Here is a 113,523-nt window from a genome sequence, read left to right on the forward strand (position 1 = left end):
TATATCTCAGGTATAAAAAATGTATTGCCATGGCAAATATTTATTAAAAATGTAATACTATAGCACTGGCAAATGTAGCATACAACTATGAGAGAGAACTATTTGAGGCTATTTATTTTCAGCTGCAGGTGAGAAAGGTTTCTTTATTTAAAGTCATATAAAAAATAAAAAAGATCTACAGGGTAAAGAACCACTTTGACATTGTCTGTCTGGTTTAAAATGTTTTTATGAATATTTTTCATATAGCAGCTGTGGCCTAATGGTCAGAAAGATATTGGAAAAATCTGATACTGCGATATTTTATTTTCCTCCGATAGTTGATAGTTAACAAGATAGTTAAATAGTACTATTTGACGGTTTTCTGAGGAGTCTACAGAAATTGAGTAATCGCAAGGGGAAAAAAATTCTTACTTTGCTTTGTCTCATTTCTATAACAAATATCTAAAAGATTTCTTAGATCATGTAAAAATATTGTTTGTTTTAAAATTTAGATAAAATAAGGCAAAATAATTTTTTCCCATAAAATAAGCTAATTATCTGCATTTTCTGGGGTAAGTAAAATAATTAAACTTTTATCAGATATGTGCACTAGAAACAAAAACAAAAATTCGAAGTAAGTTTTACGTTTTTTTATTTTTTTTTTATAAATTGTATACATTCCATTTAAATACAATTCTGTAGCTGCTGGTCAACTATAATCTAGACTTAAAATTGCATATCTATATGATGTGACTATTGTGGATATGCACACTGCGATATCGTTGCTAAAACGATATATTGTGCAGCCTTACATCAAACACATCAATCATAAAAACTAGCAGTTCATTCCACTGTGGCGACACCTGATAAAGAAGGGAATAACCTGAAGGAAAGTGGTTTAATCAATATAACTTAGTTTCTATGGAATAAGTAAATATTTAAAGTGCTTAAGGGTAATAAGTGATACGTTTGCTAAAATACAATATAGAAAATATTAAAACAGCACATTTTTGCCAGAAACATTATCATCGTCATCACTTTGAAGTTAATGAGAGATTGGAGACAGTTAACAAAAACAGCATGCATTATTTGATTACAAGGATCTCAGTAAATAGAAGTATACTTAAGAATTCACATTTTAAACTTCTTATAAGAATCCATCTGTTTGTTTGTTTTTTGGTGTTGTGTGGTAAACCAAGCAGTTTACCATGGGACAGAATTAAATTTGCATGATCTATCATATTTATTATACACCTACTGCCACAGTACACACGACATACATCCAATGCAAGAAGTCAGGATGATGCATATTCCCTCTGAAAGAGTATTAATAAGGGTGCAAGTAGGCTTGACCCCAGAGTCCACTCATATGGTCCGTAGCTGCAGCTGTATGAAGTGGTAAGCGGAGGGACAGCTCCTGCCAGCCTGATAACATGAGGGTGTCGGGCAGGGTGAGCGGGGCGAAGGGCTCAAGGGCTCCAGCAGGCCAGCAGCCTGGTGGATAGCACTAGCCCGGGGAAACAGGGTGGCACGGCCGAGGTGGCGTCCGGTGGGAGATGACAGGAGCGGACAGGATGTCACCACGCTCCTCCTCAGTCTGGCAGCTCGCCGCGCTCAGACACAATGTGAAGAGACAAGCCAGAGATGTTCTCTTTTTCTAAATGTCACATGAACTCTCGCAAACACATCGAATAGAGAAAATCATGAATTCTGAGTCCTCATGTCACATTTTATGAGTTCACGCATTCACAAGTGCTTCTGTTTTCAGCGTTTTGTGGCCTGTCATCTTGTTTTTTTTTTCTTCCATGTCTAGGCTATAGTCTCTACAGGTGGAATCTTGCCCACAAGCAGTTTTCAAGGTTTCCTCCACAGTGGGATTGGATGATAGCTTAAACTGTTGTAAAACTGAGGGTTCAGATGAGATAAAGGTGAGGTTGAACTAAGCTAAGTGGACAAGTAGGTCTTGAGCATCATTGCAGAATCCAAGATAACAGAAAAATGTAAAAGCTCTATTCTGTCACTGAAAATAAAGTCTACTTTTTTATCTCAAAATTCTGACTTATTTCTGCCAGTTCTTAGTTGTTGCAGAACTGAAAAATTTAGTTTTCACAATTTTCGAGTTTATATCTCAAACTTGAGAATTCTAGGCTGATATGCGGCAATTAAGTTTATATCTTACAATTTGAATCTTTTGATTCCTAGTTTGTGCCTCGTAATTCACAGTTTATATCTAACAATTCTGAATTGTCTCTTACAATTCCCAGTTTGTCTTGCAATTCCTATTTTTTTTCTCTCTCAATTCATTATCAATTTTCAGTTTATATCTCGCAACTGTTTACACTGTATCTATTTTTTTTCCTCAAAATTTGCCCTTTGTTTACAGTGGGAAGAAAAGTATTTAACATGTCATGTTTTTTTCAAGGAAAAATATTCTAAAGAAGCTGTTGGCATAGAATTGAAACAGATTTTGGTAAAAAAAAAAATACAAACATAAAAACATGTTAACGTACTGAACTACTGAAACGTATTTAAAACTTTAAATAAAAGGCTTTTTTGGTGATGGTAGCTTATAGACACCTCTCATATGGAAAATGAATTTACATGAATGTGTGAGTTTTTTTTTTCAGACTTCAGCAGTGCAAACATTTTGATGGTTCTGTTGATCTCGTCTATCAAATCTGATCTTTATTATGTACTTTCTATTAAAGTCAAGTCAGGTGATTGGTTGGGCCATTCTACAGCTTAATTTTCTTTCTCTGAGAGCATTTAAGAGTTTTCTTGGCTGTGTTTTGCATCTTTGTCATGCTGAAGAGTCCACCTTGGTTTCATCTTCATCATCCTGCTAATGTAGATGTTGGACTGAAGCAGCTGATATTAATTTACAATAAGGCATGGCATAGTGTTGCTGAAGAAATACTCAGAGATTTCAGCTGCTGTCTGGGCTTTCACTGCCTTTCTACACCTCCCTTTCTTCAGGTGTTCAATAATTTTTCTGGTGTCATTTCATTTTTTAATCATAACTTAATTTGTAAACTAATTAATAGTGGGTTTTTTGCATATATGAATTTATTTGGTTGTTACCAACATCTGGTGAAAATCCTAAAGTCAACAGCACCTTTAGAAATATGTTTTCAGAGAAAATAGTGAGGTGTTGAATATTTATTTCCCTCACTGTATGTATAACATAAATGCAAATCAGTCTTGCAATTTGGGCTTCTGAAGGGAAAAAATACAACAAAAAAAAGACATTTTTCCTCTGAAACAAAATTCCATAAAAATCACAATAAAGTTAGAAAAATCATAGCCTGATGTTCATTGGGAATATGCATTAGGCTTGAAACTAAAGCTGTGCTCGCGCCGCCCGGCTGCTAACATGACAATGTCTGCAGGTTTATACGCTCTCATAAAGCATGTGAAATTTTCTCAGGATCCCTAAGGCTTTCCCTGCCAGTGGCATGAGGTTACACATTTTAATGGAAATGTTTTCCTTGGGTACCACTCTATCCTCATTTCTATTGCAAAGAAATTTGTCTTTGCATCCCAGCGCGTATAAAGTAGTCAATCACTGAGGTAAGGAATGATTAATTTATGGCTCCTTCCTGCCTGCCTTATATAGCTTCCAGGGGAGCTATATGAGAGTTTCTGGCAGGACGTACCACTGACCTGGATCTGTTACCTGCTAAAAGTGCTCAACAGGTCTATGGAAAAAACTGTAATATAAACTGATTTAATATATTGCACTATATCACATAAATATGAACTATTTATTTAACTTTTAATTTTATTATTATTATTATAAGTATTATGATTTTTTTTGTGAATCATATTTAAAAAGCAAACAAATCTTGGATACATCTGGTATGTATACTGCATATTAAATGTTACTATTGCAAAGTGTCAACCTTTAAAAAATGTAATGACAAAATTCAGAAAAGTAATGAATTACAGTACCATTATAGTCAAAAATGTTTCCTGTTACTTTTTCTCCTGCTGGGTGATTCCTCACTCTCCTTATCCCTTAAACTAAAACAGATTCTGTCAATTGTTCTGACTGCTGCGGGGAAAAAACAATCCTGAAATTATGTATGGATCCATACTCCTGTTTCTTGGAAACTCTACCTACTGGATTTGTTTTTCGTTTGGAATATACCACAGTTAAAATAAATGGCTCCAGTAAGAAAACTGTACAATTCTGGTGAAATATAAGAGAGAGATTGTATCAGATACAGTATGTTTCATTACTGATTTTATACCTGTCATTGCAGTATTACCGTTTTTATTACATTTTACTTTTGTGTTGGGTGGATCTCAAACTTTGTTGTATATAGTTCAAAATCTAAAATGATCAATAAAAAAATGTTTTAATTGCTCTCAAATTTGACATTCAACTTTCAATCTTAGCCATTCAAAAAGAACTCAACAGTATCAAAAGAATGTCATGACAATACTGTCTCACCTCACAGTTTTTGATCTTTGTATCTTGATCAATAAAAGAGTACAATGCCATAATTTTAATACAAATGTACTTGTGTTTGTTTGTATATCTGCTCTAACATAAAAAAAAGTTTACAATAGTCTAAAATGAAAGACAATCAACTTGTATAATAGTTTGTTCACCCGATCAACATATCCTAAAGTCCTTCCTTTCATAATAATATACTTAATAAAAAAAAAACACAAATCATTTAGATCCTCTACTATTAATTAATGTATATCCACCACTACCTGTATTCAGCATATAATAAAGCCTCAGATCAGCAGTTTGAAACAGAATCATATTTCTGGGTTTGTGTATGATAGCCTGTGATATGAGATTCCGGGGGTATTTGTGGGTAAGTGCGTGACGCCTTTCTTTTTAGAGACTGCAGTTTGAGTGACAGTGCAAAGGACTGTTCATTAAACCATTGTGATCATTGTGCTTGCTACAACTCCCAGCGCTTCATCTTTACCTGGAGCCTTCAAGGACACAGCAGTGACACAGACGCTCCAACTACAAGTTACATGGCTTTAGGCCAGATATCTGCTGTGTTCTGTTTCTGTTTGTGTAGATTCAATTTGACGTCTCACTCCATTTTTCACGCATTTTCTGTCTCGCTCTCTCGCTGCTCTTTGCACTCTGCCATATTTTAAAGTTTCCACTTGTCAAAAAGTAGCCACAGAAAGAGTTCTTTCTTCCTTTGATGCCTTTTAACGGCGAAACTTTTACTTGTATTGTTTATATATGAAGACTGCTCTGTGCTTCTTGATAGAATACGATAGACCATTGTTTTTAATTATGAAAATATTATTTATTTGTGTGCGTGTGTTTGTGTGTGTGTGCTTGCTTACAGTAATTATTTGAATTTACTTATTTGAATTTATTTGTTGAATGGGATAGCCCCTTGAGATGAACCATCTAATTTTCGAGGGGGTCCCAAATATAAAAGATATATTAAAATAAGGCTTGTCACTTCTGGTCAGAATAACAACACACGTGAAAATGAGTGACGTATAGCAGTGAGTATATTGTAAATATAAAGGGATGTAAGGATATCACCAGAGTGGCCTTTTGGTTTCTTTTCTTGTGCATCCCACCCACTAGCACCCCATCTGAATGATTTTTAGCATAGCAGGTAATATAGTTATTCAACTTCACAATTTGTAATATTGCAATATGTATTGGAATAATGATGTTTAGTTCCTTTACTTGAAAGTTTAGATTTGATTATCATAATGTTTTGTTTACAGAATTTAAGGTTTACTGTATCATTATTATTCACACCTTACAAATGTTCATCTACCTTAAAGTTTGCTTTGATTGTTCAGTATTTATGCTTTACCGTTGCACACACTTTGTAACATTTTATTTACCAAGTTTAAGGGTATCTTTAACACTTATGTTTAAGTTATTGTAAAGAGAGCAGATATCTTGTTTTTTAATTATTTTAGTTTTTGACTATTAAAACTATTTGTCTTAGCAATGTTGGTAAATTAAAATAAAGTGTTTAAAAAATCCTAATATTCCTAAATGTTTTGTTATTATATTTAAAAATTGAATAAAAAAAATTATTATTATAAAATATTTCATAATTATTGGTATCGAATTATATGAAAAATGATATTGTGATCTTTTTTTTGCAATACCGCCCAGCCCTATATTAAAATATTATTATTTGTATAAACATTTGAGAACTATTCTTCCTAATTTCATATGACGAGAACTTCTGCACTCAACAATTTATTAAAAGAACAGGGGAAAAGACGTTTTAGCCAATGTTCCTGTTTCTCCTGAAATTTGGCAACAGCAAACAACTATACAGCATTTGGAAGAGCGCAGTGATTTACATTTAACTCCAAACTTCCAATGTAAAAAAATAGGTAAAAATATATCAAATTAAAGGATTTTTTTAATATGACAATTTTTCGAAATAACAAATGTTTTCATTTGCTCCAAACGATCAGATATAATGTATATTAATGTATATATGAATGTATATTCTAGTTACTTCCTCACTTTCCTTCAGCTTACTCCCTTCTTTTAACATTTTGGTCATTTTATGTAAAGAAAATCCTCAAATTTAGAAAAAATGTCATCACTAGCTCTGAGAATCAACATCCAACTTCATACATTATAATAAATCATAAATCCAGAGAAACTGACATTTATCAAGTGGTCTCTTCATTCTTCATTGAATGTAAACAATTCACTAATAATACTAAACAATACATTCTATAGCAAACTATAATTATATTTAAAAAAACAAATTTATTGTTGCAAATTTTTACTTTACGCATACGCAATTGTGTAAATGATAATTTGCATAAATAAAAAATAGCTGGAATTAAATTTCTTTCAAGGTTTTTCCCCCTTACTCTTCAACAACAGTCCAAACTGAAACAGGCTCTATACTCCACACAAGGGCGGCTGAAAGTCAGCGAGAGTGCGCTGGAGTCGGGTGTCACATGAAGTCTACATTGTGGCAGCTACGTGCAGCGGCCTGTGGCTCTGGCTGGAAGAACAGGCAAAAATAGATTGAACATGCCGGTGCTGCGCTCGTTCCATTGCTGTGTTTGTTACTTTTTTCCTGCAGTGTTCGACTGAGCTGGGACAAAAGGAGACGCAGACTACAAAAAGGTGCGATTTTGACAGATGAATCGGGCTGGCCAAAAGGGAGCCCAAACGAGAGACTAAATCAGGACAGAGGGAAATGCAGAAGAGGGTGTTTTCGCCTCTCTTCATACCTGAACTCATCAGGGAGTCTATGTGTGCGATTATAGGAGGATCATTTTTATGGTTGCCATCAGGGGTGCCTTTTGAAATAAACTTATGCCCTTCAAGACTTCACTACTTTAATAATACAATTATAGCACAGCATAACTGTATTGTCTGGAATAATAATGGCATAAATTTGTTTAATGAATAAATGTCAAGTTCTACATTAATATTTTAAAGAGAATTTCATCAAAGCTGCACTAAATGCATTATGCAGTTATATATCAAAACGACTAATTTCATCAAGTCAAAAAATTATTTTACTAATAAAATAACTTATATTAATATTTATTATTCATTTTTATATTAAAAACGTGCTAGCTATAGATTTTCTTTTTTAGATTTTTTTTTTAAGGTTTTACCTTAAGCTTTTCATAGAGTGATAGTCATAATCTAAATATAGTTTTCATTTACAATAACAAAACCTAAAATTTGCCATTGATAACTTACTTTTCCTGCCATTAGTCAAGCACTCAAGCTCAGACACTGTCTGTTTGTTTGTTTTTCTCCTCATTCCACTACCAGTTATTTGTCAATTGGTGATTTCTTCAACAAAGATCCAATCATCTGAATCAGTCAATCCCATAATTTGCTGTCTAAAAAACAAATGCCATAAATTCATTAGTGAATTGGTCCAATGAATTTGGGAACCAGTTAAACAGATTTATAAAATTTATTAGTTTGCGATGTCATTTTGGGAAAATCATGGCAACATGAAGATACAATACACTGCTGCCATTGAAAATTACTATTCTGTAAATGTCATAACAAGGGCTGACAACTATGACCTTATGACTTGTTTTTCCATAAATGTTTAAATTAATATAAAATGTATCAATAAATGTATTTCTAACAAACTATCAAACTGCAAAAGTACCAAGTTTTCTAAAACAATTAGTCATAGCACCTTTTGACTGCTCAAGCAAGAGCTAAAGAGAGTTCAAATCATGTCCTAATTACTGCCCAGCTATAGAAAGTAGAGCGCTCTGATTTGAATTTGCCCTGTTTCTGAAATAGCTCCCTAGGTCCAATTCAACATTTCACCAGAACTGATGTACTGTTTGCAATATTTAAGGCCCAGGTCATGTAAGGCGGAGTTGGAGAGTAAAATGAAAAGTTAGGAAAAAAAGTGGAACACACAAAAGCAACTACATATACAAAAAATGTATATTAATATTATTATTAGAGACGTTCTGATACATCAGTGAAGATCGTTATCAGCCGATAATCACATTTGGCTGATCTCATGAATCAATCACAAGTGTTTGTGTTAGTTGGAGATGAGCAAAATATTTGAATGACCTTGCATGTATTAAGGCTTTTTTAAATATAAGAACTTAATAAATTTCTGTTTCTCTGACAATATTGTTGACTAAAATCTGGCTGGAAAATAACAAATGAAACATGAAAATATATTTTTTTTCATGAAGAGTTAATATTAAAATGTAACATAATGTACTTATTGCAGTAAACAGTAGTTTATTGGTCTGTTTCCTTTTAGTAAGGCAAGGCAAGGCAAGGCAAGTTTATTTATATAGCACATTTCATACACAGTGGCAATTCAAAGTGCTTTACATAAACAGGAATAAAAAAGACAAGTTTAGGAACATAAAATGCAGACAATAAAAATTAATAAAAACAGATAAAAATGAGTTAAAATAGGTTATAAAAGAATGAAAAAGAAAACGAAAAACATGATAGTGCAATCTGTCGGACGCAGCACAGTGCTCATTCAGTAAAGGCACAGCTAAACAGATGTGTTTTCAGTCTTGATTTGAATGTGCCTAATGTTGGAGCACATCTGATCATTTCTGGAAGCTGATTCCAGCAGTGAGGGGCATAGTGGCTGAAGGCAGATTCACCCTGCTTTGACTGAACTCTTGGAACTTCTAGTTTATATGATCCTAAAGATCTGAGTGATCTGTTAGGTTTGTATTCAGTCAGCATATCTGTAATGTATTGAGGTCCTAGGCCATTTAGTGATTTATAGACCATTAATAATACTTTAAAATCTATTCTGAATGTAACTGGCAGCCAGTGTAAAGACCTGAGGACAGGTGTGATGTGCTCTGATTTCCTGCTTCTGGTCAGAATCCTGGCTGCAGCGTTCTGGATGAGCTGCAACTGTCTGACTGTCTTTTTAGGAAGACCAGTGAGGAGTCCATTACAGTAATCCACCCTGCTGCTGATAAAAGCATGAACAAGTTTCTCTAAGTCTTCACTAGAAACAAAGCATCTGATTCTTGCAATATTTTTGAGATGATAGTATGCTGATTTACTGACTGCTTTGACATGACTGTTGAAACTCAGATCTGACTCCAGAGTCACACCAAGATTCTTGACCTTATTTTTTGTCGTTTGACCTTTAGAGCCAAGGTACACATTCACCTTGAGAACCTCATCTCTGTTCCCAAACGCAATGACTTCAGTTTTCTCTTTGTTTAACTGAAGAAAATTTTGGCACATCCAATTTTTAATTTCATCAATACATTGGCAGAGGGTGTCAATGGGGCTGTAGTCATTAGGCAGTAAGGCTAGGTAGATCTGAGTGTCATCAGCATAGCTGTGGTAGGAGATTTGATTCTTTCTCATTATTTGGCTTAGAGGGAGCATGTAAAGGTTGAACAGGAGAGGTGCCAGAATCGAGCCTTGTGGGACTCCACATGTCATGGGTGTCCACCTCGACCTATGATCACCTATACTGACATGGTAACCTCTACCTTCAAGGTAAGATCTGAACCATTTGAGGACTGTCCCAGACAGCCCAACCCAGTTTTCCAGCCTATCCAGAAGTATGCTGTGATCGACAGTGTCAAATGCAGCACTGAGATCGAGCAATACCAACACTGTTATTTTACCTGAATCTGTGTTTAGACGTATATCATTGATTATCTTTATAAGAGCGCTCTCTGTACTGTGATGTGCTCTGAAACCAGATTGAAAATTGTCTAAACACCCCCTGAAGTTTAAGAACTTGTTAACCTGGTTAAAAACAACTTTTTCAATGATTTTGCCAATGAAAGGGAGATTTGAGATTGGCCTGTAATTGCTCAATAGGGTGTTATCCAGGTTGCTCTTCTTCAAGAGGGGTTTAACAACTGCAGTTTTAAGTGAGTTTGGAAAAATCCCTGAGAGAAGTGAAGCATTTACCACTTTTAGGAGATCCATTTCTAAACAGGTAAACACCGTTTTGAAGAATGATGTGGGGAGCGTGTCAAGACTGCAGGTTGATGTTTTCATAACTTGCACAATCTCTTCTAAGATTTTACCGTCAATTGCCATGAAATCAGACATAATGTCTGACTTCTCAAGTTGTGGTTGAGATTGTTTGATATCGACACAACTTGGCTGATTGGATGAGCTGATTGCCTTTCTGATATTATTGATTTTATCAGTAAAGAAATGAGCAAATTCATTACATTTGCTTACAGAGAGTAGCTCACTGGGAATCCGACTGGGGGGGTTTGTGAGCCTCTCTACTGTTGCAAAGAGTGTGCGAGCATTATTTACATTGTTGTTTATAAGGTTTGAAAAGAAAGTCTGTCTAGCAGTTTTTAGTTCCACATTAAAAGCCTGAAGACTGTCTTTATAGATATTATAATGGACTACTAGTTTCGTCTTTCTCCACATACGCTCAGCTTTCCTGCATTGTCTTTTCTTCATTTGGACTGCTCTTGAGTTTCTCCAAGGGACTCTGTCTTTGCCAGTTCTCTTCCTAACTTTAACAGGAGCGATATCATTTATTACATTTTCAATTTTAGAATTAAACAAATCAAGGAGAGAATCAACAGAGTCTGCAGATATACTTGGTGCCAGCGATATGGCCTTCATAAACTGCTCACTAGTGTTCTCATTTATGCATCTCTTTCTGACAGAGACAGATCTGTCTTTAATAGCTGGAGTGATCAATATATCAAAGAAAATACAGAAATGATCAGATAGTGCCACATCCTTAACAACAGTCGATGAAATGTGTAAACCCTTAGTTATAAGTAGATCAAGAGTGTGTCCACGATTGTGTGTGGGTCCTTGAACATGCTGAGTCAGATCAAAAGTGTTAAAAACAGTCATCAGTTCTTTTACAGCATTGATTTCTGGATTATCAATGTGAATATTAAAATCCCCAGCATTACTAAAATAATCATATTCAGATGTTACTATTGATAACAGCTCTGTAAAATCATCAATAAAAGCTGGAGAATATTTTGGAGGTCTGTAGATAATGATCAGTAAGATGCGTGGAGCACCTTTTAGTGCTATACTCAGATATTCAAAGGACAAATAGTCACCAAATGACACTTGTTTACACTCATACACATCTTTAAACAGGGCAGCGATGCCTCCACCTCTCCTATTAACTCTGCAAACACTCAAAAAGTCAAAGTTTAAAGGAGCTGCTTCATTCAGAACTGCTGCGCTACAGCTGTCATCTAGCCAAGTTTCATTTAAAAGCATAAAATCAAGGCAATTTGTGTTGACAAAATCATTGACTAAAAGTGACTTATTATTGAGTGATCTGACGTTTAGAAGTGCTAACTTAACAGTTTTAGTCGTTTTCACTACAGAAGTCTCAGATATACATTTAATAGACACCAGATTTGAATGATTTGCTATACGGTCTGAAAGAGTCTTTGGTTTTCTGTCACGTAATAAGACACATATCTGCGTAGAGAAAGCTACAGACACACTGGGTTCCTGCTTGTTCTGTAAACATCTGATAAAGACACTGTTATCTAAGCAGGCCCCCGAGACACATCAATGGCAGTTTTTAAGTTCACCAGCTAAAGATGAGGTGTTTTTTGGGACCTGGCGCTGTCGCAAAGACCTGAGGCCTTTCCTAGGTGTAGGGCGAGGTGGGCTTAGAGATGGGCGTGTGGCTTGCTGACTTTTGGTTGCTAACTGGGGGCTAGCAGCAATGGAGTGTGAGAGTTTAGTTCCAGCACACACCAGTTCCTCCATCTTTTTTGAAAAATCCAAGAGAGGCGAGCAAGATGACAATGAGAACGTGTCCGGTGACAGAGGCTGTGGGTCTGGGGTTTCTGGCTGCTGAGATATGTTTACCTGGCTGTTTTCCTGGGGATTATCAATGAGTGCTGAGACTTGATGCTGTTCTGATGCATTACAGTCTGCGTGTGTTGAGCTCAGTGTGCAGGGCGCAGATGGCAGTTTGTCCGTTATCGGCGGTTGTTGTGGCTGCGTGGTGTTATCACTGTCCTTGTAGGATGCGTCAGCCACAAGTCCACTCAGGAGCTGATTTGAAGTCCTGTGGTCATCCGGACATTTGCTAGGTGTGTGTGTGTCATTCAGTTCAGTGGCATACACAGCTGATGGATGATGGAGGGAGAAGAGGATGTTGTCTTTCAGCACTTTTGCACCAAGCTTGTTTGGATGAAGGCCGTCTGATGTAAACAGCTGTCTTTGGTTCCAGAAGAGATTGAAGTTGTCGATGAAATTCAGTCTTTTCATGTTACATGTTTTCTGCAGCCATGCATTTAGACCAAGGAGCCTTGAAAACATATTTGTCCCTCTTGCAGGGAGTGGTCCACTGATGAACGGCTGAATTTTCAATCTTTCAACTGTTTCCAAAAGCTCACAGAAATCTCTCTTGAGCAGTTCTGACTGCTCCTTCCGAATATCATTCTTCCCCACATGGATGATAATCCGTTTTGCAGTCTCATGTTTCCTTAATATGTTCTCAAGTTCTTTATTTATATCAGAAACTGTAGCATGAGGAAAGCAGTATGTCATGGTATCTCTGCTCCTAAAATTTTTGATTATTGAGTCTCCAATAATCAATGTTCTTATCTCTGTTGTGATCGGAGCAGAATGCCGCTGTCTAGTCGGCCTTGAGCCTCTGTTCAGAGCAAAGTTAATTGCTGAGTCATGCGATCTCTGTCTAACTGCATTTGGGGATTCTTCACCCATATTACTCAAAACTTCATATCTGTTCTGAAGCTGTATTTGAGTCCGAGCTGTATTTGAGGTAGAGAACGCTAATGCAGCAGCGTATGACCTTCGTGATCTGACCTCACGAGTACCCTTTGGTCTCGCACCTTGTTTATCCCATAGTTCACGCTGATTTTCAACAGTTTCAATCTGTTTTTCTGTTCTCAAAACAGTAGCTGGAGTAGATTTGTAGGGCTTACCGGCTGAATGCTGTGAGGCTCCACGATGAACCGGTCCTGTGTAATTCGGCAGTTCTGGTTGGATCGCAAGTAACTTTGTTTCAAGAACTGCAATCTTTTGTAAAAGTTTGTGGCAGTTGGTGCAGCAGTGAGATTCCAAATCAATATGATCCAGAGCCATTTTCACAGCCGTGTTTTCCCGTCTCAGGAATGAAAGCAGCTGGTAGCGGGAGGATTGTTTAGACGATAATTCCTCTAAATAAAAGTAAAGTTGTACTCTAGAAAGTTTGTAGATTCGATGTTGATCTTCAAGCTGTTTCGTTTGAGCACTGTGCTGATAGGCTCAAGTTAAAATTAGATTATAAAATAAAAAAGCAGGAGTGCAAGGAGCGGAGCAGTAGGCAAAGACGTCCGAACAGTAGCAAAGCAGGAAGAGCAAGCTTGGATTTATGGATTTATAGGTGTGCATTTTAACTTCCTTCATCAAATATGAGCTCTAAATTTTTTCTTTATTAAGACATGTTGAATTCTTCTGCCATCATTTGCAATGTTTCCAAATTACATTGTGATTTTTTTTTACCACTTATTATATTTCTTTTTTTTTATATCTATTTTCTGTAATGCAGCTTCTGACCATGACATGTCCACATCTAAACAGCCACAAGAGACATACTTAAAGGATTAAATGCAGCATCCTTAATTTGTTGTCTTAGGTAAGGAGAGATCTCTACTTAAGTATCACACATGGAGGGAAAATATGCTTTGTGCATTATAGAGCTTGTAGCATCAGAATCGGTTCTCGTAGTCAGTATTGGCCGATCACCATGACAAGGAATCGGTACTCTTTATCAGCTGCAAAAATCCTGATCAAAGCATCCCTAATTATTTTTATTAATTATTATTATTATAATGGGCTAGGTAATTTTATACAAATTGTTAAAGAGTATTTCATTTTTTATTTACCTTCATCCATTTGCCTAATTGCTTCACGGATCATCTGCTATGTTTTAATTGTGTAATGGGAAAACCTCCACAATGTAATATTAAAGACATTTCTGTGATTGAACAATATCTTTTCAGCTGTTTGCAATAAATAAAGCAACAGGAAAATTAACCTCAAGCCTGGCTGGTTTTCAAAACATGGGGGATCTGTACTTGGACTTTTTTATTAGTAGCAGCAGAAATAAAAATGACATTATTCTGTGAATGACTTTTTCAAATCCTCAACTTTATAAAGATGTTGGTCCATTAAACTACTGCAATTAAGTTGCTCAAAACTCCCCCCACATGCCATTAACTGCAATATCTAATTAAAACTAAAAAAGGGAGTCGTCTTTGATTGATAGGATCTCTTTTCACTAGTTTGCATTTTAATGTTCATTAATAAACTTTTATTGTTTGGCTAATTATAATACCCCCCTTAGATAATGACTTTTTGCCTTTTGTTGTAAAGTGCACTCAGCTACATATGGAGAGGCTGAAGATGATGATGCTTTATTTTCCATTCAAAATATTCAAAATAAACAGTTGTTTAGGGCTTCATAGTGGTTTCATTTGCATGAGAAGCCAGAGCTTTCCTTTGAAACTGATATAAATCCAATTTCAATTTTTAGTGGGCTTTCTTCAGTGTATTATTTTTTCTGATGCTTGATTCAGCCCAAAGAACAAAGAGAGCTATTCAAAGCCTGTATTAACTCAGTCAATGACTATAAACATTTATCAGTAAGAGTAAATTGTACAGATTAGGACTAAATGGTCTCTGAACAAACACGAGTCATTGTTGGGCATTTACAAAAAAAGTGTGAAAAACTGTCTTATTTGTATTATAAATGATTCAAATGAAATATCCACCTAATTCACACTCCGCGTTAATTTGTTTTACAATCTAATATGAACAAATTGTATATAAAATTTGTCCAAACTATCTCCATTTAAACTTTCTTTACAAATGACGCTCTGTGAAAATGTCATTGTTAAAACTAGTTCTAACACAATAAACACATTCATTACAGACACATTACAAAGCTCCCATTACCTGTACATACAATACAGCTACCTGTCCAAAAGTTTGAGGTCAGTGAGATTTTTAAATGTTTTAATATAAGCTTATCCTGCGAACCAATGCTGCATTTATTTGATCAAAAATACAGTATAAATTGTAAAATGTTGTTGCACTAATATGACCCATTCAAAAGTAGTTTATCATTTAATTCAATAATTTATTCCATTGCTTTTAAAGATGAATTTTCAGCTTCATTACTCCAGGCTTCAGTCACATGATCTTTCACAAATCACTCTAATATTAATTATTATTGTTATTATTAGTATTATTGTTATTAATGGTAATAGTAATAAAAGCAATAATAATAATAATAATAATAATAATAAAAAACATGAAAAAAAAAAGATCCCAAACTTTTGTCTGGCTTTCTGCCTTGAACAAGAAAAAAAAAAACTCACAGCTCAATAACTGAGAACTAAACAAAATATTGTAATTTACTAGATGGAAAAATTTAAAGGTTTATGAATATCTGAAAGAGTGAGATTCATGTTGCATAATGTTGTATACACTGTAAAAAATTGCTGTTAAAATGATCCGATTTTACAGCAAAATAAAGTTTTTTTTCTTTTAAACAGAAATAGTTAAAACAGTGCATTCTGGGTAATATTTTGTTTTCGAGAAAATGACCAACAGTAGAAAACTGTCGACATTTGAAGTCGAGTTGTGTTTGAAATCCCACTTTACGCCCTTGTTCACTATTATGTACACTAGTTCACTAATATAGTTCACTAGAGTTTGAGTGGGCAAAATTCTGTAGTATGGCGCTGCAAAAAGAGGCGGGATTAAACAAGATAACTAGACATTTAAAAAGCGAGCGGTTGGTCCATATTTTGAATTTCTGTCCAGAGAGGTCATGTTTTAATTCTCAATTGGTCTCACTCAGTCAAGTGATGTGATTTCGTCAGTTACAGCCTTAAAAATCAACTCAATTTTTAAAACCACCTTCAGTCTCAGCAGAGGATCTTTAAACAACTCCACAAACAGCATCAGCTGATTCACTTATTACTGACCGATATTGAGAATTAACAGAGTATGTGAGTGTGTGTGTGTGTCACCGTTATGGTCTCTTCACCGTTGAGTTCATAAGTTTAGTTTTTCCAGCTGCTGTAACACAGAGTTTATAAAACTTTTTTGTTATAGCAAACAATCAAAGTTTAACAAATAAACTCAACAAAATAAACTGTTATTCTGCATGTTTCTTCATTTATAGACAGTTGCTGTTTAGTTGCCGATGCAATAAGCAATTAGAAATTTTTTAATTACCTAAAATAGTTATCATTATAAATATGCTTATAAGCATATACTGTATAGCACATCATAAATTCATACTGCAGTTGGCCAATTTGAGACAGTCGGTTTCAATGAACAAAATTCACTTGAGAGTTCACTTGAGTAGTGTTAATGTAGTTTGTGTTTTTTTATAGCAACATACAGTAAAACACTGTAAAATAAACACTGCAGAATTTAACAGTAACTTGCTGGCAACTGTGCTGCCAGTTACTTGCTGTTTTTAACACGACCATTTTTAACAGCAGCTTATCAACAAAGTGGAAAACCATTACACCTACACCTTAATAGAGATAAGTAATAAGTGCAATTTTTATGAACAATATAAGATATGTGTTCTCTCTCTTGAATCTACTCAAACAGTGTCAGCTCACGTATGAGTTTGCAAACACGATAATGCAACAAAACCCTCACACTTCAGACTTGAACATGCTCAGGACAGTTTGCAGAGAAAAATTCTCCAAAATTCCACAATTGTGTTGGTGTTTGAATTAGCGCTGCACGATATTGGAAAAGTTTTGCGATATTTTGTATTTCTAATATATACTGTATATTATAATGAATGCAATTTCACCAGATAAACAGCTTTAGATAGAATTCTTCATTTTAGATTGATTGGGGTGATGTTTTTGGAGTCTCGAATAATATAGAACAAACAAATTACAAGTATGGATAAATACAATAAAGCAAAAATAAAAGTGATGATAGTTTTCTGGAGAGTCAAACAGTATTCAGGTTACAGATATTGAATAATCTACACCGCATAGTCATTACTGTATATAAAGTAATCTTTATTAAAGTTACAAACATTAGAATTATTACAAACATTTTTAAATTGTGGCCGAATGTTTTAAAATGTTCACACAGTCACAGGCCTTTAAGGGATAGTTGACCCAAAAATGAGAAGTACTCATTATTTAGTGACCCTTCACTTGTTTTAAAGTTTATGAGTTTATAAAATATCTTCTTCTTTTTGTTCAACATAAAAAAAACCTCATAAATGTTTAAAACAAGTGAAAATTTAAATTAAAATAGTCAGTACATTTTTGGGTTTAAAAATGCATGAAATGTATATACTTTTACTCAATTATGACTAAACTCTGCACTGAGTATAATCAATTATATAATCAACTATGATACCAACATTGTATATCCTGGGATGTGACTATTGCAGATGCACACATTGTGATATCAATGCTGAAACATAAATTGTGCAGCCCTAGTTTGAATCAAGACTGTGATCTTTTAAGAAATGATCATGCAGCTTTTTCACCTAGGATATTATTTATGCATATGGTTCCAATTAGGGTTAAAGTCTTAAAGGTAAAATCTTGGTGAATAATGATTTACTGATGAAAATGTTTACAATCAGTTAAATTGTATGCATTCACACACTGTCAAGGTTTTAAAAACTCAAGCCTATTGACCTTATTCTAAAATGCGGAAGTGCGCCTGTTTTCACGATTGTCTTAGAACTTCTGATTCAGTCGTCTATGAGAGAAATGACTAGGAATAATAAACGGCAGAAAACGGTCAAACTACTTGCTCTACAAATACATGTTTGCATGACTATACAGACCAAGTAGAATAATATAATAAGAAAATATCAAATTGCAACATCAAGCAGCATAACGAGAAGTTTTTAACGTCAAAAAAATGAATGGAAGTCAATGAGACCGGAAGTCTCAAGCCAAAAGGATTCAAATGGCAGAGCCCGCTCGTCAGCGGAGAATACGGTGAATAAAAAAAGCTTGCAAAATATTTCTCGTCTAGGATGGGTAGTGGCAAAGGCTAGGCAAGTATTAAACTCCTTACTTCATTTTCTAATATGAATGAAAGGTGGAGAAAACAAGAGAACAGAGGGCCCAGTGCAAGAGTAGATTGATCAGAGCTTGTAATGGGGCAGTGATAACCTTGTGTAATGATATGTTGCTGTGCTTGTGATTCCTGTGCTGGCCATGGTGGCCGTGCATGATGGATCACAACGGCAAGCTGATAGTGCCATTACTCACTGACACGCGCACCTGCCTGACACCCATCCCCTCTGGACACAGCAGCCCCCCAGAACCCGCTCCACCGAGACTCTCCACTGGAAATTCTGCAGTCCAGCAAATCCCACAAAGTTCCTCCCTGTGCCTCTTTTGTAGGACGTTTCCCTTTTTCACTCCCTCTACCTGACGCTTCCTCGAGTTATACTTGCTCTTTGTCTCTCTCTAGTGAGAGTTTGGGTATTTGACCTTTGGATTTTCAAAGTATATATTTATTGATTCATTTTCCTTCGGCTTAATCCCTTATTTGTCAGGGGTCGCCACAGCAGAATGAACCGCCAACTATTCCAGAATATGTTTTACGCTGCAAATGCCCTTCCAGCTGCAACCCAGAACTGGGAAACACCCCTACACATTTACATTCACACACACTCATACACTAGCGTCTATTTAGTTTATTCAATTCACTTATAGAGCATGTCTTTGGGCTGTAAGGAAAACCAGAGCACTCGGAGGAACCGGGAGAACATGCAAACTCGCGAATTAGCGACCTTCTTGCTGAGGTGACAGTGTTAACCACTGAGCCACGAAAAACGAAACATTAATGTGTTTATTTTACAGCCTGTATTACAATAAATAAATAAATAAATACATCACAAATATTTGATTTTTCAGTGACTTGATGATTAAGCACTTTGCTGTTGTGAATTACTTTACAGTTCAGTAAAACAAGTAGTGTTAGGTAAACGCTCCGATCTGAACCTTGTGTCTCCAGAGAATGTCACTACATCTTCTTGAATTCGCTGATTAAATTTCACCATCATCTTACAAACATGTATGTGCAAAACCGCAAAAAAGGTCATCACTAACTACCACTTTAACTCACACCCTGCTTTCAACAGATATTTCAGGCATATTGTCTTGCTTTGCAGTTGCTTGCGCAAAATTAAAAAATATCCTTTTAGGTTAATATTGCCATCATTTGTTGTTCAACATCACTCAAAAAACCCATTTGGTTTAGTATACTGATGCTAGACTTGCTAACATCAAAGCAATCACCAGTGAATCTCATCCACATGTTGTGGGAATGCCCTAAATTATTTGATTATTGGACTAAAAGACATAAAACTCTAAAAGATGCCTTTGGCATAGATCTGAATACAAATCTACTTCAGGGCATTTTTGGGTCGGCAGTAGATGCTAACCTTTCAGTAAGGGTTCAAAAGGTAGTAGCTGTTACTACTTTACTAGCAAGACGTCTCATCCTGTTAAAGTGAAAACACCAAAACACCTTTTACTGCATGGATGAAAGAAGTGTTTGCTTGCATTGAATTGAAAAAAAATTAGACTATCGCTTACTGGTTCTTTAAAGACCTTTGACAAGTTGTGGCGCCCCTTTTTAGATTACCTGCTGGCTGACTCTCTTGATTATTAAACTGAGCAATAATGTATGAATACATATTTATTATTCTTTTTTTTAAGTTATTTATCTTTACTATTATTATTATTTATTTATTTATTTTTTTTTTACTTAATTATGTTAATTTAGTTTTTTCAATGGGAAGTTAGAGGCTGTTGAGGAGTATTTATTTGAGGTAGTGTTAACAACAACATGGAAGGATAATTTTAAAATGAATGTTGTGATTTATATTCCATGTAAAAAACCTAATAAAAAATTAAAAGCTCATCAGCTAATTTAATAGCAGTATATGTGATGAGAAATATTATGTTGATGCTCAATATAATTTACATGTATTTATGAATTTTGTGATGCCTACATTGACATTAAAATTAAAATAATTAAAATAAATGTAATATTAAAATAAAAAAACTGTTTTCATTTACCTGGTGTCAGTAATGAATTAATAATTATTGACTCAAACATTAAGAAAATCAAACAAAAAAGCTATTTTATTATATAATAATTTTGTATAAGAACATGCTTAACATATTTTCACTTTTACATAAATTTTATACATTGAACAATGATCAATTACTGATTTTTATTTCTCTCATACATTGACTTTTTCACAAAGGTTATTTAAAACATAACACACACACACTAACAATATTTTACACAATCTTTGCACCAAAAAAAATCTATTTTTGGAAAATTAATCTGATGCAGACACCAACTGCTCTTTAACCCTCACCAATTAATAATTCCTCGATAATTAAAAATGCTCTCAAAGCTAAATGAGAAAAGTGTGATGCCCAGGTCTCTCTCCGTGGCCTGCAGTACAGAAGACCATCATAACAGAATCCCAGCGAGGGGCCTTTTACAGTCACAAAACGCAGCACACCAGAGCACCAGTGTCGGGCAAGCAAACGTGTCAACCCTCCTGATAACTGCACCCTACTAGCCACCCAAACCGCAGCGGCCTCTAGCCTATCAATCACGGTAGACCAGCACAGAGAGCCTGCCTCCCCTGCCACTGGATGATGGAGGACAGGGGAACTGAGCTCCATGCATATCAGCTGCTGCATTTTGTAGCCCTCCAGGAGAAGAGCAGGTGAAGGGCTGAGAGCAAGAGTGAGGGTGCGCATGAGAGTGATAAAACACTTGCCTCTGCTCCATCCTTCCATGCAGATGTTGCGTTAATTGTTTTGTTAGTCTGTTAATGCAATCACATCATACTTAAAATGATTTTGTATATTATATAGAAAATATTGTATTTAAAAATATTATATTTACAAGAAATTTTGAAATATTGCATGGCAAAGGGCTGAAGTCAGAGTCGCATTCATATATTAAGACAGCTGAGATCCTTTGGTGTGTGTCAGACACTGTAAAAGACCCTCCTGTATGATTCCGAGGTGTCTTCTGTGATCCTATATTTGAGCTGCTGGAAAAGGAGAAAACCCAATTAAATAAGCAGAAGGGCAGGTTCGATTGTGGGGGGGTGTACAACCCAACCCACCAGAATTTAGCAGAATTGTAATAGCATTAATACTGTAGATATGGACTAGTGTCTACTCGTTGTTTGAAACTAAGGTGTGCAGTATGAATGTAACTTTATTAATATTATTGTCTTCTTATATATGTAATTCATTTTATTTTATTTATCCTATTATATAGAGAGCTCTGCTGTGACATGAATTTACCTTTGGGATTAATAAAGTCTAAACAAACAAAGAAGTAATCTTAATAATATTAATCATCATAATTATTATTATTATAAACAGATGTATATTAGAATTTACCCTGTTTATTGCACACATATTTTTATGAACAAAGAAATTATGATCATACATTGGTACCATAATTTACAGTGTAACAATAGTACATTTGTATACTTTGTCACTATTCATCAAACCACTAGGTTTTACCCATTTTTTCAGCAAGAAGTATTTATTTCTTCAAAATATAATAACATTTAGTATGATAATTTTTTTCTTTAGTTTTAGATCTTAATAAGTACAGATCATAAGTGTATTGTGCTGATGCAGAATGACAATGGAACATTAAATACGTTTACATTTCATTCTCACAAAAGTTATTTCAAAAGATTAGACGTGCAGATGCTTTCTATTTATATTTTTACATGTGCAAATTTCATTTCATGCAGAAACCCGATTGTATGGGTCAAATAAATAAATTATATACTTCTATTGAGGAAAACAAGCTTGCGTGGTTAAATGAGGTTTAGCATAGATTTTATTAACCATTAATAAATTTACATTAAAAGGTAGTCAATTTAATTAAGACTAATTAATTGCTTTTTGTGTACTCTTTAATCAATTCCTTCATACTTAAAAGGAAACTGTAATCATAGCTGACAATTTAATTTAATACCCACATTCTCCACCAAAAGAGTTTCACTTAACAAGACGTCTCTTCTCCGATTCACAGCATTTATAAATGTCAAAATATTGTGCACATCCCTCTTGCTTTCTCTCTGGCAGTGTAAAGCTCGCAGCAAGCCAGACGAAAGGAGGATTACACTTTATTGAGGGAAAGCTGGGAAAATTACTCAGCGGAAAAGAAAACCGTTGGCATACCATCAAAATCTCATCCAGAAGAATTACCATATGACTCTTTACCACTGACTGCCAAGAGAGGGGAAAAAAAGGCTTGACTTGAAAACCGTAGGAGTGTTTTGCGAGTCTAAAGGAGCTCGCTACAACCGCGCAGCTACATCAAACACTTGAATAAGCATGCATTAGTATGCTTGTTTTAATCCTGGATGGCTCTGTGCTATATCCAGCACCCATTGTGAAAATGTCAAGTGGTGAAATTGAACCGGTTTGCAGATATCTGTGGCTGTCACAAATCTGTCTAAACAGGTTCGGACTGTTTAAAGAGATTCCAGTGAGAGCCGTTTACCATACTGCCTATTGACTGCTCAAATTACAACTGTCAGTTTAACTAAAATATTATTTGACTTCTTTTGATGACATTGAAAGTGTGCGCCAGCGTTGACGCTGGACTTAACATCAAAATAATATCTGTTTATGGCAGGACACGGCGCTAAGAGGAAAAGACAGTTTTCAAGGTACCTGAAAATGCAATTCTGGAAATGCACTTTGATGTGAGAGACTGTCAGCTTTCGCTAAACACGCATTTTATGCTTGCACAGTTTTGTTAGACTACCAGCTCCTGTAGTTTCAGGAGTGCTTTCTGTTTATGAGAAGTAAAACAGTTTTGAAACAGATGTCTGATGATTGGATTTGCTGCAGAAACTAGCGTATGACTGCAGAGTGATTCAGAAAGAGTGAATAGCATGACACAAATTGAAGTTTAGTGGCTAATTAGCTTTAAATGGGCCACTTAATTGGTCTCGAATGCAATGAGAAAAACATCCATATTTCACTTTGTCTTCATTAACGCACTGGAAAGTGCTCATTTGATTTATAATAATGAAGTTAAATAGCAGATATTTATTTCTTGGCCTAAACCATTTTACTGAATCATTTAACAAGATAAACTGAGGAAACAAACATGTAAATATTGGAATGAAATGTTGCCATGTTGAGCACACGGCTCGCTGATGAGACTCTACATTCTCATTAAGCTATTAAAATACTTAGAGAATGTGCAACTTATCAGTTGTCATATATCTGGAACTTGATGCAAGACTAAAAATGCAATTATATTCAGCCAGAAACACACAAAAAAAAAAAAAAAACGGTTATGATTCAGAGATCCAGGAATGCTGCATGCTCAAGGCGAAAGAGTTTGAGTCAGAGAACAGAATTGAGCTGTGGAAGGATCACAGAAGACGGCACCTGGGGGATTCTGGCCATATGTTTAAGCTTTGTCTTGTCCTACAAAGTTAGTGCGCCCTTCATCATGCTTCGTCAAAGAGGAGCTTGGCTGTGACATAGAGAATATGGGCTACCACAGTGAGAGGAGGTATCAGTAAGGTATCGCTCCTGGCTGCTTTTTAACAGGGCCAACCACTGCACTGATTATGGCATAATTACAGCAGTAAAGCCAGGAGATTATCCACCTGGTTATGGGCTCAAGTCTCTTCACTAATAGGGCAAATGAGCAGCTCCAGCTTGTAGGTTCGGGCCAGCCGAGCAGCCGATTAATGCAGTTTATTGGGATCTGTTAAAAGCATTAACTGAAGACAAGCACAGCAATTCGTCATGTTTAAAGGCAGGGAAATTAAATCATAGCAGAGGGAAATGAGCATAGATAAAGCAAAAATGCTCTTTTAGAGGTTACCTGTTTGCAAGCGGTGTACTTTTGCACACCACACCTCTCCCCTCCCCTCACCAGTCTCCTGGTGGACCACTTTCATTCTCCTTTAAGTGGGTAAATTGGAAATAATTGCCTCAACCGTAAACAGAATTTGATTAAAGGACAAAAGATACCTGTGAGAGCATATGAGAGGGAATTAAATTGGATTTGCGTAACTGCTAAGTGTGGCAGGAGCCGCAAACCCACTTTCTCATTTACCCTCACTGGCAGCTGCACTCAGCACTGCTGGATGCTGCACATATTCACATTCACGGGACAGTTTGAAACTATTTTCACTAACTTTACTTTGTTTTAATCGTTTCAAATAGTTTACAGCATTCACAATATTTCATGTAGACAATTTTGAGGGATGTAAACAAAAACCAACATATCCCAACGTATTTCCTGTTTTACATTTTTAATTTCTACAATTTCCAAAAATGCAAATATAGCCATACATTGATAAATGATGTTATGATAGCTGTTTTAACATTAAATTAGGATTTAATTGCCCTTTTGTTATAATTACGAAATAGTTTGATAACAAGCAGGAAATGTTCTTGGGCAAATGACATGACCACATTGAAATAGTCTATATCATTGTGTCAATTTACAATTTTTATATCTCTTTTAATATTAAAGCAAACCCATACTTTCACACACCTAAAGAGCAGACAAAATTTCAAGTTCATTGTCATTTACCACATGCCCCTGTCATTTAAATTATCCAAACACCAACAACAATTCTTCTTCAGTCAAGTGCCATTAGAACCTTGCTGAATTAGCAAAATATGCTAATGCAGGTAACTGGCAGCTAAAAACTGGAAATCCACAAAACTACAATGGAAACCATTTACAAGCTTTGCATTTACATAAACATGCAGCCTTGTCAAACAAACATGCTTCACTTGGAAATAACGCTTCAGTTTTCATGAGAAAACATTTTTCAACATAATAGTAAAATTCAAAAAGATTGCCCTGTCATAACTCGTATAACAGACATGCATTTCAAATGCATATAATCTTGCAAGTCAGCATTATTGCAACTTTGGCAACTTTGAAAAATAAAATTGGATCTCGCAGTCACACAAAAATAGTATTGTACGACTACTGTAGTCAATATAACAATGTTTTGAAAGTGTTTTGAATAGCAGAAGGACAAAACTAAGGCACATGCAGCGTATCTTTGTGGAAGCTTGCATATTTTCCACTTTAATTAATTTTCCAAGGACAAAAGACAGGAGTTTTGCTAGACTCCATAAATTATTACAAAAGACAAGAGCGTGTGACTCTCCATTTAAAGAACAGTTTCTGCTTTTTCTAAATTGTGTGGAGTTCTTTTGCAGATGTGCTTTGGAGGAAATGTACCATTTCATGGTAGGGGGGGCCATCTGCTGGACATATTAAACAACAGAGCTTTTGTACGCTTTTCATCTTTATCCAATATTTTATGTTTACTTCAATTGCAAGTTAACTGCATATTAAATGCCTACAAAACAAAAAGATTATATATAAATAAATGTGTAAAAACATACATACAAATATACACTGTCATTCAGTGGTTTAATGGCCACCTAGAAACGTATAGGTCTACGGTTATATCTATAAAGAAGATTCAAATTAACTGTATAGAAGCCTTTCAGCTTGAGTGTTTGAGCTAAAAATTGTGTATTAAATGAATGTGCGTTTCTTGCTTTTGTTTCTTTCCACCTACATTTGTGAACTAAAACAAAGAGCGGGTAACTTAGTGGAAAGTGATGAATAGGTTTGCTGGCGCCATCACTCGTACAATGAAGGTGCCAGGGCCGGGTGCAGAAATGTTCAAAGTCATTGTTCCCCTGGAGACGGGTCAGCGTATTGGTCAAAGCCTGATGCGACTGTACTGTGCTTTATCCTCATGTGCACCTAACCACCTCCACCCAGAGCCAAGCACTGAGGATTCTCACATTTATTTCCAGTAAAATCTCCCTCCCAACTGCAGAGTATGCACAAACATCTCCTTGATGTTTGCTATGCGTCCTCTGATGTTTACCTGCATAAATAATGTCTTTGGTGTGCCTTTGCAAAAGTGATCATGTGTGTAATGTTACTCGAAATGTATCAGTAGAGCGATGCCATATCTGGGCTTGACCTCATGCATTCTGTATGTTTAACTTGGTTTGTCATGTAAAAGTACTGGACTGGATAGAAGTTAACTTTTACGTATACAAATCTATTTTGATTTTAAGGATTTAAATTGATGAAGAGCACGCACCATGATGAACTGATGTGCTGTTTTTGACTCCTAATATGTACAGGCTGAATTAGACCATTGAATTTGAATAAGCGGTATTTGATCTGAGCATGCGATCTGATGTACTTGCTAATAATTTGAGATGATAACTGTGAAAATTGAGCAATTTTAGAAAATGTAAAACCATAAACAAGTGCAAATAGAAGATCAACATGTAATTGGACATGTTTTTTGTTAACGTTCATTTGATGTCAAATATACTTACACTGTAAGAAACTCTAGGTTTCACACAATCAATTTGCGATGGGACAACATGAGGTAATGAAGTTGTCTTAAAATTAAATTAATCCCAATTATGTATTAACTGGTAATATCGGCACAAAATATACAAACTTATCAGCCCCAGTATTTATCTATTTGTTTAATCATGAACATTTATGATTTGTTTGTGACAATTTATACTTATACATGCCATAAACAATAACCTTATATTATCTGAATAATTAAAATTTACTGTAAAACCTGCATAAAAATATGTAATATGACTTATTAGATTTTTACAATTTATTTATATTATAAATTTAAAGTGATGTGAGTGGTCTACTTATTGATAACATTTCTAAGTCCTTATACTAATCTTCACGTATTTTGTTTTACTTCAAAAGTTGAAATTGAGGAACAGAGAGCAAGGGTGTGCGCGCGCGCGTGTGCGAAACCGTCAAAGACACGCCAGGCGCCCTGAGATTCCCCACGCAAGGCACACCTTATTAAACACTGCCTGATAGGGTCAATAGCCCGCTCTCCCAACACCACCCTAGAACAATTTCAATTTTAATAGCTTTTACTATGTATTTCACAGGCAAGCCCCCATTGAAATAGAGCCATCAAAAAATCCCGCCGACAGATTCAAGCCCGGGAGCTTGGCGTAATTATCCCAGCGGACGCGCGCCTGTGTAAGGTAGTTCAACCTCGTTCATCATCTCCAGCAGGCCCCGGACTCTGCCTGCTAATTTCATCCCCAGGATTAGCTTTGCTCACTTGTCTATCTTGTTATATTTCTTGAGGGTGAAATATCGCCTTCCACTTTTAATAAGGCTGAGCGGGGCCACGCACCGTTGCCTGCGCGCGGCGTACGCGCGGAAAAAGGGGCAGAAGGGGAGCAAAACTTTGCCGCGCGCTCTTCTGGGGAGTGACCGGAGAGAAAGAGTGAAGGTGAAAGCGTATGCCTGTGATACCTGCAGGGCAATGCAAGCTGTTTGCTCTCTGAATAGAAAAGAAAAGAGGTGTGGAGGAGCTCTGGGCCGTGCGCGCTGATACACCTCCAGAGGATACTCGTGCGCGCCGAAATTAGCAGACACTCGCAAGGCGGAGAACGAGCATGACATCTTATTAAACTTGTGGATCAAATCCGCGTATCCTCAGATCATTTGCCATCCGTTTGTCACCTTCACCCTCCACCCCGCGCGCCCCGCACTTAATTACAATGTATTGTGTTTAAAAGGGCAATTAAAGCCATCACACCAATGGCGTGTTGGACTTTAATTACCCATTGACAATAAGGGTGAATGCTGCTGTGTACTTGTAATAGCTTATGCCTCATTTGTGCAGGGCACCAGTTTGCAAGTTTTCTAAAACAAAACTATAAACACATACAAATAACACTAACAAATAACACTTAACTTGCATTAAAAACTGTTCTTTTTGCACTATGTTGTTTTGCACTCCTTGCCCTGACCCCTTAAGAGTAATTGTAGTGTTTACAAGTTTTTATTTTTACTTATATTTTTACATATTATATTTGTAATTGTATTTATTGCAATTTCCTTTCTTTTTTGTATTAATATTATATGGTAGGCACCTAGGGTCTGAGAGTGACTCAGTTTTGATTATCCGTATGTCCTGTACCTGTGGTTGAATTGACAATAAAGCTGACTTTGTCTTTGATAATATAGTAATAATTTTATAATAAAATAATATATAAATAGTATACAATGGATACGGCACATTAAATCTGTTGTATTATTATTTATCTGCAGAGCAGTGGTTATAAAATAATACTTTTTCTATAATTTATAACAGGGTTCATGCACATTTTTACTACTAAAATTTCATGACTTTTCCATGATTTTTCCAAAACTTTCAATTAAATTTTTATGACCTAATGATTCATGCAATGTCTACATATGCATGGTAAAAATCAACAAATGTTAAAATTTATTAAAGCATATCGTAAAACAATCTATTTAGTTTCAATTTATATTTATTCATTCATTTATTCATTCATTTTCTTATCAGCTAAGCCTCTTTATCAATCCGGGGTAGACACAGCGGAATGAACCGCCAACTTATCAAGCATATGTTTTACGCAGCGGATGCCCTTCCAGCTGCAACCCATTACTGGGAATCATTCATGCACACTTATTCACACATACACTATGGCCAATTCACCTATAGCGCATGTCTTTGGACGGTGGGGGAAACCCACACAAAAACGGGGAGAACATGCAAACTCCACACAGAAATGCCAACTGACCCAGCTGAGGCTCGAACCAGCGACCATCTTGCTGTGAGGCGATTGTGCTACCCACTTCGCCACCGTGACACCAAATTTTTATTTATATCTTTAAAAAAGAAATACACCACACAAATAATGTGAGAGTATGTGATTGGGAAGGACAGAAAAAAGTACAGACAACTAACTAACTACAACTATAATTGTATCAGATATCTTTTTTAAATAACTTTTCCTAAACTTTTTGGGTTTTTCTGTTTTTTCAAAACTTTTCCAGGCCTGGAAAAAAATTCCATGACTGTATGAACCCTGTAATAAGTTTTAATTAGCAGGATGTTTTTATTCACTTAAAATATAACAAAATGTATAATGTGTTATCCAATTGCACCATTTATTAAGTACTGATCAGAATTGTTTTCTTTCATTTCTTTCATATTTAAATAAATATATCTGGTTTGCAGACTGACATTATTTCAGTAATTGGCATTTCATTTATATAAACGTCACTTTTAATCACCTTTGTTAATTATATTTGATGAGGACACCAAAATATACAATCCTAAAACAAAATAAAATAAACATAGTGGAACATAATGATATTACACCAACCCTAACATATTAAAGTTAAAATACTGGGCCCCTTGAAAGTTCACTGAGGCCCCCTAGTGGGTCTAGGTCTAATAGATAAGAATCTGCAATCTAGTGTTTTGCTTTGGGTCCTCTTATTATTCAATTTTGTTGTGGCATTGACCACTCATCACAATAAATTGTAAAAAGTTAACTTAGTTTAACCTTAAAAAAGTGGACCATGTTATCACAAATGTGCCTGACAGCCCAGGATTGAAAAAAGAAAGAAAAAAAAAACAGACCTAATTACATTCAGATCACAGTGACATGAAGTATTTCAAAACACTGCTAGCTATTATTCTGTTTCTACTCACCTTGAAATATTCAAGAGCTCACATATCACTCATTCATCGAGCAGAAAAATTGAAAAGAGACGGCAAAATATAATTAACCTTGTTACAGCCAGGTCAAGCAACCGATTGTTATTCGTTTCATATGACAGCGCTTTGAGGCAATATTTTCCCAGGGAGACTCATGGCATACGACATAAATTGAGATAAAAATGAAAACAAGAAACCTGAATTAATACTACTGTACTGTATCAAATAAAAAGCTTCTTGGCACCTGTGAGATACCCTTAAGCAGTTTAGAGGTAAATCGCTATTGAACCAGATCCTTTTAGCTACTGGAGCTTATTGCTTCAGACTTTCATCACAGAGGCCGGCTAACATTTGATACTTCATCATCTACCCGTGGCCTCACCGGAGCCACTGAGTCAACCTGACACACACACACACACACATATATATATACAGCGCTCAGCATATATAAGTACACCCCTCACAAATCTATCTTTTGAATTTATATTTTTAATAGAAAGCTATACAATAATATATTTTTGCATATACATTAGAAAAATTCTGTTGAAAAGTTTTTGTTTGTAATTTATTTTTGCAATATTTTGCTTGAATTTAATTGTATTGTCTTTGAAATTCTAAATATGTTTGGTAACTAAAATATTATTTTAATAAATATATCTGTTTAATAAATCTGTTTTTTTTAAATGCACCAAAATACATTGATCATATTCACTAAGAAATGGATACAAATATTCATTTTCAAAATGCGGTGTCCTCCATTATGCTGCATTATGCTGAGCACTGTATATATATATATATATATATATATATATATATATATATATATATATATATATATATATATATATGAATGAATAACTCATTAAGATACAGCCTTAACCAGCCATGGCAGTAGCAAAACAAATTGTAAATATGCACTTACTGAATTGCTTTAAAAATAAATAAGTTTCAAATGTGATGAAAATACATTGTTTAGAATCATAATGCACCCAATTTAGCCCATTTGTTGATTCCCTTTTGTAATGTCATTCATTTAAATTGATTACCATATTTGAAATAAATGAATGAGCAAGCTGAAATTAGACGGTGTTATTGAACTGTCTCTCTGATGGTCCAGACCTGATCTGGTCTAGGTTTTTCCTGCTTAATTAAGACTCAGCTGACACACTGTTCATTACTTTTGCAACCCTCTTGTGAGTGAATTGCCTCCTTCCATTAATATTTACAGCCTAATATCTGCAACCCCGAGAAGCCACAGCACTCAAATTATATGTCAGATAATTAAAAGAATAATTATGAATGGTCAGCAAGGTAAGAGCCATATTTCATCGATGATTGTGTATTTATTTTCCATTTTTCATGGCTTAAATGTATTTTGTATGCAAATAAGCACCGGACAGTTTTTAATTAACTGTGAGGGGCATTATGAGCAACTTGGTAATAAAATATGTTTACCATGCGTGTGCACAAAACAATAATTGTATACCATATTTAACAGCACTCTCCTAATTTAACTCACATTATTTAATATAATTATTCATCAATAATAATTACATGCCTTTTATGTTATTACATGCATATTTTGTTATGATGCTCTTGATGACACATCAGAGCAGGAATATGAGGTCATCATCATCATATATATTCTTATATTATACAAATGTAATCCATCCTACAGATGTATGAGCAAAAAGTCAGTACAACAGCTGACCCACCATTCCCCCCACTTGCACCCGGCATACTATACTATACAATGTGCCACACTTCACCTCTCACATAAAGATGGTCATTAACTGAATCCCATAATTTTCTTCCCTGCCTCCCACGAAAGGCCATTTGCAACTTCAGGTGTGGCGGGATAATGGAGGATGATATTTCTATCCAACAATGCCAGGGGCAGACTCTGATCATTTTCTCTTCTGAAGGTTAAACTTAGATAACCTGCCTTTGGCATTTAATCAGCTACTTGTTAAATACTCTTTTGGTAATAAAATAATTTAAAATTTTATTGCTTCTCAAATAAGGCTCTTTTTAAATGGATTTAATGACTTTGTTAAGGCTTTGCTGAACGCATCCCTAGTTAGGCTAGTGTGTAAAAGCCTAATGGTAATGATATGCTTTACAGCTTGCAAAATCGCAATGATATTCATTAAAATGACTTTGGTAATCACTGTGTGTAAATTAGAAATACCTGTCCTGTTGGCAGACATTTAAAGGGATAGTGCTCCACAGTACAGCATTCAGCACTATGGTTTCTGCAAAAAGAATAGATATAAATATATGTGAGATATATCAGTGCCTGCACTTTAATAGACAATCCACACATAATTTAGAGGTATCATTTATTAATATGTTTATAATGGCTAATAGCATTTATTCATTTTGGTTAATGTGAATGGAGGTGGCACTGTGGTTCAGTGGTTAGCACTGTCACCTCACAGCAAGTAGGTCACTGGTTTGAGTCCCGGCTGGGCCAGGGGGCATTTCAGTGTGAAGATTGCATGTTCTACATGTGTTTGCGTGGGTTTCCTCTGGGTGCTCTGGTTTTGCCAAGAGTAAAAAAAGACATGAATAAACAGAATATGTGAATTGGATAAACAAAATTGGCCGTAGTATTTGAGTTTGTGTGTGAATGCAAGAGTGTATGTGTTTTTCCTATTAATGAGTTGCTGCTGGAAGGGCATCCGCAGCAAAAAAACCTATATGCCAGCAACTAGTTCTTTGCAACACTCACATGGTCGCCCAGTGAAGTTAAGCAGGGCTGCGCCCACCCAGATGGGAGACCACATGGGAAAGCTAGGTTGCTGCCGAAAGTGGTTAGTGCTGCCAGCAGGGGGGCTCAATCTGTCTGTGTGGGTCCTAACGACCCAATATATTGATGGGGACTCTATACTGCTCAGGGAGCACCGTCTTTCAGATGAAACGTTAAACCGTGTTCCTGACTCTATGATCGTTACAAATCCCAGGACGTCCTTCAAAAACAATGTTTAACCCTGGCATCCTGGCCAAATTTGCCCACTGCCCTCTGCCCATCATGGCCTCCTAATCATCACTATGTCATAATTGGCTTTATGATGGTCTCCTATCAACCAATAAGCTGGTGTGCGGTCTGGCACAATATGGCTGCTTTCGCATCATCCAGGTGGATGCTACCCACTAGTACCACCCCCCCCCCCCCCCCCCCAAATGTGTAAAGAGCTTTGGAGGCAAGGAAAAAATATATGTATATGCTAGTAATTGGCAGTTCATTTCACCGTGACAACCCCAGATAGGTCAGGGACTTAGCTAAAGAATAGTGAGTGTGTTAATGTGAATTTTATACATACATTTTTTCTACATTTTAGTCATTTAGCAGACTTTTTTTTTTTTTCAAAGTGACTTACAATTGAGGAGGTATTCAGTAATTCAACAAGAGGCAATACACACATACAAATACAGGCAACTGCACTTTAACATTTCATGGTTTTGATGTATGTCTGATTATGTGCACTAAATCAGTAAAAGCTAAATAATTGTTATTCACTAGTTCACTCACTCACTGACATTCCTTAGGCTTATTTCCTACTTTATCAGAGGACACCAAAACAGAATGAACCGCCAATTAAACCATTAATTAAGTTTATAACACCTAATTCTTAAAAAAACCTGATAGTACAAATATATTGGTATGTGTAAAACTAATAGTAATTAATGCATTAGGTGAGTATTAGATGAACTAATAAAATGTACCAAATTATATCAATTAAATTAATAAAATTAATGAATGAATGAATTAAAATAAATTAATTTATTATTTATTCAATTATAATACTTAAATTATGAGACACATAAATGAGCAATATATATTGTTTCATGAATGTATATTATTAAATGCTTAAAACAAATGTCAAGAATTCTGATTATAGATGTATGTAATTTAATAGATTTTGTCATAACATATAAATTTTAATTTATATAAACTGAAATGTTAACATACTAACATCAATTGAATCATAGTATACATGGTAAAGTATACACATATTATGTCTATTCCAAAAAAAATATGTTTTACAACATTGATGACATTCTTGGTTAATTAGAGGCCACCAAATAAAACATACAAAACTATAAAAAAGAATAACCTTACAGCATTTCCTTATGAGGACCTGATGGTCTGTCCTTCAGAGTCCAGATATGGTCATGCTTCCTGTCCACTGACATCCATATAAATGGCCTTATTATCTCCCATTGCAGTGGAGAACCTGGTCTGGTCTAGTCCAATGAATCACCAGCAAGTTCTCCTTTTCTGGCCAGGCTCCAGCTCTTGTTTTCTCATTAGGTTCCGGTGCCTGTTAATGACAAAGTAACAATAACTCACATGGATTAAAAGCCCAAATCTGCAGTTGAGAGACAGCATGAGCAACTAATGAGGTGCATTTGGGTAAGTTGTTGACACTGTTTTTCACAGCAAAGGAGGGATATCTTTAATTTACTAAAGCTATGACAACAGCCGAAAGAGCAAAGTCAAGCAGATGAAGATGAATACACCGCTTGGGTCCCCAGGAACTTCTGCATTAGTGCATGACAACCTAAAATGCTCTTGTCACCAATGAGCGTCACATTCGCCTGTGGGCACTTAGTGGGGGAATAAGAAGCCGTCAGGATGACAGATTGCCAGAGACCGGGACTTGTTGGGGAAAAATGAGAAATGAACATTTGGTGGCGGCAGCACTGCACACGATGGGTGACAGTTATGTGATATGCTCATGTCAATTTAATAATTCTGTCACCGGACGAGAGGAAAAGAGAGAACGTATGAGAGAAGCCATTAACTTCATACATACTGGCCTGCATAGTGTGTGAATGGCTGTGTTAGATCAGGTCTTTGGAGATTTCAAAATAAAAAATAACATTGTTTTGGCTTAGGTTTGTGTGTCAGCCTTTAAAGAATGAACCACCATTCTGAGAATTTCCACAGGGATGTGACATGGCGGCTTCAATTTAATAGTCTCTACACCGGCCTCACAATATCTTCATTTAATTTTAATAAGCCACATCATTCTTAAATTTCTCAAAAAAAAAGTAAAAAGGAGACCAGAAAAATTAAAGGAACAAAAAAATTGTAGAAGAAAGTAAAAAGTGGGGAAAAAATAATGGGAAAGAATAAAAACAAGAAAAGTTGAGGAAAAGATTGACTCTAAACAATAATGAACAATGACAGGCCAGGAGCCAGCCTTGTGAAATGGGTGCTTCTTTTTTCTCAAAAAATGGACCTTTTTGCCTCATTTAGGCTACTATTTAATTTAAATACTGCATTTAGTTACATTTTAAGCACTTTCTTAGCTAAAATAGATTGTTGGATGATCAAAACAAACAAAAAAGTTTATTTAAAAATTCATGGATAACAACAATAGCCAAAATAGTATTTAAATGTATTTTAATATCGCGTTTGGTGCTTCATACCTTTTCATTGGTCATGTTTGTTTCAAGAATAAGGTCCAAGATTTAGAATAAAAGTTACTTGTAAAATATTTTCTCTATTTAAAAACAATACAGTAGCGAAAAATGACTTTGCTTATGTCAGATTTTATGCTTGCTTGCACAGCTGGATGTTGAACTCATGAAAAAAACTATGCATGCACTGGCCAAAACTGATTAGATGAAGTCACACTGAAGCAACAGCCAACAGAGGATTTCACTTGGTCTTTTTCGATGGGTTATTTTCACTATTTATGAGGGCATAGCAGTCAAAATAGGACAAATGAGCTTATGGGACAAATTCTGGACTTTTGTCAGTGAAAGGTGGGTCTTTCGTACCCCACTGTCTACGAGCCTGATTTATATGTATTTTTGTAATTCACGAAATAGCTTATAATATTTCTTATGATTTTTGTACAATATATGTTTAGGGAGATATTAAGACTTAAAAAGAAACAAAGAAAACCTCCAGAATAGCGAAAAAAACATTGCAAAAGAAAAAATTGTACTTTTAATGTCTTGACTTAAAAATTGCAGTTTCAAACTACCATTATTACCTTTCCACAATAAAAATGGTTTCTACAGCTTTGATCATGTCAAATTTAAAACTTTTTAAGACCTTTTAGAGACCATTATAAATAAAATTTCAGACTTACACAAGGCTAAACCCCAAGGATTTTTATAATGGCCAAATTAAAACATTAAAAAACATAAAAAAAACAAATGTTATCGTAAGGAAGATAATCAAGATATATCTGTAAATAGAGTTAGTAAATAAACTTTTTTTAAAACCTTTATTGAGATGGAATGTTTGGATAGGTGTCAGTGAATTTAAGACTTTTTAAGGCCTAAAATTATGTTTAGGACTTTTTAAGACCCCGCGGAAACCCTGCATAAAAGAAAAGCTTCAACCCGTTCTAACTCAGTTTGTCCAGCAGATGGACACAAAGAGCTGGCAGATAAACTCAGGTTTGTACTTCAGCCGAACTCAATGTATGATGCTCATTATAACACTAATTAAGTCACATCAATTTTCTGATAAATTACATAATCTATAATATATCTATCATAATCCTCATAAATTAATAAGACCCCACAATATAGGAAACGAAAAGAGAAAAATGTAGTTTGAAATAAAAAAAGACACAGAAAGCACAACACAACCAAAAACCGAGTGTATGATTGCTGCTAAATTAGCTTTTTGTTATGCCATAATTAATATAGGCTTGCTCACTAAAAATACCCTTCGTTTTACCATAGTCACCATACTCATGAAGCACATTTGAGTATGTTATACAGAAATTATTAAAACAACTTACCTGAAGTTTTAAACACCTGACTGTTTTCAACACTTATGTCCTAAATCCCGCTCAACAAGCGGTGACGTTGGGCGATACCATCTCCACAGGGACTTGAGGGAGAGAATGAAGGGTCGACACCATCACAGAGAGAGGAAGGGGTGACCAGATCGCAGTAAGAAATTATGGCATGCGGCCAGCGGCATTTTTACGGAGTCTGACCGCCAGTGACCAGCGGAGACGCGGCTCAATCGCGCATCTCGGAGATATGTACATGAACAGTGCGATCCTTGCCGAATTCCCTTGGAATATCTGAGTGATTTCACAATTAACTAACGGTGAGTTTGTTCTCGTCTTAAATGTGTTTATTGCATTGCCCGATTTATAATCAATGGATAGGGAAGATACATTTGCCATCCTTGGTACATCCGTTCTGAAACTACCGCTAAATACGCTATGATCGAGTAAAATTAAACAATGATTATAATAAGGAATATATGGAGAATATTATATTTAAAGACTAAAAAGACTTTTTTAATAAAAGTAATTTAGTATCATGTATGCTGTAGTCTAACTTTTAGTTACTAATGTAACTTTTTAATTGCAAATTCAGTAATCTCATTCATTCAAATTTTAGTGAAATGCAGAGAAACACGTTATCATCGCATCATTTTATCGTCTATAATGTAATTAAAAGGCATCATTAATGCTTCAGAGAATTAATGCAAATATTGTATCTGTTTTGAAGTTGGTTTTATTAAATGTTGCATGCTCACAGTGCTAACTCGTCGCACCGAATAATGCCTTGTAGAGTTTTACATCGATCAAAATGTGATTCAATTTATTGTTCATAGGAAACTTTGTGTTTACCCTGCTTACAATGTTATTGCAATGTTACTCTAACATATTGTCTAATACAAATGACAGTGGCAACTTGTTGCTGTTCATATCTTGTACAAGTAATATGCTCTCTTTTATTGCGAAAGAGTGTAAGCTTGTTTTAAAGTATCCTCTGATTTGTCGCATTTCCCACCATTTCCCACAACAGACAACACAAACACACAGTTTATCTCTTCTTTTCTCTCAAGGACAAACGTTATCTAACTGTTATTGCTTTTGCTTTGAGTTTTCCTAAAATCTTTGTTAGTTTAGCCATAAATTATCCAACCGGGGAAAAACTATGGTGCACTTTTTTTTTTACTAAAAAACACAGCATTTTACTTATACTAAATTCAAAACTAGGACTGCACATACTGGAAAAAATACACATTGCATATTATTTTTTATTCTGCGAAATGAATACAATATTACTAGATGAGTTGAATAAATGTTTGTAAAGAATCTATAATTTTAGGTTGATTGGTAAGATTATGTAGGGGAGTGCATAAAATATAACAAACAATCTACAAGCATAGATAAATTCAACAAAGGAAAATACGCTAATTAAATAAACAGCGTTTTACTGTTTTTCAAAGAGTCGAAATGTACTCAGGTATACAGTGATTGAATAATCAAATGAAAAATAATACTGCATATAATCTTTGTTTTATAAACAATTCCTTAAAATGAATCGTTATTTACTTTTCAAAGTTATAAAATGTACATTTTATTATGTCTGAATGCTTTTAAAACCCTCACACACTCACAGGCCTTAAAAAAAACACTTCCAAAATGATCAGTTATAATCCAGACTTGCTTATACTCGCAATGCGATTATTGTGAATGATCACATTGTGATATTGATGCTGAATCGAAATATTGTGCAGCCCTAATGCAAACATTTGAAAGCAAATCCACATAATACATACTACATTCACATACTGCAAACACTCCATGCTACAAGGACTCAATAATATAATAGTTACATCTATACACAGTTGAAGTCAGAATTATTAGCCCCCCTTAATTATTAGACCCCCTGTTTATTTTTCCCCAATGTCTGTTTAACAGAGAGAAGATTTTTTTCAACACATTTCTAAATATAATAGTTTTATTAACTCATATTTTCAAGACATTTCTATACAGCTTAAAGTGACATTTAAAGGCTTAACTATGTTAATTAAGTTAACTAGGCACTAGTAGGCAAGTTAGGGTAATTAGGCAAGTTATTGTATATGATGGATTGTTCTGTAGACTATCAAAACAAAATAAAGCTTAAAGGGGATAATAATTTTGACCTTAAAAATGGTGTTTAAAAGAATTACAAGCTGCTTTTATTCTAGTCGAAATAAAGCAAATAAGACTTTCTCCAGAAGAAAAAATATTATCAGACATACTGTGAAAATTTCCTTGCTCTGTTAAACATTATTTGGGAAATATATTCAAAAAAGAAAAGAAAAATTCAAAAGGGGGCTAATAGTTCTTACTTCAACTGTAACTGTTTACTTGTCCACTACAATTGATTTTGCACTACTGCTAACCCCAAAATTCTCTCTTCTGCACAATCTAATATTCAAACAATATATTTTGAACAATTTCATGTACAAATATATCTACTTTATTGTAGTTATGTACAGTTTTTTGTGCAGTCTCTGTTTAAGTTTGTGTAGTCAATTCTTTATGGTGATGATGATAGTATATTATAATCAGACATGGTTAACTTGTATAATCAATAGTTGTTTTTTCTTATACTGTATTGTTGTTGTATGTTTATGTTTAACTAGCATGTAGCACCGTGGTCCTGCAAGACACATTTCTTTCAGTTAAATGTCCACATATGTAGCATGACAACAAAGCTTGGTTTAACTTGACTTATAAGTAAATTTGCTTTAGTACAGGCTAGCTAGCTAAATTTCTGTTGGAAAATTGACTATTTTTTTTCGGGGTTGAGGGCTTAAGCAGTAAAAAAGAAATATGTCATTCGTCACTGCCTCATATGTGTCTAATCAATTTGACATTATGAATTTAAATGACCTTTTAATAATTATGCAAGAATTATGCATTCGGTCAAGCAGAAATAACTTTCTAAAGTAGACATGCTACATCATCTACACAAATGACAATTTATTTGAGTAGATGATTGAGTAGCATGTCTAAATTAGATTGCTTGTGTTTCTCTTTATTGAATGCACCATTTTTTTCAGATTGTCATTATTGCATTTGAAAGAAATGAAGGTTTCTTACGTTTGATTGGTGGACTGATTGAGCATTCAATCAATATCAATATATATAGTTGGGATTTCTTATGATTTTGTAGGGAAACATATCTCTTTTTAGGACAACCAGGCTGTACAAATCATACAAACGACATTTTTCTATTTAAAACAAATTAGCCATCTTTTCTCCAAGACATGCAATAACTGCCATGAGTATTGGAAAAGCCACTAATGAATCATCAATCCCTTCCTCTATCACAATACAAAAGGCCTTTCAGCCTGCAAAAGAGCAAACTGAAGTAGTAATTATAGAAATTGCCAATAGCCTCAGGTGTTGATCTCAACAAGGGGCATCTTGAAACTCAGGATTTACTACTTACTTCAGCTGTCAGAAGATGACAGAGATTTGTTATTAAGGCCACGTGTTATAGATATGTCAGTGGGTTTTAAAATGTGTTTTTCAATTTAATATTCAAGATAAACTTTGTGGTAGCTTGATAAAAATTTGAATTTTGTTGTTAAACTAAACGGCAACTTCTCACACCCCAAACATTCTTATCTAGTATCTTTTTATAACTGCTACACTAATCCCAATTCATGATGCAAAGCAAGAGCAAAATACCTTGTTTTACTCTTGCATTACTAAAATCTATTAGGAAAATTGTAAGGACACAACCTGCAAGTGAAGTCCTGTTCAAGTTTTCTGTCTGTCTGATAACAATTGCAGAGGTAGTCTAAATACATTTAACTGGGTTGCTTCCATAGTCTAGATTTTCATATGACCATATTCCAGTAGGCACATGACGTCAGATTGACGTTGTACCCCAACATGGTGGGACATTGCATTTTGATTGCTAATGAAAATCGGGTTGACGTCAGAACTCAACGTCAGACATTGCATTTCGGTTACTTTCCAATGCAACCTAAAAACAACTAAATATCAGCAACTAATGATGTGACAGCTTGACGTTGTGTGGATGTTACCAATATAACATCTATCAGAAGTTGGATTTTGGTTACCAGATCTGACGAAGAAATGTCAGGATTTGACGTCAATGTAACCTTGGTTTAAGATGTTGGCTCAATGTTGGATTTTGATCACTTTCCAACACACCTAAAATCAACCAAATATCAACATTATTTCACGTTGTTATTGGACGTCAAAATAACATTGATGCTGGTAACCTAAATCTAACCTAATATTAACGTCTTATGATGTTGTGTGTCTGCTGGGATGTGTCTATCCACAAAAGATCACCTGCTCTTTATTTGTATTCATTAATTTATTAATTTTATTTTTGGCTTAGTCCCTTTATTAAACCGGGGTCGCCACAGCAGAATGAACTGCCAACTTATCCAACACATGTTTAACGCAGTTGATGGCCTTCGGGCTGCAACCCATCTCTGGGAAACATCCATGCACACTCATTCACACTCATACACTAAAAATAATTTAGCTTACCAAATTTACCTTTACAGCATGTCTTTGTACTGTGGGGGAAACCGGAGCACCCGGAGGAAACCCACGTGAACATGGGGGGAAAATGCAAACTCTACACAGAAACGCCAACTGACCCAACCAAGGCTCGAACCAGCGACCTTCTTGCTATGACGCGACAGCACTACCTACTCCACCACTGTGTCACCGAGTTTCTTTTCTTTAGTTGTTATTTATTTTATAGAAGTGTTGTTAAAGCACGCTAGCAGGATAAAATTCAAGCTTTGCCATCGGAAAAGATTTGTCTGGTTTGAATAATTTAAACGTATGTTAAAAACACAATTTTCTCTTCCTAGTGCTGATTTTAACACAATCCCAAACTTCAAGTTTTGCAGCTATCAGGGCAAATATGTTAGCTGCTGCTCTCCATATATTCTCGCAATGATATGCAAGTATTACAAGTTCATTTAACAATAGATGGAGATGCGTTTTCCTCATCTACTTGTCATTTTATTGCCAAAGCACATCTTTATTACTGGCTGTAAACAGGGCCTTCCTGGATTTTTACACTATACGGCTGCAGCACTTAAGATTTTGGCGGGAACAGTTGGTGTTTTGGGCTGTGTGAGGAAACTGACAACATTCAGAGCCAGAAGGATATTTTTTTGAAGGACAGATGCCATTGGTAAATGTTTATGATAGCTTAATTAAGACCACTGTTTACAGACCCTGTGAATACTCAGTTCATCAATTTAAGATGATAGTGTATACCAACCAGACATCTTTGTTTTTATTTACAATTTTATGCTCTCTCTCTCTCTCTCTCTCTCTCTCTCTCTCTCTCTCTCTCTCTCTCTCTCTCTTGCCAAAAATAAGAACAAATTATTCTCGCAGTATGCAACACGTCTTAAGATTGGACAAAAAGACCTGTCTGAATGCAACTGGCCATCCTTGAAATGTGATCTCTCGAAGGGGTGCAGGGGTCAGAGGCTAAAGGTGATGAGAAGAATGGAGCGGTGCTATCTGACTGCCCTTCTCAGCCTCTTTGTGTCCATTGAGCCTCTGGCTGGACCATGCCTGAGCACATCAAAGCACTGCCCAAACATTGTTTGCCAGCCCTGACCTTTGGCCTGTTGCTATGCTGCGGGTTTCACGCAGAAGTGTGTGTGCGTGCTGGTAGAGACCGAGACGGTGGGCAGAGGCGAAGCAGAAACCTGCTGTGTCACCCACTCTCTGCTTAACAATTACATTCAATAAGTTTCCACTCTCTGTTTGGGGGCTCTTCTGCTGGTCGTCTGCTCAGTTTTATTGTATATGTGGAGCATGGAATGACCCCAGCCCCCACTTACACACACACACACACAAACACCCAAGGCTAAAAGTCTTAAAAGCCTTCCACCCCCTTCTTTCAGACTCTTTGGAGGAGAAAAATGTACTGAAAGTATCAGTTTTAACTATTCAGATAGAGATTTTAGACAGAGCATGGATGACTTGAATGGTAAACAGAAGTTTGTCTAACTGTAAGAGTTTTAAAACAACAGTGTATACCCTGTATATCATTTTATATATACCTTTGTGTATACAAGAGTAGTATACTCTTGTTTTCCATCATGATTTTCAGATGTTTTTTAGGATTATAGTCTTGATTTACGTATTCATGTTTCTGTAATAGTACACAACAACAGTTGAAGTTTATAATTCTTTGAAAAGTATGTGAAATGATAAAAAATTTAAATCATAAATCAAACCTGTATATTTGCTGCATTTACACTGCAAAAAATGCTTTTCTTACTTAGATTTTTGTCTTGTTTCTAGTCCAAATATCTAAAAATTCCTAAATCAAGAAGAGTTTTCTAGACAAGCAAAACATATTGTCTTGTTTTGAGAAATAATATGCCAATATTAAGTGAGTTTTTCCTTAAAACAAGCAAAATAATCTGCCAATGGGGTAAGCAAAATAATCTTACGTCAAAAGAAAAACAAGATTATTTTGCTTACCCCATTGGCAGATTATTTTGCTTGTTTTAAGGAAAAACTCACTTGGTATTGGCATATTATTTCTCAAAACAAGACAATATGTTTTGCTTGTTTAGAAAATGCTTCTTGATATAAGAAATTTTAGATATTTAGACTAGAAACAAGACAAAAAATCTATGCAAGAAAAGCATTTTTTGCAGTGTAAAAAATGTGGGTTCGGCAAAATTTTCTTTCCAAAATGATTAATAATGATAATATTGTGAAAAATATATCACATTGACATTTTAGTTTGTTTGTTTTAATTGTGAGTTTTGTGAGGGTAGGGCTGAATGTTCAGCAACCATTTATTCTTTAGTGTAACATTGTTTATATGCTTATTTTGATGTTGATTTACTTTGTTCCTTTTTAAAATTTATATTTTTTTAAGTATATGTTATATTTATATATGTATGTGTATGTGTGTGTGTGTGTGGATATAGGGCTGCACAAAATACTGTTTTAGCATCGATATTGCAATGCTGCAATAGTCAAATCGCAAAGGTATGCAATGTTGAGTGAATTATAGTTGATCAGGAGCTACATATTTGTATTTAATCACTGTATTTGTACTGAATTTATATGATTTATGCTAAACAAAATCTTACTTAGAATTTGTGTCTCGTTACTAGTTCAAATATCTACATTTCAAAACAAAAATATATATATATATTTCAATTACCCCACTGACAGATAATTTAGCTTGTTTTAAGAACAATCTCTTAATAGTGACTTATTTCTTCTGACGGCGAAAACTAAACAATATTTTTACTTGCTCTAAGATTTGTTTGATATTTGGACTGGAAACAAGACAAAACAAAGTAAGAAAAGCATTTCTTTTCTATTGTGGTTATTCAATTTGTGTACCTGCAAAGTGTTAGACTTGTGCATATACTGTTAGACCTAGAAAACTATCTTGTGAAATGATATTTATATCACAATATGTAATGCAGAAAAATAAAATGTCCCAATATCAGATTTTTCCAACATTGTGCAGTATAAACATTTTTGGTTTTCAATATGGTTTTACATTAGGTTAGGCCCTCTCTAGAAGGTCCTGACTTTTCCCGTCTGCTTATTTATTACAAATCCTGGGCCATTATCTGACAACATCCAGCTACAATCATCATTGTCAAATGATTGTCTTTTTGTTGTTGTTGGTGGTGGTGGTGGTGGTGTTGGTTTTGGGTCGGTGTGGGCCAGCTTTCAACATGAAATTGAGGAGACGATGTGTCTCAACTGTGGCATTTTCTAGCTAATTCTGCCTCATTTGAAGTGTAGCGTAAAGAGTGTCTGAAAGATCAGTAGACAGAGAAGGACAGGACTGTCTGTAAAGAGAGAAGGCCATAAACAGAGTCGCAATAGTCGGGTGATGTTGTCCCAGTGGGGGGGTCCGGGAAAGATGAAAGCTCTCGTCACCTCCCCGTTAGGAAGCTCAGTGCTGGAGGATGGGGCTGTTGAACATCCTTGCTGCTATCACGTCTTGCTCTTTTATCTCCTTTACTACCTGCAGACTCAAAGCCTGTCTGAGCATTTGCATTTGTTTTCTCCTCCTCTTCACAAAAAAAAAATACTAATATGTTTTGGGTTCATTTTGCCATTATCCTCTGATTTGCTCCAAAAAAAAAAAAAACGAGTTAAAGCAAATTGGTGTTTTGTCATGAGATCCCAAAGATTCTGGCCAGCAATATAATGGATTTCACTTTCTAGCTATAAAGGTTTTATTGGTGGTACTGGTTGATGTTTATATGACATGTTGCTGGTCTTCATTGTTTTAGGGTGTTAGTATGTTGTGAATTCCTAATGTGTGTTGGGGCAGAGAGAAGGAACATATGGCAGTGAGCATTTAAAGGAAAGGGGATTATGTCCAAGGGGCTTTTTTTCTGCCCCAGAGCTTTTTTCATTAGTTGTTTCATTCCCCTGCCATTCACACGGTTGGGCAAAAAGCACTCACTGCTATTTTGAACATTTAAAAAAAATAAACGAAAATATGCTTTTGGTACATGTAAAGAAAAAGCAAATGGAAAAGGAGTATATTTTTTTTCAATGTGAAAATGTACTCACCCTCATGTTGTTCCAAACCTGTAAAACTGTTTCCTTTTTGGAGCACAAAACAGATAGGGTGAAGAAGGGTTCTTCTTTTCCATGCTGATGCAGGTCTGTGAATCAGGTCTGAAGCTACAATATCAGAAAAGGAAAAAAAGAGCAATAAAAGTTGTCCATATGACATATCTTTTTGCATAGTTTACACCTCTGCTAGAAGTGATTCTACTTTTTAAGAAGAAAAAATAGGATTTCTTCATTCATTTAGTTCACACAATAATAAAACAAAACATATGTTATTACTCATTTGTGGGAATTAAGAAAGCTTGAACGGATATAGGTATATTTTACTTGGAATTGTTCATGTTTACAATGATTCTTCAAGGAAACCAAATACAATTAGGTAAAATGAACCTTTCTTGTGATCCCAGCATCCATTTTGATGTTTTCAGTTGGATTGACACTATTTTATTTTTTTTATTAAATTGTATGTTGTCCTGTATGATATATAATATTTTTTATAACAAAACTTACAAAAACAGAGTAAAAAATACTTGAAACTTGAAGAACTTCAAACTGAACATCTAACTATCGAATAAAAAACTCAACATTTCTTTTATTTAACTTAAGCAAATGTGAGTTACATGGGAGTGACTTTAAAAACTTCAGTCCTACAAATCAAAAGTGTAATTATCCTTTCTCCATTGTTATTAAGTTGTATCTTCTTCAACCCAATCACCAGTGGACAAGGGATGTAAATGGGATCTAAGCTTAGAAATAAATGAGATTTTAAGCTCCCAGAGGAAGTACTGACAACCTATTGACCCAACACATGATTGTTATAGGGCCTATAGTGTGAAAGCACATCAAAACAAGCAATAGACCATCTCAATGTGGTCATGAACATTTATTCATCAAATTGTGGCTCTTTTTGGATTCTCAAAAGTTGTAGAATTAAAACATGTAAAACAGGAAATACGTTGGGACTTGCCACCATTGTTTTTGTTTACATCCCTCAAATGGTCTATTCATTCATACTTTGCTACATGATTCAAAGGTTGAAATGGGATTGCAGTAATGCATTAGATCATGGAAAATCTCGGTGCACATGACTTTTAAAGTCTTACAATAGCATTGTATGATTAACCGGATGTGAGTGGTGTGACACAACAAAAGACAATAGAACCCATCATTATTAGTTATACTAGTAAACTGTATCTGTAATTGGTATTCTCCAGTCGGTATCTGGTGTACTTCAACCACTTTTTCTGCTTCCTATGTAAATGACAAATGGATTTGCAATGGTCACTTTGTCATGTCCACAGTATTCACTGTGATAATCCTCTGAGCTGTCAACCATTGTGACTAAATCAAGTCTATAGTTGAATGGTTTAAAATCAGGGTTATGTTTGGCAAAAGGTTGAGGGTGAAATTACTTAGTATTCAGGGTGGTCATGAAAATTTGCCATACTGAACAACAACAAAAAAAAGGTTCTTGGTTTGAAGGTTACATTTGCACTGCAATTTTGCCCACATAATCTTAACCAAAATTCCACTTAAGTGGACCTTCAGTTAATAATTGTCATCAGTTGTCTCTACATTTTGCTTTGGTTTAATATTGTTTTGCTATATCATAGGCTATAGATTAGTGAAATGGATAGATTAAGTCATTCACTGAACAGGTGAATAAAAATAATGATGTGTTTATGTTAAACAGAAGCTAGGGCATGTGGCAAGATTTTCCGAAACTCTCAGGCTGTTTTTCACAGAATGTTCTCATAAAAATATATATTATTCATCCTGTGAGCACAGTCTTTCCCAGTTTCTAGCTTTTTGTTTATTGTTGGAGGTAGGTCATTCTCCCTCTCTCTCTCAATCTCTCGTGCTCTCTCTCTCACACAGTCTGGGTCAGAACGCCCTGACATTGGTTCATGGTGACTTTATGAGGTTGCAAATTGGACACTCTACAAAAATCCACTATTTCTATTTCCTCTGAGGAAACTGGCTCTCCGCACACCCAGCTGTATATGCTTTGAGTTCAGTCTTGTTCTGTGATAATCATATTTACTGACCACAGAGAGAGGTTGATTGCCTGATGAGTCACTGACATTAAATCAGCTTATTCCAGCCAACATCAGGCTCCATAACCAGAGCTCTGTGTTTGTGTGCAGTCACAATCACATGTCCTCAAATGACCTCAGTGTTACAGCTGTTTGTTTTCTTACAGAGTTCTCAGATTAAACTATAGTTATTATAGCTATGGTGTGTTATTATAGGTGGGATGTTTACTGGGAAAACAGACATTGGCACAATAAATAATCGTGTTTGTCAAAATGGTATATATTAATTTAGGATTTTATGTGTTGGGTTTTTATACATTTAATTTTTAGATATATTTCTCTTTCAAAATTTATATTACTATGATAAAAATATTCTATAATGAATTTGAATTGAACACTAATTACAGAAAATGATACTGTACAGTGCAAAACATTCATTCATTTTCCTTTGGCTTGATCTCAGCATTTGTTTTACGCAGCGGATGCCCTTTCAGCCGCAACCCAGTCCTGGGAAACACCCATACACCCTTGTATTTACACACAATCATACAATACAGTCAATTACAAGAGTTCACACTTAGCTGATGATTGATTTTAAAGCTTGTTTGGCATGCTGACCCAGGAGAGAGCCCTGAGCTTATAAGATCCTCGAGCCCGGGGCTCCCTCCTGTTTGCAAGGCGAGAGAAGAGTTTGACCTATGGTAGATCTCGAAAACTCCCCTGCTGTAGTAGCTAATAATCAGATAGTGATTGCTCTTAAGATATAACTACACATTGGTTGCATGTCTATGGTGCCGATTTGTATTAGTCATTTAACGTAAGTTGCATGTTTTCGAACAGTGGGAGAAAACTGGGGAACCGGGGGGAACTGTGCACAGAAATGCCGGCTAGCTTGGTAAGGACTAGAACCAGTGACGTTCTTGCTGTGAGGCAACAGTGCTAGCTACTGGGCCACCGTGCCACCCTTTTAGGAAAGGAGGAGGAGTTGGAGGAAAGGATGGGGGATAGCTGTGATATGGAACTTAGGGTATTTATAGGGACTTAGGAATCGTCTGGTTGGTGAATCATGAATTGGATAATGCGGGACCAGCCGCAAGCAATCATAACCACGTGATCCTCTCGAAATTAGTTATAACTAAACTTCACTTAGTTTATTCAATTCACCTACAATGCATGTCTTTGGACTGTGTGGATAACCGGAGCACTCTGAGAAAACCCACACAAGCAGGGAGAACGTGCAAACTCCACACAGAAATGCCAACTGGCCCAGCCGGGACTCAAACTAGCAACCTTCTTGCTGTTGTCGACAGTGCTAACCACTGAGTCACCATGCCGCCTGCAAAAAATTAATGATTTGTTAGAAATTTTCAAGCCATTGCTGTTCAATTGAACACTTTTTCTGAAGTAGCCATATTATTTCTTTCTCTCCATTCTATTAAAGGTCATGGGGAATTCCTATACAGGACACCTTCAGAGTACTCGGTTTGAGGAAGTGTTGCACAACTCCATAGAGGCGTCGCTGCGCTCCAACACAGTGGTTCCCCGACCAGTGTTCTCTCAGCTGTACCTGGAGGCAGAGCAAAGACCTTATTCTCATGAGGGTGAGCTTTTACAGTCTTCCATGATAGTCTTCCACACTCTTTCAAACACATCTGTTCATTTGTTATAAGGATTTGAGTACTGATCTGACAATGGACCCTTTTCACATTTCCGAGTTTCCCATTAGCTGAAGTTGTCATAACAGGACAAAACTAGAGCTTAGTGAATTGGAGAGTACAACAAAAAAATTTTTACTATCCTTTTTGATGAAATAATAAACTAAAAACTCCATGATGGTGTTATAAATTTTTTGAGACTGCTAACGACAGCCATAAATACATATATATACAGTTGAAGTCAAAATTATTAGCCCCCTTTTGATTTTTTTTTCTTTTTTTCATATTTCCTAAATGATGTTTGACAGAGCAAGGAAATTTTCACAGTATGTCTGATAATATTTTTTCTTCTAGAAAAAGTCTTATTTGTTTTAAATCGGTTAGAATAAAAGCAGTTTTGAATTTTTTTAAAACTATTTTTGGGACAAAATTATTAGCCCCTTTAAGCTAATTTTTTTTCCCGATAGTCTACAGAACAAACCATCATTATAGAATAACTTGCCTAATATATATATATATATATATATATATATATATATATATATATATATATATATATATATATATATATATATATATATTATATACAATAATATATAATATATTATATATTATATATAAAGAAAATATAAATATCAAAACTTTCAAGGATTTAAGATGATGATGATGTCTTGTGAAAAGGGTCCATAAAGCATGGTGCGGAGAGAGAAGAGAAGGGAACTGGAATAAAACATGTATTTCTATATGTGCAATTGTGCATTATAAGACTTCTAGTGCCAACTTACTTATGTTCATTACTTTTTTATTTCCAACAGGTCGAGTAGATGAGGATGAAGATGAAGAGGAAGGCTCGGATTCAAACAGCCCTCCAATCCCATATCAGATGAAATCTCCACCAGAGGGTTCATGTACTACAGATGGTGAGAGGCTATATATCGCATGAGAAACATGACTATTTTAAGCCATAATTCATCACATCTTTAAAGCATTTATATATGATTGGGATTTATTAAATGTTCACACTCAATGATCTGGCCTACTTGATGCTTGAAAATAGTTTTGTCATCTCTCTGGAAATTTCACTATAGTTATAAGCTTTTCGGGCACTGCGTAATATCAATGCACCTTATTACACCAGAGTAAGAGTATAGTTCATAGCCAATTTGGCCTAGAAAAGAGGATATTTTCATTTTCCGTCGATCTTAGTGCTCAATGTAACTACAAAAGTGTCAAGCTTTAAATAGCTAAATGGTCTAATCCAATTCAATGATCTATGCTAAGCTAAGCTTAAAATGCACTAACCATACACAGAGATTGCCTGAATGGATTGCCAAAAACGGTTAAACTCAGCTGTTTAATTTTAGGGGGGTTATGAAATTAGACTAATTTCAAAAAAAGAGTAGAATGCTTGTTTCTGTGCCATTTGGGTATTTCATTATTTAAAGAGATGAAACAGGCACATTCTTCAGAGATATGTCACCAGCTGCATCTGATTCAGAAGTCATAGGCTTGTTAGCTTTTGTAGTTCTGCCAGACATTAGTTTTTGGCTAATCAATTTGGTTTTCAAATCCTTAATAATGTCCATGTATTTTTCACACCTTTTAGCCAAGGCTAATTGATCATCTGGTAATTTGTCTAGCTGTGATTAGAGATGTTCCATTTTTGTCTGTGACTTTTGTGCTTCACAATGTGCTGTGAGCAGTTGTTCGGTTTTATCCTTTAAATACCTTTTTAGGCTATTGTGTAGGCTAGAGGCATTCAGGATATTTACAGCCTCAATGATTTCTTTATGTTTACATTTCTTTTGTTTAATACTCACTGTTTACCACAATATGGAAATTTCCTCATTAGTAGCGTCCAGATTAAGAACGTTTCAAGTAAGTTTGTACTAGGTACTTTTTTTAGGACAGCAGTATCTCCAGCAGAAAAATACTTAAAGGTGCCATTTTAAATTGTAAAGAAATCAGTGTTTTCGAAACAAATGAAGACAGCAGAAGTCAATGATTCATTTGAATTACTTAGCCTGACATGTTTACTGTTTCATCTTTCAAAAAGTAAAATATATTGTTTACAAAGGGGGAAAAAGTTTTTTTTTATCCAAACATTTAAAAAGACTTATGTTTTAGAGCAATGAGCACAATACTGTGATATTGTGAAACTGTGATACTTTTATCCAAGGTTATCATACTATATTTTATCCAATCTTATACCAGCCCATCCCTAGTTTGTACAGTACAGGCTCAACATTTTCTGTCCACAATGTAAACAGCTCATGATCGTTATAAATATTTCACCCCATATTGGAGGACATTTACTTGAATTTCACAGTGAAATGATTACTACGATTATTCTGATACTTTTAATTCCTGTTTCCTACAGTCATGCAAATGGAGAGTTTTCCCACCATGCACTGAAGCAATGAAAAAAGACTTACCCACTTTTCAAAGTTCAGCTTTAATCCACTCAGAAGATTCTCATTCTGATGACCATCGTGTGTCCAAGAGAAAAATAATTGATTTCTAGGATAAGCAAAGTAGATGTTTAGTAGATGTTAAACTCACCAAAATATTATCACGTCAGGTTTACCAAACTGTAAAGCTTGAAGCTTACATTCCTTTAACAAAACATATGCAGATTAGTGTCTGATGATTTAACTTGAATATGAGTGTAGTGAATAGCTCACTTTTTGCTTTCTCCTCAAAAAAGGTTCATTTGCAAACATGCATGCAATGCACACACAATAAACACAAAAGTTGATCACGTTGCTGCATACAACATCATCAAATTAATTTAAAGAACATGGAATATATTCGCTCATCTTCAAATTCCCAGAGGTTCAGTGAAGTCTCAGGACAAGCAAAAGTTTTTGAAAGTGTAATGTAATTGATCATAAGTGTGGAGGTTAGGTTAATCGCTTATACAATTGGTGACCAGACTTTCATTTCAGGGTTCTGTCAGGCGGGTAAAGACCTTCGGCTGTCATCCATGGCCGCAGAGAGTTTGGAGGTTCCGCCTGGGTTTCTGCTCGTCGGAGCCAAATCTCCCAGCGTGCCTGATCACATTCTGGTGTGTGCGGTGGACTTGCGCTTTCTCCCCGATGAATGTGGACGTAATGCACTTTTAGGTAAGACACACTGAACCTGATGCACCAGAATCTGAATAACCTGCATTTAAAAAAAGAGGGTGCGAAAGAGAGTTAGATAATAGAAAAGCCCAGACTTATGTCAGGGTACCCCAACCTCATTCAACTACATTTTCAGTTGTCAAAAAGGCATCTTGAAAGTAGGGCTGTGCAATTATTCAAAGGTGATTTTTCATGTGCATTTTGTGAGTAAAGCCAATTCTAGTAAATCTCCAGCACGTGCTTTCAAGTCTAGTAGCATTTTATTACAGAGTCATAGTTCACTGACAAGCTTTTCAAAATCACCAAACCACATATAATACTTTTTTTTTACTCTGAACTCACTTTATTTCAGTCAAGGGTTTGAAATAAACCTTTCTATGGGATGATTTTGTAGTTGTTTGATTATTAGTCAAACTGAACCAATGAATGCAGTTAAATCTTCCTTTTATAATGGGGATTTTCTGGGTTTCTTCTTTGTGGGTGTTTGGACTTTCCACACGAGAGCACCATCCTGCCTAATTTGCAAGTATTTAATTTAATACATAGAATGATCGATAGATAAATAGGCATTTCATAGGCATTGCATTGCTAGACGGCTGCAAAACCAGCTGTTCTGGCATTGATGCTAGGTGGTTGATAGGGTGTTTTGGGGCATTGGTACACATTTGATAGGATGTTGCTATTGGTTTGCTAGAAACACGAGTTGGATGGTAGGTTGCTATTAATTAGAAAGACAGTCAGAATGAGGTACAAACAGACATACTGGTTGCTAAGTAGTCCATAGATCATCCGAGGTAATTTGGTAGGTGGCTGTTCTGAGTGGATGTTAGGGCACTGAAATACTTCAACCATAATCAAAGAACACAAAACAGCTTGCCCAAATGAACTCTATGGCTTTTGATCTGTGGCTATTACATGCAAAGTAAAGGTTTATGCTAAAGTGCTGAGACTCTGCCTTCATTCACTTGGAAATCTGCTCCAGGTCATATCCTGTTTTCATTTCCTCAAGGTCAATTTGTTTTAGTTTATTGTAGAAAGTAAAGAGTTATTCTAATTAAAAGCGACACTGACACAGTTTTTCATCTTTAATACCACTAAGCTGCTTGATTTAAAGAAATCTACCACATGAAGTGCTACTTATAAAATCTCTCAAATGTGATTTTCCTTGATTGGAGTGCAGAATTTCAATGCTCATGCAAATATCCAGTCATTTTATATTGTATATTTTTATATCATAAGGAAAGCCTACATATTATATAATATGAACATAGATTAATGTTTTTATTGTACAACGTTGGGGAGGGCAGAATGTAAAAATGCAAAACAAGTATATTTTGCAATCCAAAAAATAGTAAATAGATTCACTAAAATAAAGAATCATTACATATCAAGTCAAAAAAAGTCTTAAATGCCAACAAGAAAAAAATATGTATTACGAATAGATTTTAAAAAGATGATTTAGAAGCAGTTCTGATGTGCACTGGAAGACTAATCCACAAATTGGAACAACAGAGAATGCACAATCACCCCAATTTTTGACACAGGACCTGGGAACTTGTAATAAACCACAATCTGCAGATCTGAGCACTCCTGACTGAGTGTATGGTTGTAACAGATCAGATAGATATTGTGGTGCCAAATTATGAAGCGACTTATAAACAAACGGTAACACTTTCAAATTAAGTCTATATTTGATTGGGAACCAATGAAATGAGATCAAAAATAGACTCATATTTGTGCTTCCCACAAAGAACTCAAGCTGCAGTATTTTGCACCAACTGCCAAGTCCCGACAAGAAACACATGACTGAGAAGCCCCGATATACAATGAGTTGCAATAATCCAATCGAGATGTTACAAAAGCGTGCATAACCATTTCAAATTTCTTCCAAGAAAATAAATTGCTTCACCTTCACCAAAAGCCGTAATAAAAACTACTTGACAACAACTCTTATCTGCTTATTAAATATAGACAATACTGATTACCATACTGACACCATATCCCCCATCCCTAACAGATAGCCATACAGACAGATGAGTGGATAGATAGGAAGGCAGAAATATTATTAATAAATACACTGTAGTTACCATACAGCAACAGCCCCTGGCAACATATCAGCCAGAGAGACAGAGAGAGAGAGAAAATGGGAAAGCCCTAAGCAAAGAGACTGCTCCTGGGTCAGGGTACCCCAACCTTGTGGGACCACGTTTTCAATTGTCAGAGAGACATATTTAGATCTTTAATTTGGGTTTCTATTGCCTTCAGCTCAGCATCTGACGGTTTGTGACTATGGAAACTGGGTGCTCAGCTGGGTACCATCTACACTACGTCTCTATTTTAGATAACTTATGTTGGTCTTCAAGGAATGTAGACAGAATCTGTGCACTCAAAGACAGCAGATATTTACCAGATGTCTTGCCTGTTCTAGGTTTCTCAGGGAACTGCATGGGCTGTGGAGAGAAGGGCTTCCGCTACTTCACAGAGTTTGCCAACCACATCAACCTGAAGCTCAGCACACAGCCTAAGAAGCAGAAGCACTTAAAGTACCACCTGCTCCGAAATGCACAGGGCATTCTGGTCAAGGGACCACCAATCTGCTGGAAAGGAATAGGTAAAGCTGAGCGGAACATTCTACACTGATAATCGTCATGAATGGGCATCTTATTATAGCAGCGGGTAGCATCAGACACACATCTCTGGTGGATTATTGACAGCTAGAGACTAGGAGGAGGGTTAATTTGACCCTGTTCAGCATCCTGGGTCAGCCTGACCCATTCACAAGTGCTTCCCTTCTGAGACTGACAGTCCAGATGGCCGGCACACCTAGTTAAGCTCACTGCTGCCATGGTGACATGTCAACAGTGGACCAAACAGCTTTAGGAGTGTGTGCATATATTCAAAGAGTATTACATGCTTTACAAAAAAATAGGTCTTTAAAGGCCCTTTCACACCATTGTACGAGACTATTGTGGTGCAGTTTTAGGGTGCTTTCACACCTGTGAATTGATTCATTTGTTCCGAAACAGGGATTAAAGTTGTTACATTGTTGCTCTTTGTTCTTGGTGTGGTTCGCTTTCACATGGCAAAGTTTCTAAATGGAAAAAAATAGCTAAAACAAGTCATGTGTGAGCAAACTCTCCTCACATTGGTCAGAGTTTCACGGTTTATTTTGCATAGCTATGACATAGCTGTCATGCGTCCTTATTTAAGTTATGAAGATAAGCAATAAGACAATAAAAGCGATGTGAAGAACAGGGGGGTGACTTATGGGCGTAGGGGCGGGGTGTTTGTGTGTGTGTGTGTGTGTGTGGGGGGGGGGGGGGGGTTTATTCATGTAAAGGCTGATTTATACTTCTGCGTCAAACACCGGCGTATGCTACGGCGCTGACGCATAGCCCTTTGCCGTGGCCGTCGCCGTCACTGACGTGCACCTCTCAAAAAATGTAACTACACGTCGCAACAACGCGTAGCGCAAGTTCTGGGATTGGTCGGCTTGGTAGCGCTGACGAGTCGGGGCGGGACCGAGAGACGTGCGAATGGCGCGAGCCCGATGTAATGATTGTTTACAAGTGTGGAGTCCCATGAAGGAGCTCCGGATAGAAAGTTTTGTTTTGTGTTTACCTCATAGTTAAAGTTGCTGCACGTCCGCCGGTTTCTGCCTCAAAATGAGCGAGTTTGAGTCACTTGTCCAACCAGGAAGTGTTCAGGAAACGCAAAACAGAAACGAATAAACTCGACACAGAGGAACATTTACACCTCACTGCCAACTAGCGTTTCGGAAGTGTTAATGCAGACCAACAGAGACAGCGCGCAGAAGTATAAATGCACAGCCACGCGCGTTGCATGCGCCGTGGGTTACGCCGGTCACTTGACGCAGAAGTATAAACCAGGCTTTAGTCACACCGCGGTCTTCACATGGCTTTTTAGTTTATCGCACACTGGCAAACTGCATAAAAAATTAGCAAGACTTGTTAAAGGATTTTACAATGAGGTCTTCATTATCTTAATTAGGTACTAATTACTCTTGTTAGTAGTAACTTAAGATAAATAAATAAAATTAAGTACTCAATAAAAAGTCAATATAAAAAAGCCCATAACACAGCTATAAAAATGAAAACACAGACTCTAATATAGTCATAATTATATGCATTATATTCATATTAGAACACTACACCTTGCTTGAATAGGATTTGATTAATCATAATTAAAATGAACATTGACAGACTCATTTATAGTTATTGCTTTTGATGGGAATTCAGAAGGCCTTCTGAAGCAGTTGTTAATTTTCCTAATGCAAAGGCGAACGGTGGAAAGATCCTTACTAGCCACCAAATGTCAGACGAAAATGTCTTGCTATGCATTGTTTCACTGTTGCTTTTCCCTCGTTTTATGTACAGACAGCCGAATGAGAAATACAGTCAGTAATATAACTGCTGGACCAGAGGAGCAATCAGCACATGGACCCAATGACCTGCTCTCCAATTCAGGGCACATGCCTTTAAACACAATTAACCACACAGGTATAAAATAAATCAGGCTTGTGTACACAATATTTAAGCATCTGTTTTTCTTCAGAATGTATAACGACTGCATTGACTTCCAATAATCTCTTTTATCTTTAAGTTAATAGATTTTATGCTATCCCAATCACTCAGATCTGAACACCCAACACCACACATCTGACGGTTCCCCTCCCATTACTAATGGCAGTCATGTTCCAGCTCAACCTCTACCACAGCCTGGAATAGTTGCCACTGGCCCTGGAAGGCCCACAGTAATAGGTAATCCTGCCCTCCAGCACTCACTATTCACTCAGTGGTTTAACTTCAAGCTCAGATTTGAGAAAGGGAAACCTCAATTTTACAGAGGCGGTCCCTAAAACTAATCCCCCCTCTAGACTTCACACCTCCAGTGAAAGCGAGCCCCCCTTTGGAAAAGTCAAAATGCTTTAAAAAGAGGCAGCTGTATTGTCTTGCCTTTTCCTCCTCCTCTTTTGTAGTTGGTGTCTGTCATTATTCAGCATTTGGGGCTGTAAAAGATCCCTCTCTTTTCTTTCAACACTCTCTGCCTATCACCTCCATTAAGTGCCGCTGTAAAGTCTCTTCCCATCTCTCCCCGGCTCTCTGTCTGCATTGTAAAATGTGAGACTTCCTTCCTGATGCTTTGGTTTTCATTAGGATTCAACACATTTCCCCTTTTTCTTCGGCTTCACTTTGCATATAAAGGGACACATGCACTCGCTTTTACAGTCTGGTTAATGTGTAACATAATAATCACCTCCTGCTTTGAAAGTGAATTTGCATACATCGTTTTAGAGTGCCAAATAGAATATTAATACAAAAAGAAAATCGTCAAATTAAACTTTAACACAAGCTTATCAAAAATTGTATGATTTAGTAAAAAGAGATGCGAAATCTGTTATATATACAGTTCTCAGCAGTACACCCCTCAAAGATCTCTCTTTTAAATTCATATTTTCTACAGGATGCTTTATAATAATATATTTGTGTATATACTTTACATTAGTTAGTACCATAGTTAAAATAAAACTCAAGATCAGGGTAAAAGATTAGTACATCTAAATAGGAAAATATCAAAAAATATCAAATTTGATTGAGGTTTTTGAGGTTGAAGTAATTTTTTTGCAACTTGTTTGAATATATATGTATATGTTTCGATCTCTAAAGATTTTCATTGATTGTTATTGGCTATATTTACTGACAAATGGTAAACATTATTCATTTTCAAAAAGGGGTGTACTTATTTATGCTGAGCACTGTATTTATACGTGTATGTGTATGCACATGGATGGATGGAAAGACGGATGGATGGATGGAAAGACGGATGGATGGATGGATAAATGGATGGATGGATAAATGGATGGACGGATGAATGAATAAACGGATGAATGAATAAACGGACAGATGGACGGACGGACGGACGGACGGACAGACAGACAGACAGACAGACAGACAGACAGACAGACAGATAGATAGATAGATAGATAGATAGATAGATAGATAGATAGATAGATAGATAGATAGATAGATAGATAGATAGATAGATAGATAGATAGATAGATAGATAGATAGATAGATTGAAAAATGCATGGTTAAATGTGTACACAGAATGATGAATATATAAATTAATTCAGTCCCTTATTTATCAGGGGTCACCACAGTCGAATGAACCACTGAATATTTTTTATTGGATGGGTCGATAAATAATGAAAATATCATATTGACCAGTTGTGATGCTTTAAAAGGTTCCATGGCAAATTCTGGGCCCCCCAAGAAGAGACACAAGGGATGGTCTCCAGAATCGTCTGCTCCTACAGAAGTGACCCCCAGACCTGCTCCCAACAGCACAAGCAATGGCACTAAATCAGGTAGACACACTCAAATCTCTGTAGTGCCCTTATTTACCACTCAGACTGTGCAGTGAGTCAGTCTGTCCCTCTGAATAAGAGCACATATACAGGATTTAGGGACACTGGAGGCTTAGCCCAGAATGATGGGGGAGGTGGGGGATGGAAATTTTCCAAAGTGCTCAGTAAGAATATTAAAAGATCTGTGAACAGCACAATTTGGGTTTCATTCAGACAGTATTTCAGCCTCTAGATTTGTGATGTATTATTCACCCTTGAAGCAAAAATCTAAGCGATCAGGATTTGCATTCTTGTTGAAGCCCTATTTGATTTTGTAATGACATTAGATATTGTAATAAAAATAAATAATAGTTAGTGTAACTGGCCTTATGGTTAGGAGGTTGTTACAACTTAATTTGTTTCAACTCAAAAACCTCAGTAAACTACACCCTGTCTCTAAGTGCAAAAATGTGATGTGATCTGACTGCAGCACAGACTCTGCCAAATGGCCATTATAATTGTTATATATATTTGCTTTTCAGCAAGCCTGAACAGAGTGTTCTTCAAATGCTTTTCACAGGAGAGCACTGAGAGCAAGCATACAAAATAAGAAACAATATCAGAAAAAATATAATGGATTGGTAATTTGATAATTTCAGGTGGTACCAGAGACAGTGGTTTCCAACATTTTGTCTTTTAGGTCCACGACACACCAAGCTGACTTCAAAGAACTAGTGCTGATGAAAGTCTACCTTGTTGTCACCTCAATTAGTCTGTGTCGCAGTCATAAAAAGTCATATTGTCAACATTGCTAACTGTATATTGTTTTATTTATTTATTTATTTTGGAGTATGCTGCTGTATTTTGCACTGTTGTTGTATTTTGTCTGAAACCAGCATCTAGGCTTTCCACTCATCACCGTACACTTGCTGCTGATGATGTGACAATAAAAGTGATTTGATTTGATTTGAAGAGATGAACACAGCACATCCACTATTAAATAGCATTTTGCTGCACTTTATATAGGGAATAAACAGTCTATATCCGCAGGTATAAAAAAACTAAATTTGTAAAATAAGAAATTAAAATTGTGATTTCTTTCCTTTCTTTCATCACTTTTTTGGTGTTTTTCTTTTGCATTGACATGTTCACTAAACTTAAATCAGAGCAATCACTCACCTATTGAAACTGATTCAATCTAATGCCTTGGTGCACAGGACTTTCTACAAAACACTTTCCACATATTTTTCCTAAAAACTGTCCACTGACAGGCCAACAGTCTACTTGGTTTTCTCTTAAATCTTTTTTTTTTCAGTAATTTTTTTTGTCCTAATTCTCTTTGCATTCACTTTAATTGTTAAGACTGAACCTGTGATAACATTACATGTATAAAGGCTTTTATGACATAATATACTGTTGTGTGTATAGCTAAATGCACTCGTATGGTGGTGTATTGATGCAGATTTACATCATGTGCATTATCTGTGGATGTGTTTGTTCTCAGCTGACACTGGGGCATCTGGGTGTTTTTCTGTGGGGTCCTCTCCGCCCCTTGCTATGGGTGAGTCTGTCACAGTGCCTGATCACCTGCTTCAGACTTGTGGACTACGGCCGGTCATTTTTAAAGGTAAATTTTTAACATTATTTGATTTTTTGCATCCTATATTTGCCCATCAACCCAATAATTGTACATTATTGGACAAATGTTAAGCGTTACAGGTGAGTGGGCCTGACAAACCACCTGTAGAAAACACATTCTTTCATCTCTCTGACACTTTAACCGACCCTTGAACCAGTTTTGCACATTTGCACCAGATACTTTCTTACAATTACTCCATATCACAATTATGAAGTGTGCTTCACATAGGTGAGTGGGCTTGACAAACCACTTGTAGAAAAATTCTTCTCTCTATAAAAAAACACTCCCCCTTCTTACTCTGAGCACTAACAGTTCCTTTGTATAATTAGCACTTCTTGTGTGTATTGCCTCTTCTCGTTGAGGTTGCTTTGAACAAAAGTCAATGTAAATGTGTTTAACAACTTGTATATATAGAAATGCATATATACCCAAGCAACCTGGACACGTAGAGGGGAAAAAGTGGCTCTGTTATTGGGAGGTTGGTGGTTGTTTAGTCTACTGAGCGACATAAGCAGTATCCAATAGCAGTTCCCACGTCTTTATCGTGGGCCAGCTGTTCATTTCTGCTGTGTTTGTGTGTGCGTTTTTGTCTGTAGGGCACGGGACACTGCCTCATCTGTCTGGGAACCTTGAGGATGTGCTGGTGAGTGGCCTGCTTGAGAAATGCTATCGCAGTTCCCAGAACCTCCCACGTGTCTATGAGCAGTATGGCACCGCTCCTATCCAGCCCATCTCCACTGAGATGCTGATCCTGCTCACTGTCTACTATCTAGTGCAGCTTGGTGAGAACAACAGTATTCATGCAACTTGCACACAGTCTTTTTATGCTCAGCAGTAAATGTTTTGATACTGGAAATGCCAAGTATGACGAGTATCCATTGAAAAACATCAGCTGTATTTATATTAGTGTTCCTTACAGTCTTTACAGCTTTATCAGTCACAATAATTCAAATGAAAAACTGAATAAAATTAGGGCAACACGATGGCTCAGTAATTAGCACTGCCTCACAGCAAGAAGCTCACTGGTTCGAGTCCCAGCTGGGTCAGTTGGCTTTTCTGTGTGGAGTTTGCATGTTCTCCCCGTGTTTACATGGGATTCCTTTGGGTGCTCCTGTTTCCAAAGACATGTGGTACAGGTGAATTGAATAAATTAAATTGACCATAGTGAGTGTGTGTGAATGTGAGATGAGTGTATTTGGGTCTTTCCCAGTATTGAGTTGCAGCTGAAAGGGCATCCGCTGTGTGAAAGATATGCTAGATAATTTAGTGGTTCATTCCGCTGTGGCAACCCCTACTGAATAAAGGGACTAAGCTGAAGGAAAATTAATGAATAAATGCAATTAAATGACTAAAAAAAACCTGAGACAAAACTAAAAATATAAGCTAATTTAAAATATTAAGTAGTATATATTATAAATTATACTTAAATTAGAGTTTAAAAAACTAATTTACAGTTCTAATTGTTGGCTAAAACAATATTAACTTACTGTTATTAAAAAGAAATGTTAAGTAAGGCATAATGTACATGTAGCTAGTTATTCTGTGAGAATTAAGTCAGACAGGTTTATCAGCTTATCAGGTTTATACGATTGAAGAACTTTACACTGCTAACTAATACTAAAATGACACTGGATTACAACTAAATAAAAACTTAATCAAAATATGAATAAACAATGTCACTACAAATAGTCTTAAACACTGGTTTACAGTTAAACAAAAGCCCATTCAAAATATGAATACATAGTATATAAATACTTAAATCACTGCTCATGTTTTGAACAAAAGATCATTTGAAATATATAAATGCTGGTATTATAATAGCATATACATTCACCGGCCACTTTATTAGGTACACCTTACTAGTACCGGGTTGGACTCCTTTTTGCCTTCAGAATTGACTTATTCCTTCATGGTTCCAATCTTCAATTGTGCAGTTTTGGTGAGCCTGTGTGAATTATAGCCTCAGTTTCTTGTTCTTAGCTGACCAGAGTGGCACCTGGTTTGGTCTTCTGCTGCTGTAGCCCATCTGCCTCAAGATTGGGCATGTTGTGCATTTAGAGATGCTCTTCTGGATACTTCAGTTTTAACGAGTGGTTATTTGAGTTACTGTTGCCGCTCTCTGAATAATTTCTCTTTTTCGGACCATTCTCTGTAAACCATAGAGACTGTTGTGCATGAAAATCCTAGTAGATCAGCAGTTTATAAAATACTCAGATCAGCCCCACCAACAACCATGCCACGTTCAGTCACTTAAATCACCTTTCTTCCCCATTCTGATGCTCGGTTTGAACTGCAGCAGATCCTCTTGACTATGGCTGCGTCCGAAACCGCCTACTACTTAGTAGGTACTGCATTTGAATTTAAACATACTACTTGACCATTAAAAAAAGTATGTTCTATACAGTATGAATGTGAAAAGTATGAATGGAATTCGTACGTACTATATGCGCCATTTTAACAGTCACGGGACCTACCTGTGTAATTTGCGTTGCTTTACTCCCATTTATGAATTCACTCGTGGGGCATCATGGGATAGCGCAGCATGCATGGGATGTGCGTTCCAGAATCTCGCTGGAAGTAGTAAGTCATCCTGGTACTTCTCGCATACTGTTTTTCGAATTCTGTGAATTCGGACATACTACTCGGCTCACATACTGATTTTAGCATACTATATAGTATGGAAGTATGCGGTTTCACTGCCTAGTACTCAGTAGGTACTGCATTTGAAATTAAACATACTTCTCGGCCGTTAGAAAAGTACGTTCTATACAGTTTGAATTTGAAAAGTATGAATGGAATTCGGACGTACTACATCCGCCATTTTGTCTTGGTCACGTGACCTACCTGCGTCAGTTGCGTCGCATTATGGGATAGCGGCATTATGGGATAGCGCAGCGTGCATGGGATACGCACTTCAGAATCTCGCCGGAAGTAGTAAGTCATCCGGGTACTTCTCGCCTACTGATTTTCGAATTCTATGAATTCGGACATACTACTCGGCTCGCATACTGATTTTAGCATACTGTATAGTATGGAAGTATTCGGTTTCGGACGCAGCTTATGTCTACATGCCTTAAAGCATCGAGTTGCTGCCATGTGATTGGCTAGTTAGACATTTGCGTTAACGAGCAGTTAGACAGGTGTATCTAATAAAGTGGCCGGTGAGTGTAAATGATAACAACATAAAACATTTGAAAACTATGGCTTCATTCATATAATCAGTATAATAAAATAGGCATGATTATGTTCTTGATTTTGTGTTAAAAATGCTTGTTATCTATAAACATTTTTCAGTAAATTCAACATTTTAGACTTTTTAAAATTCTTAAGGGTTTCATCTTAGCACCCTTTTCATGTTAAAACATAATATTTTTAAAAAATCATACTTATTCATATGAATGAAAATTAACTCACTCACTTTCCTTTGCCTTACACCCCTCTTCATTAGTGAATTATCAGCATGCATTAGTATATTTATGTCACAACAGCACCTGACCAGGCTCCTGTGATGGAAGACTTGGAGCAGATCTTCATGCGCTCCTGGCGTGAGTCTCACCTTACAGAGATCCGGCAGTACCAGCAAACACATGCACAGTTTCCACCTCCTCTGCCCTGCCTCACGCAGCCCCTCACTCCCTCTCAGCTGCCCTGGCTCGCCAAACTGGCTACCAGCTCATGTGGAGAAGGAGTTCTGGTGCTGGACACTGCACTCTCTCTGGCAGAGGCGCTGGAGGACACCTTTCACAGGCTGGTGGAGGGAAGATTGAGCCACACCAACTATGTGGTGATCATCTGCATGAACAGGAACCAGGAAATAGAGTCATGTGTGGTGGTGACAGGTGAGTGGGTTACACATTTTCAAACAATCAGGGTTCCCACACTTTTCGTCAATACTTGAATTTCAAACATATGGATTCAAGGCCTGGAGTAGTTAAGAACAAACAAAGGTCTTTGAAAGTCCTTGAATTAAATTTTAAATTATATTTGTTTTAGTATTATTTCAACAATTGTTATGCAGCTCTTTACATTAAAATCTTGTATATGTACTATGACAAATAATGCACATTTTATAAATATTTTAGAAAACAGTTTTATATTTGTTGGCAGCTAGCACTCGGCAAATCTAACATAGTCCCCCATTGAAGCTAAATAAGGGATGCACCTGGTCAGGACCAGGTAGACCACAGAAGACCACATGGGAAAGCTAGGTTGCTGTCAGAAGCAGTGTGAGGGGGGGGGGGAGGGGGGGGGGGGGGGCTCAACCTGCGGTCTGCGTGGGTCCTAACGCCCCAGTATATTGATGGGGAAGCGATGTCCCGACTCTCTGTGGTCGTTAAAAATCCCAGGATCTCCTTTGAAAAAGAGTAGGGGTTTAAGCCCAGCATCCAGGCCAAATTTGCCCACTGGCCTCTGTCCATTATGGCCGCCTAACCATCCCCATATAATAATTGTCTTCATCACCCTGTTTCCTCTTCACCAATCAGCTGGTGTGTGGTCTGGTGCAATATAACTGCAGTCATCCAGGTGGATGCTGCACACTGGTGGTGGATAAGGAGATTCCCCCCAATAATGTATAAAGCACTTTGAGTGTCCAAAAAAGCACTATATAAATGCAAGGACTTGTTATCATTATTATTACTATACATTAATAGTATATTGCCCGAATAGTACCCGTTTTGAATTCAACAGCTTTTAATAAAGTTCTTTAAACATGACTATTTAAAACAGTCTAAACCTTTTGAAAATGACACATTCAAAACATCCTCACAGACATTTTTAATGTAAATAATAAGTGTAAGTGAAATGTTAAGTACAGTAAGGACTTTCATGGCACTACATATGCTGGGGGGGGTGAATTACAAAGATACTTGTACTGAAATTAATTCATTAATGCATTTTCTTTTCGGCTTAATTCCCTTATTAATCTGGGGTCGCCACAGCGGAATGAACCGCCAACTTATCCAGCACATGTTTCCAGCCGCAAACCATTTCTGGGAAAATATTGAAATTAATAGTGCTTCAAAAAGTTCTTAAAATTCCTTAAAAATTGTATATAAAAGAGTGGGAACTAAATTATAAAGGAATATATATTTTTAAATGTGTTTAGACATTTGGTGTTTAGACTTAGATTTTTTTGCATCTCTGTAAAGGAATTGAATTCAAATTTGATTATAATTTTATACACTATGTTTACATTTTCTCACAGGGAAGCACCAGACTCGTGCTCTAGCCGAGAGTCTTCTTTCTCCCAGTGATTGTTTGAGAGAGATTGTTCATGAACTGTCTTCTGGGATGGCAGCAGAGCTGGGGTCTTATTTCAGTTCTTTAGGTCCAGGTATGACCTCTGCTTCACTTTATGAATCTTCCTTCTGCTATTTTAGCAATGCAGTGTTTAAAAGCATGTTTATACCACTTTTCAGACGGAGATGTGGAAGCTTTGCTGGAGAAAGCCAGCCCTGAAAACACCTCACAGTATTCTGCCATAGAACCATCTGGAGACAGTCCTAAACCTAAGTGCACTGGTGAGACTAACAACGTGTCTGTTTAAAGGAACAGTTCACACAAAAATAAAACTGAATCATTATTATTTACCCACCCTCGAGTGGTTCCAAACCTTTGTAATTTTCTTTCTTCTGCTGAACCTAAAAAATATAGTTCCTATTATGGAAGTCAATAACTATTGACTTCCATAGAAGGAAAAAACAAACACTATGAAAGTCAAATGGATACAGGTTTCCAGATTTCTTCAGAATATCTTCTTTTTTGTTTAACTGAAAAAAGAAAGTCATACAGGTTTTGTTACAAGTGAAGAGTGAGTAAGTGATGACCAATATTTCAGTTTTGGGTGAACTGTCCCTTAGGTATTGAACTATGATGGTAATCTTGTGAATACCTACAGGAAATGTGTGTTGACCCTTCAGTGTTAACTGTTTTGACAGAATACTTTGTAGAGTGGCATGAGATTCGGCCCATTCAACTCGCCTTGGCACGGAAGCTGCTCTCACATGTTTGCGCCATCGCTGATTCCAGCACACAGAACCTGGACCTCGGTTCCTTTGACAAGGTGGACTTTTTAATCTGCGTTCCACCCTCAGAGGTCACCTTTCATCAAGTCGTCCTCCACCTGTGGAACTCAGGTAAACAACAGCTACTTATTACCCATAAGCCTCATTCACCCTTACTAAAAGAGAAGTATATTTCAACCTTAGTTTATCAAGTCAACTTTTTCTTGGATACTACATTTAGGAAGTAAACTAATATTGTTGTACTTTGGAAGGGTATTATTTATATACCTCTTGAAACTAAATTGAACCATCAGTACATGGCCATATATATATATATATATATATATATATATATATATATATATATATATATATATATATATATATATATATATATATACAGACTAAGTTCTGTGGGTTTTATTTCTCCATTGCTTACTCTCACCTTCTTCTGTTGTCTTTTTAGGAGTGTTTAGAGAGTTAGGACTCGACCAAGACTGCTTGTCTCTGAAGGAGGCTGAGCAGTATGTGGTACAGCTGAACCAGAGTGCAGTGGGAAAGATCAACAACCTCATTCAGAAGTCAAAGATGAACCCCTACACACTCTTTATACTGGTGCATGATCACGCACACTGGGATGTCAGCAGGTAATCTAACCTCTCATGCTTCTCCTTTAACCATAGACTCCAGTTTGCTTGGCTTTTGCTGGAACGGTCTCTTGCATATTCATTCTTCTGGCAGTGGGCAGTGCAGTGGAGGAGACTCTAGTGTAGGACTAGTGGACAGTCTGCTGAACTGCAGGCAGATTCGAGACGCTGCCAATATCCTGACGCTCCATGTGACTTCATTCCCCTTCACCCTGCAGACTCAGTACACCCGCATCAGCCCATACAACGAGATCCACTGGCCATCAGGATTCAATAATGTAAGCATATCATATAAATGTTAAAATCTCTCGTTGCAGTTGATTACAAACACATTTTTTTAGCGATTTTATTCATTGTTCATGTGTTTTTGCTCACCAAGGATGTAGATCTTTATCATGAGAAGACAAAGTACTTTGGTGTGTCCGAGTTGCTAGAAACGACCCGCTCTGGAAGTGGCCTTCCTCTGCTACGATATGACAGTTCCTTTGAGAGTATGGCTGCTGCTCTGGAGGAGAGGTGTGATTTCAGTATTAATGAAAATAAATGTTTATTTTGCGTTTATTAATTAATCTATAGTTAATATACTTCACATAAAAATGTTTTTAAGCATCAAAACCAAAACAATAAATCAGTAATATCCTGTTTATTTTTATCATTATTCACAGATTCACACCCAGTTAATGTAATCCAGTGCATCAATTGTTAAAATATCAAAATAACACAAATTTGTCAGGTATTTTAAAACAAGAGTCTTTTGATAACATAAAAAAGACATAAGTGTGAATATTTACATATATACAGTTGTCAGCATAATTGAGTACACCCCATTTTAAAAATGAATATTTTTATTAATTTCTTAGTGAATAAAGGCAATGTATTTAGGTGCACTTAAACAAAAAAAAATTATTAAATAGATATATTTATTAAACTAATATTATAGTCACCAAACATATTTAGAAACTGAAAGATAATGCAATTAAATTCAAGCAAACTATTGCAAAAAAAAAATATTTTTGGCTTCTCTTGATTTTTTTTTGTCCTCTTTTTTTAAATTTGTATTTAATATTTTTCTGTAATATATTCATTTGTGTACAAGTTTTTGGAACGTTATTGTTATATTGTTATATTATATTAAGTTATATTGTTAGACAAGCTCCAGATTTAGCTTTAATACTGACTTGTCTAGTGTATATGCACAAATATAATATTGTATAGCTTCCTATTAAAAATATGAATTTAAAAGATAGTTTTGTGAGGAGTGTACATATATATGCTGAGCACTGTATATATGTAATACTGAATGACGATGGAATGCTATTTCACCATTTTTTTGTAGTTTTTTTTTTATGAATAACATCTGAAACATGACATTTTTACTTATATAATATCTTTTATATGTGCATAAAACCATGTTTGTAAATATTATTTGATGTTGACACCAAACTGGAACAGCTGGTCTTATAAAGTTTGGGGTCAGTAAAATTTCCTTGTAAATTAAATAAATACTTTTAATCATCAAGGACCAATTACATATATATGTGGGGGACATATATATATATATATATATATATATATATATATATATATATATATATATATATATTAAGAGACTTATAAAACATATAACCAACCTCAAACCTTTTCCTCTCTTTTCATTGAATGCAATGTTTTACTAGCATGTATAAACTCCCACTTCTTTCCTTCAGGTTCCCAAAACTACACAGCGCTGTGATTCGCACTCATGTCCTAATCCAGCATTACTCTCTGGCCCTAATGGCAACAGCAGGCGGCCAGGCTTTACAGGCTCTGCAGAAGCACATCTCAGTGGAGACGCTGGAGATGGTGCAGTGTCTCCTCAACACCTCTCAGCACTGTCCTAGCCGTCATGGTCACATGCTGCTCCTGAGGATCCCGTCACCGGCTCTTGCTGCCTTAGCACATCAGCGCCTCTGCCATGTGCGCAACAGACTCGGCCTTCACAAGCAGTTTGAGGTCATACTGGGGGATCCATGCTCCAGTCTTACCGTAGGAAAACACTTCCTGGATCAACTGAGGGTAATAACTTTTCATTTGTTTGATGGATATTCTGCCTGGTCAATAAAATATAAACTTAATATGACCTTTAGTGCAGTGATTGTTATCTTTCGGGGTTATGTTAAAATAGAAAACATAATATTGAAAAAGACTTTTTCAATAAATAAAATTTATAAACAAATTTCCAGAGGATCATGTGCTTATGATTGATCACAGTTGGTCCCTCATCAGCTCATGATTGATTCACCAATCAGAGGATTCCTAACTCAATATAAACAACCAGAGTTTTCTTATCTCAGTATCTTCGTCTTGAAGAATCTCCCCCTACCCACCCCTACAGCCCAGTGATTAGCACTGTTGCCTCATAGCAAGAATGTCTTTGGTTAAAGTCCCTTCTAAACCAGTAGACATTTCTGTGCATTTACTTGTTTTCTCCATGCCTGCATGGGTTTTTCCAGGTCCTCCAGTTTCCTCCTAAAGTCCAAAAACACGCAACCCAAGCAAATTGAACACAACAAATTGATACCATAGCCAAGCTCTTAGCAAGTGTACATCTCTCCTTAGCCATCCTATACCTGTCATTAGCCAGAAATAATTTGGGGGAGTTCATTGAGATCTACATGAGCTCAAACTCCCTTCTCGCCCTGCAAACGGGAGGGAGCACAGGGCTCGAGGATCTTATAAGCTCAGGGCTATCTACTGGGACAGCATGCCAAACAAGCTTTATTATCAATCATCAGCTAAGTGTGAACTCTTGAAAATATTTAAAAACACTTCACACTTTACATCATTTACTGTACATATTGTTGTTCTTCTGGTGATGTGACTTGCTTTTCTTCTCATTTGCATCTCACTTCGGATTAAAAACATCTGCTATGTGAATACATTTTTAATTATTGGCAACAAATCTATTTAACCTAACTGAAGGCCCAGGAATACTTCAAACAAAATCAAAGAACAAACTGAAATGACGCCGCATTGAACATTAACCAACCGAAATTAGGCTTTTTATAGAGTTAATTTCGGCAGATCTAAACAACTCACCAAAGCAAACTTGTTGGAGAGTCGGTTTTAAACTGCCTGAAATGAACTAAAAGAACTTCATTGCGGTCACATTTCATTCGAAATGACATTATTTCAGTTTGTTAAATTTTGTCTGGAAACTGGAACTTGATTTCTTCTCCCACATCGTTTTTCATTCTATGAAGGTCAAAAAGGAAAATGACATCCAAAACAACACTAGCCACATAAATGCACTGGAGAGTCGAGTAGCAGAGCTGGTACAGATGTATCTACACCCGTATGATTGCTTGCCGAGAAACTTTGAAGACTCACAGGGCATCACACACTGGATAAAAAGCCTACTTTGTTTTTACTTCTTAAACAACTACAATAAATGCATTTCCAGGGTAATCCGGTTTCAATAGTGAAAGAAGGATTTATTGACCACCAACGGACCTGAACCCCACTGAACATCTGGAGATCTGGTGGCCCCAAATAAATGACCATTTCACTGATTTACAGTTGGGCTTAGGTCAATTGGTGATCAAATTATGTGAGAAAATTAAACCTTTATCCACAGCTTGAGCCAAAAAATTGTCCTCCTTCAGTTTGGTTATTAGAATTAAAAACACTGCATCATTGAATTTTAAAATTCATTTATTCAATGATTTTCTTTTCGACTTAGTGCCTATATTAAACTGGGGTTGCCACAGCGGAATGAACCGCTAACTTGTCCAGCATAGGTTTTACGCAGCAGCTGCCCTTTCAGCTGCAACACTACGGACAATTTAGCTTACCCAATTCATCTATACCACATATCTTTACACTGTGGGGGAAACCAGGGTGAAACAGTAAACCCACGCAAACACAGGGAGAACATGCAAACTCCACACAGAAACACCTACTGACCCAGCTGAGGCTTCTTGCTGTGAGGCGAACTTGCTACCCACTGCGCCACTGTTCACCCCAATGTTAAAATTGTAATTTCTAAATATATAATGTGCTAAAAACATTAAATATTTGATTGTTTAAATCTGAAATAGATACTTTCACCCTTAATTATTCTGTGTATTATTACTGATATCCATCATTAATGTGTGGATCCATTTGCTCTTAATGTGTCTCCAGGTATGGTTAAAGATCTTGGATCCAGACTGGGCTCCTCGCACGTATCTAGAGCTGGAGGCTTTACCTTGTATTCTCATCTTAACCGGCATGGATCCACAAGGAGAATCTTTACCTAGGTTAAACACTGATAGCAACTTGTTTATTTCTTACCGTATGGATTATTATAGAATGACATAAGTAAATGTTTAGACACCATTAGAGTTATGAAGCTGATAAATATCTACTTATTATTTGATTTAATTTAATAATTAAAAAACTGCTTTTGTTTCTGCAAAATGTTTAATTATTTACCTAGAACTGTTTACCCAGAAATAGGCCTTTTAAAGCTTGCTAATCTATTTTGTTTGTTTACTTAGAAAATGGTTGGTAAATCTGTACAGAGGTCAGCAAGACCTCAGCAAAATAATTACCTGAGGCAATTTAAGGTCTTTTAAAAAATTATTTTATGTTGTCACATTTGTTTAGTTTTCTTTCAAGTGGTGAGTGAGTTGTTTGTTTTTTAATGACAGATTGTATTATCACTTTAATCACAATACTACATTATATAATATTCTATATTGATCATGTGTTGAATTGTAAATGTCATGTTTTAAGCTATATACTGCTTTTATGAGATCATGAAGAGAAAAACATGCGAACAAGAATTGATTTGAAAGCACAAAGAGAGCTGTTTCATTCAGTGGTTATTAATCAAGTCTTGGAAATTCATTAGTAATTCATAGGAAATAGTACCTAAAATTATAACACAACAGCTTTATTTTCATGGTTTGTACTTGACGAGTTGCACACCACATCTTTAAAAACATGAATACTCTATTTTATATGAATGTACAATGCTAATCTTGTATTGTTGAATTTTGCCATATTTGATGATTGGAGAGATTGTTTTGGACTGTTTGTTTGGTGCCTTGTTGGCCTGTCACAATAATCAATTTATCGACTTATCGTGCAATACTTGGAGATGAGCTCAATATTTTTTTGCCATTGCAATATATATTTACAAATAAGGTTAAAGCTATTTTACAATGACATTTACATTCAACCTTACCAGTGTCAAAGTTTATAATTGGACAATTACCTAATAGAACGTAATTAGTATATAATGAGACATTTACCTTTTTACATCAGATTATAGAATTTAAATAACCTTAAGAATGTTAAGTATTTTAAAAGGTTTGGCTATTTGAATTATTATGCTTTTATATAATCATTATATAATCAGTGGCATAAACTGTTAAAATCACGATTAAAATCAACAATAATATGATAATAATTTCGCTTATCACATCATTTTCTGTGACAATATATCGCACAACAAAAGTTCCTTATCATGACAGGCCTTGCACCTTGACATGAACATATCTAATCCATACGTTTGGATTTTCATTCGATGTATGACCACATTTAGGCTTACCTCACACCCATGTTGTTCCTCTGTCCTCAGATCTCTGAAGTATTGTGACCTGCGTGTTATCAGCTGCTGGTCTCTGCAGCGCACCACCCTGGAGCAGGAGCTGGGACTGGCCGCCTACATACTCAAGTCAAAACAAGATGGCCAGCATGGGCCGAACGCACCCAGTGACCTCTCTGAGAGTGACCCTGAAAAACTCAGCAGCACTGACAACGAGGAGGAAGAGGTTGTGGTGGATGGTCAGTATTGCAAAGCTAGAATACATAAGCATAAATCATTTACTGTGAAATGCTTGGGAAAATATTACAGCATAGAGATCATTTTTACACTAAATTAAATAGACATTGTCATGGTCAAGGCACACCACCCCTGCCCTAAACTTTGAGGTAATTAAGGAGGAAGAATATCAAGATGTTAGTCAGCTCAACCTTATATCATCTTCAGTCTTCAGCACAGCTTTGGGGAGGAAGAGGATTGTTTCCCAAGAAAGAGGAAATGGAGACTATCCACCTCAAATGACTGCATGTGCACATGGGTAGAACAGTTTCTTCCTTTGGGGATATTTCTAATAAACAGAAACAATCACTCAATCAATCAAAATCTATATTGATTTAAAATGAAATGGTGACTTTTAACTGATTTTTTAATTATCTTTGTATCATTACAGTTAGAAATGCACTGGTCTACTGACAATAAATCAAGTACCCTTTTTTTCGTCCAGTCTTCATTCCAGACTTTTCCCAAATGTCTGTAAACATCAATCTGAAAGCATTGCAATCTGTAAACAGGATGTCAACAGAGGCCTAAAGGCTGAGCACAGTCACAACAGCAGGCAAACTACTATAAAGGGCAGAGCAGCACAATATTTACAAGCATTTCACTGAAATATAATACTGGAAAAAATCTCAGAATACTGAATCGAGGGAGGATTTATATGGAAAGGTTCTGATCATCTTCAGAAAGGTGTGATTGTATTTTATTTTTGTACAATGCATATTTAAAATCTCATTTAAAAATGCCAAGGTCCTTTGTGTAAAGTTATTTCACATGCTGGCAGTGAGTGGATTTGCATTTTCATTTCAATCATTTCACTGAAATTATTGTTTTTGTTTTGTGCAGGAAAGTTTTATGTAGCATCATTTGGAGTTTTAGAGGCAGGATTTTGAAATGATAGTTTCTAAGTTATATTTGAAACTTCCCATGCTACATGTACAATATGTAGCATCTTTCTTCAATTAAAATGCAGTGGTTGCCTTAATTTTAAATGGTTCAGTCTGTTAAAGAGCAAATAAATAAATCCAATTGTACATGTACTGATATTTTTATTCTTTCTTGTTTCTTGCTTACAAAAAACTAAAATAAATGATTTTTTTAAAAACTCTGCAAATGGAATCGGCCCCTTTTTGTTTTGTTTTAAAAAATATATAAATCAATAAATTAGAAATAAGTCATTGGAATCGTCCCATTTGTTTGCAAAAATATGGCAACCAACAATCAGACATAAAAAATATTGATGCATCACTAGTTTTAGTGTATGAATATAGAATTGTATGAATATAGAATAAGTGCACTCTCCATGGATATCCTTGCTTATTCATTGGCAAAAGTTGTCCTTTAGTTGTAACTTTGCCCTAAAAGGAAAATCCTGTCATCAATTACTCACCCTTCACTTGTTCATTTGTTCATTCTGTCTTCTGTTGAAAACAAAATAATTTTTTTCAATGCTGGGACCCATTGACCTCCATAGTATTTTTTTCTATTATGGAAGTCTGTTTGCCACCATCAGCATTCTTTAAAATATCTTCTTTTGTGTTCAACAGAAGAAAGAAACTTATAAAGGTTTATAAACACATGAGGGAAAGTAAATGTTGAAGTCGTTTAAATTTTCGGGTGAAACAACCCTTTAAAACTGTTAATGATTTTAGCATTTTTTTTGTTATTTAAAATAATATGTTATTGCTTTTGCCAATTTAACTCCATAAACACCTTGCAATGGCATGGAATGCATAACCTATGAATGAACTATCACTTCAAAGTGACAGTTTACCCAAAAGGGATAATTCTGTCATGATTATTCACTAACCCATGACTTGTTGCAAACCGGTTTGAGGTTTTTTTGTTTTATTGAACACAACAAAATATATTTAAAATAATTTTGAAGACTGATAACTACTGACTTGAACATCAGAAAAAAATACGATGGAAGTCAATAGTTACCGGTTTCCAACATTCTTCAATATATCCTTGTTTGTGTTGATCAGAACAAATACAAAACAAGTAGAGAGTAAATAAATGATAGAATTTTTTTCATTTTTGGTGCATCTTTAACAATAATAAAAGCATAGAAAAATATCAAGCAAAGTGGGCTTTGCTTTTTAGAAAGAAAACTGGTCAATTCAAAGGTTGCAGTATGTATTTTAAGAAATCATCTAAAACTGACCTTGCCTCTCTCTGGTGGTCTATAGTAAACAACGATCTTCCTAAGCTGGGTAACCAGGCCTCCCCAGCTGCCTCTCAGCGCCCACAGCCTGACTGTAATCCTCTGGATTCAGAAAAGCAGCCCAAGCAGAGGCGACAGTCCAAATCCACCTCGTCTGGCTCTTCGTCCACACGGGCCTCTCCTCTTCGGCAGAGCTGCTCCTGGGCACGTAATCTCAGCCGTCCGCCTGTGGTGCTGCTTCCTAAAACCGTCTACGACCTTATCACCACTGTGGATTCCAGTGGTCTGCCCAAGTCTACTTCTTTCCTCCCTCACCCTTCAGTGGAGTGGGTCAGCTCCTTTAGACCCCTGCTCAGCAAGATGATGACCTGCACTGAACAGTCACTGTACTATCGCCAATGGACGATCCCCAAACCCCATCACATGGACAGCACTAACCGAGCTGAAGGACGAACTGATAACTTCCACCCACGAAAGTTGTTGCTGAGTGGGCCCCCACAGGTAAATGAGGATCTAAAAGACTAAAAAATTATTGGCGGTGACTACGTTTGGATGATGGGTTACAATGGAATGTGTTGTGTGTACAGGTGGGGAAGACAGGGGCATATCTGCAGTTCCTGGGGATTCTGTCCCGCATGCTGATTAGGCTGATGGAGGTGGACATCTATGATGAAGAAGACATCAACTGCAGTAAGTATCGTGGTAGGAATCAAAGGGGTCATTGGACCACAAATGAAGACTTTTTTACCTCTTTTAAGTACATCATGGCCACATTGTATGAATTTATTGTCTTAATTTCATTATGATTAAAATGAGGGAGCTTTTTAGTACATAGATACCATTTAAGCTACTATAATGGAGAACAAATTAAGTCATGCAGATGAAACTTAGTATGTAGCCACAATATATATCAGGAATAGGGCAGCATCTGTCCTTGAGGGCCACTGTCCTATAGAGATTTCCTTAAACCCAAATGAAATACAACTGCCTTTAGCTATCTAGTGATCTTGAACACATTCTGTGCAGTCCGAATAGGATTTACCACCCTCCAAAGAGCAATTCAGAGTACTTTTCCAAACCAGAGTGCTCAGACTGGCCATTTTGAAGGACCCTTCGGAATGAAGCATTTTGTTGGGTATAACTGGTGGACATGTCAGGCCTCTATGATCCTTTTTGGAGGGAAGTTGTTTGGTGTTTCCATTTGGAAGGACTAATCTCTATTCCCTAATCCCGTCGAAGCTGTCAATCCAGAGGGTAGGGATCCCCCCGAAGGGACTAGGGCATGGGGATGAGTCATCAGGAATAGAATTCAGTAATTAATTACCATGTTTAGTTATATTTAGTAAAATTAACCCAATCAGTTAAGTTGGAGATAAACTGCGCAGGACAGTGGACCTCCAGAACCAAAGTTACACGTATCTGATATATATGTAAATACATTTTCACGCACTTATTCCCCCAACCACCCATATTCAAAAACATTTAGTGATCTAACTTAAAATTGGCAAAAACGATTTCCAACTTTACCAAAATAATTAAAAATCAACATTTAAAATCTATTGAATCGAAAATAAAAGGGATCATGAAACCTTTTGTTGTATTTCCCATGAGAAAGAATGGGAAAAAAGCATGCACATCAATCTAAGTGCCCAGCCATCTGTCTGATAAAGAGTCGGTGTACTTAAACCATCACACGGTTTGTGTAAGCCTTTTTAATGTAATAAATTTTACCTTTTTTTATTAGAATCATTTACAAATCTTAATCTGGTATTGCAAAATATATATATGTTTTTTTTTGTTTCAGTCCCTGTCAGATCATTCGCCCCATTCATATCATCACATCCTATACAGTATGTATCAGTGAAATGACTTGTATTTTTTCTTCTCCAGACTGTGAGACAGATTTGGTGCGATATCATCAACCTGTTGCATCATGCCCCAACACCGAAACTGTAAGAGGGATGCCTTTCGATTACACCATCCATGACCCTAAATACGAGGATATTAGCACTATATACTCACCAGACTTCACTCCGAATTCAGATGGTGAGACCATCAAGACAATCGTGCAGTAAATTTAAGTTGAATGTTATGGTATACATTTAAGTAGCTAAGTATTATTCAAATCATCTTTACCTCTTTAGATGGAAACTCCAGGCGGCAGGAAGATGTTTATTTACGCAGACGAACAACACGGATCAAACTTTCTAAATATGCAGCATACAACACATATCATCATTGTGAACAGTGTCACCAGTATATGGGTTTCAATCCACAGTATCAGGTGAGTCCTTTTATCTAACAGCTCTCTTCAGTACTTCATTCTGATTGGCCAAAGACAGTTTGATGGTAGATTATCATTTACTGTTTGGCTATAAACAGAAAAACCTTATTTTTATGCATATAATTTGTTCAGACTTCATTTTGGGGTGTTCATTTTCTGTTTGCAGCTGTACGAGTCCACCCTTCATGCCTTTACCTTCTCTCACCTTCTACTGGGAGAGGAAATCCAGCTCTACTTTATCATTCCCAAATCTAAAGAGCACCACTTCTCTTTCAGCCAATCAGGAGGCCAGTTAGAGAGCATGAGACTGCCACTTACTTCTGACTGGGTAATGACCAGCCTTGAACTAATAAAAACCAAATGTGTCGTGAGTGTATGATAAAAATGGCCTCAAAGAGCTTAGCTGACTAAGCTTGACTAGTCCCAGACATTTAGTGACTAAAATCTAATTTTAATGCTTGCAGAGTCCAGATGCTATCAAAAGTCCAATTTTCACACCTACAACTGGTCGGCACGAACACGGCCTGTTTAATCTTTATCATGCCATGGAAGGAGCCACCCATCTGCACATTCTAGTGATTAAAGAGTATGAGATGGCCGTATACAAGAAATACTGGCCCAACCATATAATGCTCGTCCTGCCCACTGTCTTCAATGGAGCAGGAATAGGTAACCATCAGTAGATTATACTGGTCATGCTGTTGTCATTGCGAGGTCTAATAAATTTGCCTTCTCTCCCACATTCTCAGGAGCAGCTCACTTTCTGATTAAAGAGCTCTCCTATCATAACCTGGAATTAGAGCGAAGTAGACGAGTAGAGCATGGCAATCGACCACAAGACGTCTGGCCCTTCATCATCCTCGCAGATGATTCCTGTGTCATGTGGAACAGTGTTGATGTTGATCCAAAAAGGTGCTAAATTTTGTGGTTTGTTATATATTATTATATATGTTTATTTCTAATAAATGTAACAAATGTTTTATCTTATTGTGTTATTAGAGAGAGAGAGAGAGAGAGATTTGACTTTTGTGTGTGTGTGTGTGTGTGTGTGTGTGTGTGTGTGCGTGTGTGTGCGTGTGTGTGTGTGTGTGTGTGTGTGTGTGTGTGTGTGTGTGTGTGTGTGTGTGTGTGTATAAATTGTAATATTATTTTATATATATAATTATTGTAAAAATTATTAGTTTTTATTTAAACCTTATTAGTTTTTTAAAGATTTATTTTTGGCCTTTATTAAGTTGATAGCACAGTATTTCAGACAGGAAGCAAAGTGGGAGAGAGAGAGAGGGGTGGGGATGGGAAATGTCCTTGAGCCAGGATTCGAACTCAGAGTGCCCTGAAGTGCTACTGCACCATATGTCAGCGCGCTAACCACTAGGCTGTTGCACTGACAATTAAACCTTGTTTGTGAACTACACTAGTGGTCTCAGCCGGTCAAAAAGGGATAACCGCCTGTAAAATACTCACTTTTTTTCTAGTACAATCAAATATGTTTTTCTTTAATAATATTTTTTCAGGGCGTCACTGTGGCGCAGTGGGTAGCACGATTGCCTCACAGCAAGAAGGTCACTAGTTTGAGCCTTGGCTGGGTCAGTTGCGTTTCTGTGTGGAGCATGTTCTCCCCATATTCGTATGGGTTTCCTCCGGGTGCTCAGGTTTCTCCCACATGTCCAAAGACATGTAGTATAAGTTAAATTGATAAGCTAAAATTGGCTGTAGTGTGCGAGTATGAATGAGTGTGTATGGATGTTTTCCAGGGTTGTGGCTGGAAGGGCATCCACAGTGTAAAACATGTGCTGAATAAGTTGGTGGTTCATTCCACTTTAGTCTATTTTACATTCTTGTTACTTTAGTGTGTCCCCATTGAGTTTTAAATGGTGGATTTGTATTTTTGCAGACATAATATTCTCTGAATGTTGATATTTTATTTATTATTTCCCATTCATGCCATATGGCAGTCATTTGACCGCTAAGACCACAACTGTTACTATTTTTTTTTTCTAGAACCACTTAGCAAGCTCGAATCATTGGAATGGGGACCATTCCAATGATTCTGTCATTTTTTTAATTCAAAAACCAGTATTTTTCGGTCTAAAATAACCAACCAGAAGGTTAAACTATTTGTATTAGCTAGAAATTTGTTTTTGTATATGGATAAAAGCGTCTGCTTATTGACTAAATGTAAATGTAATCTCTATTATTGTTATTATTATTATTATTATTATTATTATTATTAATGTGTAAAAAAGATTAAATAAACATTTTTTAAATTCCAGTTTTAAGATTACAGACCAGACTTTATCAAACTAAATATTGATCCATCCTTATCATTTATCCGTAATCCTGTGTCTGTATGTTTTCAGCGGCACCACCGAGACCGAAAGAAATGTGTCCTTGAAACAGGTTCTTCAGCACATGGAGTCTTCTCCAGATATCACTCAGTATGGTTTATGCGGCATGAGGAAGTGGTCCAGTCGTGGAGGAGTTGCTGGATGCCAAAAAGAGCCCTTCTCACGTGGACACCTCCACGACTTCCTCTTACTTAACGTGGACCTCACACAGAATGTACAGTACAACCAGAACCGGTTAGTCCTAAGAACTAATTTCATTAGTTAATCCAGCATTATTGTATAACTATTGACATGTTCCATTCAACTCTGTCTACAATAGTTTCACATGTGATGATGTGGACTTCAACCTGCGAGTACACAGTGCGGGACTCCTCATCTGCAGGTTCAACAACTTCAGTGTGATGAAGAAGCAGATTGCCATTGGTGGATATGGCACCTTCATCATCAAGACCAAGGTAAGTTCTAGCCAACATCCAAGTCCATTTTACTGTAGAGATCTATTTCGTATGATTTCATCCAATTAAATGATTTTTCTGAATCCTCCACAGATGACAGACGTCCCCACCACAATCCAGCCATCTCAATACATCTGTGCTCCAGACAGCAAGCATGTGTTTTTGGCCACACCAGCTCAACTACTGCTGGAGAAATACCTTCAGCACACCAGCCATCGCCTCTTCCCCCTTAGTGCCCAGAACTACAGCCACCCCATCCTCTCTGTGGACTGCTACTTAAACCTTGGACCAGAGGTACTTTACTATACTATTTAAAAAGAAAAACAATGTAGACCTGTGTGAAATAAAACTGAAATCACAATATGGCTTAGTATAATTAGCAAACATGAAATCCTGCACTGCCTGTTTAAGAGTGAAGCTTGGCAATGTGTTCTTTTAACCCTAGCAGCTCATGATTTAGCAATTTTAGCGCCTTGTTTTACAGTTAATAGTGCTCTACAACAAATCACTGCATTTGAGTGTGGGTTGCTTTTAATGTGTATTTTGGGAATGCAACACGCACCAAACATCTACCAAAATCAACTTCCAAAAAAAGCAAATACACTCACCGGCCACTTTATTAGGTACACCATACTAGTACTGGGTTGGACCCACTTTTGCCTTCAGAGCTGGCGTAATCCTACTTGGCATAGATTCAACAAGGTACTGAAAGTATTCCTCAGAGATTTTGGTCCATATTGACAAGATAGCATTATGCAGTTGCTGCAGATTTGTCAGCTGCACATCTATAATGCGAATCTCCTGTTCCACCTCTCTATTGGATTGAGATCTGGTGACTCTGGAGGCCATTTAAGTACAGTGAACTCATTGTCATGATCAAGAAACCAGCCTGAGATGATTTGTGCTTTATGACATGGTGTGTTATCCTGCTGGAAGCAGCCTTTAGAAGATAGGTACACCGTGGTCATTAAGGCATAGACAAGGTCAGCAACGATACTCCGTTATAAGGTACTCAAGGGGTCCTCTGGCATCAACAAGGCATTTGCGCCAACAGAACTGCCACTAACTGAATATCTTCTGTTTCTTAGACCATTCTCAAAGTGACTTAAATCATCTTTCTTCCCCATTCTGATGCTCTATTTGAACTGCAGCAGATCGTCTTGACCAGGTCTATATGCCTAAATGCATTGAGTTGCTGCCATGTGATTGGCTGATAAGAAATTTGTGTTACCAAGCAATTGTACCTAATAAAGTGGTTGGTGAGTGTATATAGAGGTGTTCACTGGATGGATGACAAATAAATAAAACAGTTTTTAAAATTATTGTAAATATAGAACAATGGGAGAGTTTGCAACATAACTATAAATTATTCAGCACTACAGTATCTTTTGAATCACTTTCAGGATTTAGTTTCCCGCTGATAGACAAAAAAACATGCAACCAACCAAAATGCTCCCTGCTTTAAAGAGTTGAAGCATTTAAAGCAGCAAATGATACAGAATAAAGCCATTATACAGCATGGAAAACAAGCACATCTGTTCGCTTATTATCACATGATTGTAAATAAATGTTTTGTGTGTTTGTGTGTGTGTGTGTGTGCGCGTGCGTGCGTGCCTGTTTCCAGGTGACAGTTTGCTTTGTCAGCTCCAGACCTCACTCCATCAACTTTAGCACTACCGGACTGCTCTTTAGTGGCCTTCTCTTATACTTCTGTGACTCCTTTGTGACTCCTGGATTCCTTAAAAAGTTCCAGTTCCTGAAAGGTAAAGACACAGGAGATAAACTAAAGCTCCGACTTTCTGCTTGCCTGTGTAACACTGTGATAAACACTGGAAAACCCTCTGTTTATTTGCTCTTTGCTACTGTAGGAGCGACTCTGTGTGTGATCTGTCCTAACCGGAGCTCACTGCGCCAGACTGTGGTGCGGCTGGAACTGGAGGACGAATGGCGGTTTCGTCTAAGCGATGAGTTTCAGACCGCAAATGCCAAAGAGGACCATCCTCTCTTTTTCCTCACAGGAAAACACATATGACCGTCAAAGCTCAAAGACTCCATCACTTTGGTCTTATCAAGTGTGCTGTCTGTATATAACATTATCTCTGTACATAATGCACAGGAAGTGCTGTAAATATTCTGCTTGCTTGGTGTTGTTTTTTTTAAGCTCATACAGGAAAACCTGCATATTAACACACTCAAAACAGGATTAACTCCAATTATTTTATTATTGTTTAAAATGTATTTATTTACTGTGTCCTTTCTATGTTTTTATCTTTCTATGTTTTATTGTTTGACGTTTTAATTGTTTTTCTGTCACAGTCGGATCTTTTAACGTCAGCTCGATGCAGCTATGAAGTGTTTAAAAACTGATTGAAGTATTTTGTAGAAAAGAGTATTTTTGTAGCAGTATTTGGCGTGTTCTGTGATGCGTGTGGAGAGCGTAATGTTATTAAAGTACTTATACATTTCAGATCTCTGCTTGTTATTGATTTTGTTTTGCTGTACCCCTCTATGAACACTAGAGGGCGAAATAATATCTATTTCTCTTTCTAACCCTCACACACTCACTGTTTTTGAGAGTTAATATATGATGCAAACTATAAAGGCCTAAAGATATTTCTTCCAAATAAATATTTTGTAATTTAGAAGGTTTTTTTTTCTGACAATAAATACAAAAAATGTGATAATGCACCCTCATTTTTTTGTGTGTACATGTTTTTGTGACATCTCAGTTCAAAAATCTGTATAACTACATGTGTATGACACATATTAAAAGAAGGTGGTGGATTATGAGGACATTGCTGATGTTCTCATTTCTCAAAGAGCTTATAAATTATACAGAATGACTTCAGAAAGTAAAACAGTTCCTGTAAGAGTTGAGTTTAGGGATAGGGTTGGGTGTAGGGCAATAGAAAATGCAGCTTGTACACTAAACTCACCGGCCACTTTATTAGGTACACCTTACTTGTACTAGGTACATTCTGAGTAGCATTAGTACTGCACATTTATGATGTGAATCTCCCATTCACCACATACCAAAGGTGCTCTACTGAGTTGGGATCTGGTGACTGTGGAGGCCATTTGAGTACAGTAAACTCTTTGTCATGTTCAAAAATATCCCCCCCACCATTACACCACCACCACCAGCCTGAACCATTTTGATCACGTCTACTTGCCTAAACACATTGAGTTGCTGCCATGTGATCAGAAAGGGGATTTAAAATTTGCATTATCGAGCAGTTGGACAGGTGTATCTAATAAAATGGCCGGTAAGCGTCTCCACAATTCTCAAAAACAAACCTGTGTGTGAGCACGTGTGAGCTTAAAAAATGTACTGATACAATTATTAACAGAATAAATGTTCCTTTTGACGTGAACATTTTGCATTATTTTACATTAATAATGCATTCAGGTTACTGTAACATATGCATTGTATATCATTCCAGTTTAAGAAACATTAAGAAGTGTTATAAACAAGACTTTCAATCTGTCATCTTTATAATGTTTCTAATTCTTTTTATATCAATAGATTTTTAAAACACCCCTATATACTTTACATTTTAAGTAAATAACAGCAGAAGACAAAAAACAGGTTTTCTTTCACACAGAACTGAAAATCCTGCCGTAATGTACGCTCCCTTCATTTATTCCAAACCTGTTTTTCTTTCAATCTTCTGTAAAGAAAATATTTTAAAGAAAGCTGGAAACCTGTAACCATCGACTTCCATAGTATTTGTTTTTCCTACTACGGAAATAAATGGTTACAGGTTTCAGCTTTTTTCTAAATATGGCATTTAGTGTTCAACAGAAGACAGAAACTTACAAAAGTTTGAAACCACATGTGCCTGAGTGAACTAGTACAATTTGATTTGGGGGTGAACTGTCCCTTTAAGAACAACTCCAACCCAGATAGCAGGCAGTAATCGGCCCGAGCTCGGCTGCCCTCCGGCGCCTCCGGCTCCGACTCGGCATCGGCGAGTGTTATCCGGGCCGAGTGCGGCCCGCAGCTCGCTCGCGCACATGCGGTTGTGATGCGGCTGTAAAGCACTGGCCCGATTCCGGTCAACCATATGGCAACCGATTAAGGCTGATGGCAACCGATTAAGTTCTTATTTTAACTAGTAATCTGTTAGCTCCACGTTTAATGATAATTTGAGAAAATATTCATGGTACGATAGCAAAAAAAAAAAAAAAAAAGAATATTTAGTGTGGATGGTCGCAATGTTTAGACGCAAACAAAACAATATTATTTATAAATAGATTATACATGTCATCTAGAGAAAAACTATGTAAAATTCGCTTAATTTTGAGATAGCACGCTCCTGTGCTGACTGTTTTTGTTTTAAAGCAGAAGTTGGTTTCATAAACACATGCGTGACTAAACTCATGATCCACACTCCAATCCAGACGGTGGCGGTAATGCTCCAAAAAGCTGTTTGTCAACCACCATGGCACGAAGATCACAAGAAGAAAAAGTTTGGTTTTTTTAAAGACTTCACGTGGATCCCGGTCAGAAAGGTAAGCTTTTTACTGCGTGTGTACTGTATAATTAGCGAATTTAGAGCTTAAAACATTTCCACGGTGTTTGGTTGTAACAGCGTTTAGTAATTTAAAACAGTTTGATACGAAATGTAACTTGCTTTAAGAAACACGACTGGAGCTAATGTATGCTAACGCTAACAGTTACAAACAGCCTGAAAGTTCATTTTCCTTTAACACAATGTTAGATTGTAACGTGTGTAGTAACTGAAAACTATTTTAATTATTTTAAAGAAACATGAAACGAATTTGTGTGTATGCTAACTTTGCGTTAAAGAAAGTTTCTGTAGACGAATCCATTAACTAACTTGGCAAAACGTGTTTTTTTCCTGATTTAACATTATAAAGTACCGTGGATGTTGAAAAAAATCATTGTACAGGCGTTTACTTATCCAACAGTATTAATTCTGTCATTGTGTAAATAAAAACTAATCGTTTTGGATTAATAAAATATTATTGTTTATCTTGTTTATGCAGTTAGTCACGAAAAGTGATCGAAACTCGACGATTTACTATTCTCTTTAAATTATCCAAGAGAAATATATTACTATGCACTTTAATTCATATGTGTTAGCCTATGTGAATCAATTATATCTTTTGTTCAAGCTGTAATGGTCAGTTAATGTAAAACTGAACGTCTTAAAGCAGATTTTGATGTTTTTTTTGTTTGTTTTTTATGTTATTGACAGTGATAAATTCTGATTTAAATGAATGGGTAACAATATTTGTTGGTTAAGTCTCATTGTTCTTGTTTAACAAAGGTTAGTGAGATCATTTTGCAGTACATCACGACCAAAGAAGTCAATGGCACACTCTTTTGAACGTGAATAGGCATGCTATAGTTGTGTGCTAAAAGTCCATTATAAGCTGTAAACTGCTGATACATTTTCAACATAGATTGAGCTTTTCAGACATTACATTACTAATTGCTTCACAAACAGCTGAAATGGTTTATTGTTATTGGCTGTCATCATCAAAATTTTTCACAATGGTAGGTTAATCTTCATGGGTACAGAATAATGCATGTGCTCGGCCATCTTACAAATCTATGTCTCAGATTCATAAGGCTGTCACTCTGCATGAATCTCCGAATAAATCTTGTGCAACCTTCTGTGTACTGATTATTTACACTATAGGTATTATATGCATTAATTAACTTTGATAGTATTTCAGGATTTGAACTTTTCTTTACTGGAGGTTAACAATGTGATGTTTTATTATAGATGCATATGAGGAAGCTCGACTAAAACATCCACATGCAACTGTGATTTCTGACTGGTAGACAGATGAGGACGATGATTGCCTGTCATACATCTCAAGACAGAACAGGTTTGTTTGCAATTATTTTAAACACATACTGTCAACATTGCCATTGATCTATTACAACCTGTGAGTTTTAACCTGGCACTATACTAAAGTGATGTTTTGTTTTGTACATGTATCTGATTAAGGGACAGTATAGACGCATCTATACCGTGATGAAGAAAAATTACTTGGAACAAAGAGGCTGGATAAAAGGCAGGTATGAAGATTTCAGAAATCAATGCAGCACCTCAAGTACCATCACCATCAATGACTATGGCAGAAATCTTAAGACCACCATGAAGATGCACAGATACTGTACATTCCAGTACACCAGGCGTGTCCAAACTACGGCCCGCGGGCCATCTGCAGCCCGCGAGGCTTTTTATAAATATCAATAGAATCTGGCCCGCTATACAAAAATGAACGTAATTCAATAAATAACCACCGGGTGTCGCTATTACATGCATTCAATTAAGCAGCAGTTCTTGTTATGATCTATCTATCTATCTATATCTATCTATCTGTCTATCTGTCTATCTGTCTGTCTGTCTGTCTGTCTGTCTGTCTGTCTACACACAGTTGAAGTCTGAATTATTAGCCCCTCATTGATGTATTTCTTCTTTTTTAAATATTTCCCAAATGATGTTGGAGAAAGACTTATGTTTTATTTCGGCTAGAATAAAAAGCGGTTTAAATTTTTTTATGAACCATTTTAAGGTCAAAATTATTAGCCCCTTAAGTCTTCAGAACAAACCATTGTTATAAAATAACTTGCCTAATTACCTTGACTAGTTAACTTGATTAACCTAGTTAAGCCTTTAAATGTCACTTTAAGCTGTATAGAAGTGTCTTAAAAATATCTAGTCAAATATTATTTACTGTCATCATGGCAAAGATAAAATAAATCAGTTATTAGAAATGAGTTACTAAAACTAATATGTTTAGAAATGTGTGGAAAAAAATGTTTAACTCTCCGTTAAACAGAAATTGGGGAAAAAATGTTTGGACACTCCTGCAGTACACCTATGAACATTTACAGTCTTTGTTCTAGTGCAGTTTGAGATAAAGACATAACTTATTGCATCTCGTGATGTCTTTGTAAGAATTGAAGACATCACTAAATTTGTTAAGGTTTAATGCAGCTAGAAAGTAAAGATCAACTAGAGAATATCAGCAGTGTCTAACCCACTGTTGTATTTACAGAAGTTGTATGAGAATAAGCTACAGGTTGATTTATACTAATCTGTTATTTTTCTTTTTTAGCACGACTGACTGAAGTTTTAAAATCATGCAACGTCATAAAGCAGCAGCTGGGCCTGATTCTCACAAAACCAAAACAGACGTGATGAAATTCCAGATGTAAACACATTTGACCTTCCTTTGGTCAATTTGATTTGGAAAAGCTTGAAAATCAACTAAAGGAGCAGCCTGAACAAATGAAGAAACTGGTAAGTTCAAGCTCTTGCTAATTTCAAAGTGTTTTAAGTTTATTTGTTTTTTTTTTTATTGTTTTTTTTGCTTCGTAGGTAGCCTACTTTTTTCCTAATTTTTTCTTTTTTTTTTACATTAGTACTTGTTCACTACTAATTATCTGTTTATCTTTTAATCACAGATGGAGTGAGGACAAATGTCCATACCACGCCACTGATAAAGTGGAAAAATGCATTACAAGGTAGCTACAACTTGCCCGTGACAGGGATGGAGGAAGAAAGAAGAGAAAGCTAATGTGTCAAATGTCTACATCACTATTTTGTTTTATTTTTTAAACAACATTTTAAGTGTATTAGGATGTTCCCTGATACTTGAACAATTTGTTTCTTTCATTTGCATTTATATATATATTTATATATTTATATATATATATATATATATATATATATATATATATATATATATATATATATGTATATGTATATATATGTATATGTATATATATGTATATGTATATATATGTATATGTATATGTATATATGTATATGTGTATATATATATATATATATATATATATGTATATATATATATGTATATGTATATGTATATATATATATATATATATATATATGTATATATATATATATATATGTATATGTATATATGTGTATATATATGTGTATATATATATATATATATATGTATATGTATATATATATATATATATATATATGTATATGTATATATATGTGTGTGTGTGTGTGTGTGTGTGTGTATATATGTATGGTATGTAGGTATGTATGTATGTGTGTGCGCCAAATTCTGAAGAAACATCTTGATACATTTTTAATAAACGTAATACAAATAAAATTATAAATATAAAATTGCACAAGACGTGTATATATATGAAATGTATAATCATCTCACTCATGTCTTGCTGTTTGTGCAATTGATTTTGTTCAAGTTTATTTAAAAATAAGTTTGACTTTATACTTCTGCAATTATTTATATATATATATATATATATATATATATATATATATATATATATATATATATATATTTGTTTGTTTATTATTATTTTAATGTTTTATTAAAAAATGTTTCAAGATGTTTCTTCAGAATTCTGCAGTACTTTTTACAAGTTTGACTTGGATATTTTACGGATTGTCATTGGTATTTTTAAGATGTTTCTTGCTATATCTTAAATTGGTTTCTATATTTAGGTTTATATAAAATTTAGCTGTTTGTACAAATTTTTAATTCAAGTCTATTGGGAAAACAGGGTTGTTTTAAAAACATCTGTGTTTGTGTGTAATTTTTAGATTTTTTGTTTAAATCTTTCTGTGTCTTTAATGTGTTGTTTTATTGTTGTTTTTATATTGATATTCTTGTGCACTACAAAATTATTTATAAAATTTTAGTACTATTTTTTTCTTGCAATTAATAAACGTTTAACATTTATTTATTTTGTCATTTGTCTGATTATTTTCGTTACAGAATGTGTATGCAGTTTGCACTTTATTCAAAGGTTAAACACAGTGCTTACACTTTGTGTTTACATTATAGCCTGTGTTTGCTGTTGTATAAATTCAAATGGTTGTAATACCATATATTAAGTACCAATGTAATACCAAAAGGTTTTATAAGGTGTATAAATACGGAGTCGCGCCAGCTCCGGGCCGCAGCGCACATTACCCTCGCGCCGATTCCGGCGCGGATGCGCAGCGTCGGCTCGCTTACGGCCGCCGCATCTGGCCCGCTTGATTCGGGCCGGAATCGGGCAGTGAGTCCACAGGCATCCGGCCCGAGTCCGGCAGCCGGAGTTGGGCCGAGGGGTAAGTCTTCGGCAGGCGACAATCTAGCCGGAACTGGCCCGAGTGTATTTTGCTATCTGGGAAATCAATGTTTAATATTTTCAAGTTGAAATCAATAAGGGAGTCTTGTGTTTTACATAATATTTTGTTTTATAGAAAATAAATAAGGCTACAGTAGAACTGACAACCGGTAACATATAACTAGCCAGAGCAATGTCTGTAATTAACGTTAACGTGTTGTGTACAACATTATGACGGAGCGGCAGGCTAACGTAATACCCATGCTTTTCGTTTGATGTCAGGAATTACTGAGACTTGCATTTGGCTAAACTTAAAATGATTCAATACATACAGAATTCACTACTCACCATATCTTTGATGAGGGAAATCGCCTGAATATGATGTTTCGGAGGAGCTCTGCCATTGCTGCGCTGGAATTTAAACCTTATCCAACAAACGACTCTCACGCGCATGCGTACACGCGCTTTTGCTGCAAGGTTTGTTCGCCAAACACAAATACTATTTTCACTTCTGTTTGATAAATTTCCAAAGCGCAGTTTTATGTTTGGTGAATGAATATTTGTAATTTTTACTTCAGACCAACAGCTAAAATTAATAATGTGGATTTTTTTTTTCGTTTGGGGCTTATTATTGTGAAGTCATTTGTTGAGTCAATATTTAATTGTCAGCGTCAACAATTATTTTATTTACAGTGTAATTTTGTTTTATATAATCTAATATTGAAATAATTCATGCAAAAATGTGATCAGATAAAAAAACGTATTTGAAATTTGGTTAAATAAAGTTTAATTGCAACAAAATTTGATAAAAATTGAATATGAAAATAAATAAATAAATAAATAAATAAATAAGTAAATAAGTAAATAATTAAATAAAAGACAAAATTGTATGTATGTTTTCGTTTTTATTATTGTTTTGGGATCTAGATCTGATTATGATAAAAAATAATAATAATTATAATTATCAGGATATCTGCTTACCCCCAACTGATTTTAATGAAATTTAACTGAAAGTGTTAATGTTTCTGTATTACACATTTTGTTTAGTTCACACTATATTTACTTATTTATAATGTAAAAATGACACAATGTGTAATAGAGAAGCAATAGAGAAGAACTCCTCTACTGCTCTGATTGACTTTCTGCTGATCAAGTGTTGTTTACATTTAATTGACTCCAATATTCTGTCACCACGGCAACCAGAGTTTACACCGACATCAACACATCTCTCTGAATCTGATCACTTGAGCTCTTTCAACTCTTCACTTTGACAAGTTTCACCAGATTGTCTGATTTGGAAAGTTGATAATCATGGAGCAGCGGCGCCTCAGACGAACCAGGAGTCTTCCAGCACACCTGAAGGACTTCCTGCTGGAGGGTGTCCCGTCGGTTCAGGATCCTGCAGCTGTGATCAGGTTGGATCATACTTACAGCTGTATCTCTTCCCCAGGTCTGAAGGAGCATCACCTGAAGAACGCAGCTGTCCTGCCCCAAATCCGTCCAGCATCCTCAGTGCCTTCAGTGGACGTGGGACAGCAGGAGGAGCCACTCTCGATCCATGGCTACAGCGTTCAGGCCTACCAGGACATCTACCGCTCTGTGGTCGAGCCCATGCTCAAGAGTCGTCCCTACAGCCTTCAGCTGGGCCTGGAGATCAAGCAGCGGCTGTGGGAGGCGCTCAGGTGTCCTGTGATGGAGGAGACGGTGCTGGCTGATGGACGAATCCTCATTACAGAACGCAGATGTGGGTCCAGACCAAACATCATGGCTCCTCGAGTCCATGTGGACATCAGTGGAGAGCCACTGCCTGAGAGGCCCAGCAGAAAGAGGGCCAGACGCTGAGTCTCCACAGTGTCCCAAACCACACTGCAGGCCTGCGTATGTATATAGTGTACATAGTTGTAGAGCAAGTTCACAGTAAGTTTCCTTTTGCATGTTTTGTTTCATCAATTGGTTGTTTTTATTGATTCTTGGTGTTGGTGACTTGAAGTTCTTGGTTTGCTCGGTGGTCTTCAGGATGTTTCAGGTGGTTTTCTGCACGGTTGTCGAGGTTTTCTGAGCGGTTGTTCTCGTGTTGCTGGTCGGTCGCTGGACTCTTCTGAGAGTTTCGATGCGTTTAGTGATTTGCGGTGTCTGTTAGGTTAGGGTAGGTTAGGTTAGGGTCCCTCACGTGGTTTGCAGCTTGACGTGCTGTGAGGGCTTGTGTGCATCAGTGATGCTGAGAGCTTCGCCACTGGTACTTCACAGATACCGGCAGGGTCACCCATAGTGGACTGGTCTCAGCGGAGATGCCCGACTAAGACAAACCAGCTGATTCTGGACAGCAGATTTACATCAGAATCACCTGAAGATGTGGAAGTCGCAGGATTCGTGGAAGCAACCATTCTAAATAAATGAATCAATTAATAAATTTGTCATTTAATACATATAAAAGAGGCTGCGATTCTTTTCTTTTTCCTCTATTCTGTTGATTTTTATCAAGTTATAATTAATAAATAAAAGTAACAATTCTGGAATTATTATTACCCTTTTAACCTGATTTTCAAAACAACCCACCACTAATTGCACTATTAAAACTATAATAAAACTATAATAAAATAAGCCATAATAATAATAATCATAATAATAAAACATACACCAAATAAAACAAATGTTTAAATAATTTATTAAATTTTTTGATTGAATAATATTTACAATTATGTTATAAATATAAATTCTAATTATTTATACGCTGTAAAAAATGAATCAATATAATATTTATTTAAATAAATTTAAATATAATTTACTCCCCAAACTTCATTTCCTAGTGACTGGTCACATCTAAATTCAATTGTGGCAACAGCCTGTCAACATTGGCTCAATGAGAAATAATGTGTTGAGCCAATAAAAAAACCATCAAGTCTGCTCAATCATGTTTTTGGCCCAATTGAATGTTTTAGATTGTGTGCAACAAGCTTTTTCGGTTTCACCTAATTAAAAAATGTATATTGGTTAATTGTATATTGGTAAACGATGCTAAAGCAACTTTACTGAATTGTTTATTCCTCGTTGTCCTAAAAGAAAATGAATAATAGAATATACAAAATCAAAATACACTAAACACTGCCACATTTATTTATTTATTTATTTATTTTCATTAAAGAGACGCTATTGTAAAAGTACTTTAGAATAACAAATACATTACACATTTCAACAAAGTATACCCTATAAATTCCAGCATTTTATTTCTCCTATTATTGACCTCATTCTTTAAGGCGGAAGTTTTTCCGATTTGTTTCAGAACATCTGATTCAGTGCCCTGTGGGAGAAATGACTAGGAATATTAAACAGCAGAAAACAGACAAACTACTTGCTCTACAAACTAGGGTGTTTATGACTCTACAGACAAAGCAGAATAATATATTAAGAAAATATCAGTTTGCAACATCAAGCATCATAACAAACAGTTTTTAACGTCTAAAAATCAATGGAAGTGAATGAGAGCGGAAATCTCCAGCCAAAAAGAAGTGAGGAATAAGGTCAATACATAGAGCTAAAGTGTACTTAATATATGTCCCAAATATCTGCAAAAATATATAAAATAAAAAAATAAAAACAGCATAAAATGTGAGTATTTTTGTGCGGTTACTTTAACCATTGTTTAGTGTTGTCACCTGGATACTTTCATTCTACAAAAGATAATCTGAACTTATGAAATCACATTTTTAATGGTTAAACCCATTCATTAACATTAAACATCTAATATATTTGCATATAAACAATGAACGGTTCATTCCGCTGTGGCTCCCCCTGATAAACAGGGGACGGAGCTGAAGGAAAATTAATAAATGAATATTAAAATCGTCAAAAGCACCATCAAATCTAAACAATGGGTTCCTTTACCCAGTTGACACAGATGATTCCAGAACAGAAAAAAACTCACAAAAGTTTCAAGAAAAGTAAAAAAAAATCTTCAAGAGGAACTTCAAGCACATAAAGCTGCATCTGTTTCAAATATTTACCATGTGAACCTATTTAGTCATCGTATTCCAGGTTGAGTAGATACTATAATCCAAAAGCACAGAAGATGCATTGATAAAGTCTCCTATTGTCGAGCACCATCATCTCCTCTTCCAGGACAGCAGACATTCAGCACAGTTGACAGGGCTCTTAAACTTCATCATGCTCCTGATGCTAACAAGGATTCCCATCTTCATTGCATCTCTGTGGTTTTCCAATGGCCCTGTATGTTAGGAATATAAAACGGCAATGTCAATATTAAGCCTATATCAAATACATATTCAAATGTCACCATAATACTGTGTCATTTTCAAAAACACTATTCCTGTTGGATCACAAATGTAATTTTACAATAACAGAATGTGGATGTTCACATAGTTATTAGCATAGTAACACTATAGTAGTTAATACTTTCCATACTGTGAGAATGCTATGTGGTAAATTGCGCATTTATATGTAAAATGTCACTTTGGCCAGGCACCTGTTTGTTTACCGCAATGCTTCTAAATATCATTTACAGTGAGTAAATAACAGCAGAAGACAAAAAACAGGTTTTCTTTCACACAGAACTGAAAATCCTGCCGTAATTTACGCTCCCCTCATTTATTCCAAACCTGTTTTTCTTTCAATCTTCTGTAAAGAAAATATTTTAAAGAAAGCTGGAAACCTGTAACCATCGACTTCCATAGTATTTGTTTTTCCTACTATGGAAATAAATGGTTACAGGTTTCAGCTTTTTTCTAAATATGGCATTTAGTGTTCAACAGAAGACAGAAACTTACAAAAGTTTGAAACCACATGTGCCTGAGTGAACTAGTACAATTTGATTTGGGGGTGAACTGTCCCTTTAAGAACAACTCCAAATCAATGTTTAATATTTTCAAGTTGAAATCAATAAGGGAGGCTTGTGTTTTACATAATATTTTGTTTTATAGAAAATAAATAAGGCTACAGTAGAACTGACAACCGGTAACATATAACTAGCCAGAGCAATGTCTGTAATTAACGTTAACGTGTTGTGTACAACATTATGACGGAGCGGCAGGCTAACGTAATACCCATGCTTTTCGTTTTATGTCAGGAATTACTGACACTTGCATTTGGCTAAACTTAAAAACGATTCAATACATACAGAATTCACTACTCACCATATCTTTGATGAGGGAAATCGCCTGAATATGATGTTTCGGAGGAGCTCTGCCATTGCTGCGCTGGAATTTAAACCTTATCCAACAAACGACTCTCACGCGCATGCGTACACGCGCTTTTGCTGCAAGGTTTGTTCGCCAAACACAAATACTATTTTCACTTCTGTTTGATAAATTTCCAAAGCACAGTTTTATGTTTGGTGAATGAATATTTGTAATTTTTACTTCAGACCATCAGCTAAAATTAATAATGTGGATTTTTTATTTTTTTTTCGTTTGGGGCTTATTATGGTGAAGTCGTTTGTTGAGTCAATATTTAATTGTCAGCGTCAACAATTATTTTATTTACAGTGTAATTTTGTTTTATAGCATCTAATAATGAAATAATTAATGCAAAAATATGATCAGATAAAAAAAAACGTATTTGAAATTTGGTAAAATAAAGTTTGATTGCGACAAAATTTGATTAAAATTGATTATGAAAATAAATAAATAAGTAAATAATTAAATAAAAGACAAAATTGTATGTATGTTTTCGTTTTTATTATTGTTTTGGGATCTAGATCTGATTATGATAAAAAATAATAATAATTATAATTATCAGGATATCTGCTTACCCCCAACTGATTTTAATGAAATTTAACTGAAAGTGTTAATGTTTCTGTATTACACATTTTGTTTAGTTCACACTATATTTACTTATTTATAATGTAAAAATGACACAATGTGTAATAGAGAAGCAATAGAGAAGAACTCCTCTACTGCTCTGATTGACTTTCTGCTGATCAAGTGTTGTTTACATTTAATTGACTCCAATATTCTGTCACCACGGCAACCAGAGTTTACACCGACATCAACACATCTCTCTGAATCTGATCGCTTGAGCTCTTTCAACTCTTCACTTTGACAAGTTTCACCAGATTGTCTGATTTGGAAAGTTGATAATCATGGAGCAGCGGCGCCTCAGACGAACCAGGAGTCTTCCAGCACACCTGAAGGACTTCCTGCTGGAGGGTGTCCCGTCGGTTCAGGATCCTGCAGCTGTGATCAGGTTGGATCATACTTACAGCTGTATCTCTTCCCCAGGTCTGAAGGAGCATCACCTGAAGAACGCAGCTGTCCTGCCCCAAATCCGTCCAGCATCCTCAGTGCCTTCAGTGGACGTGGGACAGCAGGAGGAGCCACTCTCGATCCATGGCTACAGCGTTCAGGCCTACCAGGACATCTACCGCTCTGTGGTCGAGCCCATGCTCAAGAGTCGTCCCTACAGCCTTCAGCTGGGCCTGGAGATCAAGCAGCGGCTGTGGGAGGCGCTCAGGTGTCCTGTGATGGAGGAGACGGTGCTGGCTGATGGACGAATCCTCATTACAGAACGCAGATGTGGGTCCAGACCAAACATCATGGCTCCTCGAGTCCATGTGGACATCAGTGGAGAGCCACTGCCTGAGAGGCCCAGCAGAAAGAGGGCCAGACGCTGAGTCTCCACAGTGTCCCAAACCACACTGCAGGCCTGCGTATGTATATAGTGTACATAGTTGTAGAGCAAGTTCACAGTAAGTTTCCTTTTGCATGTTTTGTTTCATCAATTGGTTGTTTTTATTGATTCTTGGTGTTGGTGACTTGAAGTTCTTGGTTTGCTCGGTGGTCTTCAGGATGTTTCAGGTGGTTTTCTGCACGGTTGTCGAGGTTTTCTGAGCGGTTGTTCTCGTGTTGCTGGTCGGTCGCTGGACTCTTCTGAGAGTTTCGATGCGTTTAGTGATTTGCGGTGTCTGTTAGGTTAGGGTAGGTTAGGTTAGGGTCCCTCACGTGGTTTGCAGCTTGACGTGCTGTGAGGGCTTGTGTGCATCAGTGATGCTGAGAGCTTCGCCACTGGTACTTCACAGATACCGGCAGGGTCACCCATAGTGGACTGGTCTCAGCGGAGATGCCCGACTAAGACAAACCAGCTGATTCTGGACAGCAGATTTACATCAGAATCACCTGAAGATGTGGAAGTCGCAGGATTCGTGGAAGCAACCATTCTAAATAAATGAATCAGTTAATAAATTTGTCATTTAATACATATAAAAGAGGCTGCGATTCTTTTCTTTTTCCTCTATTCTGTTGATTTTTATCAAGTTATAATTAATAAATAAAAGTAACAATTCTGGAATTATTATTACCCTTTTAACCTGATTTTCAAAACAACCCACCACTAATTGCACTATTAAAACTATAATAAAACTATAATAAAATAAGCCATAATAATAATAATCATAATAATAAAACATACACCAAATAAAACAAATGTTTAAATAATTTATTAAATTTTTTGATTGAATAATATTTACAATTATGTTATAAATATAAATTCTAATTATTTATACGCTGTAAAAAATGAATCAATATAATATTTATTTAAATAAATTTAAATATAATTTACTCCCCAAACTTCATTTCCTAGTGACTGGTCACATCTAAATTCAATTGTGGCAACAGCCTGTCAACATTGGCTCAATGAGAAATAATGTGTTGAGCCAATAAAAAAACCATCAAGTCTGCTCAATCATGTTTTTGGCCCAATTGAATGTTTTAGATTGTGTGCAACAAGCTTTTTCGGTTTCACCTAATTAAAAAATGTATATTGGTTAATTGTATATTGGTAAACGATGCTAAAGCAACTTTACTGAATTGTTTATTCCTCGTTGTCCTAAAAGAAAATGAATAATAGAATATACAAAATCAAAATACACTAAACACTGCCACATTTATTTATTTATTTATTTATTTTCATTAAAGAGACGCTATTGTAAAAGTACTTTAGAATAACAAATACATTACACATTTCAACAAAGTATACCCTATAAATTCCAGCATTTTATTTCTCCTATTATTGACCTCATTCTTTAAGGCGGAAGTTTTTCCGATTTGTTTCAGAACATCTGATTCAGTGCCCTGTGGGAGAAATGACTAGGAATATTAAACAGCAGAAAACAGACAAACTACTTGCTCTACAAACTAGTGTGTTTATGACTCTACAGACAAAGCAGAATAATATATTAAGAAAATATCAGTTTGCAACATCAAGCATCATAACAAACAGTTTTTAACATCTAAAAATCAATGGAAGTGAATGAGAGCGGAAATCTCCAGCCAAAAAGAAGTGAGGAATAAGGTCAATACATAGAGCTAAAGTGTACTTAATATATATCCCAAATATCTGCAAAAATATATAAAATAAAAAAATAAAAACAGCATAAAATGTGAGTATTTTTGTGCGGTTACTTTAACCATTGTTTAGTGTTGTCACCTGGATACTTTCATTCTACAAAAGATAATCTGAACTTATGAAATCACATTTTTAATGGTTAAACCCATTCATTAACATTAAACATCTAATATATTTGCATATAACCAATGAACGGTTCATTCCGCTGTGGCTCCCCCTGATAAACAGGGGACTGAGCTGAAGGAAAATTAATAAATGAATATTAAAATCGTCAAAAGCACCATCAAATCTAAACAATGGGTTCCTTTACCCAGTTGACACAGATGATTCCAGAACAGAAAAAAACTCACAAAAGTTTCAAGAAAAGTAAAAAAAAAATCTTCAAGAGGAACTTCAAGCACATAAAGCTGCATCTGTTTCAAATATTTACCATGTGAACCTATTTAGTCATCGTATTCCAGGTTGAGTAGATACTATAATCCAAAAGCACAGAAGATGCATTGATAAAGTCTCCTATTGTCGAGCACCATCATCTCCTCTTCCAGGACAGCAGACATTCAGCACAGTTGACAGGGCTCTTAAACTTCATCATGCTCCTGATGCTAACAAGGATTCCCATCTTCATTGCATCTCTGTGGTTTTCCAATGGCCCTGTATGTTAGAAATATAAAACGGCAATGTCAATATTAAGCCTATATCAAATACATATTCAAATGTCACCATAATACTGTGTCATTTTCAAAAACACTATTCCTGTTGGATCACAAATGTAATTTTACAATAACAGAATGTGGATGTTCACATAGTTATTAGCATAGTAACACTATAGTAGTTAATACTTTCCATACTGTGAGAATGCTATGTGGTAAATTGCGCATTTATATGTAAAATGTCACTTTGGCCAGGCACCTGTTTGTTTACCGCAATGCTTCTAAATATCATTTACAGTGAGTAAATAACAGCAGAAGACAAAAAACAGGTTTTCTTTCACACAGAACTGAAAATCCTGCCGTAATTTACGCTCCCTTCATTTATTCCAAACCTGTTTTTCTTTCAATCTTCTGTAAAGAAAATATTTTAAAGAAAGCTGGAAACCTGTAACCATCGACTTCCATAGTATTTGTTTTTCCTACTATGGAAATAAATGGTTACAGGTTTCAGCTTTTTTCTAAATATGGCATTTAGTGTTCAACAGAAGACAGAAACTTACAAAAGTTTGAAACCACATGTGCCTGAGTGAACTAGTACAATTTGATTTGGGGGTGAACTGTCCCTTTAAGAACAACTCCAAATCAATGTTTAATATTTTCAAGTTGAAATCAATAAGGGAGGCTTGTGTTTTACATAATATTTTGTTTTATAGAAAATAAATAAGGCTACAGTAGAACTGACAACCGGTAACATATAACTAGCCAGAGCAATGTCTGTAATTAACGTTAACGTGTTGTGTACAACATTATGACGGAGCGGCAGGCTAACGTAATACCCATGCTTTTCGTTTTATGTCAGGAATTACTGACACTTGCATTTGGCTAAACTTAAAAACGATTCAATACATACAGAATTCACTACTCACCATATCTTTGATGAAGGAAATCGCCTGAATATGATGTTTCGGAGGAGCTCTGCCATTGCTGCGCTGGAATTTAAACCCTATCCAACGAACGACTCTCACGCGCATGCGTACACGCGCTTTTGCTGCAAGGTTTGTTCGCCAAACACAAATACTATTTTCACTTCTGTTTGATAAATTTCCAAAGCGCAGTTTTATGTTTGGTGAATGAATATTTGTAATTTTTACTTCAGACCATCAGCTAAAATTAATAATGTGGATTTTTGTTTTTTTTTTCGTTTGGGGCTTATTATGGTGAAGTCATTTGTTGAGTCAATATTTAATTGTCAGCGTCAACAATTATTTTATTTACAGTGTAATTTTGTTTTATAGAATCTAATAATGAAATAATTAATGCAAAAATATGATCAGATAAAAAAAACGTATTTGAAATTTGGTAAAATAAAGTTTGATTGCGACAAAGTTTGATTAAAATTGATTATGAAAATAAATAAATAAGTAAATAATTAAATAAAAGACAAAACTGTATGTATGTTTTCGTTTTTATTATTGTTTTGGGATCTAGATCTGATTATGATAAAAAATAATAATAATTATAATTATCAGGATATCTGCTTACCCCCAACTGATTTTAATGAAATTTAACTGAAAGTGTTAATGTTTCTGTATTACACATTTTGTTTAGTTCACACTATATTTACTTATTTATAATGTAAAAATGACACAATGTGTAATAGAGAAGCAATAGAGAAGAACTCCTCTACTGCTCTGATTGACTTTCTGCTGATCAAGTGTTGTTTACATTTAATTGACTCCAATATTCTGTCACCACGGCAACCAGAGTTTACACCGAAATCAACACATCTCTCTGAATCTGATCACTTGAGCTCTTTCAACTCTTCACTTTGACAAGTTTCACCAGATTGTCTGATTTGGAAAGTTGATAATCATGGAGCAGCGGCGCCTCAGACGAACCAGGAGTCTTCCAGCACACCTGAAGGACTTCCTGCTGGAGGGTGTCCCGTCGGTTCAGGATCCTGCAGCTGTGATCAGGTTGGATCATACTTACAGCTGTATCTCTTCCCCAGGTCTGAAGGAGCATCACCTGAAGAACGCAGCTGTCCTGCCCCAAATCCGTCCAGCATCCTCAGTGCCTTCAGTGGACGTGGGACAGCAGGAGGAGCCACTCTCGATCCATGGCTACAGCGTTCAGGCCTACCAGGACATCTACCGCTCTGTGGTCGAGCCCATGCTCAAGAGTCGTCCCTACAGCCTTCAGCTGGGCCTGGAGATCAAGCAGCGGCTGTGGGAGGCGCTCAGGTGTCCTGTGATGGAGGAGACGGTGCTGGCTGATGGACGAATCCTCATTACAGAACGCAGATGTGGGTCCAGACCAAACATCATGGCTCCTCGAGTCCATGTGGACATCAGTGGAGAGCCACTGCCTGAGAGGCCCAGCAGAAAGAGGGCCAGACGCTGAGTCTCCACAGTGTCCCAAACCACACTGCAGGCCTGCGTATGTATATAGTGTACATAGTTGTAGAGCAAGTTCACAGTAAGTTTCCTTTTGCATGTTTTGTTTCATCAATTGGTTGTTTTTATTGATTCTTGGTGTTGGTGACTTGAAGTTCTTGGTTTGCTCGGTGGTCTTCAGGATGTTTCAGGTGGTTTTCTGCACGGTTGTCGAGGTTTTCTGAGCGGTTGTTCTCGTGTTGCTGGTCGGTCGCTGGACTCTTCTGAGAGTTTCGATGCGTTTAGTGATTTGCGGTGTCTGTTAGGTTAGGGTAGGTTAGGTTAGGGTCCCTCACGTGGTTTGCAGCTTGACGTGCTGTGAGGGCTTGTGTGCATCAGTGATGCTGAGAGCTTCGCCACTGGTACTTCACAGATACCGGCAGGGTCACCCATAGTGGACTGGTCTCAGCGGAGATGCCCGACTAAGACAAACCAGCTGATTCTGGACAGCAGATTTACATCAGAATCACCTGAAGATGTGGAAGTCGCAGGATTCGTGGAAGCAACCATTCTAAATAAATGAATCAGTTAATAAATTTGTCATTTAATACATATAAAAGAGGCTGCGATTCTTTTCTTTTTCCTCTATTCTGTTGATTTTTATCAAGTTATAATTAATAAATAAAAGTAACAATTCTGGAATTATTATTACCCTTTTAACCTGATTTTCAAAACAACCCACCACTAATTGCACTATTAAAACTATAATAAAACTATAATAAAATAAGCCATAATAATAATAATCATAATAATAAAACATACACCAAATAAAACAAATGTTTAAATAATTTATTAAATTTTTTGATTGAATAATATTTACAATTATGTTATAAATATAAATTCTAATTATTTATACGCTGTAAAAAATGAATCAATATAATATTTATTTAAATAAATTTAAATATAATTTACTCCCCAAACTTCATTTCCTAGTGACTGGTCACATCTAAATTCAATTGTGGCAACAGCCTGTCAACATTGGCTCAATGAGAAATAATGTGTTGAGCCAATAAAAAAACCATCAAGTCTGCTCAATCATGTTTTTGGCCCAATTGAATGTTTTAGATTGTGTGCAACAAGCTTTTTCGGTTTCACCTAATTAAAAAATGTATATTGGTTAATTGTATATTGGTAAACGATGCTAAAGCAACTTTACTGAATTGTTTATTCCTCGTTGTCCTAAAAGAAAATGAATAATAGAATATACAAAATCAAAATACACTAAACACTGCCACATTTATTTATTTATTTATTTATTTTCATTAAAGAGACGCTATTGTAAAAGTACTTTAGAATAACAAATACATTACACATTTCAACAAAGTATACCCTATAAATTCCAGCATTTTATTTCTCCTATTATTGACCTCATTCTTTAAGGCGGAAGTTTTTCCGATTTGTTTCAGAACATCTGATTCAGTGCCCTGTGGGAGAAATGACTAGGAATATTAAACAGCAGAAAACAGACAAACTACTTGCTCTACAAACTAGTGTGTTTATGACTCTACAGACAAAGCAGAATAATATATTAAGAAAATATCAGTTTGCAACATCAAGCATCATAACAAACAGTTTTTAACATCTAAAAATCAATGGAAGTGAATGAGAGCGGAAATCTCCAGCCAAAAAGAAGTGAGGAATAAGGTCAATACATAGAGCTAAAGTGTACTTAATATATATCCCAAATATCTGCAAAAATATATAAAATAAAAAAATAAAAACAGCATAAAATGTGAGTATTTTTGTGCGGTTACTTTAACCATTGTTTAGTGTTGTCACCTGGATACTTTCATTCTACAAAAGATAATCTGAACTTATGAAATCACATTTTTAATGGTTAAACCCATTCATTAACATTAAACATCTAATATATTTGCATATAACCAATGAACGGTTCATTCCGCTGTGGCTCCCCCTGATAAACAGGGGACTGAGCTGAAGGAAAATTAATAAATGAATATTAAAATCGTCAAAAGCACCATCAAATCTAAACAATGGGTTCCTTTACCCAGTTGACACAGATGATTCCAGAACAGAAAAAAACTCACAAAAGTTTCAAGAAAAGTAAAAAAAAAATCTTCAAGAGGAACTTCAAGCACATAAAGCTGCATCTGTTTCAAATATTTACCATGTGAACCTATTTAGTCATCGTATTCCAGGTTGAGTAGATACTATAATCCAAAAGCACAGAAGATGCATTGATAAAGTCTCCTATTGTCGAGCACCATCATCTCCTCTTCCAGGACAGCAGACATTCAGCACAGTTGACAGGGCTCTTAAACTTCATCATGCTCCTGATGCTAACAAGGATTCCCATCTTCATTGCATCTCTGTGGTTTTCCAATGGCCCTGTATGTTAGAAATATAAAACGGCAATGTCAATATTAAGCCTATATCAAATACATATTCAAATGTCACCATAATACTGTGTCATTTTCAAAAACACTATTCCTGTTGGATCACAAATGTAATTTTACAATAACAGAATGTGGATGTTCACATAGTTATTAGCATAGTAACACTATAGTAGTTAATACTTTCCATACTGTGAGAATGCTATGTGGTAAATTGCGCATTTATATGTAAAATGTCACTTTGGCCAGGCACCTGTTTGTTTACCGCAATGCTTCTAAATATCATTTACAGTGAGTAAATAACAGCAGAAGACAAAAAACAGGTTTTCTTTCACACAGAACTGAAAATCCTGCCGTAATTTACGCTCCCTTCATTTATTCCAAACCTGTTTTTCTTTCAATCTTCTGTAAAGAAAATATTTTAAAGAAAGCTGGAAACCTGTAACCATCGACTTCCATAGTATTTGTTTTTCCTACTATGGAAATAAATGGTTACAGGTTTCAGCTTTTTTCTAAATATGGCATTTAGTGTTCAACAGAAGACAGAAACTTACAAAAGTTTGAAACCACATGTGCCTGAGTGAACTAGTACAATTTGATTTGGGGGTGAACTGTCCCTTTAAGAACAACTCCAAATCAATGTTTAATATTTTCAAGTTGAAATCAATAAGGGAGGCTTGTGTTTTACATAATATTTTGTTTTATAGAAAATAAATAAGGCTACAGTAGAACTGACAACCGGTAACATATAACTAGCCAGAGCAATGTCTGTAATTAACGTTAACGTGTTGTGTACAACATTATGACGGAGCGGCAGGCTAACGTAATACCCATGCTTTTCGTTTTATGTCAGGAATTACTGACACTTGCATTTGGCTAAACTTAAAAACGATTCAATACATACAGAATTCACTACTCACCATATCTTTGATGAAGGAAATCGCCTGAATATGATGTTTCGGAGGAGCTCTGCCATTGCTGCGCTGGAATTTAAACCCTATCCAACGAACGACTCTCACGCGCATGCGTACACGCGCTTTTGCTGCAAGGTTTGTTCGCCAAACACAAATACTATTTTCACTTCTGTTTGATAAATTTCCAAAGCGCAGTTTTATGTTTGGTGAATGAATATTTGTAATTTTTACTTCAGACCATCAGCTAAAATTAATAATGTGGATTTTTGTTTTTTTTTTCGTTTGGGGCTTATTATGGTGAAGTCATTTGTTGAGTCAATATTTAATTGTCAGCGTCAACAATTATTTTATTTACAGTGTAATTTTGTTTTATAGAATCTAATAATGAAATAATTAATGCAAAAATATGATCAGATAAAAAAAACGTATTTGAAATTTGGTAAAATAAAGTTTGATTGCGACAAAGTTTGATTAAAATTGATTATGAAAATAAATAAATAAGTAAATAATTAAATAAAAGACAAAACTGTATGTATGTTTTCGTTTTTATTATTGTTTTGGGATCTAGATCTGATTATGATAAAAAATAATAATAATTATAATTATCAGGATATCTGCTTACCCCCAACTGATTTTAATGAAATTTAACTGAAAGTGTTAATGTTTCTGTATTACACATTTTGTTTAGTTCACACTATATTTACTTATTTATAATGTAAAAATGACACAATGTGTAATAGAGAAGCAATAGAGAAGAACTCCTCTACTGCTCTGATTGACTTTCTGCTGATCAAGTGTTGTTTACATTTAATTGACTCCAATATTCTGTCACCACGGCAACCAGAGTTTACACCGAAATCAACACATCTCTCTGAATCTGATCACTTGAGCTCTTTCAACTCTTCACTTTGACAAGTTTCACCAGATTGTCTGATTTGGAAAGTTGATAATCATGGAGCAGCGGCGCCTCAGACGAACCAGGAGTCTTCCAGCACACCTGAAGGACTTCCTGCTGGAGGGTGTCCCGTCGGTTCAGGATCCTGCAGCTGTGATCAGGTTGGATCATACTTACAGCTGTATCTCTTCCCCAGGTCTGAAGGAGCATCACCTGAAGAACGCAGCTGTCCTGCCCCAAATCCGTCCAGCATCCTCAGTGCCTTCAGTGGACGTGGGACAGCAGGAGGAGCCACTCTCGATCCATGGCTACAGCGTTCAGGCCTACCAGGACATCTACCGCTCTGTGGTCGAGCCCATGCTCAAGAGTCGTCCCTACAGCCTTCAGCTGGGCCTGGAGATCAAGCAGCGGCTGTGGGAGGCGCTCAGGTGTCCTGTGATGGAGGAGACGGTGCTGGCTGATGGACGAATCCTCATTACAGAACGCAGATGTGGGTCCAGACCAAACATCATGGCTCCTCGAGTCCATGTGGACATCAGTGGAGAGCCACTGCCTGAGAGGCCCAGCAGAAAGAGGGCCAGACGCTGAGTCTCCACAGTGTCCCAAACCACACTGCAGGCCTGCGTATGTATATAGTGTACATAGTTGTAGAGCAAGTTCACAGTAAGTTTCCTTTTGCATGTTTTGTTTCATCAATTGGTTGTTTTTATTGATTCTTGGTGTTGGTGACTTGAAGTTCTTGGTTTGCTCGGTGGTCTTCAGGATGTTTCAGGTGGTTTTCTGCACGGTTGTCGAGGTTTTCTGAGCGGTTGTTCTCGTGTTGCTGGTCGGTCGCTGGACTCTTCTGAGAGTTTCGATGCGTTTAGTGATTTGCGGTGTCTGTTAGGTTAGGGTAGGTTAGGTTAGGGTCCCTCACGTGGTTTGCAGCTTGACGTGCTGTGAGGGCTTGTGTGCATCAGTGATGCTGAGAGCTTCGCCACTGGTACTTCACAGATACCGGCAGGGTCACCCATAGTGGACTGGTCTCAGCGGAGATGCCCGACTAAGACAAACCAGCTGATTCTGGACAGCAGATTTACATCAGAATCACCTGAAGATGTGGAAGTCGCAGGATTCGTGGAAGCAACCATTCTAAATAAATGAATCAGTTAATAAATTTGTCATTTAATACATATAAAAGAGGCTGCGATTCTTTTCTTTTTCCTCTATTCTGTTGATTTTTATCAAGTTATAATTAATAAATAAAAGTAACAATTCTGGAATTATTATTACCCTTTTAACCTGATTTTCAAAACAACCCACCACTAATTGCACTATTAAAACTATAATAAAACTATAATAAAATAAGCCATAATAATAATAATCATAATAATAAAACATACACCAAATAAAACAAATGTTTAAATAATTTATTAAATTTTTTGATTGAATAATATTTACAATTATGTTATAAATATAAATTCTAATTATTTATACGCTGTAAAAAATGAATCAATATAATATTTATTTAAATAAATTTAAATATAATTTACTCCCCAAACTTCATTTCCTAGTGACTGGTCACATCTAAATTCAATTGTGGCAACAGCCTGTCAACATTGGCTCAATGAGAAATAATGTGTTGAGCCAATAAAAAAACCATCAAGTCTGCTCAATCATGTTTTTGGCCCAATTGAATGTTTTAGATTGTGTGCAACAAGCTTTTTCGGTTTCACCTAATTAAAAAATGTATATTGGTTAATTGTATATTGGTAAACGATGCTAAAGCAACTTTACTGAATTGTTTATTCCTCGTTGTCCTAAAAGAAAATGAATAATAGAATATACAAAATCAAAATACACTAAACACTGCCACATTTATTTATTTATTTATTTATTTTCATTAAAGAGACGCTATTGTAAAAGTACTTTAGAATAACAAATACATTACACATTTCAACAAAGTATACCCTATAAATTCCAGCATTTTATTTCTCCTATTATTGACCTCATTCTTTAAGGCGGAAGTTTTTCCGATTTGTTTCAGAACATCTGATTCAGTGCCCTGTGGGAGAAATGACTAGGAATATTAAACAGCAGAAAACAGACAAACTACTTGCTCTACAAACTAGTGTGTTTATGACTCTACAGACAAAGCAGAATAATATATTAAGAAAATATCAGTTTGCAACATCAAGCATCATAACAAACAGTTTTTAACATCTAAAAATCAATGGAAGTGAATGAGAGCGGAAATCTCCAGCCAAAAAGAAGTGAGGAATAAGGTCAATACATAGAGCTAAAGTGTACTTAATATATATCCCAAATATCTGCAAAAATATATAAAATAAAAAAATAAAAACAGCATAAAATGTGAGTATTTTTGTGCGGTTACTTTAACCATTGTTTAGTGTTGTCACCTGGATACTTTCATTCTACAAAAGATAATCTGAACTTATGAAATCACATTTTTAATGGTTAAACCCATTCATTAACATTAAACATCTAATATATTTGCATATAACCAATGAACGGTTCATTCCGCTGTGGCTCCCCCTGATAAACAGGGGACTGAGCTGAAGGAAAATTAATAAATGAATATTAAAATCGTCAAAAGCACCATCAAATCTAAACAATGGGTTCCTTTACCCAGTTGACACAGATGATTCCAGAACAGAAAAAAACTCACAAAAGTTTCAAGAAAAGTAAAAAAAAAATCTTCAAGAGGAACTTCAAGCACATAAAGCTGCATCTGTTTCAAATATTTACCATGTGAACCTATTTAGTCATCGTATTCCAGGTTGAGTAGATACTATAATCCAAAAGCACAGAAGATGCATTGATAAAGTCTCCTATTGTCGAGCACCATCATCTCCTCTTCCAGGACAGCAGACATTCAGCACAGTTGACAGGGCTCTTAAACTTCATCATGCTCCTGATGCTAACAAGGATTCCCATCTTCATTGCATCTCTGTGGTTTTCCAATGGCCCTGTATGTTAGAAATATAAAACGGCAATGTCAATATTAAGCCTATATCAAATACATATTCAAATGTCACCATAATACTGTGTCATTTTCAAAAACACTATTCCTGTTGGATCACAAATGTAATTTTACAATAACAGAATGTGGATGTTCACATAGTTATTAGCATAGTAACACTATAGTAGTTAATACTTTCCATACTGTGAGAATGCTATGTGGTAAATTGCGCATTTATATGTAAAATGTCACTTTGGCCAGGCACCTGTTTGTTTACCGCAATGCTTCTAAATATCATTTACAGTGAGTAAATAACAGCAGAAGACAAAAAACAGGTTTTCTTTCACACAGAACTGAAAATCCTGCCGTAATTTACGCTCCCTTCATTTATTCCAAACCTGTTTTTCTTTCAATCTTCTGTAAAGAAAATATTTTAAAGAAAGCTGGAAACCTGTAACCATCGACTTCCATAGTATTTGTTTTTCCTACTATGGAAATAAATGGTTACAGGTTTCAGCTTTTTTCTAAATATGGCATTTAGTGTTCAACAGAAGACAGAAACTTACAAAAGTTTGAAACCACATGTGCCTGAGTGAACTAGTACAATTTGATTTGGGGGTGAACTGTCCCTTTAAGAACAACTCCAAATCAATGTTTAATATTTTCAAGTTGAAATCAATAAGGGAGGCTTGTGTTTTACATAATATTTTGTTTTATAGAAAATAAATAAGGCTACAGTAGAACTGACAACCGGTAACATATAACTAGCCAGAGCAATGTCTGTAATTAACGTTAACGTGTTGTGTACAACATTATGACGGAGCGGCAGGCTAACGTAATACCCATGCTTTTCGTTTTATGTCAGGAATTACTGACACTTGCATTTGGCTAAACTTAAAAACGATTCAATACATACAGAATTCACTACTCACCATATCTTTGATGAAGGAAATCGCCTGAATATGATGTTTCGGAGGAGCTCTGCCATTGCTGCGCTGGAATTTAAACCCTATCCAACGAACGACTCTCACGCGCATGCGTACACGCGCTTTTGCTGCAAGGTTTGTTCGCCAAACACAAATACTATTTTCACTTCTGTTTGATAAATTTCCAAAGCGCAGTTTTATGTTTGGTGAATGAATATTTGTAATTTTTACTTCAGACCATCAGCTAAAATTAATAATGTGGATTTTTGTTTTTTTTTTCGTTTGGGGCTTATTATGGTGAAGTCATTTGTTGAGTCAATATTTAATTGTCAGCGTCAACAATTATTTTATTTACAGTGTAATTTTGTTTTATAGAATCTAATAATGAAATAATTAATGCAAAAATATGATCAGATAAAAAAAACGTATTTGAAATTTGGTAAAATAAAGTTTGATTGCGACAAAGTTTGATTAAAATTGATTATGAAAATAAATAAATAAGTAAATAATTAAATAAAAGACAAAACTGTATGTATGTTTTCGTTTTTATTATTGTTTTGGGATCTAGATCTGATTATGATAAAAAATAATAATAATTATAATTATCAGGATATCTGCTTACCCCCAACTGATTTTAATGAAATTTAACTGAAAGTGTTAATGTTTCTGTATTACACATTTTGTTTAGTTCACACTATATTTACTTATTTATAATGTAAAAATGACACAATGTGTAATAGAGAAGCAATAGAGAAGAACTCCTCTACTGCTCTGATTGACTTTCTGCTGATCAAGTGTTGTTTACATTTAATTGACTCCAATATTCTGTCACCACGGCAACCAGAGTTTACACCGAAATCAACACATCTCTCTGAATCTGATCACTTGAGCTCTTTCAACTCTTCACTTTGACAAGTTTCACCAGATTGTCTGATTTGGAAAGTTGATAATCATGGAGCAGCGGCGCCTCAGACGAACCAGGAGTCTTCCAGCACACCTGAAGGACTTCCTGCTGGAGGGTGTCCCGTCGGTTCAGGATCCTGCAGCTGTGATCAGGTTGGATCATACTTACAGCTGTATCTCTTCCCCAGGTCTGAAGGAGCATCACCTGAAGAACGCAGCTGTCCTGCCCCAAATCCGTCCAGCATCCTCAGTGCCTTCAGTGGACGTGGGACAGCAGGAGGAGCCACTCTCGATCCATGGCTACAGCGTTCAGGCCTACCAGGACATCTACCGCTCTGTGGTCGAGCCCATGCTCAAGAGTCGTCCCTACAGCCTTCAGCTGGGCCTGGAGATCAAGCAGCGGCTGTGGGAGGCGCTCAGGTGTCCTGTGATGGAGGAGACGGTGCTGGCTGATGGACGAATCCTCATTACAGAACGCAGATGTGGGTCCAGACCAAACATCATGGCTCCTCGAGTCCATGTGGACATCAGTGGAGAGCCACTGCCTGAGAGGCCCAGCAGAAAGAGGGCCAGACGCTGAGTCTCCACAGTGTCCCAAACCACACTGCAGGCCTGCGTATGTATATAGTGTACATAGTTGTAGAGCAAGTTCACAGTAAGTTTCCTTTTGCATGTTTTGTTTCATCAATTGGTTGTTTTTATTGATTCTTGGTGTTGGTGACTTGAAGTTCTTGGTTTGCTCGGTGGTCTTCAGGATGTTTCAGGTGGTTTTCTGCACGGTTGTCGAGGTTTTCTGAGCGGTTGTTCTCGTGTTGCTGGTCGGTCGCTGGACTCTTCTGAGAGTTTCGATGCGTTTAGTGATTTGCGGTGTCTGTTAGGTTAGGGTAGGTTAGGTTAGGGTCCCTCACGTGGTTTGCAGCTTGACGTGCTGTGAGGGCTTGTGTGCATCAGTGATGCTGAGAGCTTCGCCACTGGTACTTCACAGATACCGGCAGGGTCACCCATAGTGGACTGGTCTCAGCGGAGATGCCCGACTAAGACAAACCAGCTGATTCTGGACAGCAGATTTACATCAGAATCACCTGAAGATGTGGAAGTCGCAGGATTCGTGGAAGCAACCATTCTAAATAAATGAATCAGTTAATAAATTTGTCATTTAATACATATAAAAGAGGCTGCGATTCTTTTCTTTTTCCTCTATTCCGTTGATTTTTATCAAGTTATAATTAATAAATAAAAGTAACAATTCTGGAATTATTATTACCCTTTTAACCTGATTTTCAAAACAACCCACCACTAATTGCACTATTAAAACTATAATAAAACTATAATAAAATAAGCCATAATAATAATAATCATAATAATAAAACATACACCAAATAAAACAAATGTTTAAATAATTTATTAAATTTTTTGATTGAATAATATTTACAATTATGTTATAAATATAAATTCTAATTATTTATACGCTGTAAAAAATGAATCAATATAATATTTATTTAAATCAATTTAAATATAATTTACTCCCCAAACTCCATTTCCTAGTGACTGGTCACATCTAAATTCAATTGTGGCAACAGCCTGTCAACATTGGCTCAATGAGAAATAATGTGTTGAGCCAATAAAAAAACCATCAAGTCTGCTCAATCATGTTTTTGGCCCAATTGAATGTTTTAGATTGTGTGCAACAAGCTTTTTTGGTTTCACCTAATTTAAAAATGTATATTGGTTAATTGTATATTGGTAAACAATGCTAAAGCAACTTTACTGAATTGTTTATTCCTCGTTGTCCTAAAAGAAAATGAATAATAGAATATACAAAATCAAAATACACTAAACACTGCCACATTTATTTATTTATTTATTTATTTTCATTAAAGAGACGCTATTGTAAAAGTACTTTAGAATAACAAATACATTACACATTTCAACAAAGTATACCCTATAAATTCCAGCATTTTATTTCTCCTATTATTGACCTCATTCTTTAAGGCGGAAGTTTTTCCGATTTGTTTCAGAACATCTGATTCAGTGCCCTGTGGGAGAAATGACTAGGAATATTAAACAGCAGAAAACAGACAAACTACTTGCTCTACAAACTAGTGTGTTTATGACTCTACAGACAAAGCAGAATAATATATTAAGAAAATATCAGTTTGCAACATCAAGCATCATAACAAACAGTTTTAACGTCTAAAAATCAATGGAAGTGAATGAGAGCGGAAATCTCCAGCCAAAAAGATTCAAATGGCAGCGCCTGCTCGTACGTGAGGAATAAGTTCAATACATAGAGCTGAAGTGTACTTAATATATATCCCAAATATCTGCAAAAATGTAAAAAAAAAAAAAAAAAAAAACCAGCATAAAATGTGAGTATTTTTGTGCGGTTACTTTAACCATTGTTTAGTGTTGTCACCTGAATACTTTCATACTACAAAAGATAATCTGAACTTATGAAATCACATTTTTAATGGTTAAACCCATTCATTAACATTAAACATCTAATATATTTGCATATAAACAATGAACAGAATAACAGAATGTGGATGTTCACATAGGTATTAGCATAGTAACACTATAGTAATTAATACTTTCCATACTGTGAGAATGCTATGTGGTAAATTGCACATTTATATGTAAAATGTCACTTTGGCCAGGCACCTGTTTGTTTACCGCAATGCTTCTAAATATCATTTAGTTATATTACATTATGTGTGTTTCCGTTCTTTGTATATTAAATACTGCCAACAGAGGGCACTAAACGCAGTTTCACTTTATTGCTTGTAATATAAAACTGATACTACCGTCCACAAAAGTCAGTTGTCTCATTAATAGTAATATTGAAGTAATTTCAGTTTCCATGGCTACACATCTGCTCAGTGTAATTTTCTTATTCTGTGTGGCAGGACGGGTGCATTAATGACCTGTCCTCAAGGCATGTTATGTAACAGTTAACAACATGTACCATTCATCATTCTGTTAATAAGGGACATCAAAGTATCACTCAAACTGTTTACAGCAGCCACAGATCGTGTCATGTTTAAATGGATCCTAATGTTATGACCACTTACATACATGACTGCATTCAGCCTTGGTACATTATATACAAATTGTTTTGGATTTATTGTGTAGGATATTAAGTAAATTTAAGTTTTAGTTGAGCTGAGCTGATATATTATCAGTCATGCATATTACTTCAAACACCCATACAATAAAAAAGAAATCAGTAAATCAATTCTAAATCTATTTTGACTGTGAGGCTCATTAAAATGTTGAATTTATTTTCAATGATCATATACCAAATGATAATATGAAATGTATTTCAGGGTCAAGAAAAAACATTAATAATCAAAAGAATGTGGCTGGGTATTTAAAGCATCCATTATTTAAATAAAGAAAATAAAGAAAAATAGCTTCCTAAGAATTATTTTCTTAGAAAATTTGCTTGTGAATGTCGGGTATATTTTGCATCTTCAATATAGTGTGAACCTGTTATCTTTCAAAAACTAAAATGTTTAATAAACATAGTTTTAAACTATATAAAGTTATATCTAAAATGTTTATATGTGTATTTAAAGATATTTTGACTTGAAAATGTCAACATAAAAACTCCCCATACACTTATGCTTGGCTCTTCAATCATACATTCAATGAAATAAATATTTGGTCCATATTGACATGATAGCATCACGCAGTTGCTGCAGATTTGTCCATGATGCGAATCTCCCGTTCACCACATCCCAAAGGTGCTTTATTGGATTGAGTACTGGTGATTGTGGAGGCCATTTCAGTACAGTAAACTCATTGTCACGTTCAAGAAACCAGCCTGAGATGATTTGTGCTTTATAACATGGAGTGTTAACCTGCTGGAAGAAGCCATTAGAAGACACTGTGGTCATAAAGGGATGGATATTTAAAGGCATGGATATTTTGCATCTCCAATATAGTGTGAACCTGTTATCTTTCAAAAACTATCTAAAATCTAAATCTAAAAAACGTTTA

General features: G+C 36.0%; 1 protein-coding gene and 6 long non-coding RNA genes across 8 annotated transcripts; 2 read left to right on the forward strand and 5 right to left on the reverse strand.

The window, feature by feature from the left end:
• The first annotated feature begins 37,041 nt into the window (after window positions 1-37,041).
• Window positions 37,042-82,485, forward strand: greb1 (growth regulating estrogen receptor binding 1). The gene is made up of 32 exons (XM_005158817.6): window positions 37,042-37,167; window positions 48,920-49,079; window positions 49,949-50,053; window positions 52,082-52,258; window positions 54,687-54,869; window positions 56,656-56,778; window positions 56,914-57,039; window positions 58,524-58,646; window positions 60,130-60,252; window positions 60,861-61,046; window positions 63,753-64,103; window positions 65,471-65,599; window positions 65,685-65,786; window positions 66,204-66,401; window positions 66,736-66,916; window positions 67,011-67,194; window positions 67,296-67,432; window positions 68,623-68,971; window positions 71,081-71,196; window positions 72,525-72,730; window positions 74,957-75,432; window positions 75,519-75,621; window positions 76,822-76,977; window positions 77,076-77,215; window positions 77,382-77,543; window positions 77,680-77,884; window positions 77,965-78,127; window positions 79,576-79,797; window positions 79,883-80,018; window positions 80,112-80,312; window positions 81,643-81,781; window positions 81,887-82,485. The coding sequence occupies exons 2-32, from the start codon at window positions 48,923-48,925 to the stop codon at window positions 82,048-82,050; spliced, it is 5,523 nt and encodes a 1,840-aa protein (XP_005158874.2). The 5' UTR covers window positions 37,042-37,167; window positions 48,920-48,922; the 3' UTR covers window positions 82,051-82,485.
• Window positions 70,633-76,926, reverse strand: LOC141378599 (uncharacterized). Its single transcript, XR_012393472.1, has 3 exons — window positions 74,932-76,926; window positions 73,197-73,253; window positions 70,633-73,056 (listed from the first exon to the last, which is right to left on the reverse strand). It is a non-coding gene; the product is annotated as an uncharacterized lncRNA (long non-coding RNA).
• Window positions 80,532-89,580, reverse strand: LOC137488112 (uncharacterized). The gene is made up of 2 exons (XR_011010176.1): window positions 89,476-89,580; window positions 80,532-81,774 (listed from the first exon to the last, which is right to left on the reverse strand). It is a non-coding gene; the product is annotated as an uncharacterized lncRNA (long non-coding RNA).
• LOC137490541 (uncharacterized) lies at window positions 84,478-87,511 on the forward strand. 2 transcript variants are annotated; one of them, XR_011010177.2, is made up of 5 exons: window positions 84,478-84,533; window positions 85,778-85,883; window positions 86,006-86,076; window positions 87,123-87,307; window positions 87,472-87,511. It is a non-coding gene; the product is annotated as an uncharacterized lncRNA (long non-coding RNA). The 2 variants fall into 2 exon arrangements; XR_012393464.1 differs by lacking the exon at window positions 87,472-87,511 and having other exon boundaries at window positions 86,006-86,072; window positions 87,123-87,237.
• Window positions 89,581-97,020: 7,440 nt separating the features above from the next.
• On the reverse strand, window positions 97,021-99,163 carry LOC141378596 (uncharacterized). The gene is made up of 3 exons (XR_012393469.1): window positions 99,059-99,163; window positions 97,913-98,133; window positions 97,021-97,208 (listed from the first exon to the last, which is right to left on the reverse strand). It is a non-coding gene; the product is annotated as an uncharacterized lncRNA (long non-coding RNA).
• A 2,640-nt stretch (window positions 99,164-101,803) lies between these two features.
• Window positions 101,804-103,946, reverse strand: LOC141378597 (uncharacterized). Its single transcript, XR_012393470.1, has 3 exons — window positions 103,842-103,946; window positions 102,696-102,916; window positions 101,804-101,991 (listed from the first exon to the last, which is right to left on the reverse strand). It is a non-coding gene; the product is annotated as an uncharacterized lncRNA (long non-coding RNA).
• Window positions 103,947-106,586: 2,640 nt separating this feature from the next.
• On the reverse strand, window positions 106,587-108,729 carry LOC141378598 (uncharacterized). The gene is made up of 3 exons (XR_012393471.1): window positions 108,625-108,729; window positions 107,479-107,699; window positions 106,587-106,774 (listed from the first exon to the last, which is right to left on the reverse strand). It is a non-coding gene; the product is annotated as an uncharacterized lncRNA (long non-coding RNA).
• Window positions 108,730-113,523: the final 4,794 nt, after the last annotated feature.

The sequence above is a fragment of the Danio rerio genome, chromosome 17, assembly GCF_049306965.1.
Source record: "Danio rerio strain Tuebingen ecotype United States chromosome 17, GRCz12tu, whole genome shotgun sequence".
Taxonomy (NCBI): Eukaryota; Metazoa; Chordata; class Actinopteri; order Cypriniformes; family Danionidae; genus Danio; species Danio rerio.

What these genes read in the sequence shown, in the direction of transcription:
- greb1 (XM_005158817.6), top strand. Translation starts at nt 48,923, where the DNA reads ATGGGGAATTCCTATACAGGACACCTTCAGAGTACTCGGTTTGAGGAA. An exon ending in CTACTATCTAGTGCAGCTTG is followed by an intron (nt 61,047 to 63,752) that starts GTGAGAACAACA and finishes ATGTCACAACAG; the next exon opens with CACCTGACCAGGCTCCTGTG. An exon ending in GTACAGTACAACCAGAACCG is followed by an intron (nt 79,798 to 79,882) that starts GTTAGTCCTAAG and finishes TGTCTACAATAG; the next exon opens with TTTCACATGTGATGATGTGG.